Raw genomic sequence first — 143,456 nt, forward strand, 5'->3', positions numbered from 1 at the left:
TTAGTAAACACTAGCATCTAATAGTTAAGTGCATCCATATTTTAAGTCCCTAGAATGTCCTGAATTAAATAGCTTCACGTTTAAACACACCATGTGTACAAGCGTAGTTCACACGCTAAAACCGTGGACTAGTAGGGTTCAAATTTACATTAATAACGTGTGCTAATTAAACCAAACTGACATTCAAACTTAAAATTCATTTATTAAAATGGAAATGAAACTTTAAAATGATACTTACAACTTGTTTGAAGGCTCTAGCAAGGGTAAAATCCGTTTAGCATCATCGGTCGTCAACCTTTAAAACCGTTCGGCGAGCAACTGACTCGGGGCTGAAAGTTGACTCGAGGGTTATATGCTTATTGAGGGTACGGCTTCGCGACCGTAAATCAGAAAGACTTAAATTTACAACACAAAGTAGTTATAAAAGTGAACTTTACATCGGTGTAAAGATTGAAACAGAATTAGTTTGTTTTCGTGTATATATCGTCATTTAAAGTTTAAAAACTGATTTTTAAAAATGAAATAAGCAAGTTATTTTTTCAATTGATACATCAAACGATAGACTAGAATTCGCTCTTTAAAATGACATTAAGATTATGCTTCTACGATGCTTCGTCGCGAAGCCGTAACCAAATGAAACAGTGTGGGGTCGATCGGTACACGCAAAACGGTGAAATTTGTTGACGTAACTGATACTTTTCAAACAAATATAAAACACATTCAAACATGTGTTACAGATATAAAAATACCAGATTACGACAGATAAAGGCTTAAACTTTATTGACATATAATTTTTATTCTTATAGGACAACTAGAAGTAGTGAAATTTTTTTTTTTTTTGAAAACCGCAAAAACTGACCCTAAAACGCACTTTTTCGCCAGTTTGGACTACCTACTATTAGTATTTGTAAAGACCGAGCATATTTGTTTTATTAACAGTTGCCTTTTGTTAATTAAAATGAAGCTTATTATTTACTCTCCCTACCGAAAACAAAGGGTTAAGAACATAGTTGAATTATATTTGCCGCTGCTTCACTCAAACCCAGTCACGCCGTTTTGATAAATATTGGCTAAAAATTGACAGCGTCTACGTTCTGTTGATTGCCGATCTCTATCACCTTGGTTTATAGTTTAATATAACCCTTGACAATCGAAATAAAGAAATTCCTTGAGATCCGCCACTTCGAGTATTACAACCTCTCACAGTACAGATCGCCATTTTGAATGTGGACCTGTACACTGCGATGGCGGATGTTTACAAACTGAACGATCCGTGACGTCATATGCAAGGACTCTATAGGTGACGTTTGTGATTTCTATTTGAAAACAAGTAAAAATGTTTGTAAATAGTTTAATAGCTCCAATTAATATTCAACGTTGAGTAAGTAAAAAATAGTAACAAATTCTTCAAAAACTACAATGATAAGAAAATAATGGTGACTCGTTTTCTAAACAAAGACATTTCCACAGTTGAATGTCACTTCAACATTTTTTCGGGGACTCGTAAGTAAAAAAATAATAACTGTCACTTAATCTATGAAACATCAAATTTATTACCCAGTTCTTACATTTGTATTCCTGTTATTCAGATCTAGCTGTATGTTATTGAAATGTATCTAATGATAACTTCGAGATCTACAACATTCGATTAAATTATATTAAAATTATTTTCGTGACGGGAGCTTATTGTTTAACTAAACTACATAATCAAGTTCACTAAATGCTGCTATTGCATTAGCTTGAGTCTCAGCTATATTTACCCCTCAACAAAAATTATAGTATAGGAATAATATCGGAGAAAATTGACGACTGTAAAATTATATTCAGAAAAAAATTGGTGCGCTAAAATAATAAACTGTTGATTTATTTTTGTTTTCTTTTATAAATATATATGCATTGTTGAATATATTGGGTAGCTACATCTGACAATGACTGTTTGACAAATAAAAACTTCAGTTTACTTTCTGTTTTAGATTACAAAATCTGGCTGGTCTACCAACTGTTGTCATAGGCTTATTGTGTGTTGACATAGCTTTGTCTTCAATGTGACAGGCTTTACATGAGACCAAATTTTAAAATACGGAACTTTATTCTTTGTGAGGAAGTAACGCATATAGCCACAAATCAGTGTCGTCTCTATAACGTACTTAATAGTAAATAAAAAGCTGACCTGATCGATTGCAGTATCATTACATGTTTCGATACCTTTAAAAGAATAGTCTTTATTAAAAGCAGTTAAGTTTACCATTCACCGTTTGATTCAATTAAGTTTACCATTGACTGTTTGATTCAGATATATTGATTGGCATATTTGTGAATGTGTAGTGTATGCGAATCTTTTTCTACAGCTTAATTTGATCTCAACTGGGTAAAGTCTAACCTTATTGAAACTTATACGATTGTATCCACTATTCTAAAAATACCTATATTATTGAATCGAATATTAAATCCATTTTAATTAGCAATCTACCATATAAGGTTTAAATGTAAAAATATTATTTTACATACTATAAACATTTACCAAATAAATTTAGACATTTTAAATAGAATCATGCCATTTTGGAATACTTCTATAATTGTAGACTTTGATGCAACATCGCCATACAACACATCTGTATGGGATCCTACGTCAACTGTACTGTCATTATCTACAACATCGTCAGAGTTCCAGAATATGTTCAAAGCCATGAAATGGTACATACGAGTTATCGTCAATCCAATAATCGGAGTTTTCGGAATTTTCGGCAACGTTTTAAGCTGTGTAGTGCTAAAGCGGAGAGGGTTGCACAAATCATCGAACATTCTTCTTTTCACTTTGTCTATTGTAGATACCCTCGTGTCTACAGTCACGCTAGATACGGCTAGAATAGCGACACAGATTAAAACAAAATCTCCTTTGTGGTACAGAGTTCTTGACGTGGACTGCTCTTATACTTTGCCTGTGGAAATAATGTTGTATTTTAGCATTATAAGTGACGGCATTTACGTCTTTGCAACTCAGACAAGTAGTGTCCTGTGTGTTTACATAACTGTAGAACGCTTTTTCGCTATTTTCTTTCCCTTAAATTTTTGCCAAATTGTTACCAGAAAACGTGTTTGGATCATTTTAGCAGGTACTACATTAACAATGGGAGTGTATGCTGTTATTGCTGTGAGGAATCTTGTGCCCTTCTTGGAGTATGATGCCAATAGAAACATATGCTTTATGCACATTGTTCGTATACAAAACATAGTTGACGATATCATAGACAACATTTTTTATTACATATGTAGCCTTGTTGCCATGATTATTGTCATAGCTGGTACGACGGCCATTGGTCTGAAACTAATCATCGTAAGAAGACGTCGAAGCACAATGACAAGTACATTCAACATTTCAAAATCCTCCCTCAAAACTACCAAAACCCTGATGGCTGTTTGCGGGCTGTTTTCACTTACACAAATCCAAAGGCTGCCCTACACATTAAGTCTCGAGATGGATAGTGAGATATCTAGCATCTACTATCTGATAAATGAGACTCTGGATTACTTAAACAGTGGCCTCAACTGGCTTGTCTACATTACGCTGAACGACCAGTTTAAAAAGATGATTGTCGAGATGTTGTGCTGCTTCATTGTGAGGAAACAAATGCTACAGGAATAATTTTAAAATTTACATGTACTTTTCGATGTTTTTAATAACAATAGATAATTACTATTACAAAAATGATAATTATTCATATCACTTGTGTTTCTCTCTCTTGCTAAATCTTTATTTCTCTTCACATTTCTTTCTCTCTTAGTTTTCCTTTTTATCTTTTTTTTTCTGCTTGCATCATTTAACATTTAATCCGCTCACCTGTCAATTTTCCCATATAAAAACTATGGAAACTTTGAGTGCTTTTCAAAGAAAGCGTGATTGAAATCCCATAAAATAACTCTTGCATAATTATATAATAGTAAAAGTTAGGAAGCCAACGACTTGAGTTGTAGTTTTAGTTTGGTGGACAAAAAAGTTATTAGTATTTAATGATATTCGCAGATTTCTATCCACTTATGAATGATTTCCGGCAACCAGGAGTGAGTGTTTACTCTGTTTCAGATTTCACCAAAAAATTCAGAATTTGATCATTCCCATCATATTCTCAAACAGCATATTCTAAGAACTTATCATTTCTGTATTTTCTCAACCAAAACATAGTGGGTTTTTTTTTCACAATCTTCTATGTTCTACAACCAGATAACACTGGCAGTACCATCACATCCCTCACGGTTATAAAAATATATTAGAAATGTTATGGAAGCTTTAGTTAAACTATGTGCAATTTCATATATACACCTTTTTATACATGGCGTTAGGCAAAGCAATATACCTAATAAAAAAGCCAATCAAACTTGAACAACAAAATACATCACACGATTAGAAACAAGTAATTTATTTCAATATGTATTAAAGATAACACGCTGAAATATGCTTACTTTCCATTTATAAAGAAAACATTCAAAGCATTTATTCAAGTTCAACATGAAGCATATAATGTTTTAAACGTGTTATATTTCATCAGCAGTTTTCAATTGTAGCAAAATTTATTTGTTAATTAGCCAAGTGTAGTAACGTAAAATTAGAATAAACTATCTACTAATGAACATTTTTTTGTCTTTTTTATGTGGTGATTTCGAAAAGAATGTAAAAGTTTAAAAACAATCTAATGTACTTACAGATCATTTTCTGTGGTGTTGCAACAATGTGTATGAAATTATAAAAATAAATAACTATGAATTTTTCCACAGTAGTGACAGATACTAGTTGCTGGTAACTATTCAAATGTACACTTCCATACGATCATTATTATAGTGTTGAGAAACTGCACGTGTAAACTTTTTTTGTTGTTTTTTCTTATACAAGTTCTATGGACTGATATTTTCAACTTTAATGCCAAACACAGGCTGAAATTATAACAGCTGTCTGAGGATGGCCGTGTAAGCCTTAGGAACTGATTGGTCACTTCTTGACCCTTGAATGTCCGAATTACAAGCTTGTAAAAAATATTTGTTTTGATTTTCTCTTATCATACTGACACTGAATTTGAGGTATATAGTTGTTTTGACAATTTGGACATATTTTTTATGCTAATTCTGGTATGTCTCGAATTCGCATCATCAGGCACTTAAGGACCAAACAGTAATAAAAAAATTAATCCGGGTCATTTTACTATTTTTACTGACACGCGTTTCTGTAAACGCACGAGCAATAGAGTATCACAAACTAAACATATGGACATGCAAGAGATATAGACTCACTTGTAAATTTCGTGAAAACTAAAGTTTAAAAGCTCAAGCATAAAGTTACATAACTCTGCTGCACCTGCTGACTAACTCTTATGAATGAGTATTTTGAAGCCTTGGTGTCGTTGTTTTACTACACTACAGTAACACGCTACATATGAAAGGACTTCCTTAAATGTGTAGAGCCTTAGTTGTCCCTGGTTACGCCCTTTTCGTGAACTCTTATTCAAGGTCAACTAATAAAGACGCATTTTTATCACTTGACCTATATTTGCTATACACACAAAGCACGTGAACAAATACTGTATAGTCTTCCATGCTCAATGCAGCTGCTTTGGTACTTAGTGTCAGTGATGTGGGTACTCACTGCTATTGTTGATGATACCCAATGTTTCTGATTTTGATACTACGTGCTACTGTTGTTGTACTCGAATGACACTGCCATGGATTATCAATGACAGTGCTGTATGTAGCTACCTAAGGCCACTGCTAAGGGTACTCAGTGCTAAAACAGTGGGTACTGAGTGTTGAAGCTGTGTGTAATCACTGTTGAAGCTGTGGGTACTCAGTGTAACTGCAGTCGGTTCTTGGTGTCACTGCTGTGGGTACTCAGCGCTGGAGCTGTTGGTAATCGATAACGTTGATGTGGGTACTCAGTCTTAGCAGTGGGTACTCAGTATCACTGCTTTGAGTACTTAGTGCTGAATCTGTGGGTGCTCAGTGTCACTTATGTTGGTACTCAGTGCTGAAGATGTGGGTATTCAATAGCACTGCTATCTGTACTAAATGCCAGCATAATGCCACTGATGAGGGTATTCAATAGCACTGCAATGTGTATTTTTGTCGATATTCAACCTTACTGTATGAATTACGGGAGGTGTAGGTCTATGCTCAATGTTATTATTGACAAGGTCAATGTGAAGACTTTTCTTTGGTGATATCCAGGATAGTGGTCCACCACCTCACTTCCTGTTGTCCATTTTTTTTTATCCTCACTTAATATTTTACAATGCTATTTTCGTTTTATTGTACCCAGCAGCTTTATCAAATTATTCCAGCACCGCTCTCTCTCTCTCTCTCTCTCTCTCTCTCTCTCTCTCTCTCTCTCTCTCTCTCTCTCCATATGCCAAGGTCGATAAAACAGGTGAAATCTACTTCACCTACCGCATGGAGAGTACTTTTATATATAGGCTACGACTATATTGTAAACCCTTTACTTATTTATAATCATAATTGAAGAAATGACAGCTTGGTGAGGCATCTTATTTCGCTATACATGCTTGGCACCCAAGCACAATTTTATGTCTTGTTGCCGGATGTCGCGAAAACGCGATGAACAGTAATCAGAAGATAACTATCTAAATTATTCTCATATTTGATGCGATCGTTTGTCTTTCTTATGGAAGTTAATCTTTAACATATCATTGTTAGACATGTTCGGCAAATGTTTTTTGGTTTAAATTTCTTAATAATGTATTTATGCTACCCAGAAAGTCTCGAGTTCGAATCCGTGTTTGAATCAGTAGAACCTCATTGATTTCACACAGCTCTGATAGGTACCTAACTCACGTTATGGAAAGTAGCGACAGGAAGTTGGCTGGGCATAGTGCTGACAACACTATTCTTTCATATGCCGAGTTAACAGAAATAAGTGAACAATAATTGACTAGCCCCAGGTTTGAAAAGGGAACTTCACTTACTTTTGTTTTTATAGTTGATCATGAACAACGTCGTTATGGCCTGTGGTACCAAGCAAAAGTAGTGGATTGTTGGATGTGGTTCCAAAGGGGCTCTTGCGACAAGTACTGCAGCAAGCATGGTACCAACCTCAAAACCTAAATTTAATTATCTGGCCAACGGTACTATACTTTAACACTCTGGGCAATTACCCGTATACTATTTAAATGATTACAATTTTCACAATTAAACATCAGGAAATGAAAAAATTAGGATTTAAGAATATAAATTTTGATTGCTCCATAATTAATGAAAAATGATAACTGGCAAGCAGTTATTAAATCTTTATTCGGGTAATTCAGACCCATTAGCCCGCCGTGAAGTAGTTTCATCATCAAACTGTAGGTTATAAGATAAGATACTGTTCTCAAATCAGTTTTTATATTTTAATTTAATGTAATGGCTGATTGTTATCCTGAACTTGATAATAAAGTTAATTGATGAAAATTTACATTAATTAATGCACATTATTTAAAATCACAATGATTGAGGACTCCTGTTGATTTCCAAGGAAAAGATGTGCTCGTATAATATGAGCTTTAACGTTTGGACTGAATCAACTTCTTTCCAGTCTGCTTCTAAATAAGAAACTTCAATTTTTCTCTAAGACATTTCTACAAAATGGAAAAAGAAAATTTGTTTTATTATATTGTGACTTTAGTTCAGATAAGCCTTTGATCTTAAAAAGGAGAGATTCCACTTTGTTTTACATCATCTACTTCGAGCAAGTCGGCAGAAACAAGTTTTTTTTATTATTATGTGGAACACTAGAATAATGACCAGATAGAATACAGTAAACAGTTGTTTTTCTGTCTCGTTTTTACCCGTTTTAACTGACATATTTATTTTATTAATTTTAAACTCCCCAGATAAGTGCATTCGAATGATAACAAAAGAATATGAAATTTTAAAATTACTTTAATATATTTTTTTTTTTTTAAATCCAATATTTGATTACATAGTAAAATTTTATATAATACCTGTTTTTTCTATAACTCAATTATGGTCTATTTCTATCGGAGAGTATTAATATTTTATTTCATAGGTTTCAGATAAGTTTATTTCCCATGACAGCGCAATAATTTAAAATTTTAATTTAATCAACCATATGATTGGACATTTTTTTAAAATATACTACAGTTAATTGGGTTTCTCATGATCAGCGATTTCACCATTACACTATAGGAAAGTTAAGTTTTTTTAATTATTTTTAATTAGGGCATTCAACGCAAATTAATATAATATTTTTATTAATTTAATTTTCCCCCAGAGTCTGTTATCTATGTCAATCTGAAAGTGAGTTCATTTTTCCAGTGGGGTGCTCTTATTGACAGCAAGACCCTCGCATATTCAGTTTTGTCTTCAAATTTACAGTGGTTCTCAGATATTCAGTGGGATCTTCAAATTGACCGTGGGATTCTCACATGTTCTGTGGGGTCTTCTGATTGCTGGTGAATTTCTTCTCTTGAGATTATGATCATTTTCCTGAACAATACAAAATGTTGTAATCATACTGACATATGCTTCACAAATTGAAGTCACTATTGTCCAACAAAAAAAAATCCAAAAATATTCAACATTATAGGCCTACTTGTGACCTATATATTCTAATTGCTACATATTTTCGCCGTCTTAGTTGCAATGCGTTTCTGAACAGTTTTGAAAACAGTTCACTTATTCAATTATAAAACATTTTGAAGCCAATTCTTTAAAACTACAGTGAGTTCGATTTTGCATAAACATCCTCTGCCTAAGACTTACACTTGAACTTTGTTCAGACTAAGACGTGCAAGAGTTTTGTTTCGTGCTGGCTTTTTCTAACAACGAACTAATAGTCCGGTTAGTATTACTTAGATATTTTGTAGTAACGAATTTGATATTTTAATTTAAAGCACCACATACACAGTGTCTCACAAATATATAAGTGATATTGCCTGGCCTAAATATTTGTAGAAAAAAATGACAATTTCTAACAGTGCGAATTTTTCAGACTTAAATATCGTTACGGAACATAACCTACCTTTATGTAATTCTACATCGACTATACTGTCATTATCTACTCCTATAGATTACCAGAATCTTTTTTCTGTAATGTAATGGCACCTAAGAGTCATCGTTAACCCACTTATCGGAGTTTTTGGAATTTTTGGCAACGTTGTAAGCTGTGTAGTGCTCAAGCGGAGAGGGTTGCACAAATCATCTGACATCGTTCTTTTCACTTTGTCTATTGTTGATATGCTCGTGTGTACAGTCACACTGGATATGTATAGAATCTTGGTTCAGCTCAGAAGCACATTTCATGCATGGTACAGAGTTCTTGATGTAGACTGCTCCTATACTTTGCCTGTGGGAATAATATTGTACTGCAGTATTATATTTGACGGTATTTATACATTTGCAACACAGACAAGTAGTGTCATGTGTGTTTACATAACTGTAGAACGGTTTATCGCTATTTTCTACCCCTTAGAATTTCGCCAAACTGTTACCAGAAAACGAGTGTGGTTAATTTTAGCAGGCACTATGCTAACAATGGGAGTGTATGCTGTTATTGCTGTAAGGAATCTTGTACCCGTTTTGGAGTATGATGCCAATAGAAACATATGCTTTATGCGTATCATACGTATAGAAAACATTGTGGATGATATGACGGATAACATTTTTTATTACATATGTAGCCTTGTTGCCATGATTATTGTCATAGCTGGTACAACGGCCATTGGTCTGAAACTAATCATCGTGAGAAGACGTCGAAGCACAATGACAACAGTAGCTAAAATCTCTAAATCAACTCTCAAGACTACCAAAACTCTAATAGCTGTATGCGGGCTGTTTTCACTCACTCAAATCCAAAGGCTGCCCTATACTCTAGATATTGAAATGGATAGTGAGATATCCAGTATCTACTATTTGATAAATGAGACTCTGGATTACTTAAACAGTGGCCTCAACTGGCTTGTCTACATCACACTGAATGACCAGTTTAAAAAGATCATTGTCGAGATGTTGTGCTGTTTGGTTGTCAGGAAACAGATGTTAGATGAATAATTTTAAATTTACGTTTACTTTCTCTTTATATACTTACTAGCCGTCCCGGCCAGGCCCTGCACTTGCCTCTGCTTAAAACCTATATGTAAATGACCATGGCATGTGTGTTTCGTAATCAGCATATATCCGGCATTCCCCACCTTAACCACAATCAACCAAAACCACAACACACAAAAAAACGCAAACATAACACAAACACAAGACAACACAACACAAACACGAGACAACACAACACAAACACAACACAAACACAACACAAACACAACACAACACAACACAACACAACACAAACACAACACAAACACAACACAACACAACACAAACACAACACAAACACAACACAAACACAACACAAACACAACACAAACACAACACAAACACAACACAAACACAACACAAACACAACACAAACACAACACAAACACAACACAAACACAACACAAACACAACACAAACACAACACAAACACAACACAACACAACACAAACACAACACAAACACAACACAAACACAACACAAACACAACACAAACACAACACAAACACAACACAAACACAAACACAACACAAACACAACACAAACACAACACAAACACAACACAAACACAACACAAACACAACACAAACACAACACAAACACAACACAACACAAACACAACACAAACACAACACAAACACAACACAAACACAACACAAACACAAACACAACACAAACACAAACACAACACAAACACAACACAAACACAACACAAACACAACCCAAACACAACACAAACACAACACAAACACAACACAAACACAACACAAACACAACACAAACACAACACAAACACAACACAAACACAACACAACACAACACAAACACAAAACAAACACAACACAAACACAACACAAACACAACACAAACACAACACAAACACAACACAAACACAACACAAACACAACACAAACACAACACAAACACACAACACAAACACACAACACAAACACAACACAACACAAACACAACACAAACACAACACAAACACAACACAAACACAACACAACACAAACACAACACAAACACAACACAAACACAACATTTAAACACAACACAAACACTACACAAACACTACACAAACACAAACACAAACACAAACACAACACGAACACAACACAACACAAACCGGGAAGGCTAGTATTATATAAAATTGTATATCTTTTTGTAGTTTGGTGCAGGTGTCTATAAAAAAGCTTTCTGAAACCTATCTGTAAAGGAACATTAAATGTGTGTTTATTAATAAGCATATACCCGGCATCGACCACTTAAACCATAACCAACCAAAACCAAAATACAAAAAAAGTAAACATAACATAAACGCAAACAAAAATACAAACGATAACACAAACTCGAACACAACCAAAAACAGAAACGAAAACACAAAACCAACCACAAACACAAATACAAACACAAACCCAAAGAAAAAACACAAACGAAAACGAAAAAGAAAGAACAAAAATGAACCAAATCAAAACTCAAACGCGGAATCGCCTGTTCTTTAAAGGGAAGTAACTGTGCTTTCCAAATCAAGGGACGTAATGAGAGCTAAAGGACAAAATGTTAATACATTTCAGACACAATTTTATAAATTTTATAAACGTTAAAACACTTCTTTTTTTTAATTTTAGGTAATATTCATAATTGAAAATTATTGTTCTTAGTATATAAATTGAAAATTGTTTTTAAAGACTTACAATATTAATTATTTTTTAACTCATACGTTTAGACATGAGCACTTTAATAATCTTACACTTGAATCCAAGCAAGTATCGTTTTTTTTTTCGTTTTTCTTATATTGCTTTGTAATCCACGACAAACATTTTACAAACATACATGCATACAGAATTGAACTTTATATATTAGGTATAAAAACATCGTGTTAATAATTTTAAGTTCACGTTTTCTTTATCTATATCTACGTATATAATGACAGCGTGCAGTGTTTCTTCCAGTCTGTTTTCTCCGGGGGGGGGGGGGGGCAATCAAAATTTTCGGGGGGGGGGGGGAACACTGTTAAAAGCATATATTATCTATATAAATTCCATTTCCTTCGGAGGGGGCGGTAGACTTTCTTTCTTAGCAAGACTACCGCCCCCCCCCCCCCCCCGAACGAATAAGAATGTATATAAAAAATATATACTTAGCCCCCCCCCCCCCCCCCCCCCCCGAAGAGATGCCTGGAAGAAACGCTGACAGCGTGTAAGAAGCAGAGAACTTGAAACGGAATCGAATTTAGGTCATGGGTCAGGGCAAAGGTCAGCAGTGACATTACTGTGCCAGCATGATCAGCTGTAAAATAAATTATGCCTGTCATGTGTTCATTTTTTGTCACTTGCAAATCATTATTACCTTTCGACAATAGCTCTAATGATATAACTGTTGTTTCTGTTAGGTTCGAACACTAACATCAATTATTTAATTTGATTTTACAAGAGATAAATAGACTTCATCCATTTGTTATTTCTGTTAGGTCTGTCGGAGAAACCCGATTGTAAATTCTGATATTTAGCACTATAAAAACACAATTATCATTGTGTTTTAATTCATCATTAAATTTCGGTTGTAGCTTTAATGATATCATTGTTCGTTGTAACATTGGAATAGGTTAAATTAGGATATAATTTAATTAACACAAGATTTTACTTATGATTATGGAGAGTATGCTACATAATACAAAATATTTTCACCGATTTATGTGTTAGTTTTTAGCCAATATGATAGCGCGTTAGCTAATCACTCAAATGTAATGGGTACTCAACCTAAGCATTCGTTGTCCATTTTTTAAAATATTCCCACCCATAATGTGGGCAGAGAGAAATCTCAAAGCTGTAAATCATTGCTATTTTTTTTTACATTTGGTTTAATAATTTATTTATTTATTATTCAAATGAGGTTCGCGCTAGAACATTGCGTGCTCTATATCCTGCAGCGATGGAGGAATATCCGCACCAATGTGACGCATACTCAACGGACGTGCTACCGCCACCCGGGCGCCGCTCAGAGGAGGGGCTATGTTAATACAATATCTAGGGTTAAATTACAAAAACAGAAATTATTGTTTGTACAATTTTATTACAATCTGATTGTAATAGCTTCACAGTTGTGTTTTACATCAATTAGAATATTTAAAAAGACTATCGCACTTAAACTATGTATATTTTACGGACACCCATTATGCATAGCCCTAAACAAGGCAATATATATGTATATATATATATATATATATATATATATATATATATATATATATATATATATATATATATATATATATATATATATATATATAACAAATAATCAAGCTAACTGTATTTGAATAATATAACATTTATTATTAATATTGTTTTTAAACAAATGTAAATCAGTAATAAAGTGAAAAAAAAAACAAGAAATCACTATTGTATGCTTGCTTCCCATTTTCAGAGAGAACATTCAAAGAAGATTTTATTTTATTCATTTTATTTCTGTTGTTCTGTTTCATATATGTATGGATGTTATGTAGCACAGTACAATAAAGTATAAACAGAAGAAATGTTCATTGACAAAGGCTTTTATTTCTCGTCTTATTTTTGTAGTGTTTAACGTTATTGCATGTTAACTCCGTCAATAATACAAAATTTATGAACAATCAAATATACATTTCATGTGAAACGTTCAATGTCGTTTGCGCCAGTTTGTATGATAATGTGCTAACAGTAAATAGTTTAAGCTTATATAAATTCCTTTTGTGGATGTTAATGCTACATCTTTACAAGAATATTGTAAAAATCAATAGGTTTTCTTTTCAAAATGAAGTAAAGGTATTTCAAAAATAAATAGCTCCCACGAGATGAGAAATTATATAATTTATGCTGAAAAATAGTTTAATTAAATCAGCGTCTGCACCACTTGAAATATAAGTACACCCCCACTCCTCAACAAATTTAAAAGAATATATCAGAGGTAGGCTATAAAACATTGAAATCTTAACAATAATTATTCTCTAATTTAATGGATTGTTTTAAAATTACATTGCTTTTATAAAGTAATCAATAACTTAGTAATAAATAACAAATCATTATACAAAATATAACATTATTTTAAGTCATCAGTTTTGTTGTTGTTGTTGTTGTTTAATTTTTTTTTTTGTTTATTGTTTGAATTTTTCGCATTATAATTTTCTTATAAGTACAGTAATTAAAACCATTTGTAAGCATCGCCCTGCAGCAATATACAAACGTACAGATATAGGCCGAGTATTGTAACATGACTCCCAAGACGTCACAAGCTTGTGTAGTGCCCATAAGTTAAGTTAACGTTTGTGAATGAACAATTCACAAAGTGAAGAGAAAGATGTTTGAAAATTTGTAAAATCTTCACCTTTTCAACACAACACAGCCTAAAATTATGCTAACAATTCTAAAAACTCTAATAACTATGTTGAGGATAACTGTTCTGTACCATTTTATTAAAAATAACTGTTCCAGGTTTCTGATTGTTGATAGGAAAGCTTATGAGAATGCAGTTTTTTTCAGAACGGAAGTACACATAATAAAGTGTTAGAAATAGGGGGAAATGTGTTATATTTCGTAATAAATCGGGAGTAATCTCCCCTAAACTTTCTCGAATATTCTTATATGAAACAATGGGGGATGGGAACTCGGGATATAGACATTATTTTTAATCCATTTTAAATACTTAAACTTTTTAAAGTAGAATAAAATCTCGTAGAAAAAAAGAACTGCACACCAAGTGAACGCCAAATAAAATGTGCATAATAGTGCGGAATATTATTAGTACTTTATAAATTTACATGCGTTTTTTGAGAAATCGGAAATAGCAAAAATTACTACTTCTGGTCAACAGAATCCAGACTTTTTTCTCCAAGGGGGGGGGGGGGGGGGGGGGGGCACTTGAAATTTTTAGGGGGGGGTAGACTTTCTTCGGGGGGGGGGGGCGGACACTGTTAAAAGTATATATTTTCTATATAAATTATATAAATTTCATTTCGTTCTCTTCCCCCGAAGAGATGCCTGGAAGAAACTCTGACAGAAATTACTCAAAATTTTATGGAAAGCAGAGAGTTAGATCTTTAACTTACATGTGAAATTTCATTTATCTATCTGAAATAGTACTCAAGTTATAGGCTTTTGAAAAATTCAAAGTAGAAAAAGTTCCACTTCCTGTTATCGGAAATCGCTCAAAAGTTGATAAATTCTAAATTTAAATGTATCTAAAGTTCAGCGTTTTACGCATCTAAACAAATCCTACAGAGGTGTCTAAACAAATCCTACAGAGGGGTCTAAACAAATCCTACTGGTGGGTCTAAACAAATCTAAAACAATTAACCAGAGGGTCTAAACAAATTAGGTGGTACTAAACCAATAGGACAGATAGGTTGATTTATTCATCAACTGATTAAACAAATGTTTTTATAACAATTAAAGCAATGAGAGGTAAGTTTTAAAATGTAGGCCATCATATACTACCAATTGTACTTAATTAACGAATACAACATACTGTAAATGTACTTGTGGTATTTTGTTCACGAACCTAACCTTCTACTCACATCGCATGTCCTTCTGTTAGCCTGTTGGGGGCAAATCTTGAAACCCAATTTTGACCCACTTCTAATGCACCGATTGTTGTTTTCGCCTTTTTTATACATTCGTTACCAAAGCAGAGCTTCTTGCATTGATCCCCCTCTCTCTCTCTTCGAATAAAGTGGAATTAATATAGAAAATATTTACTTTTACCAATGTCCGCCCCCTTTCCCCGGACAATCTAGTCAGCCCCATCCCCCCCCCCGGACAATTTTGTCGACTCCCCCCCCCCCCCCCCCGACAACTCAGTCAACCGAAAATTTCAAGTGTCCCCTGGTGAAAAAAAAGGCTGAAAAAATACTACTCCATAGAAAACGTTACACAATAAACTAATAAGATATTCGAGTAGTCATCACTAATTAAGGACTAAAGTTAATGCATTTATTGGCAACATAGTGCTAGAAAAGAGGTGGCAAGAAAGAAATAAAATCACTACCTGTGTGTGGATGGAGGAGAGGCTGGTAGAGCTGGTTCAAGATGTTTGTTGCCAGAAATAATATTGTTCAACCAAAATTGAATATTTTAGAAAATTTAATAAATAAGTTCAAAAGGACTTCCTGTTTCATGAATGTTAGAAAAATTCAAATAAATAATTACTAGAAATATAATACTAATTTAGCTAACACTTTAGTTTTTAATTTGGATTAGTAGAAGCAGGGAGTTGTGTTGATAGGGAATGTTATATTATTTCATATAAATAAACTACAATGCTATACCCCGTTGACCGCTGTGTATTTTATCATGGAAAACAATTGTTGTGATTTTCATTGAGGGGTTGAGGGCGGTTTTTTTTTTAAATATTTACATTGATAAAATATTTTAAACGGCTTTTCAACGGCTTATATTCAATACTAAAATATGAAAATATGTGTAGTCGATGGTTCCAAAACGAGTATAATTTTTTTTTTTAACGTAGTAAAAATTTTATCGGTTGCCATGTTTATTTTTTTTTTATTAAGTATGATTACATAGACTTTCCAATTCTATTACGGCGTGATTTCAACATTTTAAATGATGGAAGTGCGGGTGACGTTAATGTATGACGTTATTGTATGACGTTATTGTATGACGTTATTGTATGACGTATTTATAGACGAGATCTATTAACAACACTTCATATTTTAAAATCTTTACACTTTAAAACAGTCAACCAGTCTTACTAGTTTAGTATGTATTTCACTTCATTAGTCTATAGGGTTTTTCTCTAGTTGCTTAATGCTCTATAGGCACGTACGCTTATCTTTTCCAGTAGTCATACCTACACTATAGAGATTTCATACCTAACTACCGCAAGTGTAAATCAAATTACATACATATTGCACGCATATTTTTACAACTATTTTTAAACGATTGATTCCCGTAGACGAAACATCTCAAAAGAATGTTTAAATAGTTTTTAAAAAAAATAATAATATCCCATTAACATTGGAATTAAATATTAAAAATGGCAACCAGCTATCAACTCTTAATTAGGTTAATTTAACCCAATTAATCTGACGTTTATTTTAGTCATTAAATAACTAAGTGATGAGCAGGATCATGCAAAACTTTTCTCATATTAATTATACATAATGTACAGTAATAACAGCAAATTATTCTTTTCTTAAACTTTATAATTAACTTGAAAATTGACATTTCATGCTACCTTAAAATTTGACGATTGTTAGACGTCATAATAATTAAGTTGGCTATAAATCAAAAGTAAAATTTTGACGTGTATAAAGATGTATAGATTAAGAGATTATTATAAGCTGTTATACATCCCATTACATAAAATTATGTTATAAAGCTTTATCAGTTACCGTATTTGTGTGAGTATATGCTACACGCGACTGTGATATAAGGACTTTAATCCTACAAATGTGAGGTAAGATGATATACTAGAAACTCAACTTGGTGTCGATTAGCTAGGTCTTACACCTTATTATCGAAGTCGTACCTAGGTCTTAGAATCTCGGTCAGGAACAATTTGTTCTTTAGTCTGAGTTGGATAGCCAGATAAAACTGACCCATCGGTTTCTTACTTTAGACGAGTTCAGCATCTCATGACAAAAAGAATTTATTTCCTAGGCACAGATTTAGCTCACTTATACGTCTAGATCGTATGGTAAAGCGAAAATTGGTATAAATTTACAAGGTCACCATTATTATATTATTATTATAACACGTTCCTTGACTTTCCACAGTCGACCATCTCGCATTGAACGAGAGACGATAGTGACAGTGAGGTCCTCCATTCACCATTGGGATCTTCAGTTTTTAGTTTTAAAACCTTTGATATTGTAGTCTGTTTTTTTTTTAAATCTCATATAGATTACTTACCCAAATATTTGCAACAAAACGGTGTTTATTTCTAACTAGAGAAATGTCAGACAGTTCGAGATTTGCCGACTCTACTTTCACTTCGCCAAATGATTTATATCTGTGGAATTTTACAACTACTTCTAGATCTATGTTATCTTTACCATCTTCGGAACTCCTGAGTATTTTCACCGCCATGGAATGGTACCTAAGAGTCATCATCAACCCAATTATTGGAGTTTGTGGAATCTTCGGCAACATTTTAAGCTGTGTAGTACTCAAACGGAGAGGGTTGCATAAATCATCAAACATCCTTCTTTTCACTTTGTCTATTGTTGATATCCTCCTTTTGGTTGTAACGCTTGATATTGCAAGAATCGTAGAACAGTTTCAAATGAAATTCATTTTAGAGAAAAGAGAACTAGCGGTTGATTATAGATATAAAATGATTGGGGAAAGCGTGTTGTATTTTAGCATAATATTTGACGGTATTTTTGCATTTGCAACACAGACGAGTAGTATGATTTGTGTTTACATAACAGTAGAACGATTTATTGCTATTTTCTTTCCCTTAAAGTTTCGCCAAATTGTCACTAGAAAACGTGTGTGGATAATTTTAACAGGCACTATACTAGCAATAACTGTCAATGCTGTTTTTGTCGTAAGGAACCTGGTAGTATTAATTGAATATGATGTCAGTAGAAACATCTGCATTCTACGCATCAAGCGAATACCAAACTTGGCGGATATCTTAATGGACACCATTTTTACATATACATGCAGCATTCTTGCCTTGATTGTTGTTGTAGCTGGTACAACGGCCATCGGTCTCAAACTAATCATCGTGAGAAGACGTCGCTCCATCATGACAACATCAATTAAGCTGACTAAATCATCTCTCAAAACTACTAAAACCCTAGTGGCTGTGTGCGGACTTTTCTCACTCATTCAAATAAAGAAAATCCCATACATGGTGGGAATTGAAATAGATGATGATATATACAACATGTACTACCTGATAAACGAGACTCTGGATTACTTAAACAGTGGCCTCAACTGGATTGTCTACATCACACTGAACAATCAGCTGCAGAATATGATTGTCGAGATGTTGTGCTGTTAGCATGTCAAGAAACAAACGTCACAAGAATAACTTTAATCCTCTTTCTCTTTAACCCATCTTTTCTATTTATCACAAGAAAAAAAAGGTATTGATAGGTATATTAATTTAAAAAGCAGTAGCTTTTTACTATACGTCTATCATTTGATAGGCCAGTACTAATACACTTTATTTTGTTTATTATTTCTATCCTGTGTATGTTTATGCTATTTTACAACATTCGTATACGCTTTCCTAAACTGATATAAAGATTCAAAAACTCATAAATTAAAAATGCCATTTATTTAATTATACGTGTATTTTAATACCAAACACAACTATATGAATTCAATTCTACTAGTTTTACAACATGCAATATGGGTGCACCGTCAATACGGCCCGGGACAAATTGACCCCGTCAAAACGGCCCCGTTAATATGACCCCGTCATAAAGCGACCACAAAGTGTAAATGTATGATATACCTGACGTTTACAGGATAACGACATTTTCTTTTGATAACCTACAAGCATACTTCAGGTTGGAATGTACAGCATGGACCCCTCTCCGCACACAATGAGTTGGAATGGCCTATAACCAACTCATTTATGGAAGTCATAGATAGATGACCCTTAAATTAAAACATACTATTTATTATAACAGGGCTCTTATGTCGGGACCGATTTGTCGAGGTCGTTTTGACGGTGTCGTTTTGTCATTGGCAGTTTTGGCGCCGCACGTCCGCGCGTGCACTATGCAATTGATTTAGCAAAAAAAATTTTAGATGATGAAAACTAAAAAAAGCTTTATATTGAAACACGCCAAGAAAAGAAGAAATGTCAATGCTCCATTTTTCTGTATTGCACATTCTGTTTGTTTTTAAAGATACAAATCAATATAATCTATTTAAATTCTTAAATGTGTTGCCTGTGCTTTTCTTTCGTTTATTTTTATCGTAATGCTTGCAATGTTTTCACTGAAACACTATGTTTATGAATGTGAAGTAGATCTTTGTGTAGTAGCATAAAATCTGAATAAACTCTAAAAAAAACAAATGTTTTGTTTCCTTGCTTTACCTTTGTTGTTAAAAAATAACTTCAGGAACTTAAAATTTAAAATAGTCTGTAGTTACAGATCTAGCAATTTTCTGCATTGCCTATAGTTTATATAACGACGTTGATAATAATGTTGGATGTTTTAAATATAAATTTTATTTAAAGAAGGAAAATAAAAATAAATGTATATTCGAATGCCGAAGCACACTTTTAATATGCAAGTGGAAAAGTGATTATCGTTCTGACAAGAACGCAAAAAAAAAAAACCATGAGGTCACATGTTTAAACTGCGAAAGTACACAAAACTAATAGTGTCATCTTACTTAAGAATATACAAAAATGAACTGTTTCGTTCAAATTTGAATTAGATCTACAGATCTACTTATCAAAACGTACGCTATGAAACGTACGCAATTTTCAAAGCCGAAACTAATACTTTGCTACTCACCACAAACTGTTTCTGCTTATCCGATGCATGGAATGCCAGATTTTTTAACTTTTTGTTTTTCAAGTAGGAAATGGAATAGCCCCGGTCACCCTCCAAGATTGCTTCTACTGTTAATTCACAATAAAATCAAAACGCGATTAGCGGAATGTTTTCTTATGAGTAATCACGAGTTTAAATCTATCTATCTATCTATCCATATACTACTGTAATATATTGAGAATTGTGAAGTCAAGGGAACTCACTCTTCTTGTATTAGTCTTATATTTATAATGTTGTTTTGGGTGATGTCCCTTGTTTATGTCTGGTGGCTTCCTGTTCCTGTTCCGTCATGATGGCTGAATAAAGACTAGTTAACAATCAACGTGGCTTATCGTCAGTGTATAATAATAGAAACAGCTCAATCTAACTCAACTACTAAACCTCAAGTTTGTTAACAAGTGTGTATATTTATTTGTTTGTTTGTTTGTTTATTTGTTTTGTTGATTGTCAGTTTGGTTACGAGAGAGAATCTGCACTATGTGTAGAGCTGTAAAATACGGATTTAGGTATAGAATAATGTTCTTTTTTACCAAACTGTTAATTACAAATGTATTTAAAGACATTCATTAATTTATTGATATATTCATTGGTAGATACACCACTTTAATTATAAAAGTTCAGAACAATGACTTTACTTATAGTGACGTCACATGATTTATTTACTTCTTATAACAATAACTGCGGCTTCCATCGAAGATTTTGTTGCCCATTTAAAAAGTTTAAAGCATTATAAAGCTAATTTTCTGTCGGCTACAGCTTTAACGATAGGTCCTTTTGTTAATTTTATTATAAATTTTCAACAGTTCTTTTAATTTGAGTATACAAAAAATTTCTCTATATCTACAGATAAGCTGTCGGACGAAAGGAAAGTCAATCCTAGATCTAAAATCTAGAATCTAGTTCAAAGCAAAATTAATTATTAAAAATAAAATCATATGAAGGGATAGTGTGGTCTGACCCATTCTCGGCCTGAATCTTTTTTTAACGATTAAAAACATGCTGCCTGAGACTTGGTGGAACACTGGGCAGGTGAAGTAGAGTTGGGTAGGTGTAGAGTTCACCTTTGACGTCAGCATATGAAATCAGTATTTTAAAAGACAAAAACATGTCTTAGTTGGCCGGACACTGGGCAGGTAGAATAGAGTTGAACTGTTTTTGTGACCTCAGCATATGAAGGGATAGTGTGGTCAGACCCATGCTCAGCCAAAATCGGTGTTTTTAAAAGACGAGAACGTCTTAGGTGTTACGTCTTTTTTAATGTGGGGACTGGTTTTTTGAGATAATAAGTGACAGTAGGGAGGGGAGGGGAAAGATAAAACTCATCAAATAAACATGACGCCATATATGGATGACCCTTGAAACACACGGTTATTCAAGAATAACGGGTAGTCAAGTTGAATATAGGACAGCGTTGCCTTATCCTCTCATGTAATATAACATTTCAATAGATACCACCTTTCACGGTACATAACCATCTCATTCTACACAAACAATAAACGTGTTCTAATTATTTTTTATACTTAAAATCTCCTCCTGTTAGAGAATAAAAACATTTTACCTATTCATTAGAAACAATTCATTGCAAAGCTTTATATTGTTAGAGGAGGCAAAACAAATCAGATAGACGAGTCTACTAATTAATTCATCTAGCCATTTTACACTAAGTACATTTTAAAAATGAAGACAGGCAAAAGCAGTTTCAAAATATATTTAGAAAACTTCCACGAGCACTGAAACATAATATAAACTAACTGTGAACGATCTTCTCGATCGCTTATGTTAATATGTTCACAATTAAAAGATTTTTCTTAGTTCAAGAGTCTGTTCTTCTATCTGTCTGTTTGAGATATATTAATTTTCTACCTTTCTTAATGTAGCGATTGCGTGGAAGCTGTTCCGATAAAGCAGTATAAGTGGAATGCTGACCATATAAAGCAATGCACATATATACTGACATCTTCAAAACAAATGAAAATCACATGGGACAAACCACAGTAATCAGTTTTCTACTTTTTAGAAAAAAAATGAGATTTAGTGTTTGAGATCCTTTGATGTTCCATTGTTGCGTTATTTTAAAATCATAAATGTTGAGGGGATCGAGGTGGTTTTACACTATTGTTGTATGTGATAGCTATAAACTTGCACTACATACAATTTCAAAAAGTGGAGTGGACATCTGTGCTTATCCTGTGTGTCTTTAAACAATTTACATGATTGAAGCATCAAGATAGAAACTCTAAGAGGTTTGAAAGAAGTTAATAATATTCCCATCAGGTCTTCTATCTAGAAGACGTGAATGTGAGGTCTACTAATAGACGTCAATGTCAGTAGGTTGTAGCCAAAGATTTTAGACTTCTTTTTGTTCAAGATTACTTAAACTGGCTTAAACAATTAATAGGGGTCGGACACAGGTTAAAGTATATTTTCTACATAATGCCTATTTCGTAATAGGGGGCGTTAGACGTGCTTTGGAGTGTGGGGGGGGGGGGGGGCTCCATCCGAGTTTTGTCAAGTTTGAGCTTAGGTGCAAGGTATGACTGCGACTATATTTGGAATAAATGTACAGTATCTACGTGTAGATCAAGGTTAAATCCGGTTAAAATGCCTATTCTGGATAAAATTCCATTTTCAATGACATTTTTCGTTTACGGTTAAATTTGAAGTAGAGTTGGTGATTTTGGTTTTTGTTTCGGTTTAGAGTAAAAGACATCTCTATTAACCTAGCGCCCGTTGTATTTCTCCCTCAACGGGCCATTTATCTCGTTTGTAAATAATTTTCTTTTACATTTAAGGCTACATTTCTGTTCATATTCAACAAGCCTGAATTGTCGCCTTTGTTTCACTTTTGTAATTGATTTGTACAGAAAACTCCGTAATCGATCTTCTGAAAGCTCCAAGTTATAGAAATTTATACTCAAAACGTTGTAGATAAATATTTTTTATGAAATTTAACTTTTTTTAACCACATGACCTAGTTCAGACATGGTTATTTACATTTCAGCGATAAAATCAAAGAAAACATTATTTTTTTTACTTTTTGTTGTTTATTTACCAAAAGCACTACGAAAGCCCGACAAAAACCACACAATAACGTTTTCATAACCATATTTATTTTATTAACACTGCTCACAAATACTTAATGGAACCTTCCTAACTTTACAGGCCGGGGTATATTGGCCAAAATAATCTTACATTTTTTTATACGCCGCCAATTAATCCAGTGGGAAAAAAATTAATGGATTCGAGACTAAATATGTAGATTTCCAATAATCAATTAAAAATGACAGCTGGCAACCAGCTATTAAAAAATTGATTAGTGTAATTTAGACCGATTAACCTGACGTTAAATATGTAATTTAGGAAATAAATTTTGTATCGTCACATGCTAAATGCTTCCCCAATCAATTATAATTAACTTAATTTAATAATAGTAGCTATTTGTTTTAACAAATTCTTTAATTGAGTTAAGCAATGGCAATTTAGATTAATTTGAACTACACCGATAGAGGACTTTTGTTTACTTAGCAACAGCGGTCGGCTCTTATTATTTAAACTTTAAGGTTGAGTCAGAATCAAGCTGTAGTCTGCTTCTGTATAAGAAACTTATTTTCAATGACTCTACTCCGGAAGAGCAAGTGAGTTTTATTTTACTTCTACATTAATTCGCACTAACCTTTGCAGATGAAGAGACAGACTTCACTTTGTCCCATCATCTAAGTGTTTTAAATCACAAACGTCCAGTGCCTCTACCAGAACAAATTATTGTCTCTCCAGTGGAGCCTTGGACAATGACCAGCTATTCCACAACCGTTGTTTATTTGCCGGTCCTATAAATCAATATTCGTTCTTTTCTAATAGACAGATTTCTTTCATAAATTTCAAACATTTCCAAAAAAGTGCATCCCGAATGACAACGAAAGAAATCTCTTTATTGGCCAGCATTTTTACCATTATATTTTTTAAACGTTTGTTATAATTTTCTCATTTTAGTGCATTCAAAGCAAGCTATAACACGGATTTTTATCATTTTTCCTCAGAGTGAGTTATCTGAAAATAAAAGTGAGATCAGTTTGACAGTGAGATCTTCATATTGACAGTAAGACCCTCGCACATTTTTTGCGATCTTCTGATGAATGGTGAATTCGTTCGCTTCAGAATATGAACCCAAACTGAACAATGCATCATGTTTAGATCATACTGTGGGGGCAACTTCCAGAGATTATCATCCCACACAAAAATCTCAACTCTAGACTTCGTGAGCAGGATAGACTGATAGCTACATCTTTATCGTCTCTTGCTTACATTCGTTTTACATTTTAAACACAAGTGCAAATTCTTCAAAGCATGATATTATTAAATTGCTTTGACAGTTAAGGAAATTAAATCAAGACTGTATCTTGATTGGAACAGCCAAGAAGTTATTATTTTAATCAACTGAAGTTTTAGATGCATTTTTTAAATGCTTCTGTGAATTCGTTTTCCATGCAGATCTAATTTCGTGCATCTTGCTTCGTTAATCTTACAACGATTGAGATTTACACGGGGCTACTGTAAAGATATTTTTATAGTCCCTGTAATATAAATTAGAACTTACAAAAATAAATTGATATTTTAATTTCGAAATAAACATTTAATAAATTTTTATTTTAAAAAATTATTTCCAGAACGGAAAATGTCGTTTTGTAGTGGTTCGAATTTTGTTGACTTGAATGATACTAACCAATACAATTTATGTATTTGTAATTCTACATCGCGAATACTGTCATTATCTACATCAATGGAATCCCAAAATCTTTTTACTGTCATGAAATGGTACATGCGAGTCATCATCAACCCAGTTATCGGAGTTTTTGGAATTTTTGGCAACGTTTTAAGCTGTGTAGTGCTCAAGAGAAGAGGGTTGCACAAATCCTCTGATATCCTTCTGTTCACTTTGTCTATTGTTGACACCCTTGTGTCTACAGTCACACTGGATACGGCTAGAATAGCGACACAGATTAAAACAAAATCTCCTTTGTGGAACAGAGTTCTTGACGTAGACTGCTCTTATACTTTGCCTGTGGAAATAATGTTGTACTTTAGCATAATAAGTGACGGCGTGTACGCATTTGCAACACAGACAAGTAGTGTGATTTGTGTTTACATAACTGTAGAACGATTGATCGCTATTTTCTACCCCTTAGAGTTTCGCCAAGTTGTTACCAGAAAACGTGTGTGGATAATTTTAGCAGGCACTACATTAACAACAGGAGTGTATGCTGTTAATGCTGTACGAAATCTTGTACCCGTTTTGAAGTATGATGCTAATAGAAAAATATGCTTTATGCATCTTGCAAGAATAAAAAACATAGTGGATGATATGATTGACAACATTTTTTACTATGCATGCAGCCTTGTTGCTATGATTATAGTTATAGCTGGTACAACGGCCATTGGTCTAAAATTAATTATCGTGAGAAAACGTCGCTTTAACATGACAGCATCAATTAAAATGACTAAATCATCTCTCAAAACTACTAAAACCCTAGTGGCTGTGTGTTTCCTATTTTCACTCACTCAAATCCAAAGGCTGCCCTATACTCTAGATATTGCAATGGATAGTAATATATCCAACATGTACTATCAGATAAATGAGACTCTGGATTTCTTAAACAGTTGCCTCAACTGGCTTGTCTACATCACACTGAACGACCATTTTAAAAACATGATGGTCGACATGTTGTGCTGTTTGGTTGTCAAGAAATAAATGTCCAGAGAATGTTGTGTAAAGTACTTTTTTCCTTCATCCTGTTAGTTAATACATGAAGATAAAGGATTGGTATATAATCAAGCAGTAGCTTTTCAATTTACGAGTATAACTATATATACTAGAACTTACCAATTAGTGTCGTGTAAAACCTTACCCTGCCAATGCGACTGTTTTCAAATTATTATGTTTTCAAGGAACGAGTACCCCAACCCCACCCCTCCCAACACTCGCCACAGCAAAGGAGAGGAATATTAACAATACTTTATTTTATAACTGAAACAACAGTAGGCACGAAGGACATTTTATTCGGATTGGCCGTTATTAATTTTAAAATAACAACGGCATTTGATAAAATAGCAATTAAATATTATAGATGCAGTAGTAAAATACCATTTTAAAATGCGGAACATAAAATTAGCATTTACATAGTTATAGAAGCAGAATTGAATGAGAATAGAATGGATAAATTAGAAATTTTGAGATAGCGCAGTTCAGGAGCTCATAAAAAAGTTGTTTTCTTAAGTTTTCTTTTGAAAATACTTTCAGTTGCACTTAGTTTTATTCTATTAGGGAGGTTATTCTACAAATTGGCACCAGAGTATGCGATGCTATGGGATGGGTAAACTAAGACGATGATTTAATTTTGTGTTGTTAGAAAATAAGTTTCTAAAGAAAGAAGGTACGGATTCGTGAAAAATGTATTTAGAGATATAACTTTAGAAAGGCCTATATTATTTCAGTATTTTGCAAGTTCACATAAAATCTCTAGTCGGTTTAGCTTTGTTGTTGGTATCTAAATCGAGTTGTTGTTTTTTTTTTACATAGCAGAACTAACTTAACAGTGTTATTTTGTTATTTGGGGCATAACTTTACAATGATTTCCAACTACAATTTGACTCGCTTTTTACAAGTTTTTATTTAACTCACTTCCTCGTCAGTCGTCAGTCTTAGATCGAGTCGCCGGAGCGAAATTGCAGGCACTTCTACTTGACAGATACGGTTCGTAGTTGGTACATGGGTCAAGACATAAAGACTATGCATCGTGACATTCAATTTGACTTAATTGGTCGCCTGATTAATTTTTTTATAAATTAATTATAAATTACTAAATATTAGTAAAGGTATCCAATGGGTACTAAAAAGACCCACACTTTTCTTTATATTAATTTAAATAGTAGTGTATAATTTATTTCTACTTTTTAGTGCATTATTACATAAAAGCTTGTTATTAAAACGTTTGTTTATGAATTATTTTTTTGCAAGCTTTTATTTAACTCACTGTCACTGTCTGTCGTCAGTCTGTCGTCAGTCTAGATCGAAACGCCCTAGCAAAATTACGGACACTTCTAACTGACAGATACGGTTCGTTGTTGGTACGTAGGTCAAGATATGAAGACAATGCAATATGACATTAAACTTGACTTAATTGGTTGCCTAATTAATTTTTCATGAATTAATTAAAATTGTGTCCAAATTAGTAGTCTCATCCAACTACTCCGCACTATTATACACGCGTCAGCACGTTCATTAAGTGCGCAACGGTTTTTAGTCATGCAACTCTATTGTAAATTTTAAAAATTTAAAGTACTGAAAAAAATTTATTAAAAACGTTTTAATAACAAGCTTTTATGTAATAATGGAGTAAAAAGTAGAAAATAAATTATACACTGCTATTTAAATAACTATATAAAAAAGCATGGGTCTCTTCCTAAATATTTGTAAAGGTTTCCAGTAGATACTAAAGTGACTCCCGCTTTTCTTCATAGTTATTTGAATAGTAGTGTATAATTTATTATCTACTTTTTAGTCCATTATTACATAAAAGCTTGTTATTTTAAAAAATGTATAAATTAATTTTTTTTAAACATTTTATCAGGATATTGAAATACAAAAACTCAGATTAATAAAATGCGTTTAAGAATAAGTACTAATAATTTGAATTAAATTGCACTTAGCATTGTTGCACAGCATGTAGATCTAAGTAATACTCGAGTGTTTACCCTAAAGGATAGAATTTAAAAAACCGTTTAACATGAAACTATTAAGTAACACTTTAAGAATGCACAAAGAAATGTCTGGTGTCCAATTTTAGTAGTGCACGCTGTATGTGTTGAAAAATATGAAAATTAAAATGATTTTTATAAATCATGCATGTATTATTTAGTTTTGTGTTTTTTGTGCATTTGTTTCATTTATTTTATCGTGATGCTTGCAAAATTTTTACTTATACACTAAATGTCAAGCAATAACTTAAAACACTGAATAAACTGTCAAAAAAGTTGTATTTATTCTTTGCTTTACCTCTCGGTAAACTTTTTTTATTGTCTACAGTTTTTACTACGACTTATAAGAGAATATATTAAAACGTCATCGTACGTCATCATTGGTAACTTTAAATCATTGTGTAGCCATCATATCATAACTGTTGTATTTTTATGTTAAAATGTATGCAACATCATATCTAAAAACATGTAGTCGTGTGGCGTAGTGTTAAAAAAATATATTTTTAAATCAAACGACAGTAAAATGCAGGGGTGGACTGGCCACAGGTAAAAAAAAACACCCAGTGGGGTTCCAAGTAAAGAAAACCCAGTGGGCCCCCAGATAAAAATCACCCGGTTGGCCCCACGAACATTGCTGTGCTAAGCATTTTAGTGGTTTGATTTTTTTTAATGGTCGTTTGCATTTCCTTCCAGCTGATCAACAATTTTTGATCTGGAAAAAATGCCCAATTAAAATTTTAATCTAGGGTTGGGGGCCCCTTTTAAAATTTCCCAGGCTTCTTTGACACAGCTCGTCTAGCCTATGCGAAATGACATGTTTATTTTATTTTTAACAACAAGTTGTAACCATAAAATATTCCATAGAGAAATATATGTTAATCTGTTTCTTAAATTTCAAAATAAAATCGTGTACTTAAAACACAAAAGAAACAAACGACATATAGGCCTAAGTAAAAGGTCTTTTGAGGAACAAAGAAGTAACTGAAAATAATTTTTTCGATTGATCCTCTTTAGGTCGATGAAAATACTTGGCGTGTTTAATTCAGCTTTTATTGACATTTTTATAAATATTTTGTTCCTTTAATTAATTAATCTGTAATATATAGTCATTTTTCAGTTTTCACTTTTGGTACAGAAACTTCGATTTATACTAAGGTGTAGAGAGCATTTCATAATTGAAATGATAGCCAAATTATAATTGTCGGTACATTGTAACGTAAAAAAAGTTTGATTTGTTGGACTTAATAACGAGCACAACTGCATGCATTTGACGGCTAAAACTATTTCAGTTTGCACTTTTCACATACAGATTCTTTAGAGCAGTCAGTTTAGCTAAGGGTCATAATCAGTTATGGATAATTATAATATCAAGCTGATAATCTTATTGCCCAGCTGATCCCACTTTCAATATGAGGTAGTGGCATAGTCTCCAGGGAGGGGTGGTTATGGGGTTAGACCCCCCACACACACCCAAGCACCCCCAAAATGACAACTGTTATATTACAGTTATTGTCGACGGTGGACTTCGCTAACACTTAGTGCTTGAACAACAAGCACTCAGGGTCGCAACCTTTAGAACAACAATGTATCCCATTGTGAAGGGAATTTCCTGGAACTGAACGTGGGTAGTTGCCTAGCATGCAGTGCGACCGGATGGGCATCTGACAGAAATCGGGGATGTGACCCACAATCTTTGACCCTGGTTGGGGTCGGATAGAAACTAAGTGAGCTAAATATAGAGCCAGAAACCTACGATAGACGGGTAAGAAAGATAGTCAAGAAAGTCTAGATAAAGAGTTAAACGACCGAATTTGTTTTTAGCGTAACGGTTTTTTATGTGTATTTTCTACTACTTTAAAAAAATGTGAGATTCATTTCATTGATGGCGGATGGAAAAAGAAAGTTGAAAACAACTTAATTAATTGATTTCTTAATAACAAGAAAAATAAAACTGAAAATGATAAAGATGGTAGTATTACTTTAAAAAGTAAATTACCCCAACAAAGTTTCATAAATCAGCATATTCACCTGTAAAAATTTTACAAAAGGAGTTCTAACAGATTATAAAAGAATGTATCTATTTGAAAATATCTGGCTTCGTTTTAGATTTCCAGCAAGAAACTTAAAATTTCTCAGTCTTCAAAATTTTGATTATCACACCCCCCCCCCCCCCCCAAGTTACAATCCTGGTTACGCTACTGTTATAATGCAACAATAGTCGTAGATACTGTGGAAAGATAAAGATGAAAGTTTAAAAAATTACAGTGAATGCCCCTTTGATTAATGTGTGACAGCCTTCCAACTCTGTCACGAACAACTAGTTCCAGCTGGTCAGAAACATTTCCAGAATTTTTTTCTTTGAAGCGTCATATGGAACTCTTCTAGCATTGAACCACGATGGGTCAATGCTGGCTGAGCATCTGGGGTTCCACTAGACTGAAAAAAAACAAAAAATTCAGAAAATTAAATAGAACCTAAAAATAGGATAGCTTTTACTCATCAATTACCTTATTTTACGTTACATCACATTTCGATATATTTATTGAAAAACAAAGAAATGGTTTTATAACAAAGAAAGCAATGAAATGTAGTTTTAAAATGTAGGCCTAAATATACAAACACCGCTACTAAAAAAACACGAATTTAACACATTGTAAATCTTTCACTACGGTAATTTGTTTTTCACAAACCAAAAGCTGCTGAACTATCTTTACAATAAACTTTTACTCCTTTTGTTGGTCTGTTGGTGGCAAATCTTGAAACGCAAATTTGACCCACTTCGTCTTCTTCGTTCTTAAATTTAGTGTTGGAACTGAAGAGAGTTCGAACTTGAGACTTCTCGGTTTAGCAACCATGAGCTTTACCACGCCGACTAACCCACTTCTAACGCAGCGAATTTTTGTTTTTGCTTTTTATATTTTTGTTCTTGCTTTTTATATGTATTCTCCTCCGAAGAATACTCAATACTACCTCATTTTTAATCTAATAAGATAATAAATTAGTCATCACAAATTAATGAGTTAATTAATAAGTTAGTACATTCAATAGCGAATTCTAGTGTAATGAACGGTCGTCAAAAAATGGCATTTCAGGTGTTCTGGTTATAGACATAATGTGTCTAGAAATAAATCACATGGGAAAGACTACCTGTGTAAATGAAGGGAGAATAATCACGTGATTTCAACTTGTGAAGATGTTGTACGATGGTAGAGTGGGTGACGTTGTTGTATGACGTTATTAATGGCCATCTGTTAACAACACTTCAAATTTGACAATGTTTGCATATCAAACCAGTCAGACAGTCTTCTTACTTTAGTATGTGTGTGACCTCTAAGAGGTTTCTCTAATACCTTAACGCTCGAGAGACTCGTGAGCTTATCATTCCCAGTGCCGGCAATATAGAACTTATCATACCTAACTGCCGCTGGTATCAAGTAAATTGATACTGCTCGGATATAATTACATATTTTTAAAAAGTACAATACCCGTCGAAGTAACATCTCGAAATAATGTTTAAAAGGTTTCAAAGAAATATAATAATATTGCCATTAACATTGAAGTGAAACAATTAAAATGGCAACCGGCTATTAACTTAGAATTAGACCACTTAGTTTGACATTGATTTTAGTCATTAAATAACTAAGTTACGAGCTGTTACATGCAAAACGTTTCTCATATTAATTATAAATAACAAATTGTAATAACAGCGACTTATCTTTTTCTTAAACTGTATAATTAAATTAATTACTGTCATTTTATGTTAACTTAAGTTTTAGAGATTGTTATACGTAACCTTTAATTTAGATGGCTATAATTTTAAATGAAAATTTTAACATATGTAGATAAATAGATTAATGTAAACTGTTATTAATCACGTTACATAAATTTGTTATAAAGTTATATCAGTTGATGTATTTGTGTGAATGTATGCTATACTGCGACACAAGAGCTGATAATCCTGCTAAACTGCGGTACTTTGATATACTAGACTGATAAGTTTACAAAACTGAGGAAAGTAGAGATACTAGACTGATAAAACTACAAAACTGAGGTACATAGAGATACTAGAAGGATAAGCCTACAAAACTGAAGTACTTATAGATACTAGACTGATAAGCTTATAGAACTAAGGTACGTCGAGCTACTAGAATGATAAGCCTACAAAATGAGGTATATAGATGCTCTAGGTTAGTTGGTGTTTAGGCCTTTATGCTAGAAACTCTAGAAACTCAACTTGGTGTCGATTAACTAGATCTTCTAATTTATGAAACTAGGTCTTCTACCTTATAGAAGTCCAAACTATGTCTTAGCGTATCAGCAAGGGACTATTTGTTCTTTATTACGGATGGACTTTTGATTACCAGATAGAACTGACCCATTGGTTCTAGTTAGGTTTTCTATCTTATAGAATTCCAAACTTGGTCTTTTACCTTATAGAAGTCTTAACTAGGTCAGCGCCTCAGCCAAGGACAACTTGATCTTTAGTCCGGTTGAAAGTTCGATGACCATATATAACTGAATATACGGTTTTCAACTAAAGACAAGTTCAGCATCTCACGACAAAGTGAATTTATTTTCTGGGTCCAGATAAAGCTCACTTAAACTTCTGGATCGTATGGCCGGGATTTGGTTTATATTTTTAAAGTTCATTATTACCATGTAAAAAGCATTTTGCTGTAATATAAATATAACATCTTCAAAGGTTTTTTCCTCAGTCAGATAGAACGAGAGACGATAGTGACAGTGAGGTCCTAAGCTTACCAGGCGAATCTTCAGTTTGACCGTGTTATCTTGACAGTGGGATACTTAGCTTCATACATCGTAATCACCGCTTCAGACTTAGATACCTAAAGCAATTACAAGTGTATTAGCTGCTCATAGAAAACGCAACATACATATTTTATTGACAGACTCTTCGAAGTAGAAGATACCGTTTCAGGATTTCGACCAAGACAAAATCTCTATTGTTAATTTTGTATTTCCTTTAATTAGTCTTTGTCTTTTAATTAGTATTTCTTTTGTAATTGGTGTTACATATTTGAGGACGCTTCAAAAACTTTGTCAACATTAGAAACTGCTCATTTTGATTAGATTATAATAAAACGTTTCTAATCAAACGTTTCAACGTTTTTAAAACAACCATTGTTAAAGAGTAGTTAAGTTTTAAAGGAGACCTCTTTTTAAAGAAGTTAAGAATTTATTAGACAATTTTATTGAATCAGAAAGTGGGTTTTTAGAAACCATATATCCTGTAGTCTATAATTTTGAAAAGTAAACATAAACAACGTCTCATATAGATTACTTACCCAAATATTTGTCAAAAAAAACTTTTTATTTCTAACCAGAAGCATGTCAGACAGTTCGAGATTTGCCGACTCTACTTTCACTTTGCCAAAGTATTTATCTTTGTGGAATTTTACAACTACAACACCATTTCTACATATCCCATCATCTGAACTACGTAGTATTTTCTTTGCCATGGAATGGTACCTAAGAGTCATCGTCAACCCAATTATTGGAGTTTTTGGAATCTTTGGCAACGTTTTAAGCTGTGTAGTGCTCAAGCGGAGAGGGTTGCACAAATCATCTGACATCCTTCTGTTCACTTTGTCTATTGTTGATACGCTAGTGTCTACAGTCACACTGGATATTGCAAGAATAGCGACACAGATTAAAACAAAATCTCCTTTGTGGAATAGAGTTCTTGACGTAGATTGCTCTTATACTTCGCCTGTGGGAATAATGTTGTATTTCAGCATTATAAGTGATGCTATGTACACATTTAGAATACAGACAAGTAGTGTGATTTGTGTTTACATAACAGTAGAACGATTTATCGCTATTTTCTACCCCTTAGAATTTCGTCAAATTGTTACCACAAAACGTGTTTGGATAATTTTAGCAGGCACTATGCTAACAATGGGAGTGTATGCTGTTAACGCAGTAAGAAATCTTGTACCCTTTTTAGAGTATGATGCTAATAGAAACGTATGCTTTATGCATCTTGCAAGAATACAAAACATGGTGGATGATATGATTGACAACATTGTTTACTATGCATGCAGCCTTGTTGCCATGATTATCGTCATAACTGGTATAACAGCTATTGGCTTAAAACTAATCATCGTGAGAAAACGTCGCTTCACCATGACAACATCAATTAAGCTGACCAAATCATCTCTCAAAACTACTAAAACCCTAGCGGCTGTGTGTTTCCTATTTTCACTCACACAAATTCAAAGGCTGCCCTATACTTTAGATATTGGAATGGATATTGAGATATCTGACATGTACTATCAGTTAAATGAGACTCTGGATTACTTAAATAGTGGCCTCAACTGGCTTGTCTACATCACACTGAACGACCAGTTTAAAAACATGATGGTCGAGATGTTGTGCTGTTTAATTACTAAAAAATAATTGTCCCGAGAATATTGAGTATGGTACTTTGTCCCCCTTCACCTTGTTAGTTGTTACAAGAAGATAACATTATTGGTATACAATCAAGCAATAGATTTTCATTGTACTAGTATAACACGATATACTAGTACTTACCAGTCTGTGTCGTATTTAACATTACTCAGCCATTGTGACTTCTATTATTTTTATGTTCGCTTTAATATTTACATAGTTATAGTATATTGTGGAATACAATGAGAAAAGAATAGACGAATAAGAAATTATGCAATAATTCAGTTGTTTTCTTTCGTTTTGTTTTGAATATATTTTCAATTACAGTTATAAATATTTTATTAGAACAGTTATTCTTGTTTGAATATATTTTTAAATTACAGTTATTAATATTTTACTAGAAAAGTTATTCTAGAAATTTGCTCCAGAGTAGGCGAAGCAATGTCTTTGAGGAAAAGATATATATGGGATGGTACTAAGATGACGATTTAATTGTGTGTTGTTATGTAACACATATGGTTACCAGCCAAAGGGGGATAAAAATATGAAGCTTTTATTCATTGGGTTGCGGCCCCTGTGGGACCGTAACTGAACTGTTGACGTTGTTTTTCTATGCTTTTCTGAGCGAAATTACCTGTGTTCCATGTCATGTGACATGGGATTGTGGGTAGTTTCATGCCTAGCCGTGTCGCACACGCAAGGCTGCTGTCTGTGGACCAAGATGTAGACCTAATGAAGGTAGTTATATAGATTATGTTTGTTAAAATACTTATTTGTGTATTCCTGCTAGTGCTGCATGTGCACACTAGTTAGGGTGAGTATTAATATAGGGCTACAGTTTTCTTTTGGTCTTTTGGTTTTGGTCTTTTGGATTCTTTTTTCTTGGCTAGTTTGTTTTGTACTACTGTGTTGCATCGCCGTCATGGCTCGATGCTGTAAATAAAGCGAGTACAGTGACAACAACTGTCGGTGTCGGTGTGTACTTAATCTTAGGGTCAGCCCGTCTTAACCACAACACCTCAGTGGGTAAAAGCATCCCCACTGAGTGAGGGTTACAGTTAGAAAATATGATAAGTAATAAACCGGGAGCGATCTCCCCTAAACTTTCTCGAATATTCGTATATAAAAAAACAGGGGATGGGAACTCGGGATATAGATATGAATTTTCATCCATTTAAAATACTTAAACTATTTAAAATAGAATAAAATCTCGTAGAAAAAAGAAGTGCACACCAGTGAACGCCAAATAAAATGTGCAAAATAGTGCGGAATATTATTAGTACTTTATAATTTACATTCGTTTTTTGATAAATCGAAAATAGCGTAAATTAGTACTTCCGGTCAACGGAAATTACTCAAAATTTAACAGAAGGTAGAGAATTAGATCTCTTGCTTACGTGTGAAATTTCATTTATCTATCTGAAATAGTACTCAAGTTATAGGCTTTGCTTCTTCTTCTTCTTCGTTCTTAGTTTTTAGTGTTGGGAGGGATCGAGCCTTATCTGCCAGAGGGTTTGAACTCGAGACTTTTTTTCGAATTTATGAACCATGAGCTTTGCCGACTCAACCATGCTTCCATCACAATTTAGGATTACGTGTCAACTGGTTATGCGCCAATGCGGCCATTGGATTTCAGCATGCTTTTCTTTTTGGATTCGCTTCCTTAGCCTTTGTCCAACCAAGAACAAACTACAAGGCAGCAGTTGTTTGATTTTGGAGTTGTCTCTCCTAGAAGAGTGGCTGTCCCCAGCTAACGAGCCTCATCTGCCCGAGGGTTCGAACTCGAGACTCTTCGGTTTAGCAACCATGAGCTTTACCGACTCGACCACGCCGACCCCTTATAGGCTTTTGAAAAATTCAAAGTAAAAAAAGTACCACTTCCGGTTATCGGAAATCGCTCAAAAGTTTATACGGATCTACGATGTTGATAAAAAAACTTATGAAATTTCATCAACCTAGCTGTAACGGTACTCAAGTTATCGTGTTTACAGACACACAGACACACAGACACACATATACACACATACACACATCATACGGACAATATTGCAAAATTATGTTTTTCCGTATCAGTGAGGTGTAAAACGTGGAGATTTGCAAAAATCTCGACTTTTTTTTTTTGCACGATTTCAAGACTTTCTCTATACTTCGTATATATGAGAAAGTAAAAAGGGACTTATCCGTGAAATTTTGTATAAAGAAATATAGCTTTAGAAATGCCTGTATTACTTTTTATCTATTGAGTTTAATATGACTTTTAATGAAGCAATCTAGAGTCGTCACCATTCACTTGGAAGTAAGGAAAAGCCTGTGGTACAGTGAATGTTGGTGAGAGTTGTTCGGTTGATATCCTGCTGCGTCTGTCTAGCAAAATTATATAAAAACTCTAGTCGGTTTAGCATAGTTGGCGGTATCTAAATCTATTTTAATTTTTTCATAGCTAAACTAACTTAACTGATAGTATTATTTTGTTGTTTTTATCAAGTTATTACTAACTTAGCAATGATTTTCTTCGACAATTGGACTCGCTTTTTAACATTATAGCAGGATATAGAGATACAAAAACTCACAAATGAAAATTGCTTTTAAGAATAAGCGGAAATCATTTGAGTTGAATTGCTCTTTGTATTGTTGTACAGCATGCAGATCTATCGAACACCACATTTTATATTCTAAATGACGTAATAACCGAAACAGTGTTAAACATGAAACTAACATGCAACACATTTAGAAAACTCAAAGAAATGTCTGTTGTCCAATTTTGGTGCTGCACGCTGTACATGTTTACAAAGATGAAATTTAAAATGTTATATTTAAATCCTCTATGTATTATATAGTATTGTGTTTTGTTTTTTGTGTGCATTTTTTTCATTTATTTTATTGTGATGCTTAAAAAAATTTCACTTAAATACTATTTATATAAATGTCAAGCAAGTCAAAGTGCAATTAATTAAAACACTGAATAAACTGTCAAACACGGTTGTATTTATTTCTTTATTTATTTTTGCTTTACTTTTATTATTAAATGATTGGGTCAAGAACTGACAATTTTAAATAATTTGAAGTCACAGACTCGGGAACCCTCTTGGTTAAACTTTTTTTTTATTCAGTGTTTCTTCCAGGCATCACTTCGGCATCCCCCTACCCCCGTAGAGAGTCTACCCCCCCCCCCCCCCCCCCCAACGACGAAATGGAATTTATATTGAAAATATAGTTTTGACAGTGTTTGATGATTCGTGCAACCCTCTCTGCTTGAGCACTACATAGCTTTGAAGGTTGCTAAAGATTTCAATAAAAATGCACAAAAGACGTTTTAATAACCAGCTTTTATATAACTAAAAATCAAATTTGAATAAAATAGTTCCTTTCTTTATATTCTAAAATCGGAAGATTCACATATAAAAAAATTGAAAAAAAAATCAATTTGAGTTATTGTGTCTCGACCGATACCACCCGCATGGTTTCTAGTACACTATCTCAGCTATTTAGGCACGTTATAATGAACGAAGAATGAAAGACGTACTGAATAAACTTAACTTACGCGAATAGGCCTATTCTTTCAAAAAAAAATTATCCCAAATTAGCCATAGGCAAACAAATATGTTCATAAAATAATTAATGCCTGAATTATTAAATATAAAAATGTATTATTGGAATAGATTCTAGAGTAGATAGAGTCTAAATCTAGAATCTAAATCTAGAATCTAGATCTAGCGTCTGCGTCTAGTTTTTGCGTAGATCTAGAATCTAGATCTAGTCTAGATCTAGATCTAGAATCCAAATAAAGTAAATTTTATAAGTTTAGGCCGAGAAAATTAAATTGTATTGTAATTTTGTTTAGATCTAGATGTCATAGCGTACGTAGATCTAGATCTAAATCAAAGTTGAATGAAATGGTTTCTTTCTTTATATTCTAAACTCGGAAGATGACGTCATTAGTTTCGTGCTCTTTATTTAGTATAAACATTAAGTGACGTCGTTGTTAAATGTGTTCTTGTCCCAACTATAAACATTTTTCCGGTTGCATAATTAAAATTGTTTTTCTAGATCTGAATATGCCTTTATTTTTTATTTTTCTTCTTTAAATAAAATTGCGTTTATACATTTGAAACATCCACCATATTATTTTCAACCAAAGCCCGTATTGAGTTCTCCATATATAGCTGCAGATTCTGATGTGATATCCGACTAAAATATTTTGCGGACAGAGAGAGAGAGAGAGAGAAGTGCGCACATGGTTCTTTATATATTAGGATTATGCAAAACAGAGTTTCTTCCAGGCATCTCTTCGCCCCCCCCCCCCTCCTCCGAAGAAAGTCTACCGCCCCCCCCCCTGAACGAGATGGAATTTATATAGTAAACATACACTTTTACTACTGTCCGCCCCCCCCCCCCCCCGAAAAATGTTGACACCCCCCCCCCCGAAAATATATAGTGCCCCCCTCCCCCGGAGAGAAAAGTCTGGAAGAAACACTGATATAAAAGCTTGTTATTATGCCGTTTTAATGCATTTTTATTAATTTAATTATTTTAGTATTATTTAGTTTCATGACTAAAATCTATTGCGAACTAAATGAACATGATAATCCGCTTATAAATAGTAGTAGGTCACCCTACTAATTACAGAAGATTGTAATTAATTATTTTTTAATTAGGCATCATATTATGTCAAATTTAATGTCTTATTGAATTGTCATCGGGTCTAGACTCGTGCCAACTATGAAACGAATTGGTCAATTACAAGTGCTCGAAATTTCACTCCTCGGTTTCGATCTATGATGAGAGAGAGACATACAAAAGAACGACATACAGACAAAGGTAGAATGTTAAATAGAAGCTAGTAAAAATTCATAAAACCGTTCTAATAACAAGCGTGTGTGAAATAATGCATTAAAAAGAGAAAATTAATTATTTTCTTTATATATAATAACGAAATGCTATTTAAATAACTAAAAAAACATGTAAAAAAATATGCATTGAATACTAATATAGAATTTTATAATCGACCCACGCTTTTCTTTATAGTTATCTAAATATTAGATTATTATTATATATTATTGTTATTATATATTTAAAGAAAATCATTTATTTTCTCCTTTATTGTGCATAATTACATACAAGCTCCTTGGCCTTAAACAGGACGATAAGCTATAAATACAATGCTTAGATAGCCACTGGGGATATCGGGGCGCTCAACTATACATTTTAAAAAATGTTAGGTCTATGAGTACTCAAAAATTTCCCAAATTTTACCGAAGTTGGGATGTTCTCAACTACTTTTTCTAAAGCCTATTATGAAACACTCAAGGAAGAGAATTCAAATCATACGCGTTTACTAACGTATTTGTTTGTAAAACAAAAAGAAGTAAACGTACATAAAACCGTAATAGTACAGAATAGTAGTTCTACCAATACAACAAACGAACATTTTACTTTATAAAATCACAATAGATTGTGGGCCCTAATCTATGCTATAAAGTAGCAAAAGTCGTCTTAATATCTAGCGGCCTCTCACGCGAAGGACTATGATTTATTTTCAAAAGAATTTTTGCCGTCAACAGCGTCTGTTCGATGGTAGGAGAAAGAAGACTCGGGATGGTTTCTATAGAATAAAGATAATCAAACCGCAGCTACAGTATTCTTTTTACAAAACAACCATCAAGTCAAAATGCAAGAAAATTATTTTTTTAACTATAAAAAAATGATTATGGTCGGCTGTGGGCCCCTAAACGGTCTGGGCCTCCCCGCATTGCGAGATCTGACGGTACTGTAGTTCCGCCCCTGCAACGAGGAATGTCTTAGAATACATGTATGTATGACTAGGCAAACGGTAGAGTAAGGTATTGCACTTAATGAGGACAATGTAAAGTTAGTTTGTATCGACAGTAGACAATACGGTTCGAGAGTATGTGCTACTGTTTTATTTGTCTTGATAGAAGTGTGTAGCGTATGTATGACGCGACAATAATAGTTGACATAGATTGGTAAAGCATTGATGAAACCCTCACAATATATTTCGTCAGACTTTGTCTTTTATGCATTACTGCACCTTTCATCCGATCGCCAGGAAACTTTGCGAAGTCGTTGAAAACAATCCTGTAAAGGTTTCTGCGAAAATAAATTCATTTCGCACAGGCGGGGCCCCATCAGGGTTCAATTTGGCACCCCGGGCAATCCTGTGAGCGCTATGGGGTCATCCATAAATGACGTCACGCTTTTTTTTGACGATTTTTACCTCCCCCCCCCCTCCCCTCCGTCACACGTCGTCACAAAAAGCCAGACCCCCCCCCCCCCTAAAATGACGTCACACCTCAACCTAGAACCCCCCTCAAAATTGCAGTTGAATTTTTTTAAAACATCGATATTTTTCCAAAATCTTGTCTAAACTATTACAATTTATTAAAAAAGTTATCTAAAACGCGAAATAACGTCTAAAATTCGTTTTCTAACATTGCTTTTTTATAATGCAAAAATGTGACGTCGCAACATCTGACCACCCCTCCCCCTCATCACACATCGTCACAAAATTACGGACCCCCCCCCCCCTCCCCCCTACGAGTGTGACGTCATTTATGGATGACCCCTATAGCGCCTACGTTCATTTTAAATAGTGCGATAGAATATGGATAAGAAGGGACATTATAGTCGTTCACTAAACGAAATCAGGCGCGTTTGCCGATTTAGCACCCAGGGATATCCCTTGAATGCTATGGCGCCTACGCTTGTATTAAAGAGTGCGATAGAATATGAATAAGATGTAGTATTATAGTTGTTTATTAAATCAAATCAATTTTAAGGAGCACCATATAATATTAATACTGTGGCACAAAACATTTGATGATTAAACCAAGCCAGGTGCCGTACGCGACGCCCCTTCGGTAGTGTAACCGGGGCTCCCGCGGGCGTCTCTCTACTTCCCTAACACCTGGGCGGTTGATGAAGATTACTCTACCTCACTATTACGAAGAGTAATTAACGCACACTAAAGGCTTTCATACACCACGCCCTTGGGTAGTGTAGGTAAACCCGTTCCACGACAAATATGATCCAAGAATTTAGCGCAGGCATTGTTTATATTAAATAACAAGATCACACGTCTAAAATATAAGATTGATAAGGCGTTGATGAAACCCTCTTAAAATATTTCATCAGATTTTATTCTATCCCAGCGGCAACACGCGGGGATGGGTACGCTAGTAAGATGTTAAATTAGTCATCACAAATTAATGACTTAAGTTATTACATTCAACATTCAATAACTAAATGGGATTAAGATATTATATATATATATATATATATATATATATATATATATATATATATATATATATATATATATATATATATATATATATATAGTACTGAACGGTCGTCAAAAAATGGCATTTCAGGTGTTCTGGTTATAGACATAATGTGTCTAGAAATAAATCACATGGAAAACACTACCTGTGTGTGGATAGAGAATTTTAACAGGATTTCATGTTCTGAAGATGTTGAACGATGGTAGAGCGGATGACGTTGTTGTATGGCGTTATTAATTGACATCTGTTAACAACACTTCAAATTTGACAATGTTTACATATTAAACCAGTCTTCTTAGTTTAGTAGGTATGTAACCTCAGTAGTCGAAGAGGTTTCTCTAATACCTGAACGCTCGAGAGACTCGTGAGCTTATCATTCCCAGTGCCAGCAATATAGAACTTGTCATGCCTAACTGTCGCTAGTATCAAGTAAATACTGCGTCCATACTGCACGCATATTATTACATCTTTTTAAAAACGGACAATAACAATGGACGAAACATCTCGAAAAATGTTTAAAAGGTTTGAAAGAAAAAAATATTAACCCCATGAATATTGAAATTAAAAATTTTAAAATGGCAACCGGCTATCAACTCTTGATTCTGGAAAATTAGGCCAATTAGTCTGGCATTGATTTTTAGCCATTAAATAACTAAGTGATGAGCTGTTACATACAAAACGTTTCTCATATTAATTATAAATAATTTACTGTAATAACATTGACTTATCATTTTCTAAAACTGTATAATTAAGTTGAATGGTGCTATTTCATGTTAACTTAGATTTTTTTGGCGTCACCATAATTAAGTTGGCTATTTTAATGAAAAATTTGGCATGTATAAATATGTATAGCTTAAATAAATTAATATAAACCTTTATATATCACATAACATAAAACATAAAATTATGTTATAAAGGTATAACAGTTGGCGTATTTGTGAGGTACTTTAATATACTAGACTGATAAGCTTACAGAACTGAGATACTTAGAGATACTAAACTGATGAGCCTACAGAACTGAGGTAACTTAGAGACACTAAACTGATAAGCCTACACAAGAAAGGTACTTTGAGATACAAGAATAATAACCATACGAAACTGAGATACTTAGAGATGCTAGGCTGATAAGCCTACAGAACTGAGGTAACTTAGAGATACTAGACTAATAAGCCTACAGAACTGAGATACTTAGAGATACTAGACTGATAAGCTTACAGATCTGAGGTAACTTAGAGCGTCTAGGTTGATGTTCTAGCCTGTATACTAGAAATACATCTTGGTGTCAATAACCAAAGTCTTCCTACTTATAGTACTCCACACTAGGTTTTCTACTCTGTAGATGTTCTAGTTAGGTCTTCTATCTGATAGCCTTCCAAACTTGGTCTTCTACACTGTAGATGTTCTAGTTAGGTCTTCTATCTGATAGACTTCCAAACTTGGTCTTCTACTTGATCTTTAGTCCGGTTGAAAGTTTGATGACCATATATAACTGACCAAACGGTTTTTAATTAAGACGAGTTCAGCATCTCACGACAAACAGAATTTATTTTCTGGGCCCAGATTAAGCTCACTTAAACTTCTGGATCGTATGGCGAAGTCGGAATTAAGTTTACATTTCCATACTATTACCATTTTAAAAGTTTTTCGCTAAAATATAATTATAACACCTTCGTTGTTTTTCCTCAGTCGACGATCTAGGATTGAACTAGAGACGATAGTGACAGTGAGGTCCTAAGCTTACCAGTTGAATTTTCAGTTTGACATTGGTATCTTGACAGTGGGATAATCAGCTTCAAACATTGTAATCACCGCTTCAGACTTTGATACTTAAAGCAATTAGAAGTCAAGTAATTGCTCATGGAAACCGCAACATAGATCTATATATTTTATTGATATACTCTCTTCAAAGTAGAGGATACCTGTTCAGGATTTCATCCAAGACAAAAAAAATTAACTAGTATATCTATTTTAATAATTGTTACCTATTTGAATTGGTGCTACATATTCGAGGAGGCAGCGTAGACACTTACATAAACATATCTTTGTCGTCTCTATCTTCAATAACTTTTATCAATATTAAAAACCGCTCAAGTGGATTGGGGTATCATAAAACGTTCCAATATTTTAATACAACCATCGTTAAAGAGTAGCTGAGTTCTATATGAGACCTCTTTTTTTTTTTAAGTTCCAAAATTATCAGATACTTTTAGTAAATCAGAAAGTGTGTTTTTAGAGCGGTTCTTCTTAATTCGGCGTGTTGCTCTTTATTTAGTTGAGATTTAAACTAGTTTTTATTTATCGTTTTAAAATCTGATATCTTGTAGTCTATAATTTTGAAAAGTAAACATAACAACGTCTCATAGATTACTTACCCAAATATTTGTCAAAAAAAAACTGTTTATTTCTAACGAGAAGCATGTCAGACAGTTCGAGAATTGCCGACTCTACTTTCACTTCGCCAAATGATTTATCTTTGTGGAATGTTACAACTACATCTAGATCTATGTTATCTGTACCATCTTCGGAACTCCTGAGTATTTTCACCGCCATGGAATGGTACCTAAGAGTCATCATCAACCCAATTATTGGAGTTTGTGGAATCTTCGGCAACATTTTAAGCTGTGTAGTGCTCAAACGGAGAGGGTTGCACAAATCATCAAACATCCTTCTTTTCACTTTGTCTATTGTTGATATCCTCCTTTTGATTGTAACGCTGGATATTGCAAGAATCGTAGAACAGTTTCAAATGAAATTCATTTTAGAGAAAAGAGAACTAGAAGTTGATTATAGATATAAATTAATTGGGGAAAGCGCTTTGTATTTTAGCATAATACTTGACGGTATTTATGCATTTGCAACACAGACGAGTAGTATGATTTGTGTTTACATAACGGTAGAACGATTTATCGCTATTTTCTTTCCCTTAAAGTTTCGCCAAATTGTTACCAGAAAGCGTGTTTGGATAATTTTAGCAGGCACTATACTAGCACTAGCCGTCTATTCTGTTAATGCCGTGAGGAACCTGGTAGTGTTATCGGAATATGTGGCAGGTAGAAACATCTGCATTCTAAGCATCAAACGAATACCAAACTTGACGGATGATATAATTGAGATCATTCTTGCATTGTATACATTCAGCTTTACTGCTATGATTATAGTCATAGCTGGTACAACGGCCATTGGTCTCAAATTAATCATCGTGAGAAGACGTCGTTTCACCATGACAACGTCAATTAAGCTGACTAAATCATCTCTCAAAACTACTAAAACATTGGTGGCTGTGTGCGGACTTTTTTCTCTTACCCAAATTAAAAAATTACCATCCTTGCTGAATACTAATATGGATACTGGTGAGATATGGAGTATCTACTATCTGATAAATGAGACTCTGGATTACTTAAACAGTGGCCTGAACTGGATTGTCTACATCACACTGAACGATAAGTTTCAAAAGATGATGGTCGACATGTTGTGCTGTTTGAGTTACCAATAAACAACAGCTGAATCGTGTCATGGGGTGGGGGAGAGGCAGACCGCAGCTGATGAACGATTTAGAAGTTGACTCCGATTTTTTTGCCGAAAGTGGGATTTAGACCGGGGGGGGGGGCTAGAGGGGTGTTACATCCTTTTTTTCAAACTACGTTTTGTTTTCAAGTTTGAAGAATTTCCTGATCAAAGATAAAACCGACATTGCTAACAGTGTTACACAGTGGCGTAGCCAGGATCGTCTCAAGGGGGGGGTTCCAATTTTTACCCGGGGACAAACTTTCGATTTGCACCCCCCCCCTCAAACTTTCGATTTGCACCCCCCCCCCCCCTCAAACTTTCGATTTGCACCCCCCCTCATACTTTTTATATATACCGAGGGGTCTATGGGGGGGGGTTATGACCCCCCCCTAACCCCCCCCCCTGCCTACGCCACTGGTGTTACATGATCCGACAAGAAAGATATGAAGCGTGAGGTGAATGAGGTAAAACTTCACAGAGACAATATTTTGTCCAGTTGTTTAAAAAGGGTATCATAGTAAACGAAACAATCCCAAAATGTAACAGGTAACGCCAAATCGAAGCAATCATTTAGTAAGCGGCAGTGATTGTTGAGAAACGTATTATTTATATGTTTTATATCAAACATATGAGATGTAGTGTAGGCACGGGTGACATCAGATTATAATTTTAAACCTTTACGCGAGTATGGTTATTAACAGCGTGTCATGGTTAGGTGTTCCTCTTTCCTCTTATTTTAATGTTGTATTTTGATTTTTGTATGATTAGTGTGAATTGTTTGTTTTTTTCAACCATTTATAATTCAGCGGGTAAATGTCAGTAAACACACGCAGAGGCGTAGTGACACTTCCCGGCGCCCGTGGACAAACTTTCGATTTGCACACCCCCCCCCCCCCCCTCGAACTTTTGATTTGCACCCCCTCCCTCAAACTTTAGATTTGCACCTCCCCCCCCCTCGAACTTTTGATTTGCACCCCCCCCCCCCTCAAACTTTCAATTTGTTTTTCCAACCCCCCCCCCCCTCGCTACGCCTCGGAACACACGATGCTCTTTCTACACTGCAGAGAAGGATTACATGAATCTTTGCTTAAAGCACTTGTTTCTATAGAAGTCTGTACTGTCTGTTGATTGGTTGTTTATGTATTGCTTTTTTGTTGTTTTTGTTGTTGACCCTTATTTGCGACAACAACGTGGAGGTTGCGTGGGGATTACGTACTGGAAGAAACACTGGGTGATACTATTCGGTATGGGGGTGACACCAAATAGTTTAAGTACATTAGTTGTTGTTGGGGGGGGGGGGGGCGCTTTGATCGAGTTTCCACCCTGGACGACGCTACTGTATAGGCCTGTATCGTATGTTAGCTACTCTTTTAGAACCGGTGGTCCAGGGTGCAGATGGAGTAGAACTTCTCTGTTTCTGTGACTTTTATGAAATGCTAGGAGGTCAGCACTATGCCCAGCCGTATTTACTTCCTCTAACGTGAGCCAGGTACCCATCAGAGCTAGGTGGACTCAGGGACGTTCAAAAGACTCAAGAATGGGATCCTATATAGCAGAGGCGTAGAGACCCTTCCCAGCGCCCGGGGACAAACTTTTCGATTTGCACCCCCCCCCCTCAAGATTTCGATTTCCACCCCCCACCCCCCTCAAACTTTCGATTTGCACCCCCCCTCACCCTTTCGATTTATTTTTCCAACCCATTTTGACGCCCCCTAAGGTCGGCGCCCGGGGACATATGCCCCCCCCCCCAACCGCGCTACGCTACTGCTATGTAGTATGACCTACATATAAGCTCTGTTTATTGCTGTCGATGTGTGGGGTTGCAACACGACAAGTGAAGCCAATGTAATTCGTTAGTCTAATTAATTTTATAATACACTACAACAGTCTTTTTAATTTAAAAAAAAAATAGTTTTTTACAAATCTTGTATTGCTAGGTATTGACAGAACAGCAAATTTAGCAATACGATACTACTAATCAGGCTTTTTAAACCTGCTAATTAATAATTTAGTAGTGACAATACAGTTTGTCTTTTTTTTTTTTTAATTATGGCCTTATCTCTTGTGTCTTGTCTTGTGCAGTGTTTCTTTCAGACCTCTCCATTGCCCACCTGCCACCCGCACGAAATAAAGGAAATAGGCCTATATAGTGTAGGCTTATATTGAAATATCCAGAAATTTGTAGGTCCTCCAAAGTTTCACTCACTCACATCTTTTTGCCCCCCCCCCCCCCCCCCCCCCATTCCACCAAAGAAAATTGTCTTATGAAACGCTATTTTTGATAGTTGTTGATCGTATTTCTTTTAAATAAGTATTTTGTGATTAGCTTGGATGTTTATATGTAATTTGTAAATGTAATTTTTAAAAGTATCTTAAAATAAATTTTGATTGCTTTTCTTGTTTGTTTGTTTGTTGTTAAAACATAAATTAAGTAATGTGCTAAAATAACTTCGTCAAAATGGTAGCTAGATGACTTGGTAGATTTGATTTCAGCTTAAACTAAGGAAAATAAGAACAGATGATCCGCAATAAGAAAGCTACGTCATAGTCAATAAGCAAGGCAAAATCGGAACATAAAGAATGAGTGAGCTAACACCAGATGAAGTAAGATCATTAGTTCACAAACTTACTTTAACTTCTAGATATAGATCTATAGAAACTCACTGACTATTTAGTAAATATTTTAAAAAAAGGAATGTGATACTACGACTAGAGAAATCTAGATCTCTAGATCTAGTCTAGAAATCTAGATCTTCTAAACTTACAGTCAGTTACAGTGACTTACAGTACACTACTGAGTTAGAGTACTGACTGATTAAATGATTAATTTAATACTAAACTACTGAACTACTGATAATTATTAATTAACTCATTCATTAGGCCTAATTTTTAACTCTTATTCTTAACTTCTTAAGTAATCTTAAGTCACAATTCTTAAGTCTTAAGTTTTAGTCTTAACTTAAAATTAAAACTACCAAATAAAAAAACTCAGACAAGTGAAAGTTTTATTTTGTGTTGTTTTGTCAATGTTACGATGTAGATTAGATCTAGATTTTAGATCTAGAATCTAGATCTAGATTTTTCTAGTCACCAGTCTAGATCAAGTTCTAGAATCTAGATTCTAGGCCTATTGTTTTACAAAGTGACTACTCGGAAGAAGATTTTTCTCCCCAACGTCTCCACTTAGTCTGCATGCGCAGTGACCTATGGCTATGGTTAGGGCTAGAATTAGGGTTAGGGATAGTGTTAGGGTTCTGCGGTTGTAAACACACACATGCACAGTACCATCGAAAACATTGCCGCGATGGCAAGTCGTAGTTTCTCTCCATTGCGCATGCGCATCTTTTTCCGGCTAGCATCGGCCATTTTTTTAAACAATTGAATTGACAATTAGATTAGAATGATTAGTGCCCTAGTTCAAACATTAATAATTTAATAATGTTATTGTTGCTGAGACTCCAACATTGGTCCTAGAATCTAGTCTTATCTATATTTTCTATAGGCCTATCTATAGCCTAGTATATTCTAGATTAATCAGTCATAATATCATAATTAATAGGCTGTCAGTAGGCCTATATATTATTAGTATATGTAGGCCCTAAATATTAGTAATTAGGCAGGGTTTATATTTTTCTCTTATAAAATATAAAACAAGATCTACTCCATCAAGAATCTAGAACTAATCTAGAGTTTGTAAGCTACCTACATTTTTTTACGATTATGGATTAGATCTAGATTTCTAGACTTAGATTAGATTCTAAATCTACCATCTAGTCTAGATCTAATAATAATATATGTAGTATTCTAGTTACATTCTAGATCTAGTTTGTGAATTCACTTTCACAAAAGGCCTCAACATTTTGATTAGGTGTCCTGCTAAGGCAGTAAGGGGTAATTCCTGATCCAACTGTCAAACCGCGCCGCTGGCGCCCCAGCGGCCATGTGGCCGGGGTATCTTTTTTAAAGAGCGTCCTTCTCTAGATGACCAAATCAAACCAGGGGCAGCATCCCTGCAGTAGTGCACCTGCCAGTGATGCCGCTGAGCCTGTGGTGTCGTTGGGGGATATTCTACCTCACCTTATGTTATCAGTATTTTAGAAACAGGAAAAAAAAGTACAACTTCCTGATATCGAAAAGTCACCCAAAATTTGAGAGTAATCCAAATAGTGTTCTAACAGAAATAAAGTACTACTTCTGATTACTAGAAGTCGTTGAGAATCTGACAGATACCTTTGCATACATTCTAATACTTATATTTAAATTATCGTCCACCTAGCTTGAATGGTACTCAAGTTTTAGGCTTTTAAAAAATGAAGTAGAGTCAGTACCACTTTACGCCACTTAATAATAACTTAATGACATTGGAAATCACTAAAAAGTAGATGAAAATTTTTTTGGCCTAACTGAAATGGTAATCATGTTATAGTGTTTACATGCACACTGACCGATAGGATTGAAATTTTTCAGGACCCAAAAGGTTGTAAAACGTCCAAATTTGTCAAAGTCTCAATTAAGATTTTTACACGATTACAATACATATATATCTCGTATACAATAAAGTAGGGAGGTGTAAAACTGTCAAAATATCTGTTAATTATAATTAGTAATTCCTCTATACTGTGTATACAGGAAAGTAAATCGCTCTACCTCTGAAATATGCGATTCCGTATGCCATTCTTGATGTTTCATGCACTAATCTGTTTGCTCTAGATTCGCCGAAGACGGCTTGCTCGTCTCCAGCTTCAAGGAGCCTCTGGTAGCAGTACACCAGCTATCACAAGTGGGGATAATTCAGCCACAAAACTACAGCCAGAAAAACATAAGCATATAAGTACACCATCTCCAAATGGAGCAAGTTAGTATTTATTTGTGCCTTTTTTTTTCTCTTTGGATCCTTTGACTAATGTACCTACATATTAAACAAGTAGAACCTTCTTCAGTTAATTACTTCCTACAGTAGCATAAACTACAGAGACCTATAAGTATTTTTTATGTGGAAGGTTGATGGTGAATTTATTATCCGAATAAATAGTTAATAGGTTTAAATTCTTGTCAGTTATTACTGGACTATTAACAATATTTACGTGGAAATGTTTTTGAAAACGATATATTATTTAAGCTCTAGTTGTTTTGTATCCATTGTTATACAATATGATAAAGATAGTTCCCTATAAGTTAAAATAATGGGGTTTTTTTTTTCTATTTTAATCATGGATTCTTTCAATTGTTCATATTAACAATAGCAGGTATGGAAGTGGATCCTTCTCAAGAAAGTACACTGGATAGTCAGAATGAAAAATGGTATGTTGCCTTTTTTCACAGAATAAAGTTATATATCTAGCAGAACTTTGGTATCTAGCCGATTTTGTGGTCTTCAGATACCACAAACTAGTCAAAAGTTGTTTAGCCTGTTTTATGTTGATTCTGGAATAGATTCTTTAGGGGATGATTTAAGCAAATGTTTTGATCCACTGTTATCTTAAGTTTATGTTTTAATGTACTTTACAGTCAGCTTGATGTTGATTCTGGTATAGAAACTATGGAAGTAGATGACCACCCTGAACCTAAAAGAAAAAGAGTAAGTTCCCTTTTTTATAATATTTCATTGCATTACCTAATGAAGTTTAGTTGTGTATATTATAAACTAGTTACATTTATTTCTTGGCTGTATAGTAATATATGATTTTTAAAATTTTGTGATGCTAATTTTTGTGAATACATAATCAATCTGTATCAATCCTTTTTTTCTGTCATTTTGTGAAAGATTCTGACCAATCTGTTTTTAAATTTTTGACATAATTTTCCCCAGAACGTAAGTGTGGGGTCTGAGGCAAGTGAGGATCAAGTAAAAAAGGCCTTATGTAGAGTATTTGCAGTTTCATGGTCAGAGGAGTACAGTAGAACAAATAATGTTTTACATCTCAGGGAATTGGCTGATGTAGCTGCAGCTTCTTCAACAAGTGGGTTGGCCAACAAGTTCTTTTAATTATTCTAATTAACATGTTTGTAGGAAGTATATCAGGCTGTTAAAACAAAATTATTTCAAGTCTCATCAGACTGTATCAGGCTACCTTTGTGTTAGCATTGCTAACCAAACCATGACTCAAAGAGCATTCAGAAAATAATCCTGCTTTGTCTCAATTGTCCTGCTGGCATTTTTTAATAGCTGTTACGTCTGTATGTTCAATTATAGTTTATAAGCTCAGTGAACAAAATAATTACCACTTCTATTTTTAATTATATCCATCACAACTATAATTGCTCTTGTGCATGATTGACATCACCATTCATTAGTTTTTTTAGAAGTTTTAAAGGATTTGAATTTACTTTAGTACTGCTAAGATTCCATAGGAAGACTGTTTTCTTAATGAAAGATTTTCTTCATCTTTGGCAGAACCAAGTGATATCCGAGACCTTATTAACCAGATGGTTATGGAATCTGTTCTAGTTTTACAAAGTTCTCAATCTAACACAGCCAGCGCTGAGAAGTCACCTCCTCATGTTAATGACATTGGGTAAGTTGACACTAAGTGCCATTGTTTAATGGGTAACCCTTCCAGCTGGGCATAGTGCTGACCAAGCCATCCCTCCATATGCGGAAGTCAAGAAACATAACTAAAGTTTTATTTATCTTTACATTTTTTACTTTGACCATCTTGTTATTTGTCATGCTTCTCTCCGTTAATGATTATTCTACAGACCAATTTAAAAACTTGGTAAATTTTACCATGAATGTAATTTTGACAGTAAAATATTCTTGTCTTCAAATAAATTGTCTTTGGTATTTGGTTAGTTTGAAAGTTTTTATAGAGATTTTTATTAGTTTGAAAGTAAACATAAGTGCTTCATTAATTTGTAATAGAATACTGTAAATTACTACACTACCAGGGTTAAAATAAACATTTACCATTAGTACAAATCTAAAAAAAAAACTATACTTATCTACCAAATACTTTTTTCCTAATTAAATTATCAAAAAAGGTAATAAAACACGACTGTTTTTGCTGTCCCAATTAAGTATGCCAGAGTCCTTCATTTATCTGTCGTTCCCTTAACATCCACAGTTGCTGGCAAGGAACAAATTACATCAGTTGTAGAGAATTCAGCAGCAAGATCACTGTTCCATCATCACCAGAACTAAACATCCTCAAATACTTGATTGATTGCTATGATAGAGTGGCCATCGAGGAGAAGAACTCACCAAAAGTAAGCCATTGTTGTGATCTCAGGCTAGATATTTAGCTGAAATTTTTTATGCATTATTTAAGGTTCTGGAAACTTCATACAGTGAAATTGAGAACTTGAAAATAGGATACTGATCATGGTTTACAAAAACATTTTCTTACATTATGTCCACTTTGGAGACAGCCCTATCATATGGTAGAGTGTTCGACTGCTCACCCGGAAGTCTACTGTTCTGATCCCAGGCTCCAGTCCCTGAGTCCACCCAGCTCTAAAGGGTACCTGACTCACATCCAGGAAAAAAGCTGGCTTGGCTTAAAATTGATAACAATCCCTTCATATGCCAAGGTCACTGAAACAGGGGGAAGTCTACTTTACCTGCCAAGTGGGCCCTAAGGTTTGAAAGAGTACTCTGCTTTTTTTTAATTAAAGATTCTGAAAGTATAAAAATGTGTTGTTTACTTTCTTCCAGAAAACCAGCATACCACCCATGAGTGATGCCTTGTCTATTGCAAGAAACCAGTGTGTCTGTTACTCCTCCCTCACTTTACAAGGTGTCTTCACTCAGTCCAGGTACATGTTTCAACTTCTTTAGATTTTTAAGTCTTTACATAAACAGACTTTGTCACGCTTTGTTTTTGTAGTGTTAAAGAAAACAGCACTATGTTTTGCATATTACTTCTTCTTCTTCGTTCTTAATTATTAGTGTTGAAGGGGATCGAGATTTATCTGCCAGTGGGTTTGAACTCGAGACTTTTTTCGAATTTATCAACCATGAGCTTTTTGCCGACTTGACCACGCCTCCAACACAATTAAGCGTTACGTGTCAACTGGTTATGCGCCATTGAGGCCATTGACTCCGATTTCAGCCTGCTTTTCTTTTTGGATTTGCTTCCATAGCCTTTGTCAAACCAAGAACAAGCTACAAGGCAGCAGTTGTTTGATTTTGGAGTTGTCTCTCCTAGAAGAGTGGCTGTCCCCAGCTAACGAGCCTCATCTGCCCGAGGGTTCGAACTCGAGACTTTCGGTTTAGCAACCATGAGCTTTACCGACTCGACCACGCCTAAAATTAAAGTGTTATATTTTTTTATTTAAATAAACAGTTAGTATTATTTTTTTTAACCAAACAAAGTATCATAACATGTTTTTCATACACTTTATTTATCTGGACCTATTTACTGTGCAATTTGTATGAAACTTTTGTTGTTTAAATGCCACCTTTTCTACCCAACAGGTCAGCAACAGGATACTCTCCCCTCATTCCATTTCTCCTATCACATAACTTAGCTCGAGGTTTTTTGTCAGAACTTGTGCACACATTTCACCAAGATACTGCAACTTTACACAAAGTAAGGTTTATTTCAATTGTGGGAAGAATTTAACTCAGATGTGTTTAGAATAGAAAACTTTTTTTTATATATAAAATTCATTGCTTTTCGGAATAAAATTTTTTTTTGTGGAATGACATTTTATCATTGCTTTTTTAAAGACAACTAATTGAAATTTAAAATCAAATCCTAAACTTTTTGCATGGATCTAGAATAACTCTTAGGTGAAGATTGAGATTATTAAAAACTAAACACAATAGTAAATAACACCTGGGCCTTGAGGAGAAAAATATCAGTAACTTAGACTAACATGAATCTATTATTTTTATAATATTACCTTAGTTTTAAGCCTATGCATTTTTATAAAAGTAAGTTTAATAGTGAGATAAGTTACATCTTTTTAAATACTTTATTGTTATATTATAACAGATTTTCAGCCCAATTCTCCAATACCTGTCCCGCTATATTGCTACACTTGGACTAAATACAGACAAATACCGTGATCCACTAGCAGTGATGGTCGAGCTAACCAGCATAAAGACAGCCAATTGCCGTCCCATTTGTAATTTGGTAGGAATATTGTGTTGTTTGTTTCATTTCCCTGAGGGTCGAGTTTTTCATGTGAACTGAATGTTGTCTATGATTTGACTAACAAACAAAATTAATTGACAGATTATAGAACAACCTAACTGGCTGACAGAGCCAGTCAGCCAAGCTGCTGGCATGGAAGTTGAAAAGTTAACTCTACTTGGACCTTTTCTTGGGCTTTCTGTATTTGCTGAAGATGATGTGAGTAATCCTTAGTCATAGTTGATTGTTGTTTTAAATCTGGAACAGTTATTCAGCATTTGCTTGTTTATTTTATACACAGATGTCAACACTGTTTTCATTTTCTTCCTGCTTTATACAGGTGAAAGTAGTTGAAGAATTTTTCGCCAATCATCACATGTCACAGGACAATGCCTGGGCAATATACAAATCTTTAATGGGCAGTCTGGAGGATGTTAGGGTCAGTGTATTAGCCTCAGTTTTGTTGAAAAGATTGGTTATGTTTTAACTTGTGTGTTTTTTAAGGTTCGATAACTGCTGAAAAATGGCATGTATTCTTTTAAAATGATGATGTAAAAGTATATTGATTGATCAGGCAGTTTAAGTATTATTATGAACATTTGAATTTGTAATTAATTTTAAATACCAATGTTTAAGAGCGGTCTCATAATTTTTAATTACTTTCTAATACTAAACTTATAAAAATATTGCTATAATCTCTTTGATATAGCACTTTTAAAATTACATTTTTCCTTAAAAAATAACAGTTTTATATATTATATGATAGTTTTTGCTCACTGTATTAACTGTATAATAATTTATATTTAAAATAATAATTATGTTTTGTTTCTGTCATTTATTCAGAGTAATTGTTTTCAAATAATCCACAACATGCTGCTCAATTCTCCCACAAGGGAAGCCACTCTTAATTTAATTTCCAAAGTCTTGGATAGAAATGCCAAACGCTCCCAAATTCAGGTAAATTTTAAAACAGTATTTATATAGGCAATCATTTTTTTATTTCTATTGTTGTAACGTCATTTGAAATACTCGGAATGTTTGTTTTTACAGTTTGATGAAAGATTTTTAAGTGGTGATGGCTTTATGCTGAACCTGATGTCCGTCCTACAAAAACTCTCAGAAAAAATTGACTTAGACAAGGTAGTGACTTGTTTTTATCTTTCAAGTTTTGTCGCCCATGATGGTTAAAGTTTAAATCATATTTACAAATGTGCTTTGTACCCGTCAAATATGACTCTTAAGCCCTGATTGATGTGATTTAAACAATTATTTTTCAGATTGATATTTATTATCCATTCCATTGTACAAAACGTCTCAGTCTTCAAAACAAATCACGCATGCGCTTCACAGAAAAGGAGGTGGAAGAGTGGAGTCAGCAAAATTGTAAGTTGACATGTATTTTCTCTGTCCGGTGTTTCTTTTTGTCACTTATCACCTTCAGAATTTTGTGCATGCTAACTTTCAAAACTTTGTCCTTAATACTGCAGTTAACAAACAACACAGTGTATGTAACTTTTGTACTTACAGTGCTGTTATGAAAATTGTGTGTATTTAAACTTATAATGCAGTTATCAAAAATTTGTTTATATTAACAATGTATTTACAGTGCTTTTATGAAAATCTTGTGTGTGTGTAATCTTTATACTTGCAGTAGTTATCAAAGTTGTGTGTATGTAAACTTTTTACTTACAGTAGGCTACAGTTATCATAATTGTATGTATGTAAACTTTGTTCTCACAGTGCAGTCATTGAAAGATCAGCAAGAACCCAAGTTTGCCACAGAATGCTTCTTTTTAACCCTCCACTGCCACCACCTAGCCATTCTACCAGTCACGCGCAAGTACCAGCGCCGCCTGCGAGCTATCCGCGACCTGCACCGCCTGATCTCTGACATGGAGGCAGCTGAACCCCAGTGGAAAAACCTGCCCACTGCCGGACGCAGCAGAGAGCAGCTGAAACGTTGGAAATCCCAGTACCAGGTGAGTCTAAGTGGATTAAAAAAATAATCTAGATTTGATCCTTGTGACAGTGTTGGACAAATATTATTTGTTATTTTTGTAGGGTATTTTTATTTTGTGGCTATTACTGGCCAATATTCCTAACTCGCCAAACATGAAAGGAACCTGAATATGATACTGTATTACCTTACCGGCATTTAGTAAATTTTCACTGAATTGTTACTTTTTAACATATTGCTAAATAGACATGTTTTTGCACTGCAGAAAAAAAAAAGTTGGTTTGGAAAAATATAATGCTTTGGAAGATATTACATTGGTTTTTGTATTTTAATATCCCTCACACCTGTAAATGGAACGCAAAACATTTTTTGACCCCCTCGTCTTAGTTTCCCCCCTCCCTTGTCAGTATTTCTAGTACAAACCACCATGCCAACCGTGTGTATAATAATGTTGTTGTGATACAGAGACTCCAGAAGAGCAAAATGTGTGCAGATGCTGGAGTGTTGGACAAAGATATGCTGTTGAGGTGTTTGTCTTTCTATACCCGTACAGCTGATCTCTTGATGAGAATAGCCGACCCTGAAAATAGATGGTAAGTGATGGCGGCACACTATGTTACATGAATATGCAAGTAGGTATGTTTGTGAAACTGACCCTTTGAATATATGGTGAGTGTCCGTAGTAGGTTGCCTTGGTAACTATGTACACTGACCTAGTGAATATGTGGTGTATGATGAAGTAGTTTGTTGCAGAAACATTCATCTTTTAATATTCCATCATACAATTATAAGAAGTGTTTCAAATAAACAAGGCATACATTTTTTTTATACATTCTAATTGTTAGATATATGCTTTTTCACCTTAAATAAAAAATCCTTCCAAATTCTTATTATATGCCTAGTAGACTATAAAAACAGACACCATTAACTCTGGAATTTGTGAGCCCATTTTTATTTCCTTCAGGTGACCCAGACCAGAGTGTTCTAAATAAAGTTGTTACACAACTCAAAGTTTTTAGCTCACTATCTAAAGTATTCAATCTTTTTTTTCCTCTTTTCAGCCAAGAAGTGCCACTTCCTGAAAATGTCCCAGGCTATTTCTCAGCTCTACCAGAGTTTTATCTGGAAGATATGGCTGACTTCATTCTTTTTGCATTGCAGTAAGGAAATGAGAATCTTTAATTTTACTTTTACACTAAGTGCCATTGGTGATATTATTTAATCCAAGAACTTCAAAAATGTTTGATGTGTATCACTAAACCAAATTGAGAATCTTTAGTTAATTTAGGTTTTTGCTAAACCTGAAAGAAAATTTTAGATTTTTATAATTTTGTAGCTATTTTAGATATTACCAGTATTATGCATTTGCTTTTAAAGATTTTAAAATTACCCCCTGCTAAATAAAATATTTTAAATGTATACCAGTTGTATTTGCTGTGGTATTTTAATTTGAAATCTAACTTAATCAACAATTTTTAGATATATCCCAGGGGGCCTAGTGGAGGCTGAGCACAAGCAGATGAGCCGCCTTGTCCTGGTGATGTTGTGCTCCCAGAACTACCTCCGCAACCCTTACCTCACTGCCAAGCTGGTGGAGGTGCTTTTTGTGCTGCAGCCCAGCATCCAGCCCAAAACTGAATCTCTCAACACTGAACTTCTCATGTCTGAGGTGGCCATAAACAACCTTGTTCCCTCACTCATGAAATTCTATACTGGTGAGTACGCTCGTTAGCAGTTTGCTTTTTAATTGAGTAATTGTTAAAAAATTATTTCATTACTTAATTGGAAAGGAAATCTTTGTTTTGAAATGTAATGCTTTAACTGTTTTTTCTTCTTTTATAATTTAATAAGTTTAACTGTTTTCAATTTTTTTGTACTTTCAATTAATGAATATCAGGGAATAAGCAATGGTAGAAAATAAATGTGGAAATTGTTGATTCATTTTCTTACATAATAGTTACTCTCACAGTTAGAATATTTAAAAACTCTTTTTGCTCTTTTAGGATATCTAACTTTTCTTTTCAGCGAATTAAAAATAATTCTAAAATTGTATTTGCAGATGTGGAAACTACTGGTGCCAGTAGTGAATTCTATGACAAGTTTACTATCAGATACCATATTAGTATTATCTTCAAAACTATGTGGACAATGACATCACATCAGTTTAAGTTTATGGAAGAAGCAAGGTCAGTATCTTTAGGAACCTTTATTTTTAAATGTGAAAAAAAAAAATTCTGTTATTACATCTTCATTTTCTTTTTCATTTCTGGCAACAACTACACTAATTTTTTAATTAGGAATTTCAAAACCTTTTTTAAAGTTTCAAGTTTTCTTTTGTGAAAAACTATAGCACTTTGGTTTTGATTTGTGCTGATATCTGTAGCTTGTTTTATCCACTCCAGGTCTGGAAAACAGTTCATAAAATTTGTCAACATGCTGATGAACGACACAACCTTTCTGTTAGATGAAAGTTTGGATTGTTTGAAGCGAATCCATGAAATTCAAGATCTGATGGACAGTGAAGCCAAGTGGAATGCTCTGAACAAGGTGGGTGAAAAGTAACTTCAGCTTAGCTGGTTATTGGAAGTGAGAGGTTGTTTTTTTTTTTAGTACGGATTTTAATATTTCTTTCGCCTTCCTCCTAGTTACAGTTTTTACAAGTCTTAAGTTTACTAGTCTGCTGCTGCTTCGTTCTTAATTTTAGTGTTGGAAAGGATCCCCTCCAACACAATTAAGAATACGTGTCAACTGGTTATGCGCCATTGAGGCCATTGACTCAGATTTCAGCCGGCTTTTCTTTTTGGATTTGCTTAACTATTCCAATAGTGACATTTTATGCACAGTTACAATCAACACAGGCAGCTTGGTGTGGTCTGTTAAAAGCTTTATACCACATATATATTTTTATTTATATATGTGTTACTGCTTGGTAGAATATGAAAACTTGAAGAGGATTTTAATGTATTTGTATCAAATATCTCAGTACATGTGTTACAGGAGCAACAGCAGTCTAAAACCAGGCAGCTCTCTTCAGATGAGCGCCAGTGTAGAAACTACCTGACCTTAGCAACAGAGACTGTGGAGATGTTTCATTACCTGTCCACTAAAATTGTTGAACCGTTTTTAGTGCCTGTAAGTGCTAGTTATTTGTCTTGATAGTGATTCTATTTAGAACGAGAAAAATGGCCGTTGAGGAAGGATACAACAGGCGCTAGGCTGATAGTGCTGTCTCTTTTCTCTAAACTAAAACCACCACCCCCCCTTTGGCTTAAAACTTTATACTTTTTTCAGTAATAATCGTATGATTTAGGTGTAAGATTTCATTAACAGCCTTTCGATTTTAAAAATTGATCCAGTGTTGAAATAACAAGCTACCTTCTTAAGTGAATTAAGTTCTAATGTTGAAGTTCCCAAGTATTCAAATGAACATTAAGATTAACTACTTAAATATTTGTAAGCTGGATTAAAATTGATTCTCACAAGCTGCTTCCATTATTGATTACCTTAATACGTTATGTTGAACTAAAAATTGTTTGGTAGATTTTAAGCTGCAACATATTAGAAGTTTTAATTTCTTATTGTTGAAAAATATCATACATGCCAGAGTTTGAGGTGTTTTTTTCCCCCAAAACTGAATGGTTGGTGGGGGGTGCTTGTGAAAAAGGTGCTTAAGAACAAGTATATCCTGTACTTTGTTATGCCTTCAGCCCAAAAATATAATAAGCCATAATAATATTAAAAAATATAAGATAGTTCAGTTCAAATTTAAACCTTGAAAAGATCTGGAGTCTATTTTCCCTGTACCATCAACTACTGTCTCTGGAAATTTAACCCCAAAATTTAACTTTTGTCAGAAATTTCCCCTATACCCCTTAAACATATCCTTGTACAGAATTTCAGTTTCCCAGAAATTTCACTTTTTGTCCCCGTAATTTCACATGTGTCCCAGAATTCACCTTTTGCCCCAGTAATTTCGCATGAGTCCCAGGATTCACCTGTGTCCCAGGATTCACCTGTGTCTGTATCCATTCCGCAGGAGCTTGCTGATCGCCTGACAGCCATGCTCAACTTCAACCTCCAGCAGCTGTGTGGACCCAAGTGTAAGAACCTGAAGGTCAAGACCCCAGAGAAGTATGGGTGGGAGCCCAAGAAACTGCTCAACATCCTCACTGACATTTACCTGCATTTAGACTGTCAGGAGTTTGCTAAAGCAATAGCTAATGATGAGGTTTGTTGTTGGCAGTTGTTACTCTTAATATGTGTTTTGGTATTCTTAATTTATGCAGTAAAACATGAAAACTCAAAAAGTTATTTTCTTTTTTCTTTTACTTTGATATCCTGTTTTATATCAGAGGTCCTATCGCAAAGAGCTATTCGATAATGCCATTGACTGCATGATGAAGGCCTGCATCAAAACCCAGGAAGAAATCAACTCATTTTCAGAACTTCAGAAAAGAGTTGAGGCATTCCTTGTACAAAAGCACAAGTCAGAAATGGATTATGGAGATATTCCTGATGAGTTCAAAGGTGAATATTTTTAAATGCAGCCACCTGTCTAATTTAAGGAAAATTCTTCTGGCCTTTTTGTATGTTAGGTTCTTATATATTTTTTATAAGCTGTTGTTTTCTACTTCAGCATATGTTTTAGCGGGAACAGGGCATTACCCCCTCCTGTCAATTACCCCCCTCAAAGTAGGACATTACCCCCCCGGACACTGCTTAAAGTTAGGGTTAGTTTTAGGGTCAGGGCTAGGATTATGGTTAGTGTTATGGTCAACATAAGGCTTAAACCAATGTCTAGAGTTGGTTTTGTGTTAAGGCTGAGGTGAATTCTTAGGTTTTGGTATTTTCCTTAAGGTTAGGATTAAGGTAATGTATAGGTATAGAATTTGAGTTAGAGTTAGGATTCTAACTTGGGGGGGGGTAATGTCCTGTAGCCGTTTTGGCTCAGTCTAAGCTTATTTAGCAAAGTTTACTAGATTGTGTTTCTAATCTTTATATTTCTGTACCAACATAAATTGTTCTATTATAATTGGTCAGACCCCCTTATGGACACACTGATGGAGAATCCTGTGATTTTACCCAGTGGGACAGTGATGGACAGGGCTATTATCATAAGACATTTGCTGAACTCTCAAACAGACCCTTTCAACAGGCAGCCACTGAAGGAAGAAGAGCTTATACCTGGTATACTATCACCATTGTCTTTTTTTAAGTATTCTTTAGATTAGTTTAAAATCTTTGTTGAATTATTCTCAACTATATTCTTTTTATTTTATATAGCCATCGAGATGAAGCAGAAAATTGAAAATTGGCTTGCTGAAAAAAGGAAATCTGCTTAAATAGAATCGTCATCCATAGAATGCAAGTCTGATCAATTGGCTGCTATTGTCCATACCGGGTCAACGAATGTATTTTAAGAAATATATTCATTTCATCAAGTGCCCTCCCCTCAGTTGATAATAAATAATTTCTGCATTTGTAGGGAAAAACTGTCTGTTATAACTTATTGTTGTGCTTACTTTATCTTCATGCATTAATGTTAGTTGACTTAACTAAGTCTTTTTCAGCAAAACTGTAATTATATTTAACTTATTGAGATCAAACTCAGGTTCCCATGATAAAATTTATAATGGCCAGTGATTTATTCTCAAATCGTGCTAAGAAATTTTAAAATAAAGAAACCTTTTGAAAACCTGTTTTTGTTTAATATTCTTTGGTATCAGCACAACTGAAATTAAGACCTTAGTGTTTCATTTCAGAAATAATTTAATGTGGAAAGAATAAAGCATTGGATTTTATTAGATCAAAGTAGAAACTCAGTAACTAAGTCCTGTTCTCCCATTAAGTTCTGTGTTTAACTAAAAATTTGAGTTTGTTTTTGTTTGTTTATTTATTACATGTGGTGAACATATAACAGCTGTACAAGTTTCCCATATTTCTGTCCTGCAAAGTTTGTTTCCTTAAACTTAAAAATTTTAAATTTCAAATTGCTTGATCCTAACAAGAATGCTTCTAATTTTTATTTGATGAAGGCTTTTTGGATAATTCTATCCCCAACATACCAAGTTGAATATGATTTAATATCACAACATCTAAGTATTATTTATTCCAGTCTCCTACATATGCTGTGTTGCATTTTATTTTAAATATAATATTTAACCGTTACTCAAAAAAAAAGGCTTAGAAATATTAAGTAACAACAATTCTATTTTCTTAATTTAAATTTGGTATATGTTTGTGTCCCTGTGTAATCTGGTATTATAATGTATCTCATTAATTACATTTAAACCCTTGAGGGTTTTACATTGAGCCATTTGAATTGATTGAATGTTTGCCTCTCCATGTGTTTTAGTGTCACTTAGTATAAATGTTGTGACAGAAAGCCATTGGTATACCCCAGCTGAAACATGTTAGTGTACTCTGCATTGCTTTATGTTTTGTTTTTATATTGTATTTGGAGTTTGTTTTTTTTACTTGTGTTTGAATCATCATTCTGCTGGTCAAGTTTGACTTACCCCTGCATTCTGTTGGGCAACATGGAATGTTGGCCTTTGCATTAACATGCTATTCATTCTTAAATTTTGTTCAATTGTACATTTGTTTGATATAATGTTGCGCATATATAGAACTCTTTTTATGTCAATAGCAATTACGTATGTCCATATCAGTAGTTTAGATTAAAAAAAAATTGCATCTGCATTTATTTTACTAAAAGTTTTCTTTTTCCCCAGTTCTTAATTTTAGTCCTCTTCTTTTCATTTAGAATATCTCCCTACACTATCTCAATAATGTCAACAGTTACTTTTTTTATTATTTTAATAATAGTGTGTGTAATAAATAAGGTAAATGTATTTAATTATGAGGTAAATATTACCAGAAGAAAAAGCAAACACTTTTAAAGTAACTAACACACTATCAAAAGTAAGTGGTAAAATAATGGAGTTAATTCGCTCTTAGGACAATGGTGGTTGTGAAGCCTTCTTAAACAGCACTCGATTGTTGCACAATGATGACACTTTAACAGCAGATATACCTTGTAGGATGTGATGTGTTATGTATTTCTAAACCCAAAGCTGCCTCCATTCGTTTTTAAAATTTTAGAAAATAGTAGATTTTTATGACGTGTGACGCTTAACAAATAATTGCTGTTGATTATTAGTTTTTTACTAGTGAATTACATGCTGTAATAAGTGATGTTTTGCACATTTATATTATTTATTTTGTTTTTTTTTATGGTGAGTAAATAATATATAAGATTATCGAAGTCAACACTTGAACTGTTGTGTTATTGAAACATGCTATTAAGATCAATAATTCTATATTACTATAGACTGGTATTGTATCCTTTAATTAATAACCTGCTGTAGAACTGGTAAACAACAAACCAGTATGTACGTTTAACCTTCCTGATTGGTGCAAGCTCAACATATTTTATAATGGTTACACTCTATAGATGATTTTACCAATTAGGTATAGTAACAGTTTTTTTGTTTAATTTTAAAGTTTTTTAATAAAACATTTGATTACAGAATAGATAATATTTTTAGATAATATTTATTTAGATACCTCTAACATCATGTGATGTTTGTAAAAGTGTTAGCAATTTTAATCTCAAAATTCAACTTTTTAGATATAACAACAATCATACACATAACATAATTTAACAACTTGAATACACACAAAAAAACTAGATGTTAATATAGAAACTTCTTTGTGGATATGAATTTTTATAATAGAGTGTGTTTAGCCTATCAAGTGATTATGTACTGACATAAAGGCTAAACTTACTGTGCAATACACAATTACTAATTCTGTGTGCTCTCCAGCATTGCATTAGTTTTTATTTTATTTTTCTCACTACATGTTAATTTGTTATGGCATTCTTATTACAGTTTATAGGTTTCATTTTTACCCATCAATATCACGAGAACTGTAAATAATGTATTTTGCTAGTTTTTCATTGTATGTCTGTGTGTGTGCATATAAATGTATTATACATATGTATGTATATATATGTATGTATATATATATATATATATATATATATATATATATATATATGAATTATAGTTTGCTCTTGAAGAAAGCTATCATGAATTCATTTAAAATGGTTTGTTTGGTTTATTTCTTCACAAATCAATGTATATTCAACATCTTTTAAACATCATAGCACTACTGACAATGTAGTTAATGGTATTTTGGAGGCTGTTAACTACACTAAATTATAAAGTGTTTTGGAAAAGTTCAATAAATTAGTTCAAAAAAATATAAATGTTTTATTTCATTTGCTTTGGTTATTATTTAATTTGTAAAGACTAAATACATAAATGAAAAAATAGAAAAGATTCTGGTATTTTTTAATATGGTTAATTTTGATTTAGATCTACATCCTATGTAAAAAAAATGTAAATGCAAAGGTGTATGCAAGAACTTGGTACAAATAGTATTTCAACCTAAATAAACATGTTTCATAACAGTGTTAGATTTAAGAAATATACATTCAAACGGGAACAACGTTGCCATTTGGAAATTAGGAGTGAAATATCTATCTATATATATAATTCTCTTTTTGGAGACGTTAGAAAACAAGCTGTAAGCGCGCCTTGCAGTCCCCTCTCTTCCTCTCTAGGAAGTCTGGTGAGCTGTGGTTCATGCTAAATGTTTACAATCATAGAGCCGGATTTAGTGACGGCTATTAGGGGCAGATAATTTAGTTTGAAACGATTTTAAACTTAGGGGAGGTAACTAAGAGGAGGCTGCTTTCACGGGGGGGGGGGGAAAGGAAGGGGGGTAATCATCCTTAACGACTTACTGATAGTGTTTTAATTTTAAAGCAAATATTTTCAGTGACATCAGTGGTACTAACGTATTCACAAATTATGAATTACTGAAAAGTAGAAAATAAAACAACTAAATAGCGGCGTATGATACGCCGCGGGTCGGCGTAAAATTGGCTTTTTTGCTAGGTACTTTAATAGACACTAGGGCGTCTTACTTTTACAAAGCGTAAGATTGGCTAGGAGTCATCCATATGCGTTTTTTATTTCCCCGTGGTTACAAAAAGCCACATCTCACGCTCAGCCAACTTCTATTCTCAAAATGACAACATGTATCTTTTAAAACAGCGATTTCTTTCTAAAAAAAATTTCTTTGTTCGGTCATCATTGAGTAGGTCTGTTATATTGATCATCTCAATATTATTACTATTTCACTCTTTTGAAAAAGCAAAATAACGGCAAATTATATTTTTTTTTAAATTCTCTCTTTGAATTTGAAATACAAAGTGTGTCGTACTTTCCCCTTCATCAACGAGTTCACCCTTTCCCCCTCCCTCCCCAGGCGCGTGAATCCCCCTTCCAAGGAGTTTAGTATTTAATACTAGGCTAGATCTATAATATTAAATCTATATTGGTAAAAACAAAGTGTACATAAAGCATTCATTTTGCCGTCTTCATTTCTAGAAGTAAAACGATAATCATAATAGATAGATCTAGCTAGTAGGCCCTGTTTTAAAATGATATGGATTACTTATATATAGGCCTAGCGGAGATATAGAAGAAACATTCTGTCGGTACATTTGATTTTAAGACCTCCTCCCACTAGTTTTTTCCGTCGTCGTTGCTTTGATGAAGTTGATAAGCATTATTTCCCCTGTCTAATGGCAACCTGCTTGAGAAAGTGAAGACGTGGATGGTTCGAAAGTTTCTCTTAATCTTCCATTTCATCAATCGGGATTTGAAAATAAGGAAATATTGAGTCTCGGCATGATATGCTCTGAATAAATCAGTGTATTTGTAGGTAGATAGATTTAGCCTAAAATTATTAAATATCTATCTAGGCACTAAAGTAAAAGTTTCAAAATCTTTTCTTGATCTCAGGCAGGAATTTCAAGTCAAGATTCTATTCTAGCTAGACTAGTCTATAGATCTAGATCTAGCTAGACTAGAGTCTGATCTAGTCTAAATTTAGATCTAGACTAGGCCTAGACTTTTTACGAGGCTGGTCTTGAATTCTTAGTTATAGATTTATTTTAGATTCTAAAATCTAAATCTATCTAGTCTAGGAACTAGATTGGTAATCTATCGTTTTAGGTACGACAGCTACTCTTCTAGGAGAGACAACTCCAAAATCAAACAACTGCTGCCTTGTAGTTTGTTCTTGGTTGGACAAAGGCTATGGAAGCAAATCCAAAAAGAAAAGCAGGCTGAAATCGGAGTCAATGGTGCATAACCAGTTGACACGTATCCTTAATTGTGTTGGAGGGGGATCCCTTCCAACACTAAAATTAAGAAAGAAGAAGAAGAAAACTTGAAAGGACAGCTGACTAATTAAATTGTGTGTTTTTCCTTTCTACAACTGTGTAGTATAGATTCTATCAAAGGGAAGAAATCCAAATATATAACTGCTAGCCAGTGCTAGAGCATTTAAATACTAATTACATTGCAATTTTTATTTTAACGTTTCATATTTTAAACGAAATGAGAGGTTTGTTATAGGCTTTGTATTTTTGAACGAAGTAAAATAAGATTTTATCATACTTAAATAATTAAAATATGCTCTTCATTATTATTTAACAATATTCATATATGAACAAAAGTATTTTTTTTTTAATTTCTTTATAGTTTAAAAAACAAGTTAATTACTGTTTTTTAACACTTGTGGTGTTTTTTTTTGTATGCAGGTTGTTGAGCCAACAGTCAAAATTCTGTCCCTTAGCTGCATTTGGTGGTTTCTTGCAGTGAGGGGTGGCCCCTTGTTTGGGTCCTTCTCTAAGTACTGCACCAAGATGAAAATGGAAGGGGTTACAGAGAAAAAACTAGCACTCTCTCAGGGAGACAACTTACAGCCTCGAACACGCAAGCCAAGTGTGGTGGATAAGGAGAAACTTGGGCTGTTTAACTCTCGGGCTTTCACTTTTCTCATCCTGTGGTACTTTTTCAGTGCATGTACTTTGTTTTTGAACAAATATATTCTTGCAACATTAAAGAGTGACCCAACATTGTTAGGTAAGTTTTGATGGATTTTTTTTTTAAATCCATGTCATTACTTTTTATTCTAGGTAATTCGAAAATAACTTAAGTGTGTAAGCCAAATCGTTAGATATAAATAAAAAGTCATTTCAGATAAATAATGATTTGTAAATGTTAAATTTTGCTTATTAATATTCACAATAGATGCAGTTCACTTGGTCATATTAATGATTTTTTTAGTATGACAGAAAATATCCATTAGATTAATGAAATAATGAGAATAAAATAAAGTTAAAATCAAATGTGCATGTCGCAGGGGCTATGCAGATGGTGATGACAACTGTGTTTGGCTTCATCCAGATGTACTTGCCATTGGGGATGTACACACCTGTCAGCAGGGAGGGCAAACCACCAAATTTCTGGAGGAACATGATACTCGTGGGAACAATGAGGTATGTTGATACTTGTGGGAACAATGAGGTATGTTGATACTAGTGGGAACAATGAGATATGTTGATACTAGTGGGAACAATGAGGTATGTGGATACTCATGGGAACAATGAGATATGTTGATACTAGTGGGAACAATGAGGTATGTTGATACTCATGGGGACAATGAGGTATGTTGATACTTGTGGGAACAATGAGGTATGTTGATACTAGTGGGAACAATGAGGTATGTTGATACTAGTGGGAACAATGAGGTATGTTGATGTATTTTGATACTTTTGGGGACAATAAGGTGTGTTGATTCAATTGGGGACAGTATGTAAGATGTGTTGATATGAGTGGGGACAGTAGGGTGTGTCAGTGTGAGGACAAGAATATAATTTGATGCTTGCCAACTCCATAAGCTAACTCCTGCTACCTGTAGCTAAAAGCAAACATTGTTTTCACTCTCCAGGTTTTCAACTGTTGTTCTTGGGCTGGTTGCTCTAAAATTTGTTGCTGTGTCTTTCACAGAGACTGTCAAAAGTTCTGCCCCTTTGTTTACAGTTTTTATCTCTAAAATTTTAATTGGAGAGTACACTGGGGTGTACACATTTTTCTCCCTTATTCCCATCATGCTAGGTTTAGGGTTATGCTCAGCTTATGAACTTAGCTTCAACGTGCAGGGCTTTATTGCAGCCATAGCTGCAAACCTAACTGAATGGTGAGTCCAAAGATTTTCTTTCTTTCTTCTGCGTTTTACTTTTCACACATCCATTTTTACTTTTATAGCTAGTTTTTATAAACAAAAAAAAGGGGCAATCCACTTTTTGTTGTAATTAAGAAACTTCAGCCCATGCAAAAACTAAAAACAATTGAAACAGAATAAATTAGAATTTATTATCTTGTGATTTCTTTTATTATGTTATTTCATTACATTTTTTTTCCCAGCTTGCAAAATGTTTATTCCAAGTTGTTAATTAGTGGTGAAAAATATCGGTATACGTAAGTATTAACAATGTTTATTTCTTTATACTTTTAATATGCACATGACATTTTTAAAATATGGTCTTTCTTATTAAACTTACATATATAAATTTCTCTTTTATGCCAAATTGCTGTAGAATTGTGTATTTTGCAAATACAACAAACTTTTTGTTTTTAGCTTAACCATATGATCTTCTGTACAAATTGTTGTCAAACCAGTCATGTTTATCTTTCTATTCACTCTCCCCTCTTCTTCCTTCCCCTCACCCCTATTTTACCTTAAAATTTTACTGTATTCATGTACATAGACTATTTAATTTAACACATCAATGTCACACTAAATTGTCCATGCAAAGCTAGTAGATTTAATTAAATTTGTGTTAAATACTACTAGAACTAAGGTAAAAATGAAAGTTTTAAATTTCTGTTCTTTTCTTTTTTTTTTAGACCAGCAGAATTACAGTTTTACACCAGCATAGCAAGTATAGTGGTCCAGATTCCTGCCTGTTTTTTTATGATGGACCTGGACAAAGTCCATCGCACGCTGGACATTACTTTGTTAACTTCTCTACTGCTAAACGGGGTGTTCTTCCACTTCCAATCTATAACGGCTTATGTCCTCATGGATTATATTTCACCTGTTACACACAGGTAAGTAAAACAAAGATATGCACTGTTTCTGACCTGTTATCATTGAGCTAAGTATCTTTAAGGACACGATTATTGAAACCCATTGATGTCTTTATGATTGTGTTTGATATGGTTGATTCTGGGTTAACTCTTTAACACAGTTGAAAGATGCATAAAGGGTTAGTTTCAATACACATTATTGTCACCCCCACAATACCATTAGGATTTTTGTTTACAAATTAAAATAACTAATACGTCGAGTGCAAATTTTAAAATGTTAAGTGTTTGTGTATAGCTACAATTTACTTATATGTGTCTGTAAATATGTATAATATGTGTGTATATATATATATAAATGTATGTGTGTATACATATATATATATATATATATATATATATATATATATATATATATATATCAGCTATGACAGAAGTATAAATCAATTACAAAACTCTCATTATGAACTGTCCACAGTGTGGCTAACACAGTGAAGAGAGCGTTTCTGATTTGGTTGTCTGTGATTCTCTTTGGGAACCCTGTGACTTTCCTGAGTGGTCTGGGCACCATCATCGTGACCGTGGGAGTCCTGCTGTACACCAAGGCCAAGGAACATGACCAGCAGCTGCTGGAGCTGCGTGAGAAATACAAAAAGGATGCCATTGATGAGGGCCTGGTGCGGCAGGTGTGATCAAATTAACTTATCTCGCTGTCCTCGCCACTCAGGCGCCAGGGGGGACTTAAGTGACCAGTGTGGCGTTGTATTGTGAGTATGAAGTCACGTGCGGAGTCTGAGTTACAAATATAAGATAAAATTGCACGCATGAAGTACTGGATATAAAAGCTTTGCCTGTGGATGTATTTCTATGAAACTGACAGGAATTTAGAAATCAACGGGTAATTTCATCACGATATAAATTTATTTACCTCTTTTGAATCCCAGTCACTGAACGATATTTACGTCAATGTAATATAAGCTTAATATTCATTTCAAGAATTTTTGGTATATGTTCTGTTTATGCTTTGATAAATCATTGTTGATTTATCTGTACAGTTCATTTTATGTGTATTATAATAATACAGTTTTTATCTATACTGATGTGAGTTCACAATCCTGTGGGTATGTAATATTATAATGGTGGTTTTTCTAAATTATTTAAATTATGAATATTTTATCTTGAATGTGGATTTTTTGTGTTATTTTGTTATTTGAAATGTAGATACACATTTATTTATTGTAAATAATATTTGAGTTTTTTAATGTGGCTGTTTGGTATTGATTGTTTGATCGAGGAAGTTAGTGTGAAGCTTTTGTGTCATCCCACTTAGTTAAAGAACATAATATTAATTTTTTTTCATATGCTCCTAGGGCATTTATTTTGTAGAATAAATATAAATTTAAGTCATTTAGGTGTATTGGAAATTGATTTGTGAGTAAAGATTTTTTATTGTTATGGTCTTTTTCATTTAATGTATGTAGATTCATGATAAGTAACTGTTATTGGTTGTTTTTTGTATGTAGTAATTTAAGCCATAAATACTGAAGACAGTGCTTGATATTTTGTTACAACAAAAGGCAGCTATGCAAATAATTTCACTTGCCTATAACAGTATCCATACATGCACACTGGGGGAGGGTGGGGTTGAACTGATGTATTTGAACTGAACACAGTAGTTGCTACCTCAGTACAATACCACACACTGTTTTGTTGCTTGCATGGGCCTTTTTAACACTTGTTTTCAATGGATGCTCAAGCTTGCTTTATTATAGACATATTTTTTAAACAGACTGTTTGCTTTATTAATGTGTATATTTCTGGATAAGTAGTCTACCAAATAGACTTTTTCTCTGTTTGGTCCTTGTTTTAGCTAGTGAATCAGATTGTTTTAAAAGGGCATTCAAATGAATAACCGCCTACTGTTATTTGATCAACATGTTTACAGTAAATTGAATTATTCATCCCATGTAATTTAAAACATGATACTGCCAAAATCACTGATCTGATAAACATTATTTTGTTTTTATTTTTTAGATGCTATTATTTTAAATAATTTTTTTTTGTTATGATTTTATTGTTAATTAAGTAAAGGAAATAGTTTTCTGTACTTAAAGGCCGCAGTGCCAGACATCTGGACGACTGGACATTGTCCAAAGTTTCATCTTGGGGTATGTTTGTTGGTTACAGAGCTTTACCATGACCAATGTATATTAAATCACTGGCTAATCTATATGAGCTTGTGTTTGTTTTGTTCGTATTCATGACACATTCCTCTACACTTACACTTTTTTAGTTCAATAGACAGTGTTTGCTTAGTAGTTTAAGAAAGTAATGTATGTTGCATACTTTTGAAAGAAAACATAAATTATGCACAACAGCAACCCCAAATGCTATTTTTAAAATTGGGAATTGGTAGATTTTTATCAACAGCTTAGGGCTTATGTGTTGAAATGTTGGGGTTCCATTGTTGTCCAGTTAAAAAAAAATTGTTTTTTGTTAGTTTTATAAGTTCATTTACTTTGTTTTAAATTCTTTGCTTGAATGCTTTATGTCTCTTTAAAAATGTATTATTAGTAATTTCCATTATTTAGTAATACAAAGAGGGTTGAGCTTTATCTTCATAATCTTTTCCAGTGTTTTTATGTAAACTTTAATGAGTTATTTGAATCCTATATCTGGTAAACACTTCCTAATTGAGAGTGATGTATAGCACTGATACTGTAATATATAGATACTACACTCAAACATGTTTTCACACGTCTTTTTTTTAAAATTATAATTCCTAACAAACAATAAGAGCAGCATCATTTGGATTCCTGGTCAGAAGGTTATGTTTTGGTAGTGATTAAATGATATTTATGTTAAGCATGTTTTATGAGTTATGCTGAGCTAGAGTGTAGACCATCACCCCAACTGTGATACACATTCTATGTTCACTTTGGTTTCTTTTTGTCATTTGTTTGATTATAATTTTGTTTTGTTACTTAAAAGTGTAATTAATTACTAGACCCATTAAAGCCAGGCTTGTTTTCATTGTATTCCTGTATGCCAAAACTGTAAATACTTCACTATTGAAGTATGTATTAATGTGATTTGTTTTTTACTGCTTAAAAACTTGTGTGATTGGTTTAGAATTTTGTCACAATTATTTTGATTGTTTTTAGACATCTGTCACAACTATTGTGATTGGACTGAGACCTGTCACAACTGTTGTGATTGGAGTGACACCTGTCACAACTGTTGTGATTAGCATGACAACTGTCACAACTTTTGTGATTAGCATGACACCTGTCAAGTTGTAATTCTGTTGCAACCAATGTTCCCTCTCGTGGGGAAAAGCTAGTGTGCAAAATGTATTTTCTGTGTGCGATGTTCAAAAAGTCTTATACAAGGATGTATTTATTTTACAAAATCACTGCGCAGCATCTCAAAACTACTGCGCTGCAGCGCAGCTTAGAGGGAACATTGGTTGCAACCGAAAGAAAAGATTAATTAAGCCACCTCTTTTAACAGCACTGGGAGTACACAGAGTTTGTGAATATTTTAGAATAATGACTCAGGCTTTAAAAAATGACTTTAGTTCTAGCTTGCTTAATCTCTGGCAACCTGCTGTTGTTTCTGAGACTTGTAGATTTTATCAGATGGTTTCTGCATCAGTAGTTTGGTCAAGTGTAATCTCCATGATTCTGGTGTGTTTGTTGTTGCTGAATGTTGCAACAGTATTATTAGTATTAGTAATACTATTACACAGAATACACTGATTGTTTAATATAGTTTCTTAGAGGTATAATTTTGCTAATGTTAAAAAAAAAATATTTATTTTTTAAATCTAATTAATTTATATTTATTTCATAGATTGTTCTGAGGATTAGAAATATCAATTAATTGTGTGAGTCACTTCATCTACAATGAGAAAATGCTTTTGAGCTGGAAATCTGTATTGTGTCTTGTACCTTATCTATGATTTTTTTCTATAGTAGATCCTCCCTTTTTGTTCTTAATATTCTTATTTTTGTGGAGATTATTTTTGTATCTTTTTTTAAATGTGCCTTTACTTGACATGAATAGGTAAAGGTTGGAAAAAACTGAGCTAGATTTAAGATTCCTCTCCTCATAAACGGCAGTCAACAGAAAGACCCTCAAAATTGAGTGTGATATAAAGAGATTTAACTAGATAATCAAGTCTGTTTGGTAATTCAAGGTTTGATATCTTTTTACCTCCTTAAGTTTGTTCAACATAAAAACTTTTGTCTTTTGCTGGGTTTTTCTTTATTGATAGTTTAATGAAAAGCTCAAACCCATAGCATTTAGTGTTGTTGTTTCCTGCATGACACATTCTTATTAAAAAAATTTACATCATTATGGTAAGTTTACTCTGTTTTTTTTTTTCCTTTAAAGAAATAGAAAATTTAAATTGCTTCAGTAAAGAAGTGAAGACTAACTCCAAAACTTTTCTCATTAAAATCTATTGGCCCAAAAAATTCACCTTCATTCACAATCCAGCATTCCATTCTGTGATATGTTAAGTACTTATTAAAGCCTTGGTAGGGTGTAATAAACCTAATCTTGACCCAATCTGAACCATTATCCTAACCCTACCTGTGTAATCGCAAGGAAGAAAAGCTTTATACAATTCACTTCTGCCCTGCCAGTGTCTTAACATTAAAAAAATATTTCGAAGGTTAGTTTTAATTTTAAAAATAGTTTTATTAGCATTTAATTTCTATATTTCAAAAAAAAAATTATTTGCTCTAATACATTTAAATTTAAAGAATTGTCCATATGATTGCAAAGTTATTAGTCGATATTTGATATATTAATTTTATGTTTTAATAATTATACATTGAGTTCTTTTTGTTGATATTTTCTGCTGTTTTGCCTATAACTTTTATGACCAATTAGATCTGAATGCACATGTTTAATCATCATTGAAATGTAACATCCCCCTAAATAACAAGGTTCTAAGTGATGCATGTTTTATACCCTGATAGAATTGTTTTAAATTTTAGGGTGATGGATTATATCTTGGTTTCACTTCACATTCTGTTTATTTTTTAAGCTCATATTTTTTTAATTTATTATTTCCTTTCCACGCAGTAGACATCTTGTTATAGTTATGCTATTATTAATCCATAAACATGTTTTAAAATTTTTACATAACATGTTAAAAAAATGTTTTTTAAGACAAATTAAAAAACATTTTATCATCATCAGCTGATTGTTTATCCAGTAGTAACAAACTTGGAATGGAAAAATTATTTTTTAACTTTTGGGATGACAATGGGTATTGTTTCCTCTGTATCTTCCTTTTAATTTAAAAACTTTTTTTAGTTGCTGCTGTGATGCCTTCATATTACATACAACCAACCTTTTGAAAACATTTTTTTTAGAGATTCAAAATTTTGAAGTTTTCAACATTAAGCAGCACAAAATGCAAAGTGGCCAATAGCTGTAACAAATAGAAAAACAATTTTTGTTAAACTTGTTTGATGAAACTTTTGAATTTGGATCCATTGAACCATTTTAGTGTATTGTATTTTTATTTTCACAATAAGAAAACATTTGGTAGGCTTATTGATGGATGTGATGAAATGAAGGTTCTCATCTTTGAAGCTTGTGTACTGTGTATGCAAGTAAAGATTTTTAAAATTGAAATTGGGGACCAACATCACTCAACTTACATTAGCATAAAATAATTTTTTTATTTTTTTTTTTTAGAAAATAATGAATGAAAATGTAATAAACATGTGTATGTATTAAAATGAGAATGTCTAGTCCTAGAATTAATTTACTAAAGGGAATTAAGTCACCAGAAAATGTTTTAAGTTAAAATAATGTTGGACAGATAATGCTGTTAAATGTAGTGCGTTTAGTAACAAAACACCTCTTGTTGTATGTTTCCAAAAATATGACAAGATAAAACTAAATTTGTTCAGAAAAGTTCTCAGTTAGTATCAGGAACGCTATAATTTTCTTCACAACTTGCAAATTATGATGTTATGGTATAACAAAAGATGACAAAACAAAGCATAATAAGACACTTTTAATAGCCTTTTACTTATATTTGGTTTCAATTAATATTTGACTACATAATATGAATATTTTTCTAATTCATAGGTACATATAAATAAAAACTAAGCATCGCCCCCTAAATAAACAAAGAAAATGGAGATGCATTTATCCTATTAACACAAGTTCATGTTTTTAAATATCTGGTTTGATTTTTTTTATATATATAATAGACTTGGGTGTGTACAGAAATTATGGACAATAAACATTCACCAGTGTTCTTGGTTTATTGCTTGATTGTTTCATGTTAAAATGTAGTTATTGTTTTTTACTATTTAGAATAAGCTTAGGATTATGTATGTTGTATCAGCTTCAGGGAGCTACATGTTACACCATTCCACATTATGTGTTTTAGGCTTAGGTGTTTAGATAAGTTTATAACAATAGGCATTACATTGATGTGATTGCGGTATGTCAATCCACTTAGAGTTTTAGATAAAGATTCTTACTTTTAAAATTATAAATTATATTGTGTCTCAAATTAAGTGAGAGAGTTAAAGTAGAAATGTAGCTCTTTGTCTCAAAGTTTTTTGACACTGAGTCCAATGGAAATCACTGAAAATTTGACAGAAGGCAGAGAATTAGATCTTTTAAATATATATATAAAATTCGTTTATCTAGCTGAAACAGTACTCAAGTTATAGGCTTTTGAAAAACGAAAAGTAGAATAAGCCCCACTTCCGGTTATCGGAAATTGCTGAAAAGTTTAAACGGAACTACAAATTTTATATATGATATTTCATCAACCTAGCTGTAACGGTACTCAAGTTATCGTGTTCACAGACATACGGACAGAAGTGCAAAGCTCAGTTTTTGCAACTCGATTACGCATAGAACACCAAAACTGATAAATCTGCATTTATTATTTTTGCCCGATTAAAATAAGTTCCTTATACCCCGTATCTGATGAAGTACTGAGGTGTAAAATGATGAAAACTGTCAAAATTGCATATGATTTTTGTGCACGATTACAATACTTCCTCTATACTCTGTATACGAGAAAGTAAAAATGGAAATAAAAATCTGCCTATATCCCTAGTTGACATTCCCCGTAGTGTTATATAAGAATATTCCAAAAAATTTAGGGTAGATCACTCCTGGTTATTTTAAACTTGGTTATAAATTAATATAAATGTGCAAGTGAGAGAAAAATGTGGGGCTATGGTGACTTCTGGGGGTTTGTGTGCTTTGTAAACCTACAAAATATATTGCTGGATAAAAATAATAAAACAGTCTACTTAATACTTTCAAACAAAAATAAAAGAAAACTAATGTCTATTATTTTAAAAAATAAACATTTCCAGATAAGTGGACGTAAATCATAAACTTTCCAGTTCGTGCCCACGACACATGGGGCAGATGAATGGAGGTCATATGTTTCAATGACCTTGGTTTACGAGGAGTAAGAATTCCACGCAGAGTTTCTTCCAGGCATCTCTTCGGGAAAAGTCTGGAAGAAACACTGATTCCACATGGGAAAAAAATGAGTCATTGTGGGATAGTGTCGTCTGCATAATGTCCAGCCACCGTTGCTTCTTGGGGCTAAGTAAATACCATTCACAAATTAGTCGTTATAATGCTATATGTGAGTTTACTGATCTATGATTAATCATAATCATGACAATATCTCCAGCATCTTGGCATTGCAAATGGAACTAGTTTTGACTGGCTTTCTATCTCAACAACACTAATTCTCTCAAAAATTCCAGGTATTGACTTTAACAAGCTTTTATCTACATTTTCAAGTTTTTGTGTGCAAAACAAAAGCAACTCGTTTTTGTAATAGACAGCTCCATTAAGGATCCATTCAAAACCTTCCCAAAGTTGAGATACGAACTTGAATCGTATTTCAGAATCTTCCGTCATTTTTACACCGCTTAAAGCACCATCTTTTTGTAGAAGAAACATTTTGCTACCTTTGTGGAAGGTGACTATGTGATCAGCTGGGCCTTTAAAGTCAATGTCGTTAGTTGATTTGGTGTAAATGTTGTAACAGTGTACTGTATAATCAGAAAACAGCAAAATATGATCTCGTAAAACACATGCAGATCTATAAGCATTTTTATATTGAAACTCGACGAAATTTAAAATATTTAAGTTTTTCTTTTTTGATAGTAAATCACAAACATTGACGAAAATCCCATTTACAGAAACTAGATGCATTTTAGTGCACTCGCATCCATCAACAATGTCATTTTTTTCCATATTACCGCCAAGGGTTGCAATATATTTGTATCTACACTGGTTCTTGTAGTAATTACAGGGTCTAGTTTGAGGTGATGAATAAATATAGCAAATGGTGGATTCAGTGGCTGCTAAATCAAGACAATCGTCTCTCAAACCCAAATTTAGTTGTATACAAGATCGACTGTTCAGATCATATGCATGTATTTTTTTACTTCTAATGAAGATCATCACGCTTTGTTTTTCGCCAATGTTTCTGTAAGGGATAGCAAGATTTCTGGGGAATAAAGGAGATTTACATCTGTACAACAGAGCTTCATATACTATTTTAACAGTGTAATAGATTGAGATAATTGTATTGGTATTATATTTATATTGTTATCTTGAGTGATGTCCCTTACATGTTGTTATTTATAAATAGTTGTCTCTGGCCACTTCCTCTCTCTCTTGGCATCATGGCGTCTGTAAATAAAAGGCTGTTAACACCAATGTGGCTCCTCGTTAATCTATAACATTTTGGCGACGAAGGATAAACATCTACTAGAAAGAGCACCTACTTACGCAAAAAAGAGGTTTGCTAGAGCTTATTAGCTAATTATTTCTAGAATAATGGCGCTGTATGGCCAAATAAAAGAATTTGATGCGAATGATGAAATCATTCAAGATTACCTAGATAGGTTAAGCTTTTACCTAGAAGCTAACAACGTGACGATAGAAGCCAAAAAGAGAGCTGTTTTGTTAACAGTCATAGGGCCTCAACAATTTAGGCTACTAAAAGACTTATGCGCACCAGCTAGTCTAACTACCAAGAGCTTTCACGAGCTGAGCAAATTGCTAACAGACCACCATGCGCCTGTACCATCAAGGTTTCTATGTAGAGCTAGATTTGACAGTAGGACTCGTCAACCAAACGAGTCAATATCAGAATATGTTGCTGCTTTACGTCATTTAAGTAGATTCTGTGAATTCGGAGACACGCTGTCTGACAGACTATGTGAACGGTTTGTGACAGGTGTAAACAGCCCTGATATTCAAAGAAAGTTGCTGCTCGAGTCAGATCTAAAATTGGAAAAAGCAATACAACTTGCAATGTCATTCCAGCAGTCATCTGATGCGGCGAGATCTTTAGCACCTTCAGAGATCCATGCAGTAAACAGCAGGTTAGTCAATAAACATCAACCCCATCAGAGCATTCCAACTTATGCTAAACAGCCTGCTCGTTCAAATACTAGATCTAAATCTAGTAATAATTATCAAAAATGTCATCGATGCAAAGGTCCCCATGCATCTCATCGGTGCAAGTTCAAGTCTGCAACTTGTTATAAGTGCAGTAAGCAAGGTCACATTGCCAAGGCCTGCTTTGCAAAGTCTTCGTCTGTTGCTAAATCTAGCCAGTCAAGACAGTACCGCAACCAAAGGCAGCACTATGTTAACTCTCACCAAGACTACCTAACCCAACCAATGAACCACTCTACCCGTGAAAATGCTCAAACTGATTTGCAGCCGGATTTCAGCCTGTTCTCTGTGAAATCAATAAGTCATGCTCCCATCAATGTACAAGTTAATATCAACGGTAAGAGCATCAGCTTCCAACTTGACACTGGAGCATCTCTAACAGTCATCACAAAGAAAGATTTTGACGCTGTCACAGGAGGATCAGTGCCTCTACAGCCATGTCACAAGTGTCTAACAACATACACTGGTGACAATGTTCCGGTAATAGGAGAGTGTATGGTTCATGTAAGTTATAATGGTCAAAGTGTTAAACTTCCTCTTCTTGTGGTTGAAGGAAATGGACCGCCATTACTAGGTAGGAACTGGTTAAGTGATCTTAAGTTAAATTGGGAGAGTATTTGTTCATTGAAGAATGTAAAAGAATCTAGTCTTACTTCACTAGATAGAGTTATATCTGAAAATAAATGTATTTTTGGTAACTCTGGATTACTAAATGATAGAACAGTGAAGTTAAGCATTAAAGACACAAATCCAAGATACTGCAAAGCTAGAGTTCCACCTTATGCAATGAGGAATAAAATTGAAAATGAGCTAAGTAGATTGGAATCTAATGGCATCATAAAGAAGGTAGACTATTCCGATTGGGCGTCGTCCATTGTGCCAGTGTTAAAGAAGGATGGTTCTATAAGAATTTGTGGAGATTATAAAACTACACTGAATAAGCAAATAGAGCTAAATAGGTACCCTATACCTAACATTGAGGAAATTTCTTTGAATTTGGCAGGAGGAGACAAATTCACTGAATTAGACTTTAGTCATGCTTACACTCAACTAGAACTGCATCCAGATTCAAAAGTCTATACGACAATAAACACACATAAAGGACTCTACCAATATGAAAGACTATGTTTTGGCATATCATCCAGCCCTGGAATTTTCCAAGCTGTCATGGACAGTATTTTTAAGGATATTCCAAATGTTTGTGTGTACTTTGACAATGTGTACATAACTGGTAAGAATGACACTGAACATCTTAAAACACTAGATAAAGTCTTGAAAATTGTTGGTGAAAAAGGTTTAAAGATAAACAAAGATAAATGTCAATTCATGCTGACAGAAATTAGTTTTCTTGGTTATATATTAAGCAAGCAAGGTATCAGACCTCAACCTGAGAAAACAAAAGCCATTAAAGAAGCACCAAAACCTGAAAATACCCAACAACTAAGAGCTTTCTTGGGCTTAATAAATTACTATGCAAAGTTCATAGGAAATCTGTCTGGTAAACTATCACCACTGTACAAGCTGCTACAGAAAAATGCAACTTGGCACTGGGGTAAACAACAAGAAGCTGCTTTTAATACAGCAAAAGAGGCTTTGTCTGCTGACACCTTACTAACTCACTATGACCCAGGGAAAAGGCTTATATTAACATGTGATGCTTCACCAGATGGTGTAGGAGCAGTCTTGTCCCACATGGATGAGAAGGGTGACAGACCCATTGCTTTTGCCAGTAGATCTTTGAACCAGGCTGAGAAAAATTATTCTCAGTTAGATAGGGAAGGCTTAGGCATCATTTTTGGTGTTAAGAAATTTCATAAGTTTCTGTTTGGTAGGAAGTTCACCACCTTTACAGATCATAAACCATTGCTAGGTTTATTTGGAGAAAACAAAACCCTACCTGAGCATGCCTCACCAAGAATTCAAAGATGGGCTATCACACTAACTGCATACAATTATGAATTGAAATACAAACCTGGATCTGAGAATAGTGCAGATAGTCTTAGTAGATTACCTTTAAAAAACCAGAGCCTGAGCTATGTACCAGAAGATGTATTTGTTCTCTTCACTATCATGGATAACTCCAATATAAATGTGAATGATATTAAGAGAGAAACACAAAAAGATGAGTGCTTAATAAAAGTATATGAGTACTGTATGAATGGTTGGCCTGAAGAATCTGTGAATGATGACTTAAGGCCATATAAAATAAGAAATAAAAACCCTTTGTGAAGATAATATAAAAGATGGAGAAGATGCAGTCCATTATCAGTCAGAGTTGCCTAAACAAAGTATTTGTAACTTAATAAATGATTATGGTGATATGGCAATTTCAAATGTTTTAAAGAAAATACATTAGTAAGAAGGAATGTGATCATCAAACAACTTTGCTAACATCATTAGCACTTACAGAAACTAAAAGGGTAACATCAAAAGAAAAGAAAAAAGATTTTTGCCATTTAATACACCCATTTCAAATACTGGATCACAGTTGCAAAGTGATATGGTCCAGAATATTACTCATAAACAGTATTTTTGGTTACCAGGAAAGCACTATCAGATTACCTGAGAAAATTGATCAATCAAAGGAATCTATGTCAATTAAGGATCTGAATAACAGCATAATACTTTCAGATGCCAATTCAAAAATAGTTCCATTAAATCATGACAACTCATGCATTGAAAGAGAGTTTGGTGTTAATAAGAATGTGTATCTAAGAAATTATGGGAGAAAGGAAAAATGGATACCAGGTCAAATTGTTCAATGTACAGGACCTGTGCCTTATAAAGTTAAAAATAACTTGTGCAGATAATAAGTGTGAATCTGTCAATCCCACCAAATCTGATCAGTTGACACCAACTCAGTTTGTTCCACAACCAAGTTCTGTTGATATGAGTGAACCAAGTTGTCTGGAGTCAGAAAATGTAAATTCTGGAGTTAATGATTTAAATCCTAGACCTCCTGAGATAGAGAATCCAGATGGTCAGAATCTTGAGTCACCAAATCAAAAGCCACTGAGAAGGTCAAGCAGGACAATCAAAGTCCCAAATAAGTTAGACCTATGATTTTAAAGGTCAAGAGGACTTTGACATTATTGTTTTGTATCTTGATTATGTTGTAGCATATTGTGCATTGTTTGTAAGGATGTAATCTACCATAGTGTTCATGTTACAATATAATTGGTGATTTTAGGATACTATCAATTGTTCTATTGAGAGATGTGTTATTGTGTTCTAAGGGTAAAGGGATGTAATAGATTGAGATAATTGTATTGGTATTATATTTATATTGTTATCTTGAGTGATGTCCCTTACATGTTGTTATTTATAAATAGTTGTCTCTGGCCACTTCCTCTCTCTCTTGGCATCATGGCGTCTGTAAATAAAAGGCTGTTAACACCAATGTGGCTCCTCGTCAATCTATAACAAACAGCATCTGGTTGCGATCGTACTATCAACAACGGATGAGTGAGACATTTCCCCAAACATTTCCGACTAGCTAAAAATGTTCGGGATATAGATAAAAGTTCCACTAGACATTTCTTTCTGTCTGTTTCACTGCCCGCATCAATTTTAGTACGTGATGTCTCTGTGGCTTCTGTTGTTTTAAAATTAACTGTTGTATCTTTATCGACTTTACAACTTCCTTCGTTCTCAACACCTATATCAGATTTTTTCATTTCATTAAACGATTCTCTATAGACATTTGATATTTTTTTATTGTAACTATTTAATTCTACTCTTCCCGGATTTTCTGCTTCTAAAGATGTTTTAAAACTTGCGATCTCTTTATAAGAAACCCAGCGCAGAATTGATTCTAAGACTAAGTCTTCTGACTTAACATTTAAACAATCGTCATCAACAATAAATAAATTAAAGGTATAATAGATTGACGATAGAAGCATGTGGTTGTATATAAAACGTTTATTGGGTCTAACTACATGATGGTACCAGAGAGAGGAAGGAAGTGACGAGAGACAACTATTTATATACATGTAAGGGACATCACTCAAGATAACAATATAAATATAATACTAATACAGAAGAGTGAGTTCCCTTGACCTCACAATTATCTCAATCTATTACATCCCTTTACCCTTAGAACACAATAACACATCTCTCAATAGAACAATTGATAGTATCCTAAAATCACCAATTATATTGTAACATGAACACTATGGTAGATTACATCCTTACAAACAATGCACAATATGCCACAACATAATCAAGATACAAAACAATGATGTCAAAGTCCTTTTGACCCTTAAAATCATAGGTCTAACTTATTTGGGACTTTGATTGTCCTGCTTGACCTTCTCAGTGGCTTTTGATTTGGTGACTCAAGATTCTGACCATATGGATTCTCTATCTCAGGAGGTCTAGGATTTAAATCATTAACTCCAGAATTTTCATTTTCTGACTCTAGACAACTTGGTTCACTCATATCAACAGAACTTGGTTGTGGAACAAACTGAGTTGGTGTGAACTGTTCAGATTTGGTGGGATTGACAGATTCACACTTATTATCTGCACAAGTTATTTTTAACTTTATAAGGCACAGGTCCTGTACATTGAACAATTTGACCTGGTATCCATTTTTCCTTTCTCCCATAATTTCTTAGATACACATTCTTATTAACACCAAATTCTCTTTCAATGCATGTGTTGTCATGATTTAATGGAACTATTTTTGAATTGGCATCTGAAAGTATTAAATGGCAAAAATCTTTTTTTTTCTTTTGATGTTACCCTTTTAGTTTCTGTAAGTGCTAATGATGTTAGCAAAGTTGTTTGATGATCACATTCCTTCTTACTAATGTATTCTCTTTAAAACATTTGAAATTGCCATATCACCATAATCAATTATTAAGTTACAAATACTTTGTTTAGGCAACTCTGACTGATAATGGACTGCATCTTCTCCATCTTTTCACAAAGGTTTTTATTTCTTATTTTACATGGCCTTAAGTCATCATTCACAGACTCCTCAGGCCAACCATTCTTACAGTACTCATATACTTTTATTAAGCACTCATCTTTTTGTGTTTCTCTTTTAATATCATTCACATTTATATTGGAGTTATCCATAATAGTGAAGAGAACAAATACATCTTCTGGTACATAGCTCAGGCTTTGGTTTTTTAAAGGTAATCTACTAAGACTATCTGCACTATTCTCAGATCCAGGTTTGTATTTCAATTCATAATTGTATGCAGTTAGTGTGATAGCCCATCTTTGAATTCTTGGTGAGGCATGCTCAGGTAGGGTTTTGTTTTCTCCAAATAAACCTAGCAATGGTTTATGATCTGTAAAGATGGTGAACTTCCTACCAAACAGAAATTTATGAAATTTCTTAACACCAAAAATGATGCTTAAGCCTTCCCTATCTAACTGAGAATAATTTTTCTCAGCCTGGTTCAAAGATCTACTGGCAAAAGCAATGGGTCTGTCACCCTTCTCATCCATGTGGGACAAGACTGCTCCTACACCATCTGGTGAAGCATCACATGTTAATATAAGTCTTTTCCCTGGGTCATAGTGAGTTAGTAAGGTGTCAGAAGACAAAGCCTCTTTTGCTGTATTAAAAGCAGCTTCTTGTTGTTTACCCCAGTGCCAAGTTGCATTTTTCTGTAGCAGCTTGTACAGTGGAGATAGTTTACCAGACAGATTCCCTATGAACTTTGCATAGTAATTTATCAAGCCCAAAAAAGCTCTTAGTTGTTGGGTATTTTCAGGTTTGGGTGCTTCTTTAATGGCTTTTGTTTTCTCAGGTTGAGGTCTGATACCTTGTTTGCTCAATATATAACCAAGAAAACTAATTTCTGTCAACATGAATTGACATTTATCTTTGTTTATCTTTAAACCTTTTTCACCAACAATTTTTAATACTTTATCAAGTGTTTTAAGATGTTCAGTGTCATTCTTACCAGTTATGTACACATTGTCAAAGTACACACAAACATTTGGAATATCCTTAAAAATACTGTCCATGACAGCTTGGAAAATTCCAGGGCTAGATGATATGCCAAAACATAGTCTTTCATATTGGTAGAGTCCTTTATGTGTGTTTATTGTCGTATAGACTTTTGAATCTGGATGCAGTTCTAGTTGAGTGTAAGCATGACTAAAGTCTAATTCAGTGAATTTGTCTCCTCCTGCCAAATTCAAAGAACTTTCCTCAATGTTAGGTATAGGGTACCTATTTAGCTCTATTTGCTTATTCAGTGTAGTTTTATAATCTCCACAAATTCTTATAGAACCATCCTTCTTTAACACTGGCACAATGGGCGTTGCCCAATCGGAATAGTCTACCTTCTTTATGATGCCATTAGATTCCAATCTACTTAGCTCATTTTCAATTTTATTCCTCATTGCATAAGGTGGAACTCTAGCTTTGCAGTATCTTGGATTTGTGTCTTTAATGCTTATCTTCACTGTTCTATCATTTAGTAAACCTGAATTGCCAAAAACACTTTTATTTTCAGATATTACTTTATCTAGTGAAGTAAGACTAGATTCTTTTCCATTGTTCAATGAACAAATACTCTCCCAATTTAACTTAAGATTACTTAACCAGTTCCTACCTAGTAATGGTGGTCCATTTCCTTCAACCACAAGAAGAGGAAGTTTAACACTTTGACCATTATAACTTACATGAACCATACACTCTCCTATTACCGGAACATTGTCACCAGTGTATGTTGTTAGGCACTTGTGACATGGCTGTAGAGGCACTGATCCTCCTGTGACAGCGTCAAAATCTTTCTTTGTTATGACTGTTAGAGATGCTCCAGTGTCAAGTTGGAAGCTGATGCTCTTACCGTTGATATTAACTGGTACATTGATGGGAGCATGACTTATTGATTTCACAGAGAACAGGTTGAAATCCGGCTGCAAATCAGTTTGAGCATTTTCACAGGTAGAGTGGTTCATTGGTTGGGTTAGGTAGTCTTGGTGAGAGTTAACATAGTGCTGCCTTTGGTTGCGGTACTGTCTTGACTGGCTAGATTTAGCAACAGACGAAGACTTTGCAAAGCAGGCCTTGGCAATGTGACCTTGCTTACCGCACTTATAACAAGTTGCTAACTTGAACTTGCACCGATGAGATGCATGGGGACCTTTGCATCGATGACATTTTTGATAATTATTACTAGATTTAGATCTAGGATTTGAACGAGCAGGCTGTTTAGCATAAGTTGGAATGCTCTGATGGGGTTGATGTTTATTGACTAACCTGCTGTTTACTGCATGGATCTCTGAAGGTGCTAAAGATCTCGCCGCATCAGATGACTGCTGGAATGAAGTTGCTAGTTGTATTGCTTTTTCCAATGTTAGATCTGACTCGAGCAGCAACTTTCTTTGAATATCAGGGCTGTTTACACCTGTCACAAACTTTTCACATAGTCTGTCAGACAGCGTTTCTCCAAATTCACAGAATCTACTTAAATGACGTAAAGCAGCAACATATTCTGATATTGACTCGTTTGGTTGACGAGTCCTACTGTCAAATCTAGCTCGACATAGAAACTTTGATGGGGTAGGCGCATGGTGGTCTGTTAGCAATTTGCTCAGCTCGTTAAAGCTCTTGGTAGTTAGACTAGCTGGTGCGCATAAGTCTTTTAGTAGCCTAAATTGTTGAGGCCCTATGACTGTTAACAAAATAGCTCTCTTTTTGGCTTCTATCGTCACGTCGTTTGCTTCAAGGTAAAAGCTTAACCTATCTAGGTAATCTTGAATGATTTCATCATTCGAATCAAATTCTTTTATTTGGCCATACAGCGCCATTATTCTAGAAATACTTAGCTAATAAGCTCTAGCAAACCTCTTTTTTGCGTAAGTAGGTGCTCTTTCTAGTAGATTATTTATCCTCGTCGTCAGATATAATAGATTGACGATAGAAGCATGTGGTTGTATATAAAACGTTTATTGGGTCTAACTACATGATGGTACCAGAGAGAGGAAGGAAGTGACGAGAGACAACTATTTATATACATGTAAGGGACATCACTCAAGATAACAATATAAATATAATACTAATACAGAAGAGTGAGTTCCCTTGACCTCACAATTATCTCAATCTATTACAAAAGGGAACGAAAGTTCTAGAAAGGTATCAGTCTCACGAAAATGTTCGAAGTTTTGTTTCATAAAATGAATCGAAAAATCAATGACAGTTTCGGAATTTAAAAGTTTGGCTAAATGATAAAAATGAATGTAATTTTCTAACGACATGTTGTTCTTGACAAATTGCTCACACTCTTGTATTAGAAATGGGATGTCCAGCAGATGAGTCGCCTGCCACACGTTGCCCACATTGCCCAGGGTCAGTCCATCAACACCTTTGTATATCGCATTGATGATAACATCAAACGTCTCCTTACTTATCTTATTCAACACAACATATCCTTCCTGCTTTTCTTTGAAATCAGCTCTCAACAGAGTGTTAAAGAAAGTGGAGCAGGCACTTAGAATAAATTTGTGACAGAAATACTCCGAGCCATCAACCATAATTCTAAAATCCTTGAAGATATCTCCCGTCCATTCATTGCCCAGACATTCTTGCAGTCCACAAGCAAGGGTATATTTCACCATTTTCTGTGTCGCTAATGCCAAATGATCTATTTTTAAAAATGTACAAAGTACAAACATATTAAAAGAATATAGATCTAAAGTAAATGTATGCGATTTATCCCCTTATCGCCACACGCACTATACCTCCCCAGTTCCCCAATGATTCTTTCACTTTCAGGCATTTTCCAGGATATGGACTACCTTCCAGAAATTCCCCCCCCCCCCCCCCCCCCCCGAAGAAATTATCTCTGTATTTTTGTAAATATAAATTATTATAAATGTATGTTGCTTTACGTTAAACCCCTCCCCCCCCCCCCCCCCATTGTCGCTAGTCAAACCCTCCTCCACTCCACTTTTGGTGTACACGAGTTGAGTGACGTAAATAAAAGAATAAAAAGATGATAATTTGGCCAATATGTTTTGCAGGTGCCCTGTCAAAACGGCCCGGGACAAAACGACCCCGTCAAATCGACCCCCGGCATAACGACCCAGTCAAAATAGCCCCGCCAAAAGGGCCCCGACTTATTGGCTCCCGTCAAATAGGCTCCCGTTATATTGACTAGCGACATATACGCTCCCGACATATGAGCTCCCGACATTTAGGCTCCCGACAAATGAACTCTCGACATATTGGCTCACAAATAGGCTCAGGACACACTGGCTCCCGACATAAGGGCTCACAACAAATGGGCTCCCAACAAATGAGCTCATGACATATTGGCTACCGACAAATGGGCTCCCGACATATTGGCTACCGACAAAATGACTCCCGACATATTGGCTCCAGACAAATGAATGGAATGACTACTATTGGCATAAAAGTATCAATTTTGTCCTACCTCCACTGCTAATATAACCTCTTTTTAATGCCTGAATGAAATTGTTTTTCATGAACGAACATCAATTCCAACTTTACAATGGATTTTCATGCCAAGTTAGCCATGCAGGGAAACTGTCTAAAGAGTTCCAGGTCAACACAGGTGTGAGACAAGGATGTCTGCTGTCGCCCCTCCTCTTCTTGGTAGTTCTCGACTGGGTGACACGCACAGCCTATGCCAGTTCTGGAAAAGGTATTCAGTGGACACTCACGGGGAAACTAGAAGATCTGGAGTTTGCAGATGATCTTGCCTTACTCTCGCACAGGCTACAGGACATGCAAGAAAAGGTTGATGCATTAGGAGCCATCTCGCAGCGCGTAGGTCTGAAGATCAACAAAGAAAAGACGGAAATGATGAGAATTAACAATAAGCAGGAGGCTAAAGTGTAAATAGACGGAAGACAGGTAAATGATGTGCAAGAGTTTGTCTACCTTGGCAGCAAGATCAGCAAAACGGGAGGCACAGAGGAGGACATACGCGCTAGAGTTAATAAAGCCCGCTGCGCTTTCACAGTCCTGCGACCCATATGGAAAAGTTCGGCCATCTCCATTACCACAAAAATTAGGATATTTAACTCTAATGTCAAGGCAGTTCTGCTGTATGGAGCAGAGACATGGAGATTCTCCAAGGCAAGCACAGCAAAGATACAGACCTTCATGAATAGATGCCTTAGACAGATACTGAAACTGAGATGGCAGGACAAAGTGCCGAACTTGGAACTATGGAGGAAAGCTAGGCAGGAGCCTATAGGTGTGCAAATAAGAAGGAGGAAGTGGCGCTGGGTGGGTCACACACTGCGAAAGGCTCACACAAATGTTACACGCCAAGCGCTTGAGTGGAACCCCCAGGGAAAGCGGAAGAGAGGGCGCCCAAGACAGACCTGGAGGCGGAGTCTTCTTGAAGAACTGAAGCCAATAGGGATGTCTTGGGAGATGTCAAAATTAATAGCCGAGGATAGGAAGAAATGGAAGGAAATGGTGGAGGCCCTATGCTCCATAAGGAGCAAAGAGGACTAAGTAAGTAAGTAACATCAATTCACAAATAACGCCATTTTCTTTTTTGATAACCTACAAGCATACTGGAGGTAGGAAGGTACAGCGTGGACCCTTCTTGTAATAGATTGAAATAATTGTGAGGTCAAGGGAACTCACTCTTCTGTATTAGTATTATATTTATATTGTTATCTTGAGTGATGTCCCTTACATGTTGTTATCTATAAATAGTTCTCTCTCGCCACCCACTTCCTCTCTTACCATCATGGCTGGTCTGTAAATAAAAGATTGTTAACACCAACGCGGCTTCTCGTCATTGTTCGCCAATCTACCTCATTTGGCGACGAAGGATAAACATCTACTAGAAAGAGCACCTACTTACGCAAAAAAGAGGTTTGCTAGAGCTTATTAGCTAATTATTTCTAGAATTATGGCGCTGTATGGCCAAATAAAACAATTTGATGCGAATGATGAAATCATTCAAGATTACCTAGAGAGGTTAAGCTTTTACCTAGAAGCTAACAACGTGACGATAGAAGCCAAAAAGAGAGCTGTTTTGTTAACAGTCATAGGGCCTCAACAATTTAGGCTACTAAAAGACTTATGCGCACCAGCTTGTCTAACTACCAAGAGCTTTAACGAGCTGAGCAAATTGCTAACAGACCACCATGCGCCTACCCCATCAAAGTTTCTATGTCGAGCTAGATTTGACAGTAGGACTCGTCAACCAAACGAGTCAATATCAGAATATGTTGCTGCTTTACGTCATTTAAGTGAATTTTGTGAATTCGGAGACACGCTGTCTGACAGATTATGTGAAAAGTTTGTGACAGGTGTAAACAGCCCTGATATTCAAAGAAAGTTGCTGCTCGAGTCAGATCTAACATTGGAAAAAGCAATACAACTTGCAACTTCAATCCAGCAGTCATCAGATGCGGCAAAATCTCTAACGCCTTCAGGGATCCATGCAGTAAACAGCAGGTTAGTCAATAAACATCAACCCCATCAGAGCATTCCAACTTATGCTAAACAGCCTGCTCGTTCAAATACTAGATCTAAATCTAGTAATAATTATCAAAAATGTCATCGATGCAAAGGTCCCCATGCATCTCATCGGTGCAAGTTCAAGTCTGCAACTTGTTATAAGTGCAGTAAGCAAGGTCACATTGCTAAGGCCTGCTTTGCAAAGTCTTCGTCTGTTGCTAAATCTAGCCAGTCAAGACAGTACCGCAACCAAAGGCAGCACTATGTTAACTCTCACCAAGACTACCTAACCCAACCAATGAACCACTCTACCTGTGAAAATGCTCAAACTGATTTGCAGCCGGATTTCAACCTATTCTCTGTGAAATCAATAAGTCATGCTCCCATCAATGTACCAGTTAATATCAACGGTAAGAGCATCAGCTTCCAACTTGACACTGGAGCATCTCTAACAGTCATAACAAAGAAAGATTTTGACGCTGTCACAGGAGGATCAGTGCCTCTACAGCCATGTCACAAGTGTTTAACAACATACACTGGTGACAATGTTCCGGTAATAGGAGAGTGTATGGTTCATGTAAGTTATAATGGTCAAAGTGTTAAACTTCCTCTTCTTGTGGTTGAAGGAAATGGACCGCCATTACTAGGTAGGAACTGGTTAAGTGATCTTAAGTTAAATTGGGAGAGTATTTGTTCATTGAAGAATGTAAAAGAATCTAGTCTTACTGCACTAGATAAAGTAATATCTGAAAATAAAAGTGTTTTTAGTAATCCAGGATTACTAAATGATAGAACAGTGAAGTTAAGCATTAAAGACACAAATCCAAGATACTGCAAAGCTAGAGTTCCACCTTATGCAATGAGGAATAAAATTGAAAATGAGCTAAGTAGATTGGAATCTAATGGCATTATAAAGAAGGTAGACTATTCCGATTGGGCGACACCCATTGTGCCAGTGTTAAAGAAGGATGGTTCTATAAGAATTTGTGGAGATTATAAAACTACACTGAATAAGCAAATAGAGCTAAATAGGTACCCTATACCTAACATTGAGGAAATCTCTTTGAATTTGGCAGGAGGAGACAAATTCACTGAATTAGACTTTAGTCATGCTTACACTCAACTAGAACTGCATCCAGATTCAAAAGTCTATACGACAATAAACACACATAAAGGACTCTACCAATATGAAAGACTATGTTTTGGCATATCATCTAGCCCTGGAATTTTCCAAGCTGTCATGGACAGTATTTTTAAGGATATTCCAAATGTTTGTGTGTACTTTGACAATGTGTACATAACTGGTAAGAATGACACTGAACATCTTAAAACACTTGATAAAGTATTGAAAATTGTTGGTGAAAAAGGTTTAAAGATAAACAAAGATAAATGTCAATTCATGTTGACAGAAATTAGTTTTCTTGGTTATATATTAAGCAAACAAGGCATCAGACCTCAACCTGAGAAAACAAAAGCCATTAAAGAAGCACCCAAACCTGAAAATACCCAACAACTAAGAGCTTTTTTTGGGCTTAATAAATTACTATGCAAAGTTCATAGGAAATCTGTCTGGTAAACTATCACCACTGTACAAGCTGCTACAGAAAAATGCAACTTGGCACTGGGGTAAACAACAAGAAGCTGCTTTTAATACAGCAAAAGAGGCTTTGTCTGCTGACACCTTACTAACTCACTATGACCCAGGGAAAAGACTTATATTAACATGTGATGCTTCACCAGATGGTGTAGGAGCAGTCTTGTCCCACATGGATGAGAAGGGTGACAGACCCATTGCTTTTGCCAGTAGATCTTTGAACCAGGCTGAGAAAAATTATTCTCAGTTAGATAGGGAAGGCTTAGGCATCATTTTTGGTGTTAAGAAATTTCATAAGTTTCTGTTTGGTAGGAAGTTCACCATCTTTACAGATCATAAACCATTGCTAGGTTTATTTGGAGAAAACAAAACCCTACCTGAGCATGCCTCACCAAGAATTCAAAGATGGGCTATCACACTAACTGCATACAATTATGAATTGAAATACAAACCTGGATCTGAGAATAGTGCAGATAGTCTTAGTAGATTACTTTTAAAAAACCAAAGCCTGAGCTATGTACCAGAAGATGTATTTGTTCTCTTCACTATCATGGATAACTCCAATATAGATGTGAATGATATTAAAAGAGAAACACAAAAGATGAGTGCTTAATAAAAGTGTATGAGTACTGTAAGAATGGTTGGCCTGAAGAGTCTGTGAATGATGACTTAAGGCCATATAAAATAAGAAATTAAAGCCCTTTGTGAAGATAATATAAATGATGGAGAAGATGCAGTCCATTATCAGTCAGAGTTGCCTAAACAAAGTATTTGTAACTTAATAAATGATTATGGTGATATGGCAATTTCAAATGTTTTAAAGAGAATACATTAGTAAGAAGAAATGTGATCATCAAACAACTTTGCTAACATCATTAGCACTTACAGAAACTAAAAGGGTAACATCAAAAGGAAAAAAAAAAAAGATTTTTTGCCATTTAATACTTTCAGATGCCAATTCAAAAATAGTTCCATTAAATCATGACAACACATGCATTGAAAGAGAATTTGGTGTTAATAAGAATGTGTATCTAAGAAATTATGGGAGAAAGGAAAAATGGATACCAGGTCAAATTGTTCAATGTACAGGACCTGTGTCTTATAAAGTAAAAACAAATGATGGACTTATTGTCCGTAGACATGCAGACCAGTTAAAAATAACTTGTGCAGATAATAAGTGTGAATCTGTCAATCCCACCAAATCTGTTCCACAACCAAGTTCTGTTGATATGAGTGAACCAAGTTGTCTGGAGTCAGAAAATGTAAATTCTGGAGTTAATGATTTAAATCCTAGACCTCCTGAGATAGAGAATCCAAATGGTCAGAATCTTGAGTCACCAAATCAAAAGCCACTGAGAAGGTCAAGCAGGACAATCAAAGTCCCAAATAAGTTAGACCTATGATTTTAAAGGTCAAAAGGACTTTGACATTATTGTTTTGTATCTTGATTATGTTGTGGCATATTGTGCATTGTTTGTAAGGATGTAATCTACCATAGTGTTCATGTTACAATATAATTGGTGATTTTAGGATACTATCAATTGTTCTATTGAGAGATGTGTTATTGTGTTCTAAGGGTAAAGGGATGTAATAGATTGAAATAATTGTGAGGTCAAGGGAACTCACTCTTCTGTATTAGTATTATATTTATATTGTTATCTTGAGTGATGTCCCTTACATGTTGTTATCTATAAATAGTTCTCTCTCGCCACCCACTTCCTCTCTTACCATCATGGCTGGTCTGTAAATAAAAGATTGTTAACACCAACGCGGCTTCTCGTCATTGTTTGTCAATCTACCTCACTTCTCCCCACACACTGAGTTTGAACAGCCTATAACCGACTCAATCATGGAAGTCATAGATAGATGACCCTTAAATTAAAACATACTCTATTTTATAATAGATAAACTAATATAAAAATAAGGCCTGCCGAACAAGAGATGCATACGTTGTATTACTTAAGAGTGTTGGATAAGCTAACTCTAAAGAATATTGATGAAGGGGTCCCACTGGCAGGTGTCATATTCAATGAGACCGCTTTGCCGGGAGACTTAGTCACTACAGTGGTCCTTTTGTCTGGAGCCAAACTGACAGGAGCCTTTTTGTCGTGAGCCAAAATGACGCTAGCCTATTTGTCAGGAGTCACGCTTTTTTGACGATTTTTACCCCCCCCCCCCCCCCCCCCCCCGTACCCTTTGTCACACGTCGTCACAAAAAGCCAAACACTCCTCCCCCCCTAAAAATCTAAAATGACGTCAAACATCAGCCTAATACCCCCCACCCCCCATCGATTTTTTCTTAAAACATCGATATTTTTCCAAAATCTTGTCAGAACTCAGTCAACATAGAGTATTTTGATCTATTCCTATTACAATTTATTAAAACCGTTTTCTTAAACGCGAAATAACGACTAAAACTCATTTCTAACAATGCTTATTCATAATGCAAAAAAAGTGACTTCACACCATCTGAGCCCCCTCCCTTCCCCTCATCACACACCGTCACGAAATTACGGACCCCTTCCCCCCTACGATTGTGACGTCATTTATGGACGACCCCTATAGATATGAAGTCGTAGAATGTAGGCCACTTAAAAATCAGTCATGAACTTATAAAAATACAGTTGACGATGATTGCAGACTATTTGAACTATGTCTAGTTCTAGATATAGATCTAGATTCCCTATAATTGTAGGCCCTTTTATTGACTATTGACTATAGAGATAGGGCCTAGATCTTTATTGAAATTTTTACTTACATATTATGTGCCTTATTTCTAAATACTTTGACCAGGGAACTGAAGTAATAAGGGGAATTTCCTATTTTCATTTAAATCTGCGAATCTCAAAGTAGGACTTGGGGACGGTGGAAACATCAGGTACTTGGGGGGGGGGGGGGGGGGGGGAGGGACAATAAAAGCTCCTAGTAACAATAGGTGATTAAAAAAAACTAGTTAACGTAAGCTTGTTATAATTACATTATGACATTTAATTTTTAAATATTTAAGAACATGGTCGATTACATCAGATTGTTGATAACGTTACTGTTATGTTGACGAAATTTTACGTACTTGGATATTATATCAAATTAGTAGTATAGTATCAAGTTTTGAACGATTTCCGGTAACCGGAATCTGTACTTACACAATTTCCATTTGTGAAAAGACAATAAACTGAGTGAACGAAAGTATTACTTTACGCAATTTCCGATTTCTGAAAACAGAATAATACTTCTACCGGACCGATTTATTCAAAACTTTGCATGTAGGTTAAGACTCAATGGCAAAGCTTTGCGACATAATAGATGGCTAAATTTGTTGTTATATTAACTTTTTAAAAATGAATAAATGTTTCCTTAATAGAACACTATTTTTTCGCTCTATTATACACACGTTGTTTACTTTCATTTGGTGCGCAATTCTTTCTTTTATGTGATTCTATTATATTATATATACGAGATAAATGGCCAGTTGAGGGAGAAATAAAACGGGTGCTAGGTTGATATTGTTGTCTCTTTTCTCTAAACCGAAACCAAAATCACCACCTTAACTTCAAATTTAACCGGAAACGAAAAATGTCATTGAAAAGGGATTTTTATCCAGAATCGGCATTTTTAACCGAAATAGAATTTACATAGAAAATATACTTTATAAGTGTACGCCCCCTCCCCAGAAAATTTAGTCCACCCCCCCCCCCCCATCTGAAAATTTCAAGTAACCCCCCCCCCCCCTTTAGGAGGGGAAAAGTCTGAAAGAAACACAGAAATCATACAGATTAAAGTTCTACCCTACTACTATAATATAGACACGTTTCCTAGTTTTGGCTGCTAAACCTCAATCATGAAGATAGTGTTTCTTTCAGACTTTTTTCTCCGGGGGGGGGGGGGTGCAGATTAAATTCTCCTAGTTACCACACTATTATACGCACATTTTTAGTGTTGATTTATTGCGCAGTTGTTAATAGTCATGCAATTCTATAGTATTTTTTTTTTAACTATTGAAAAAAAAAAACACGACGGCAGAGTTTCTTCCAGGCATCTCTTCGGGGGGGGCGAAGCCCCCCCCCCGAAAAATTTTTACCGCCCCCCCGAACGAAATGAAATTTATATAATTTATATAGAAAATATATACTTTTAACAGTGTCCGCCCCCCCGAAGAAAGTTTACCGCCCCCCCGAAGATTTCAAGTGCCCCCCCGGAGAAAAAAGTCTGGAAGAAACACTGCACGACGGGGGATGGCAACTCAGGATATAGACATGATTTTTAATCCATTTTTATTAATTACTTAAACTTTTAAAATTAGAATAGAATCTCGTAGAAAAAAGAATTTCGCACTAAGTGAACGCCAAATAATCAGTTTATAATAATACGGAATATTATTAGTACTTTATAAATTCACATGCGTTTTTTTTTGCTTTGTTTTTTGAGAAATCGGAAATAGCATAAATTACTACTTCCTGGTCAACGGAAATTACTCAAAATTTGACAATAGGCAGAGAATTAGATATTTTATTTATTTTTAAAAATTACGTTCATCTATTTGTAATAGTAGTCAAGTTATGTTATCGGCTCCTGAAACACTAAAAGTAGAATAGGTTACCGGAAATCGCTGAAAAGTTGATGCATCACTCGGAGTCTAGACCTCTCGGCCTTCAACTTTGTCATCTGCATAGCGGAAGTAACTAAAAAACTAGAAACAGATTGCAACTACAACAACTATGAAATGAAGTGGTCTCTCGAGTTTTAATACATAATGCTATTAATTAATACATGGTTTTAATTACCACGTAGGCCTAATAAATTAGTCATAGTTAGTTTCTATAATAATATGGTCTTCAGGCCACTAAAGTTCAAAGTTCTAGATCTAGATCGAGTTAGACTAGATTCTAGATCTAGACTAGATGTCAATGTTTTGTTACTTTGTAAAATGTTATTGTTAATGTTACTGTTGTGTTGACTAGACTAGACACTAGAATGACTAGATCTAGTTGACAGACTGTAGTGTAGTAGGTCCTACTCTACTGTAGTGTTAGAGTGTAGAAAGTGTGTAGACTGTTAACTGTTAGTAATTGTTAGCCATCTGTCTCTAACTAAAACTAGCACTACAACACTCTACTACTACTACTAGTTAGTGTTACTACTCTACACTTACTTACACTCTCTACTCTAGGCCCTCGGCCAAATATCTACCAAACCAATGGATGCCAGCGACAAAAGGCTCAAAGGTATTTGAGAGGTCCATAAATTAATTTAAAAATCATGCACAGTGTAGATTCTAGTAACAATTAATATGGTTATAAATTCCTGTCTGGTTTTTTTCGGACTTTACTAAAGATTGGATGTAGGCCGTTTGTTGTTTTTAATATTTTCGGTAACTAAATACAAATTTAAAAAAAAGCAAAAACAATTTGGTTTTCACGTGTAATGGCGACATAAACAATGGCATCCTGCTATTCGATAGGCTGCCATAAATTTTATTTTACACCTTGTAAGCTAAAAAAAAAGATAAAATAGGTCATGGGGTTTAAATTTGCATTGTTATTTAAAAACTTAATCTGCAAAGTTTTGTAAACAAATAGTTATCGATCACTAAGTTACTGTACAGCTAATCAATATTTGTCTTACGAAAGTGAAACATCCGGTTATAACTTAGGCTTGATGAAAATAAAGAGAGATGTAGCCTTAAACTCAGCAAACTATTTTCAAGTTCTCTGGATTTGCAACTTTTATAGCATTTATTCTAAAAATATAAAAATTTCTAATTTAGGGGCCTAATTTTAGGCTTAAGTTTTTATTTATTTTTACGGTCTAAATCTAAAAAGCTCGTTTTTATTTCATGTCAACAACATTATGGAAGGAATCTCATCAACTCGCTGGTGTCCATTAACCAAATTACACAATTTAATAGTGTTGTTTATATGGCAAGAGAAATAATGAAGAGGTCTAGTTTAATAAAAGATCTGCATTAAAAATTTGAATTAGGTTGATATTTTAAAATTGTATGCAATTTTAATAGCACCTAGAAAATCAACTTCTAAGGTTAATCAAATCATCATAACCAAATCTAATTTTAAGCTTGCTAAAACAAATAAACAATAAACATTTTTAAAATAATTATTTGATGTTCCAGCTATATCTAGAAAAAAATGCTCCATCTGTTCATCAAATTATTGATAGCCCCTTTAAGTCCCACCTTGTTGTGAAAATCCCTAATAAAATGCAAGTATGTTTTTTTTTAATTGTGCCATTAAAAAGACCTTTATTATTTATACTTTTAGCCTATTTAAATAATTCAAGCAATTTGAGGCAGTTATGAAAACCTATCGACAGACCTCTACGCACCTACTCTAGTTCTCATGGGGTATTAACTCAATCACCCTATGCCCCCTGCATAAAACGGACAAGATAAAGTCACACATAAACAACATGAGAAAGATGTTGCCTGGTGTGGGAGTCTTTGGCAACACTCCTGCCATGAGGTATGATTGTAAGCTATAAATCATTTGAAATTAGCACCATGTTTTTTTTTTATTAATTTTTTTTTATTGTCATACATATTTTTATAAAACAAAGTTGTTTTTTTTTAATGTTAGCATCTGTTTTTTTTTCTTTTCAAAAGTACAAATCCTAAACAATTTGAATCAAATTTTTTTTAATCAAACTATTTTCAGACAGACATCTGTTCACATGTTTAAAATATTTACATTTAATTTCTATCAACATTCTAGGCGCCATTTTTGTTTTCCACTTTCACTTTTAGGTGTTATATTCCTATGTTAAAATCGTGTGGCTTAGAAGTCGTGGCTTTATGGGCCAGGACCCCAGAGGAAGCAAAAGAACTTTCAGAAGATTTGGGGATTGATATGTATACTACAGATGTTGACAAGGTTTGATTTTTGGTTTTGTACTTTATATTATTCTTACTCTGAATTAAATGTCGAAATTAACACTTTCAATTTCAGTAAAATCTTCAAATTTAATTTAAAATATCCTGTTTGTGAAAAGTTTTTATTGGTTTTTTAGTTAAAGAGAAACATAATGTTATAAAAATAAATGGTTTTGAACTTTTATATTTAAAAAAAGAAAAAGCGTTTTTTAATGCTTGTGAGCAGCTTTTTATTTTTTTAATCTTCATATCCTCTGCAATTGATTTGATTGAAATTTTACTTCACTGAAATTTCCATGGAGAAAAAAATCATACTCAATTGTAGAGCAAGGTTCATTGTCAGAGCAATATGTTGCCAACCAGAAAGTCATGAGTTAGGTTCCTAGAACTGGAATTAAGTTAATCTTAATTCTCTCCCTCCTTCATGGCTCTAATGGGTACCTTACTTGTCAGGGAGAATATAAGTGTCTGGGCATAGTGCTGACCACTTAATCACTTTATCTTACCAGTGAACCTCAGTGTCTGAAAGGAAATTTTACAATTAGTATCTCAATCTGAATCAGGCTTGTTCCATTTTGGCATAAAGACCAACACATATTTTCTCATCAGGTTTTGCTGCACAAAGATGTGGACCTTGTGGTTATAAGCTGCTCACCCCACCTACAAGCTCACATCGCAGCCAAGGCTCTCGGCATAGGGAAACATGTTCTTTGTAGCCCCCCTTCAGGTCCTCGGAGCAGAGACACATTGCCTATGGTTCACGCTTCAAGGTATTACCCCAAACTCATGTCACTGATGTGCAATGGCCTCCGCTTTTTACCATCTGTTGTTAAGATGAGAAGTCTTATAAAAGATAGTTTTATAGGGGATGTTACAATATGTGAGGTTAAAGTTCATTATGGTCAGAGGTTGAAGCACACCTTTGATTGGATGTGTGATGAAATGATGGGAGGTGGTGTCCTCAATATGTATGGTGGGATGATTGTGGACATTTTAAGTCATGTAACTGGCCAGCGTGCTATAAGAGTACAAGGTATGTTGAAGACTTACACTAAACAAACTGAGTTTGTTAAAGGCATTCGAGAAATCACAAGTGACGATTTCTGCTCCTTCCAAATGGAGATGGATGGTGGCGCTTGTGCTACAATAACATTAAATGGGCACGTCCCTGGACAGTTTGTGCAAGAAATAATTATTGTCGGCACTAAAGGGCGATTGGTGTTAAAAGGATCTGATTTATATGGCCAAAAACATGACAGAGTCAAAGAAGACTTATTACACTTTGACCCTGTGAACTACAAGGATATAGAATCTATTGGAATACATGAGAAAGTTAGGGGCGAAATCCCTGTCCCATACATGAAGGGTGTGATCAAGATGATTGAATCTGTGCGGGACGCCTTTCAGCAAGTTGAAGAACGCCAGGGCTGGAGCCCCGAACCACTTGATGCGGCGGCCACGTTTGAGGATTGTTTTTATGTCCAGACAGTTCTGGACACTGTGAGATCTGCAAGCAAGGTGCGCCAGTCTATGAAAGTGATTATGACTGACACTGAGCCAGAGCCCAATCCATTTCTATCTACAGCCATGAGGAGAAGCACATTCTCCTTGCATTGAGCAGTGACTGATTTGATTTTTTTCAATGTATTTTTATTTATCCTATTTAATTCTAGATCACTTTTATTACTCAGGGTTAATTTTTTTTTAAATTTTCTTATTTAAAAAGTCAATATCTTGTAAATCTTTTAACCAAAAACAATAAAACTTTTTTTTTTTTAATTTTATTACTAAATATTAAATTTTTACTAACAAGCTGTTGCAATAAAAATGTATTATGACCACTCTGTTTTGTACCTAACAATTAAACAAATTCCAATTTTAAAGGCAGCTTGTTTAATTGTACTATGATTTCAAAACATTTAGGATTTTAAGTGGAGACAAACAATACTATACAAAAAAACCTATGGACATTTTGTTTTGTAGTGGGTTTTTTATGCGACTTTTTTATATGAATATTATTATGACTATCTGAGAAACATTTTTGGTGTTTTTTTTAACTATTACCTGGCTTGGAAGTCAGGAAGATTGTTCTTTGTGTATATATGGATAAATTGCATTTTTATTATTACTGATTTGTTATAGTATTGCAAAAATGTTTAAATATAGTATTTTCTTTTTCATACACTATCTGGAAAGTCTATTTAAGTTTTTTTTTAATATGGAAACTACTTTTTTGATCAACATCACATTATGTGACCAACCTTTCTTCTGACAGAACAACTCCTGTACTAGTAATATTGCATATTGCTCAGCAACTATTTACTACAGCATAGCTATTGTGTAATAACTGACTCTTATTCACGATTATTTTTCAGGCTCCTTTTTTTATTTCAGTTCAAAACACCATTTGTTTTAACTGCCAGTGTAATTTCTTTGGCTAGATATTCTTCCTTACGCTATAGAAATTAGATTTATATTATTATTATATATAAACAATTTTTGTACACCTTTATAAATATATTGCTGCTAGAATAAGATCTGATTCAATTTCTGTGTACAACAACTTTCTATGCTGTTATTGTCCTAATTGATTAATCTCTAGTCTGCAGTTTGTTATGTATAGATTTGCTTTTGTTCATCATTGGTTTAGTTTTATAAAAAGGTTCTTAAATCATGTCTACCCTTATCTCCATACATTAAATGTATATGAATGTAGTGATAATTATGATTTTAAATAATGCATTGTTTTTAATAGATCTTATTAATTTTATTTGTAAACTTAGCGTTGCTTGCAGTAGCATAAAAGAGCACCAAAGCTGTTTCTGTTTGAATCAGAAACACAGAATTAATCAAACTTATTACTAACATCATATACTTAGACTAAAATTCCTCATCTTCCAGTTAATTTTGTCTGTTGGACCAAAAAAAAAAACACACTAGTAGAGACTAACAACTGCTGATACACTATTATTTTAAAATCTTTCTGGCTGATTGCTTGTTTAAGAATTACAAATGGTTTTTCTTTTTTTTTGTGAAAGGCTTGTAGTAGAATATTTCTTATTCAGACTACTAGAACCTACTCATTTGATGTTTGGGTACTTGATCATTTAAATAAAAATAAATGTCTTTTATGTTATATATTATTTGGACAAGATACAATATGTAATACAGTATTTATAGATGTTTATACTATTTTCTATTATAACATTGTTATGTACTTATTGTGTTCACACATTTAAAATGGCCTCAGCATTTTACCCATTGCATTCCGTTAGTGTTGATGTTAATGAATATAATTAATTATTAAAAAAAAATAATTCTTATTTAACCCAAATGAAAGTTTTTCATAATACAAAAGAGAAATAAGCAGGTGCGTGGAGGGGAAACCCCATTAGTTATTCTCCTAATTTTAAAGTTTTCAGATTTTCATATTAAAAATACAATAAAAAAGAAACATCATTTTAAAGAATTTTTCATCACTACCCATTAGTTAATGAAAGTTATATCTGGTGTGCAGTATATAAAGCTTAGTCGCAAATTGCTGTTTGGGGCTTAAAGTGTTAAAGTATATTACTGCTCTGTGGTGTTGTGGTTACATATATAAAAAGCTTATTTCTAAATAAGGCTGTGTATTTTAAGGATCAAAATCTATATTGTTTAAATTTCTGATTAAACAATTGAAAATAAAAAGATGTGTTGTATTTTAAATATTTGGTTACTGTCTTGCAATGCATAATGTTGCATTAGTAATAGTAAATCTACAGAACAGTTCTTAACATACGCACTAACCACTGCAAGACCAGATTAAGTATGCACATTCTTACAATAAGCTGGTTTTTAAGAATGATCTCACAATAACACTAAACACTTTAAAAATATAATTATAACTACTACGTGAGACTCCACAGCAAACATTTTAACTGGTTTCTATAAACAAATACAACAATCACAATGGGCTTTCAAAAATACTTTATTTCAATTACTACGCACATCTTGTTATGTTAACTAAAGCCAGCAATATATGGGTTCTGTAGACCTGTTCCCACAACATATAAATAAGTAAAAAATGTGCAACTAAAATACCCAACTATATAAAGAATTATAAGAAAGTAAAGAAATTACATGTTATGAGCCTATAACATGTAAAATGACAGCTTTATATGGGTGATAAGAGAAACTGGAAACCATAGTTAAAATCAGTACCTAGTTAGCATCGGGAAAAAAGCAACTTTTTCTTACTAGGCAGTAATGTGAAACAATTGCAGATAATATTTAGAGATAAGGTTGGCTGGCATTGACATGGCATTTAGTTAAATGTTGAATCTTTATTAAAAAATACAGGAGTCTTTCAATAATCTCTAAATCTGTATGATCCCTTAAAGTGCAGGATTCTTAATTTTAAATAAGTTGTAGGGGCTGTTTACAAGATATAAAATGGTTTTAAAAATTTTGACTAAATGAGCTGATAACACTCAATGTGTTATAGAAAACAAACTAACGGGAAATCTCTGTTAAAGAACTTTTAAACTAACAAGACATTGTGTGATCCAGTAAACAGCCGTGGATTTTTTTTGTACAAGTAAAAGTGAATGGCAAACCTTAAGCCACAAGAGATTGCACCACATTATTTATATATACACCTTTACGATCATCTTTTTATTTTACACACAAAAAAATCAAATGAACAAGTCTTTTTCTTTGTAAAATCCTTAAAGGTTATTAGATGGTTCTTCATTGCCATACAATCAGAGAGAATTATGCACCATAAACACTTTCATCACTGTAGGCAATGTACAAGAAAAAATCTTCTTCATGGTGTTCCTGGAAAATAAGTTTTCATTTTCTAATTATACTCTTTACAAAATAATAACTATACAGGCCTATTAAAAAAACCAGTTAAACTATAACAGTTGTGATTTAATTTTTAAAACACAAAATGAAGATTGTAAAATGTAAAGTCTAAACTTTAGACATTTTTCATTTCAATTCTTTTTTTTTACTTGATTAACCACCTGGTTTTTATAATTAATTATTAAGAAAAATATTCAATTTTCAAAATGACTGTGATGATGTCCAATATTTTTGTACTAATAGGTGCATTAGTCCATGTTGTTAAAAGTAAAAAAAAACAACAATTTAAAACCTTAATTACTTCAAGTGATTTGTACTTAATTGACAGATACAACTTTACTTGTTACCTGATACAGTGCACCCATGGTGGCGCTTGTTGGAGGAATGACATTATTAACAAAGAAGAAAAGGGCATCCTCTGGTCTGAGATGAATTCGTTTCCTGATCAGAAAGTAAAACTGTCCAACAGTTAGATCAGAGGGAACCAAATACTTCTTTTTATCCAGGTCTCCAACACGGGCTTTGGGTGCCTTTTCAACTATAACCTAGTTTTTTTTTTTTAAAAAGTAAAAACTTGAATTTAGAGCAGCAATGTTAAGTCCATTATCTATAGCTGTATGTAAAGTTCACTTTTCAGACCTAACAAAACATAGGGCAGATGAAGGAAAGTCCACCTGTTTGTTGACCTCAGCTTATGAAGGGATAGTGTAGTCTGCAGTATGCCCAGCCACTTTTACTTAGCCTATTGTGGATCAGGTACCTATCAGAGCTGGATGGACACAGGGATGTCCTGCAGACAAAGTCCAGACCGAGATCGGAACTCAAGAATTTTTGGGTTATCAGCCAGGTGCTCTAACAGTAACACCCAACCATGCCATCCCCTGGCTGTTTACAATAATTATAGAATACTAGCTGTCGGTACCCGTTACATGTGAATTATAGATCTATATATTTATTAATGCTAAACTTGTTTGAAAAATATTGTATAAAATAGTTATTGGTCAAAACGCAATGTGCTTTATTACATGCTGAACAATATTAGTGACAAAGCAAAGAAATAACTAAATAGCTAAAAATCCGACACGTTTAAAATAGGTATAGAAAAACCAAATTATATACATTATTAGTCAACACAACACCTTATTAAATGAACATACTGATTAAGACAATTACATGATTCCTTTAAAAACCTGGCTGTTCAATGGTATTTCTGTTGTTTTATACAGTAATTTGTATTACTTTTGGCCAAGAAAACTATACATTTCATAGCATGCGCCCAGATAAGTAAATCTATAGATCTAAATCATATTTGAATGAAATAGTTCATTTCTTTATATTCTAAAGTTGAAAGATGACGCCTTTACTTTTGTGTTCTTTCCATAGTTTATACATTGTGGCTTGTGACGTCATTGTTTATTGCGTTCTTGTCACAACCATAATCACTTTTCAGGTTGCATAATTAAAAGTGTGTTTCTACTTTTGATCAGGCCCTATGCCTTTATTTTCCTTCTTTAAAAAATTTAGTAATTACATTTAAAACACCCAGCATATTATTTTCAACAAAAGTCTGTATCAAGCTCTCCATATATCGCTGAAGATACTGATCTCATAGCCTGTGAAAATATTTTGCGGACAGAGAGAGTTAGAGAAGTGCACACATGGGCTTTAATATAATATATATATATAAGGATGTTTTATTGTTTTTCATTATTACTATTAGACTATCAGCAATTACATTTTGGATATTCCCCCATATTATTAAACATTTAACATTCAAATGATTTTTAAAATAACACAATACAGAAAAAACTGAGAATATTAAAAATAATTAATCATTGATGATAGTAGGCATTCCGACTTCCGCTGTTTCGATTCGGTATTCAACATCCGGACTTTTCGATGCAGTCTTTATAAAAACTCGCCCTTTTCCGAAGAATGCCGAATCTCACTGTTGGAATCGAGTTTTTAGAAATATTCGATATAGATATTCTAGTGTAGTCGTATAATATGTTTCAATTAGAAAATTACCGCCATTATGACAATCTTTAAGCCGAAATCGATCGCACGATTCTAATGAGTTTATCTCGCGAACATGTCCCGTACGGTGCTGTCACATTTTAAATAAGTTTACGTATTAAACCCTTTATAAGTGTCTTGCCATTAGTTGTAAGTGTCCATTAAATAAACAAATATTATTATAATAACGGTTTTATGGCACTTACTACTTCTGCTTACGAGTTATCATACATGTCAAATCCCCGAGCTAGCGCTTCGGCCTTGACAACGCCATGGCGTCGGTTTAGCACCGCATTACCTATTATCGATAAAATACGCGCACTAATGCCAATGACGTAGTTTTCGAAGTTGGAAAGAATTTAAATTGTGGGTGGCACTGTTAAAACTAGATAAAATACATTGATCAAGTTATCTATTAAAACCGACAGGCAAGAAGCTTAGGCTTACATTAAATAGTGTTAAGCATTTCACACATACCTACTTACTTAGATTTATAAGGCTAATACTAATAGCCTTTAATAATAATATACTATTATACTTTATACTATAAATAAGTTATAGGCCTATTTCTTAGTATAACTAATGCTATATACTATATGTATCGATTGATAAAGTAAGTCTGGGCCTATTATTGGTTATGATAAGTAAAGAAGCTTGGTGATAAACTTATTTAATTATTTGTAATAATTATGCTTATGACATTAGTAAATAATTAACAAAAGGTGCAGCAATTGACATGGGGGGGTACTAATTAATAAGGCAGTGAATTTAGAATGACATGAAAAAGGCATGATAATTATTATTCATAATAATTTAGGATACAATTTTTACATTTAATAATAAAAAGTAACAAAAAACAAATAACAACAAACAATACGGATTGAAATCACTGTATGTTGCCAATATATATATTCATATAAGAAGATAGACAGGGAAGCTGTAACTTCTGATTTGGTACAAATTAACACTTAGCTTAATAAACTTTTACAAGAATTTAAGGTTTTTCTATTGATTAGTAATTTAGTTGTACCAAAATATCAATAGGGTCTTATAAAGGCCCTAGTATATTAAAGTAGTTTCCCTTTTGGACCTGTCAATCCATCATCCATAAAGCAGCTGAAGTAGAGTTTATCTGTTTCTTGACCCATGCACATGAAGTGATGGTGTGGTTAGCTCTCTGCCAAGCTATCTTTACTTTCCCTTGGGTCAGGTACTCATCTGAGCTTGGTGGATGCTGCACGCTGCACAGACAGACTCGTCTGAGATCTGAGCTTAAGACTTGCATGTTAGTAGTTGAGTGCTTTAACACACCATCCCTAGTTTTATTTTTCAGCATTCTTCTTATTACATGCTTCAGTATCAATTACCAAAATGTATCCTATCTATTATAGTAACATTCTGGACATACGTCCGTTGCAGTCACTATAATTACTATAAAAGGGTGCAACACCCTTTCATGGGACTTTTTAATTATATGCAGTCATACTTAATATAATTATTTTCTATATTTCTATTACCCCCACCCTCTAGCAAAGTTTCAATTTTAATATTAAAAAAAAAACATAGACTTTCAGTCTGCATATTGACCTATATAGAACAGCACCCCTCACTTTAATTTGACTTGATTAGTTCTAATTATCCTTCATCAAATTTTGATTTTACTTTCATATTTCTATTGCCCACACTCTCTAGCACTAATGTGCAAAGTTTTATAATTATATCTCGAATAGCAGCAGTGGTATGCAAGCCTAAAGCCAATCACACAATTAAATCCGATGTTACAGTGATATATAACAGGTTTAATACATAACTTTAAAAATTCATATAAAAAAAACTATTAGGCCTAGAATGATAAATTTGGTATTTTTATCAATGGGGTATATTATAGGATTAATCTGTGTACATTTTATCATTCTATGGTAATTAGGAAAAATATCCCAACATTCCTAATGATAGAGTGCAGAATTTGATCTAGATTTCTAAAACTATCCAGAGATTCTAGATTTATAATAATATTATAGATCTAATAGGTAATCTATCGCTTTAGCGTAATCAATTCGGCCGTCACTAGTAATGTAGGGATAAGGTAACTAAAAAATTTGGCTTAAATATGGATATATTTTTGCATATTTTACTAAAATACTAAAGATAATTGAATATTAAACCACATTTAAGGTTTAAATCAATAAAAATGTCAGGAAATTAAAGTTTAACAACGATGTTACAGATACTAAATTTGCTATTAAAAACAGCGGCCATCTTAAGAAAATATTATTTTGAGTCATTTCCCTTTAATTTCTATTTGTATGGAAATGTATTGATATTTGCTGTTAAATAGGTTAGTCTTGTGTTTAAATACAAAGCATGCGTTTTTTTTTTTAAATTCTGCCCTTTAAACAATTTAATTGACTGACAATAAACATCAGTTCTATAATTATTATTATGAGATGCAATTTTTATACATTAAGATACTCCCTATTTTTATAGAGCTACCACTACCACTACATATCTAATGTTTATTTAAATATTAGTTTGAGTTCATTCTTATTGTTTGTGTTATTGTTTGTTTCCTATTTTCATTTAATATTTTCATGCTTTTTTCCTTTAATTAGTGATTTAATCACAAATGACGTCCCGTTTTTGACCTCTCTTCACCTTAAACCCCCCCCCCCCCCCATTTTTGCCGTCACGAAATAGTCGTAATGTCGAAAATTACCTTTTTGCCCTGTCTATTAAAAAGTCAAGCCATAATTCTAATGAACAATATTTTTAGCATTTTTGTATTAGGCGAAATACATAACGTTTCACGTTTCTTACCCCTCCCACTTCCCGCGTAAAACGTCGTCTCAAAACCAGTTACTCCACCCCTTAAGTGTGCGATGTCATTTAGGGTAGATGTCAAGTCCTATATACATTTTGAATAACCTTTGTTGTCAAAATGTTGATACTAAATACCCAAAATGAGTTATATGGGGTTGCCCATAAACGATGTCACATATGCAATGCTAATGTGACGTCAACTTACGCAGGGTGGTCGGGGGGGGGGGGATGCGTGACGTCTATGTTGGAATCTTCTATAAAGCTGTGCTCAGTGAAAATGAGGAACATAAAGCGTTCGTTTTCATGCATACATTTGTTCATAACTATTGCATGCCTGTTGTACTAAGCGGTGTTAAACAACCTCAGCACATCATCCCCGCTAAAAAGGGCCTGCCACTAAATGCCTACCGACGAAAATAGGCCGCACTATATTGACTCCAAATGAAATAACTTCTGACAACAAGGCTCAAACCAAGTAGCTCCTGTCAACAATATTCGACAAGTATTGACTAGCAGGTAAAATGGGACAAATCGAAAATTGAAAGTTTGTCGCCTCTGGGGGGGGGGGGGGGGGGTGACACCATTAAGTGCCGCACCGGGTGACACTCGACCTCGCTACGCCACTGAGCTAATGTAAAGCCACAGCTCAGTATAGGCTTGAATTTAACATAAAATAGTGTTAGCAGTGGACAGCCTCTAAGACTGTGCATTAGGAGTACGGCCGTCAGCAAAACGCCAGAGTCCGACGATATCTGAACATCAATTTTGTCTTTTATGAAGTGCGGAGCACCTTTAAGACCTGAGCTTGGCCCCTGTTGACACCACCACTAGCGCCGCTTATGTCCACATATTAATCACACGTTTTGCGTGGAGCTTAATGGACAGACGTTTATAGGTGGGACCGGGAGCCTAAATGCATTTACCGAAGCCGCTGTGTCACGGGCATTTTAGAGCCGAACGTCTCAGGGCAGCAGGTTGCAGAAATTAAAAGCACGTGAATTTGTATAGTAGAGGGAGAACATCATGCCACTGTAATAAATTAAACACCAATATAATTCACCGAACTAAAGTTATTTAGATCTATTCGTCAGGCTAAACGTCGTTAAAGTCTCATCGCCATAGTGATTTAGGGCCTGTTTTGATTTTCTTTTAATTACGCGGTATCTTTCTTAAACATTAGCCTAATGACAAATGACGTAACGCGCGCCGCGAACTTTGTGACGTTGTGCTTAGTGGGGGATGAAACGGCGTGGTTGAGAAAAATGACGTATTTCTTTTTTTTTTTTAACAGACGAATAAGTGATAGATTCTAATTTTCCTACGAACTATACGTTGATCTAGTTTTTATTTCTAGTATTCTAGAGTGGGATATCACTATATTGTGATGGGCGATTTATATATAATCTCAATATATTCTGATCTACTACTATTCATACGGCAACTATTATACTCGTGAGGAGGACGGGAATCACTCTTATGTTCCGCAGACACTAATTAACAATGTCAACAACTTAGTTTATGAAATAACATGAACTTAATTAACACACACTTATAGATCATTTTCACAATATCAAATAATACATCCGTCTTCTACTATATCTAACCCCCAACTAACTTCACTGCTGCGTCTTACGTCATCGGTACATTGTCGCACCATGCTCACGTCATACTCACGCCACACATATTTTATTGAACACGCGCACAATACTCTCGCACCAAATCGTCTACCGTCAAGTTCGTACCGTCCTTAGTAACCTCTACTCGTCTAGTCTAATTCTATATATCTACGCTATGACACATATAGTGGGTGTTTTTTTTTGGTAATAATGGATGGTGGGGAGGGGTAAACATTGACTACTGAAGAAATCAAAAACTGATGACAGCAGAAGGCAAAGAAAAAAAAAACCATGTGGTATTCAAATGTAACTAATTAAAATTTGAACCTATTTTAAAAAAACACAATAATCTTAATTCAGAAAAAGTGTAAGCCTAAGACTAATGTCTACAGAAAAAATAAACAACTAGGCTTAATTAAATGGATCGCCCATAAATGACGTCATACTTTTCCCGACAATTTCCCTCTCACCCAATAGTTACTAAAAGCAAGATGATGATTTAATATCATATCGCAGTTCTACTATACCCGAACCCTTAATCACAATTTCTAACGAAAACGAATATATTCTTCATCATTTTTGAAAAAAATATTTTACACCGTCCCATATTTTGAGTCCAACGTCATTTATGAGGAATATGGACGACCTAATAATTGACAAGTTAAGGGGTCATCCATAAATGACGTCACGCTTTTTAAATACGATTTTTACCTCCCCCCTCCCCTCCGTCACACGTCGTCACAAAAAGTCAGACCCCACCCCCTAAAATGACGTCACACATCAGCCTACAACCCCCCCCCCCCCACCCCCCTCAAAATTGCAGTTGATTTTTTTTTAAAACATCGATATTTTTCCAAAATCTTGTCTGAAATATGTCAAAATATAGTATTTTAATCAATTCCTATTATAATTTATTAAAACTTTTTTAAAAAGCTAAATAATGTCTAAAATTCGTTTTCTAACATTTCTTATCTATAAAGCAAAAGTGTGACGTAGCACCATCTGAACCCCCCCTCCCCGTCATCACACATCGTCACAAAATTACCGACCCCCCCCCCTCCCCCCTACGATTGTGACGTCATTTATGGACGACCCCTAATCAGTACAAAAGGGTTTAGTAAATGTTGGACCTCCCAAAATTTTTTGAGATCTTGGATGTATATTCATACTACATACTACATACATAGCCTTCATTTCACTTGAAAATGAAATTAAAGATAAGAAGATGGCCCTCTGTCTTACTTATATTAAACAAGACAGGTATGTATATTAAACAACAAAGTCAACACAATATACATACGAATAGACATTTTTATCCAGGGAAACTACTCTAAATTTTATTTGGAAAGATGGCCGCTGTTTTTTTCTACTAATATTTATCTCAAACACCTAGTTTAAAGTTAGTTTCATGTTATTTAAATTGTTTTGGTCACTGTTTGTTATTTTAAATCAATTATCTGTGATATTTTGTAAAATTTGACTTAAATAAACTTATTTAAACAAATATATTCATCAGCTACCTCTCCCGCACATTACTACTGCAGCCGAATTGATTACGCTAAAACGATAGATTACCGATCTAATATAGGTAGGCTATTTAGTATTTAATATTTATTATTCTAGGATGATGAGTGATGACAAAGTTCAAATCAACAAATTCATGTCATGAAATCAAAATTTCTAGAAAATCCTAGTCTAGCCAAAACTCACTGGAACACGGTCTGGATACTTCTTGCGAATCTTTTCACCTTCTGCCCGTCTTTTTTCAAAGGGGTGTTCTTCTTTATACTGCCACTTCATTGTTGTGTTTAATGTAAATCTAGACTGCTACTAGATTCTAGAAATTAGTGGTTCTATTACTTTTAGTCAGGTAAATACAAAACGAAGTTTGTCAACAACAAAGATGGCGCACAGCTAATGTAAGATATTAGTGCGCGTTACGAAAAAAGTCATAAATACTAAATGTAATTACATTATCTGGAAATTATTTTAATTTATTACTACATTCTTTTAAAAACATAAATGCATTTATCATTATAGTGTGTTTAAAATGTATAGGAACAATAACGGTGTAATTTTTACAAATCTAGAGTTTACCTCTTTCCAACGGCCACGTGCGTATGAATTTCATGCAAACTTGACTATGACTGTGGGCAAAACCTTGGCAAGGCAACGATGCATTACGCTGTTACTAATTTTAGATCTCTTGCAATAGCACGTGATGTTTGTATTTACATAATTTATAAATAGCACTTTCAACACAAAAATGCAAAGATCTATAAATTATAGACTCTATAATTATTAACGTTTAATTGTGGTTTTTCATATTATTTGCTTACTTTGTATTTAAGCCGAAATATACATTTTAAATGTAGACCTTTAACACTGCTTACATTTTAAAAAGACTATTTCTAGATCTATGTAGAATCTGCGATGCCTTAGTCAGTGGCGTAGCCAGGATCGTCTCATGGGATGGGAGGGGGGGGGGGGGGGGGGGGGGCGGGGGAGAATAAAAAAAATGTCCAGCATTATTCATTATATATATATATATATATATATATACATGTATATATATATATATATATATATATATATATATATATATGTATATATGTATATATATATATGTATATATATGTATATATATATAATATATATATATATATATATATACATATATATATATGTATATATATATGTATATATATATGTATGTATGTATGTATGTATATATATATATATATATATACGATAAATACGATGTAATCAAATAGTATTGAAGGCACTTATGTCAATATATACCGCACAAACCACTCCGTCGCATCTTCACAAGCACCACATTCTTTAGTTCTTCGCATTCCACTTACTATGTCAAAAAACTTAATTAGTTAAAATTATTCAGTAGGCCTATTAATGTGCCTATAAGAAACAACCAAAACATTAACAAGAATTTCATATCTATTATCGATTCAAAGTTGCAGGAAATTTTCGAAAGCCAACCTACAAACTTATAATAGGGCCTATAATTCTATATGTAGACCAGATATAAAGCGACACGAACAACCGTTGTTAAAACTGCTAAATGCTCTCAGTGGGAAAAAAAAAACCTCACCTTTCACTTTCAGAAAATACAGACATAAAACTCAGCAGCATAATTCCCATGACTAGTTTTAATCTTTATGCTGTGCAAATGCGTTGTGATGATGTCATGCATATTTTTTTAACCTTCTTGAACGTAGGGCAAGAACGAGGGTTTTTAAAAAAATCATCACATTAATTTATATATATATATATATATATATATATATATATATATATATATATATGCCTATACTTTCTCCTAATGATTTTAAGTAGGCTACGTGTTGGCATATAATTTTGGTTTAAATAAAAGTCAGCTTTGCGTTGTCATTTCATTTTTGGGCGCTAAGCCATGGATGATGCACAAAAGTGTCTTGGAAGAAATAAATTGCGGATCTAGTCTAGATAAGCCCCGACACTAATGCAAAAAGTGCACGTGCGAAAAGTTAAGCGCCGCCACTTGTGACCTATTACTGAAATCTAGACATATTGAATGATTAAAAACAACTTCTTATCTGCCTCTAGGGTTAGGATTGGGAATAAAAGTAACAAAATACAGACCTTTTCATGCAGATTATTAATGCCATGATTGACGTCTCAATTTCACCCCTTGTCAATAAAATTTCAAAGTACGTTTCATATAATCATTTCATTATAATCTTTTTTTTTTTGGGGGGGGGGGGACTTTTTGACGGGGCTTATCTGGACAAGATCCGATATTGGTCATGATAGAGACAGCTGGAGGGCAGTGTTTCTTCCAGATTTTTTCTCCGGGGGGGGGGGGGCACTTGAAATTTGTGTGTGGGAAGACGGACTAAAGATTTCGGGGGGGGGGGGGAAGACACGGATACTGTTATATATTTTCTATATAAATTCCATTTAGTTCGCGGGGGCGGGGGGGGGGGGGGGGTAGCCTTTCTTCCCCCTCCCCCCCCCCCCCCGCAAGAGATGCCTGTAAGAAACTGCTGGAGGGATACCCTGTCTACGGCCCTGCTGAGAGGTGAGGAGACTTGAATGAAAGCTAAAACAGCCCTAGTCCGACAGCGGAGCACCACTAAAAATGACCATCACAGGTGGGACTCAACTACCATAGCTTAATGATTAATCAAGATTTAGAGGATCAAGTAGGCGATCCTTACTACTAAGAAGTTACTTTAGGGTGAATTCCTAGTTGTTGATTTGGTGTTTCATTGTCTCATTAGAGTCTTCCAGCTTAAGTCAAGTGTAGAGTAGGCCTATGGTATGTATGATTGACCAAACTGCTTAATTCATTAGTAAGTAATTAGTAGTATGATATACATGCTAGTACTATAATAGCTAATACTGACACGAATTGACCATCATGAGCACCAGTACGAGGAGAGACCATTTGTGTTGCAAAATCTACATTCTTTCTCAGGGCTAGGTTTTCAAAAATATTTAGCCAGGCATCCAGGAACAAGCAATAAGATTCTAGATCCAAATAAACACAATAACACCAACACTTTCCGCAAGAAAAAATAAGATGTGCCATTTGTGTTTACCTGAGTTTATTTTTAAAAATTGGTTAAGAGCAGCCGCTTATGAAGTCTACACAGAGGGGGATAGGGGTCTCTGATCAATGTCCACATGTTTAATTTAACCCCTCATTACTTAAAGCTAGAATAAACATAACACATTTAGCTTGAAGACAAAATGTATAAATTTAAATGGCATCTTTTCATTTAAAAAAGTTTAATATCCTACAACCTACAACTACTACAAAGTGCTTTGGGTTGAAATGGGATGGGGGGGGGGGGGAAGAGGCAAAATTGATCATCATAAACATTTATTTATATTTTTTTAAGCATGCTATACATATTACTAAACAGTAATTCTAGATTCTACTTTGAATAATGAAATAAACATTTTGGAAGCTGATCTTTCTTCTTCCTCTTTGTTCTTAATTTTAGTGTTGGAAGGGATCCCCTTCAACACAATTAAGTATACATGTCAACTGGTTATGTGCCATTGAGGCCATTGACTCTGATTTCAGCCTTTTTCTTGTTAGATTTGCTTCCATAGTTTTTGTCCAACCAAGAACAAACTAGAAGGCAGCAGTTGTTTTATTTTGGAGTTGTCTCTCCTAGAAGAGTGGCTGTCCCCAGCTAACGAGCCTCATCTGCCCGAGGGTTCGAGCTGGGAGACTTTTTGGTTTAGCAGCCCTGAGCTTTACTGAGTCGACCACTCCGACCCCTGAAAGCTGATCAGTTAATGCATTTTTAAAATTCTGTAATAAGGTAGCACAGACATAGACAATAGTGAATTAGTATGTTAAAAGAAGCCTTTGTCTTTAGATAACTTAAAGTTTTGTAGACATCTACATTTTCCACATCAGCCATCTGTTTGTGTGTGTTTAAATTTACATCATATTATTATTTATTATGAACGACTTGAAGTTTTACAAAAATGCTATGAATATTAAAATATCATAGAATCCAATTATTTAAAATCATAACTACCTGTCATTCAAGGTATAATTTAACAATGAGCTCTGACAATTTCCATGCCAAACATTGATAGGTCCAGAACAGTTAAAATATAAATCAAAATCCTTAACAAATTCATCACGGCGCCACCATGTGCACAATTGTCTGTTCCATCCACAAGGAAGAATAAAAAATAACTCTTCATTTTCAAAAGATAATAAAGTAAAAAAATCTTGATCTCCAAGATGACCTTTGAATTTATACTTTTTAACTTGAGTCAAAAGAACATTTTCTGTAAAATAAGAATTGTACTTTGAAGATGTCCTTAATTTGTCTAAATCTAAGAGCACAACACCACTGTTGAATCCTGTTAGTCCAAATGGTGGAGGGTCACCTATTCTTGATTTTGGATGATTTGATCTATATTCCCAAAATACATTTTTGTAAACAGGTTGATTTTCTCTTGCAATTCCTATTGCTTGTTCTTTATCAAAATAATGAAATAAAGAAAATAAATCAGCAATATCAGATTTAAAAACTAAATCAATATCCAACAGAATTATTTTAGAAATATTGAATGGCATTATTCTATGAAGCACAATAGAAATGTAGAAAACTGGATCACTGAACTGATGATTTTTTGCACTAAGTTGTTCGTGAACATTGCTGATTGTCCTCAAAACATGACCTTGTAAGGTGTTTTTATCATAATGAATTACCTGAAATTTAACAATAAAAGTATATAACAACACATGGAAGTAATATTAAAATATATGTACATTTCAATAATAATATGTAATTGATATTTGTCTTCAGTCTGTGCTGTAAAAATGACTGCTTCTTCAATTTGTGGGTAACTAAGAACAAAATAATTTCTAATCAACCTACTTTTGATTATGTCAATGATTAATTGCTAAAAACAGGACAACATAAATAATATGATCATATATTATAATAAATTTAAATACATTTTACCACTGATGAAATGATGAACCCATATTAAATTATGCATAACAACATGATCCATCCAATCTCTATGAAACTATACGAAGTTGTTGAGTAAACTCCTGCAAGGTTTATGGCTTGAAAAGATTTTTAAATTGGGAAGGGGGCTGAGAATGGACAGAAGTTTGCAGTTGGACACCTTGAGTTCCCTTGTGGCTACCCTAGCGCCATGGGTTTGCTGCACAAGAAATCAGGGGTACTTTTTCAATCAATGGCCACTGTAGACCAGGGGTAGACTGGGGATAATAGAGAGGTCCGACTCCGACTTCAGCGCACCTGTAGTACTAGTTAAGAAAAAAGATGGGTCGACAAGGTTCTGTGTAGACTATAAGATACTTAACGCAGTCACAGTCTACGACGCGGAACCCATCCCAGATACAGATGAGCTGTTCGCTAAATTAAATAGGGCAAAATATTTTACTAAACTCGACCTCACAAAAGGGTATTGGCAGATCCCCATGCAAAATGACAGCAAAAAACTCACCGCATTTGTCACACCCTGGGGCCTATTTCAGTTTAATTACCTGCCCTTTGACCTATGCACAGCACCCGCCACATTCGCCAGATTAATGCGAGTCGTATTAAACGACTTGGAAAATGTGGTGTCATTTTTTGATGACATCTGTATCTACAGCGAGGAACACCTTATGGCAATAAAGGCGGTGTTCAATAGATTGAAGGACGCGGGCCTGACAGTAAGACCTGCCAAATTAGAGCTAGGGTTTGAAAAAATTAATTTCCGTAGTGGGGAGGGGGCTACTGACACCAGAGAAAAACAAGGTAAACAAAATCTTAAACGTAGCAATACCCACCACAAAGAAAGAGGTAAGATCATTAGTGGGTCTTATAGGGTATTATGCTAAATTTATACCAGAATTCAGCGAGGCCAACGCAATACTGACAGATTTGTTAGCAAAGGGTAAACCTGAAAAGGTCGCGTGGTCGGATGAATGTAACCGTGCTTTAAGACTGGTCCAGAAACACTTGAACTGAGAACCATTTCTTATTTTACCTAATATTAATGAGCAATTTATTCTCAGGACCGACGCCTCGTCATGAGGTATCGGAGGCAGCCTTGATGCAAATGAGAAATGGGGTCCTAAGACCAGTAAAATACATCAGTAGAAAACTCCAACCGAGAGAGACTCGGTACTCTACTATAGAAAGAGAGTGCCTAGCAATTGTCTGGGCCACAGGCAAACTAGCGTTGTATTTATACAACGCTAGCTTCGTACTGCAGACGGACCAGCGTGCTCTAAAATACCTTCATAAATGTAGGTTCAATAATGCCAGACTGACACGCTGGTCCTTACTGCTACAGGAATATAAATTTACTATAGAACACATTCCGGGGAGGGATAATCTTCTAGCTGATTTTTTGTCAGAAATTTTAGATCGGGAGTCTGAGATGTAAATTGTAACTTAACCACAGAATTGTTTGTTTTTTGTTTTTTTTCTGTTGTTTTTTTTTTCGGTTATTTTTACTCGGTTGTTTGTCTTGGATTCATGTACAAAGAGGTTTATAAATGCATCATTTATTTACTCTCCTCTTGGTGTAGTATACCTGTCAAACTATTTTTTTTGTTGTTTTTTTAAATTATTTTATTTATTTATTTATTTATTTTTTCTCTGTTTGTTTTTCGCCCTCTAGGTTAACTTAGGATTTGGGGATTTAGTTAGTTTTTGTAGTATGTACTACAAATACTTGGGTGGGGGGGGTAGTGTTACGGGTCAGTTGTAGGTTAGACTAGAATAGGATAGAATGATCTAGAATTAGGGGAGAGTGAGTGTGTGAGTTGAGTTTACCCTAGAATATTGTTAACCCCGGTGTGTTTGTGTATTGTTATCCCAAGGTCGAATGCGGTATAAAAGCTGGAGTGAATGGTTGTCAGGGGTTAGTTGGTAGTGGTTAGGTCGAGGGCTATTCTGTAATGTGATATGTGAGACCTAATAAACGTATTGAACGTTAACCCGAGTCGTTCTTGAATTCGAATCTAACCTGGACGCAACACCAGGGGTATCCTCTGACGCCCCACTGGTCATGTGAACCAAAGCACCATGGTGCCTTTATTAGTTTTAAAGAGCACCCTAGACTTGGGATATGGTGGGCTAATACAACTGATTATAGAACAAAAAAGAGCATCCCTGCTGTAGCGTGCGCAGTTGCACCCACAAGCACCCCTAAAAACTAAGCCATCATGATCATTGAGTGGTTTTCCCTCATCCTTACACATACACTCAAAGTATTTATACAGCACATCCTGAGCCTCTGGAAGGTAGTGTAGACTAGCCTTGCGCCCCAATAAATATGATCCAAGAAATGCAGAGCCGCTGCAAGTAGCATTTACTTGAATTGTGTTCTAATGAACTGAAAATTATACATTCGGTACCTTGCTGATGGTGCAAACATATACACAGCGCTGATGTTTGAAGGAGACTTCACACAGAAGTGGGGATTATCATTGTTCCTTGTAAATTACTCAACAACATGCAGTGGATACCTTATTTTGTAGTTGAATATGCATAGTGAATGAAAATGACACTTTGGAAAGTTTTTTCCAAATCAAAGTATATATATTATATATATATAGAAATTAAGGTATGTGTGTGTTTTTTTTATGCATTACTACACCTTTTATCTGATCACCATGAAACTTCGGGAAGTTGGTGACCATACTCCTGGGGGAGGTTTCTGCTGTAATTTGTTTTTTTTAAATTTGCCTGGCAGGGTGCAATTTGATTCCTCTATATATACTTTATAGTGGTTTGACACCATTCATCTGAGTGCCATGAAACTTTGGGGAGTTGATGAGAGAATAGGCCCAATAAAGTTTATACGAAAAAAAAATTCTTATGGCGCCAAGGAGGGTATGATTTTTGTCAAAACACAGTTTGGCACCCAGAGTTCCCGAATGGCTATCATAGCACTTGGTATCCCTTAATCAGGTGTCCTGCGAAGCAGGTAAGGGCTACTACTATATTCAGCAGTAAAACTGCAACAGACACAGCCGCCAGCGCCCCAGTCATTGTGTGTCCCAAAGCACCCTGGGCTCCCCTGTGAGCACTATGGTGCCTAAGTTCATTTTAAAAAAAGGCTATACACTAAAGACACAATGGGCAACAATACTTGTTGACTATATCAAATCAGGCGTGTCTCATGAGCCTTATGGTGCCTAATTTTGCTTTAAAGAGTGCAATAGGCTATGGATACAATGGGATGTTACTGTAGCGCCATTTAGTGTCACTAAATCAAATGAGGAGCGGCCACCGACGCCCAGGTATGGTGAGATTTGGCGCCCCGGGGCTATACGATGAGCAATGTAGTGCTTAAATTCATTTTAAAGATTGCGATAGACTATGGATAAGATATGGTATTTTAGATGTTTACTCAATTGAATCAGGCGCATCTGCCAGTGCCCAGGCATGGTGCGATTTGGTGCCCCGGGTTATTCTGTGAGCACTATGTCAGTTTTAATGAGCACTCTTCAATATTGACATCATGGCACATAACATCCGATGATTAAACCGAGCCTTGGGTCGTACGTGGCCCCTCTGCGATAGTGTAACTGGGGACTCCCGAGAACGCCCCCTCTATGCCCCTGACACCTGGGTTGTTGCCTAAGTGTATTCTACCTCACAATTACGGAGAGTGATTAACGTACACTAATGGCTTAGATACACCTCGCCCTAGGGCGTTCTGGGCAGAGGGGAAGGTGAACCAGTGTCCCAACAAATATGATTCAAGAAATATAGCAGTAGCATTGTTTACATTCAATTTAACTAACCCCATTTTAAAAAAAAAGGGACACCAGTCTAAGAATATATTATTGGAAACACATTGATGAAACCCTCTTAATAATAATATATTTCATCAAACTTTCTTCAAACCCTGCGACAAGGCAAAGGGAAGGGCATGCTAGTACTATATACATTATAATAAAATGTAAGTTATATTTGTATTAGGTTCATAACTTTCAGTGTTAACTATCTATAGTAGTATATAGTATATACACTTCCTTCGTACTTAATACATACCTCTTTTACTTTACCATGATTCAGTTGTTGAAGTAAGTTTTTTGCAATATTAAAAAGTAAGTTTTTTGCAATATTAAAACTAATATAATCTCCTACAATATGAATATGAAGATCCTGGAACTTTTTCTTAACAAGGAATCAATACATCTTGCAAAATTATCCTGAAGTACATTATTTTCTTCTGCATTATTAAAAAGAAACATAATATTGTAATCTTGGTTTGAAGAATACTTTGCAATTTTGAGGATTTTACCCTCTTTTTTAATTTTATTGACTGAAATATTTTGACGTGCATTGTTGTCAGAAACAGCAGGCTTTAACCAGACTTTACTAGCAGGCTGCTCCCCTTCCATTTCAATTTCTTGTTCATTGACTGCACTGGACAAAAGAACTGATTCTTCTTTTATTTTATTATTTTTATTCAAATGGTGTGCATCTAGATCTAGGGTATAATTATTGGTTACAACCAAATATTTAAAAATTAACAGCAAAGTAACTAATACTGCACAGACTATAATTATTTTTCCGCGATATAAGGTGTACAATCTCATTCTAACATCTAGACTAGATCTAGTCTAACTAAGACCTTTTTTCAAAACAAAGGAGCTAACCGGAAGACATGACTTTAGCTGATATTTCCGGCAATCATTACCATAGTAACAAAGCTTCATGGTGATCTTAATAAACCATTCGATTGTTTTTTTTTCCATAAATTCGCATTTTAAAACAAGTAGATTCTAGAATCTATTAATTCAAATCCCATACTTATAAAACAACTTACAGAGCATTTTATACATATTAACGAACAATAACATTGTCATTCCTGCTGCATCTGTTATACAGTATTTAAGCATATATTTACAGAGGCGTAGCTGGTGGGGGGGGGGGGGGGGGGGGGGGGGGGGGGGGCGTCCCGGGAGCCGACCATAGGGGGCGCCAAAAGGGGTAGAAAATTATTTAAAAGCTCATTTTAAGCTGCAGTTTTAATTATACACAGTAAACGTTGAGAAATTTAACGGCTATGAGCCTTTGCATACTGATTTAAGTATTTTCTACCTTGATTTTGTAACTATCTTCTATATATATAATTCTCTTCTTGGATACCTTAGAAAACACCAAGCTGTAAGCGCGCCTAGCAGGCAGCCCCCCTCTCTTCCTCTCTAAGCATATCCCTACCACTCCCACCCCCACATGGTCTGGTGAGCTGTGGTTCACGCTATATGTTTACAATCGTAGAGGCGGGTTTAGTGACGGCTATTAGGTGCAGATAATTTAGTTTGAAACGATTTTAAACTTAGGGGAGGTAACTAAGAGGAGGCTGCTTTCACGGATGGGTAGGGTAGGGGTTGGGGGAAAGGAGGGTGGGGGGGGGGTATCGTCCTTAACGACCTACTGATAGTGTTTTAAAGCAAATGTTTTCAGTGGCAGCATTGGTACTGTCGAATTCACAAATTATGAATTACTGAAAAGTAGAAAATAAAACAACTAAATAACGGCGTATGATACGCCGCGGGTCGGCTCGTAAATATCTATCTATATATATAATTCTCATCTTGGAGACGATAGAAAACACCAAGCTGTAAGCGCGCTCCCTACCACCCCCACCCCTACAAGGTCTGGTGAGCAGTGGTTCACGCTAAATGTTTACAATCGTAGAGCCGGGTTTAGTGACGGCTATTAGGGCAGATAAGTTAGTTTGAAACGATTTTAAACTTAGGGGAGGTAACTAAGAGGAGGCTGCTTTCACGGATGGGTAGGGTAGGGGTTGGGGGAAAGGAGGGTGGGGGGGGGGGTATCGTCCTTAACGACCTACTGATAGTGTTTTAAAGCAAATGTTTTTCAGTGGCAGCATTGGTACTGTCGAATTCACAAATTATGAATTACTGAAAAGTAGAAAATAAAACAACTAAATAACGGCGTATGATACGCGCGGGTCGGCTCGTAAAATATCTATCTATATATATAATTCTCATCTTGGAGACGATAGAAAACACCAAGCTGTAAGCGCGCTCCCTACCACCCCCACCCCTACAAGGTCTGGTGAGCAGTGGTTCACGCTAAATGTTTACAATCGTAGAGCCGGGTTTAGTGACGGCTATTAGGGGCAGATAAGTTAGTTGAAACGATTTTAAACTTAGGGGAGGTAACTAAGAGGAGTTTACTTTCACGGGGGGGGGGGGGGGGGGGGGGTTATCGTCCTTGACGAGCTACTGATTGTGTTTTTAAAGCAAATGTTTTCAGTGGCAACGTTGGTACTGTCGAATTCACAAATTATGAATTACTGAAAGTAGAAAATAAAACAACTAAATAGCGGCGTATGATACGCGGCGGGTCGGCTCGTATACTATAAAACATATACCCTTGCCTTAAGAAACAGCGAGCGGAAAAAAACGCTTTTCAGCTTTCATAGATTGGGGGGGGGGGGGGCTTTTTCGAAGACTAAAATCGGACAAATTTGCACTGGATTAGTGAGTAGATAACCGTTATAACTTAGAAAAGAAACCCATTGTATTTTACGATTGTGTAGCATTGAAAAAGAGTTAGTGACGTTTAAAACCCGCTCTACCAACTTCGTCCAAGATGGTGGAGGGGGGAGGGGGGGGGGACGCTTTGTCACCAACAAAAAAATCGCAGGATTTGTGCTGGATCGGTGAGTAGATAACTCTTTTAACACTTAGAAAAGAAACCAATTGTATTAACGCTTAATGTACAATTTCACAACCCAGTTTTGCTAAGAAATGAAGCGACTAGGTCTTTGTACCATTCTTACGATTCTCTCATCTTTAACGTGATTGATCAGATACTTGTACAAGATTACTTTACATCTTACCTGGGTCACTGCATGGGGCACCTGCCTAACTGGAGACCACCGTCCGGTTTGTTCATGAAGTTGGACTTGTCTGAATCCTCCACCATATTTCTCAATTTAGAACGAAGAAGAAGAAGAAGACTGCATTAAAAAGAAGTGTTGCTATCCGATCAGTAAAATAGCAGCTAGACTGTCGGAGCGGATGGGTGGAATGCGACATTCTTTGCCGAAATTTTAAGAGAGAAGAAAATAAGTATATTGTGCTGAATAGATCATTTTTGAATGTTTTTTTCATAACACTTTGTTCGGCGTAACTGATAATTTAAAATTGTAATATACTATTATCAAAATTGTTCTAGACAAGACCAAACGTATACCAAATACGCTAGCACCTTCTACAAAGTACACTCTAAAGTAGTGGTTCTTAAATTTTTGAGGAAGTACCGAACCCCACAAGTTTCATATGCGCATTTACCAAACCCTTCTAATAGTTGTATCATCCATACTGACAAAATCTGATCTAGAATCATGAGTCGGGTGTGTGTCTTGACCTACGCCGAACCCATGAGCCTGACTCACCGAACCTCTTGGGCAGTGTTTCTTCCAGATTTTTTTCTCGGGCGGGGGGGGGGGGGGGGGGGGGGGGGGGAAGATGCTCCCCCGAGGAGATGCCAGGAAGAAACTCTGCTCTTGGGTTCGATGGAACACACTGTTCTAAACTCTTTTGATTTTCTTTTTATTCATTTCGGCTTCATAATTATCATAGGCGTAGGCAACACTTAATCAACTCACTTGATTTTTATGAAGGTCGAACCCTGATAATCCAGACTCCCCCTTCTCTATTTCAAACAATTATAGTGATGTTATTTTGTTGTCTTTCTCGTTATATTGTGCCCTAGCCACCACCTATTTATTCTCCACTGTCTTTAACCTAGCTCCGAGTCATACAGTAAAAGTCTTTTACTAAAAGATACATAATATTTAGGCATTGAATTTTTTTGACAATGCATTTGTTAGAATGTTAAAACGCATTTCATCGCCTGTGATTCTAACTGAACATTATGGACGGTGCCAATATCATTAAACCGATCATTACAACTTTTTCCACCAATACAACAAGTTCTGCATTTTTTATTTTTTTTTTTGCGAGAAGGCAGCGCACATCTGATCAATCCGTGGGATTCCAGTTTGTTTTCTCTAGCTTCATCGTTAGATTTCGATAAGTATACCGACCTTAAACTGAAGCTAATGCTGTTCTATTGACGACACAAAAGTAACAATGTCGTCTGCACCAATTGCAGAGCGAAATCAGGGTGCGTAAAGCAGTTACATAGCTTTATAAACCATCCTTATTATTATGTTTCCTTCATTTGTCTATTTTATTAAAGTTAAAACACTTTGGTAGACACCCTGGTCCTCGGCTTAGCCCTTTGAAAAAGAAACATTACTTATTTTCGATAACACAAACAGTCGCGGCCGGTAGATCTAGATCTAGTATTGCAACTTGTGGCGTTGTTAAGCCATCGTAACAGAGATCCATATATTATACTTAAATAATAAATATGCCTACTAATAGTACTATAAAATCATATAATTAGGCCTAAATATTAAAAAGTGGATATCTAACCTCCAAGCTCCAGAAGCACCCAATGCTGAAAAAAGTGTCACAAAAGCCAGGCTACACCCCCCCCCCCCCCCCCCCCCCCCATGTATTCTACTAGTTAACTTAAACTTTAAACTTACGAAGTGACTACTCAGAAAAAGATTTTTCGGCATAAGATCGTAAACTTAATAGTTGAACTAGGGTTAGGTTAGGGACAGGGTTCTGCGGATTTTTTTTGTAAACATGTGCATGCGCAGTACCATAGAAAACATCGCTGTGAATGAAGGCGGGAGTTTCCCTCTATTGCGCATTCATATATTTTTCCGGCCTTAATTAAACTTAACTACCTGGGTACCTACAATATAAACAAAATATATCAGTTTAAAAAACTTGGAAACTCATCTGAAACAAATCTAGAACTACAATCTGGAATGACACCCCATGCCACTCAATAAAATGTAACCCAACTAAGCTTGTTGTTTCCTATGTTCATTTTTGTCTCGCTATTGTGATCTAATTTAGATCACAGCACCATCTAGCCTCATAATATAAGCTGTTTAATTGAACCTGTTTTTAAAATGGGTATTTAAATGGCAGAGAACTAAATAATAGTTTGCTAAATTTTCATAAACATATGGATACCACTTGATCTTTCATTGGGGGTGCTGTTAATGGTTAAAAAACCCATTATTCACTGGCTTCCAGTCTTTGTTGTTTAAAGGTGATACTAGCATTCACTTACAACAAGTTTCATCAGAAGTAACTAATATATATATATATAATTTGATATTTATAGATGCTACAGTTTATGTTGGTGGTCTTGATGAAAAAGTTCAAGAAAATATTCTTTGGGAGCTCTTTTTACAAGCAGGACCTGTTGGTATGTATGTCTTTTGGGTTGCATTTATCACTGTGAAGGCATGATTGTATTTTGAGTTAACTCTCTGATGGTTGAGAATACTACATTAATTAAAGAAGTTGATGTCTTTTTACTTTTCAGTCAATGTACATATGCCTAAAGACAGGGTTACACAGTCACATCAAGGTTATGGATTTATTGAATTCATGAGTGAGGAAGATGCAGATTATGCTATTAAAATTATGAATATGATTAAGCTGTTTGGTAAACCCATCAGAGTCAACAAAGTAAGGGACTGTTTCTTTTACAAAAAAATACTAAACAAAAATTTAGTTGATTTCATTTAAAAAAAGAAATAATTACTATGGATAACTTTAGTAGTAATAGGTATTTAAAAAGTAATAAATGAATACATGTTTTTTCATTATCAGGCATCTGCACACACTAAAAGACAAGATATTGGTGCCAATATTTTCATTGGTAATTTAGACCCTGAAGTTGATGAAAAATTGTTATATGACACATTCAGTGCATTTGGTGTTATTTTACAAACTCCCAAGGTATGTATTTTCCATTTGTTTATGATTTTTTTGCTTAGATCAAATAAATCATCTGAATATTATAATTATTAGTAGTTTTTGTTATTCTTTAAAAACTTCTCAAATTATATCCATCAGATCATGAGAGACAGAGATTCTGGAAACTCTAAAGGATATGCCTTCATAAACTTTGCCAGCTTTGAAGCTTCAGATGCTGCCATAGAAGCTATGAATGACCAGTATCTGTGTAACCGTGCCATTACCATTTCATATGCTTTTAAAAAAGATGCTAAAGGGGAAAGATGTGGCTCAGCAGCAGGTAATATTTTTATTTTATTTCTCCTTAAGACTGCAAGTATGCAGTGTAAAATAAGCAACGTTACAATAATTTGTCAGGTTGCCTGTAAAGGATTTTAAATTTGATCATTTAATTTACAGAACAAAAATTTTATGTTTGAATTTTAAGTTTTGTCTTTTATTTTCAAGAGACGACAATTTCACGTTTTAAATTAAATTTTATCATTGTTTTGTAGAGCGTTTACTAGCTGCACAGAACCCGTTGTCTCTGACTGGAAGGCCTCATCAGCTGTTTGCTGATGCTCCACCACCACCCTCACAATCCATGCCTGGTGTACCGGGTGTTCTTGTGCCCCCACCACCACCTCCTATGGGACTTACGCCAGGAATGCCACCCCCTGTGCCAGGGATGGGTAGGTTTTTAAATCTGTTTTTACTATTACTACTTTATACAATCGTTAACTTTATTGTGCAATAAGTTTTTTAAATTGACACTTTTCTGTTCCTGAGTTATTACGGTCTAGTGTTGAAATATTTTAATAATTATTATTAATGTTGATAGCAGTTACGTTAACTTATAGTTGCTTAAAATGATTTTTTTACTTTCTCGTATATACGAAGTATAGAGAAAGTATTGTAATCGTGCACAAAAATCACTTGAAATTTTAACAATTTTCACCGTATTACACCTCAGTCCGTCATCACATCCGAAGTATAGAGGACTTATTTTAATCGGGCAAAAATTATCAATCCAGATTTATCAAAATTAAGAGGTTTTATGCGTAATCCAGTCTGAAAAACTGGGCTTTGCAATTCTGTCCGTATGTCTGTGTGTCTGTCCATGTGTAAACACGATAAATTTCATATATAAGTATTTTATCAAAATCGTAGATCCGTATCAACTTTTTATTACTTAGTTTGTTGTTAAGTCACCTTAATATTAAAAAAAAGTTGATTACCACTTCAGTACTTTATAGCAAGCTTTTGCTTCATTGAGCATTAAATAGCTGTAATATTGTTTCATTAGCTTACTTCCTAAGGTAATTTTTGTGGTAAATAAAATACAATATTTATTTTCTCTTACCAATTTAGTGATAGAATACATTTTACTTCACATTTATGTAATAATCCTGTATGTTTTAAAAAGAAAAAATATTTACTCACTGTCCTTTTTTTTTAAATATTAGGCTCAATGCCACCTATGGCCCCACCTCCACCAGCACCTTCACCCATGCAGCCTCCAGGACCACCAGGTATGCAGCAGAACTACTCAATGGGAATGCAAGGGATGCCTCCACCTCCTATGCCCCCTGGTAAGTGGTAAACCATTCTCATAGTTTCAGCTTACTCACATTTTCACTGCATGATCAATAATAATTATCTTTAAAAAAAATCAGTTACCACTAATCTATTTTCCCACGTTTTCTTTAACTTGCTTTCTCTGTGTGTTTCTGTGTTTGTCTTTCCAATCAAATCTTGCGATCGAAATTTCTGGCACTTCCCAGTTAGCTAGCGCGCTGAAATTTTCAGGGAAGCTTTGTTTTGGATGACAATTGAATATTCTATTGTTTTTATTACTAAATTAATCCATGGAAACATTTTATTGATCATTTTAGACCGCTATATAATTGTACCAAAAAACGTGGGGGAAAAGGGACATTACCCAGTAACTGTAATTTGATGAAAACAAGGTTCGGCACTCCCCCTCTTTTTGCTTACTGAGTAGTTGTCACGCTGTGTTTGTGTACAAACAACCATAACGTAACAACTGGTGGCCAGTATGGGGGAGACGATATGGTCGAGTGGTTGGGCACACGATTGCTATCCCACTCGACACGGGTTCAAATCTATGTGTTCTAGTCAGTAACGTATTCACACAACGTGTTTTTTACGAGTTGTCTTTTTACGAGTTGTCTTTTTACGAGTTGTCTTCGTTTACCCAAAAAAAAAGTGAAAAGATAAAATCGATAGCAAGATTTACATGCAAACAAACAGACAAACACTAAAAAGTAGAAAATAATAATCATTAAAAAAGTTTTTAAAAACCCACGTTTTCTGATTGAACTAAAAAGTAGAAAATAAATACTATACATCACAATAATGCAAGCGATCACTCTACTATAAGCTATCAAAAACGTGGGGCGCCGTGATTTTCTTACAGTTTCTAATACTGTTGACTCTCTACAAGCTCCCTAATAAAAGTCAATAGTATTATCTAATCAATAGTAATATAACTTTTACTTCGGCGACCCACGTTTTTGATAGCTTATAGTAGAGTGATCGCTTGCATTATTGTGATGTATAGTATTTATTTTCTACTTTTTAGTTCAATCAGAAAACGTGGGTTTTTAAAAACTTTTTTAATGATTATTATTTAAAGAAAAGATTATAGCTAAGTCTTAATACACTGTTTTTATTAACTTTCAAAATGATATGTTTCTACATATTAGTAAATTAATTAGTTACATAACTTGTAATTTTAGAAAAGTATTTAAAATATTCTAAACCTATTTTTGGACTTGCAGGTCAAAATTATCAGGGCAACCAGATGCCACGTCCTCCTCCTCCTCCTATGCCAGGAACAGTGGACTATAGTGGTCAAATGATGAATAATAATATGAGTAAGTTGATAAAGTCAACATTTTTCTACGGTACTTTTTTACCTTGAGGCTGATAAAATGTTTTTTAAAACTCAATTCATATTTGGAGACTCATCACATGACATCCATTCGTGATCACGAATAAAATCACTTTTATTTCTGTGATATTTTTTGTCCAGATTTTAATTTCATTACTGATTAAAACTCATTTAATATGAATGAAGTCCAACTAGTTAACTTTTAAAATACATAACTTAAATATTTCCAGATCCTCAAATGCAAGGCATGCAGGGTATGCCACCTGGTCAGATGGGAGGCATGAACTATGGCATGAGGCCTCCACCTCCTGGCTGGAGAGGTCCCATCCCACCTCGGGGACCACCAATGGGTTTTGGTAAGTGAATTCTAATTCTCTAAGTTCCAGATATTTGGATGGAATAGTGCGCCTATATCCTGATTACAAAATACATTACATAGCTTCTACAAATATATTTTCAAACTTTTATAGTACTGCTTGTATTCTTAACTTTTAAAAACTTTACATAGTTTGAACCCAAAACAAAACCTGAAACAAAACTGTAGACTCCTTGATAGTACACTTTTTGGAATAAAATTTGCAAACACCTTGATAGTATATTTTGTACCCTTTGATGGAGTAGCATAGACGTAACCTTGTTTCTATACTTTCCCCAGGTCCACCTGGCAATATGAGAGGCCCAGGTCCTATGAGAGGACCAATGAACAACATGCAGATGAATGGCCCACGTGGTCCCATGCCTCCACGGGGAATGAGGGGACCACCACCTGGCATGAGGCCACCCCCTCCAAGGTTTGGTGCTAATGGGGAAATGAGCAGTTCTGGTAACATTGAGTATTAATTCCATGAAGGCAGCTGTTGGATGTTTAACTAATAACCATAGGGTTCATTCATCAATCATTTGCTAGACTCCCATTGGTTTCAGACTAAACTATTACAATTTTCATTCCTTAGAAAATTGGGACATGTCATGAGTGTAGCTGTAATATTTTTGTAAATAAATGTTTTTATGGTATAAATTTTGTTTTGAATTTTTTCTCCATAAGAAATGAAAAGATAGTCTTGATTTTAAAAATCAACTTTATTAATCAGAGGCTTAACATCCATTCCATTCAGTTATGGACAAAAGCAAATATGGTACATGAAATCTGAAATATATGTACAAAATATGCACTTTCACAAGACAGATCAAGGAAGGAAGAGTCTGAAGATTACTTAATAACAAATTTATTAAACAATAAATTTCAGTGATATTAGGTATCAACGCAATGTTGCATTCTAGTCACAAGCCTGCATGTGATAACATGTCATTTAACATGTTAATCACAACACAAATATATTGGAATTTACTATACAACAGTGTACATGTATTTGCTTATACAATAGGCTTACACTACATTTTAAAGGTCTCCCATTGCCTTCCCAATACAAAAAAAGATATATACACTTGCAAGATTTAAACAAAAATACTCTTTAAAAATAAAAACTTAAATTTAGAAATAACATTGTGAACTTAAAGAAACGGTTCTTCAATGGTACTTGTGTATTTTTTTTTTACGACCAATTCGAAAACATTTAACAAAAGCTACTTTGCTTTTGTTAGGCATTGAAAAAACAAAAATATTTTACCATTACCTTTTAATTATGATATGACAAGAACTAAATGTTTACAAGCAATATTTTAAAATTAAATAACATTTCAGAAAATAAAGCAGTAAACGTTACACTTTCACATCTCATATTTTTAATTATATTTGAACACATTAAAATGTTTGTGAAATCTGTAAAATGAAAAATCTTTTTTTGAAAAAATATACACATTAGTGGGAAAAATAGCTCAGTAAAATTCAATTTACAACCATTATAAGAATTTTGACAAAATAAATGATTGCAAATCAAATATTGGTATAAGAAATTTAAGCTAATTGCTTACGGAAATATGAACTGAAATAGTTAATATATAATTTATTTACATACATATAAACGGAAAAAAAAATTGCAACAAATTATCATAACAAATCAACACTATCTGGAATATCAGTCAAATCGATGGAACCATTAGATGGCCAGTTGATTTCATGAACAACTTGGTGATTGGGCTGAATTTCAGCCATGTTGACCATGACATGTTCAGGGTCAGTTACCGTAGCCGTATCCTCAGTGATGGTACTTAGGTCATTTTTGTTAAGTGATGGTGAAAAGGTTAGAAACTGAGCCAGGGAATCTGGGTCCAACATGGCTGTGGTACCATCATCAAGGCTGATCATGATCTGGTTGGACATGATAGAGTTTAATGGGTTCTTGTGTGTCCTCGGCACATTACTAGAAAGCTTGTTGGCTGGACCAACAGATGGCGTGTTGGCAGGTGAGTTAGCAACAGCTGAGGTAGAAGTTTGGTAAAAAGGCTGGGATGAGCTGGCATGTTGAACCACCAGCTTAGGTAGGCTGCTGACAGGCCGGTTGATTGGTGTTGATAAAGGCTGGGTGGTGCGATGTATTTTTGGGGTTGTTGGTGGCTGTATGACTCCTGAGGGAATGATTCTAGTCATCTGTCCAGTGTTGAGAATGATTGGCTTGTCTGTGATGGTTGTAGATGATGCTGTTGGAACAATGGCCTGATTAGATACAATGCTTTCAATGTGGGGCAAGGTACTGACCTTCACCATCTTGGCTTGACCAGCAGTTCCTTGTACAATATTGGTTCCAGACAATGTGATATATTTGGTAGATGCCGGAAACCTTGGTGATGGCACCGTCATTCTAGTTGTCTTTGGTAAGTAGGTAATATTGGGCGTTGCCCTTGTGGGTGGGCGTGGAGCAACAATAACAGTTGGGATTTCTTTCCCAGGAACTAAGACAGTGTTAGTTACTCCCACTGTGCCTGTTGGCGACTGTGTCACCAACTTGGAAGAATTGATGAAATGATATTTATCTCCAGCCTTAGTTAACAAGGTTTCTTTAGGGAGCTTGGCACCGCCTGTAAGTTGCACCAGAGTCTGATCCCCGGTGATAGGAATTACAGTGTGCTGGGCCCGGTTCACAGTCAGTTTGGGAGTCTTCTGTGAAACTGTGTAGACGGTGTTGTTGTTCACATAGGTGTCATGGGTTACAGGATCAACGGGTGAGGCTAACATTCCTTGACTGGTGCTTGCATCATGCGCAGCAACACTGGAAGCATCTATCCCTGCAGCAGCAGTTGCTTGCGCGATTGTATCAAGGACAGGTGCTGAAACATCTTCATACATGTAAATAACTTGCTCCTTTGGGTCTTCTTCTCCAGGTAACTGTACAAGACGGCCATCTACGTATCCATAAAATACTTTCCCTCCAGGCTTACTCACTTCTTGAGTCTGGTTAATATCTGTGTATTTGTAAACAACCCGCCCACCAGTTTTACTGATGGATGCAACTTGGCCAGGTTTATGGATAACGTAGTTGGTAGGTTGACCTTTGGAAAGAGGTTGGGCCAACTGGTCTGAACTACGATTCAATACCTGGATAGGTGACTTATTGACCAGTTCTATATTTTCCTGAGTTTTTAGAATTTTACTTCCTGATAATGTAGACACAGTAGATGTGAGAATGTTGTTGGATGAACTATCGTAAGTGAGGAGGTTCATCCCGTTTGGCGACAAGGTCACAACTCTCACAGACACAGGTTGCGGTTGCTGTTTCAGTGTGGACGTGCCGTCACCGACTGAGGCGGCTGAAACGGGGGTAAACTTCAATGTTGGGGGGGTTTTCACAGGCACTGGTTTGGAATGTGATATCAAAACTTTGGTGGGCTGTGTTAACTGTTTCCCAGTAGCCTCTGTTTTTTCGCTGGACACCACAGACTCAGATTTCTTGGAAACTAGATCAGAGGGGAGTCTTGCTTTATTGGGTGTATACTGAACAGTTTTAGGCTTAAATGATGGGTTCAATACAGATTTAGAAGATGATATAGAAATCATTTTCTTATCTTGTGGAGAGGAAGTTGTGATTGGGGATTTCCTCTTTAAACTGGTAGAGACTGGTACAATACTAGTTTTGGACTGCGAGGAAAAAATAACTTTATCTTTGGATGAGACAGGAGTTGCTCCCTCTAGAAGTTTGATGTTAGAAGGTGACTTTGACTCTTCTTTGGTAAGGTGTTTGAATAGTTCTGTGGACTGTGTTTTAATAACAGGTTTATCTTTTTGGTTGCTTGACAATGAGTCATTAGCAGAACCTTCAACACTACTGTTGGTTGTAGTTTTCAGTGCTGCATAGGCTTTTCTAAGCTTTGCTCTTTTAGCTTGGTATGCTTGTTTTGTTTTAACTTGATTCTCTGATTCTATTTTGGCAGCTTCCTTAAGCTGCTTCATCTTTTCTAACATTTTACAAGGGTCCACCAATACAGGATCTTTGGCAGGGGTTACTTCTTTTGGCTTGCTCTTTATCTGAGCAGGTCTTTGTGCAGAATTTCTGGGTGATTTCCCTTTGCTAGTCAGTGACTCCTGGCTACTATTCTCACCAGCTTCTGTGGGGTCAGGCTTGCTTTTAGGCAAACATGGGGACGACACTGGCTTAGTGACAATGTCCTCCTTGGCAGTGTCATTTGGGCTGCTGTAGCGTCTAACCAGGCTACGGTCCACTTTCTTCTTTTTGGTGTAGCTGGTGTCAATATCACTCGGGTCAAAGATTTTTGGCCGTCCCCTCTTTCTGGCTGGTAATTTAGAAGCTTTTACCTCAGCATCTTTCTTGACAGGCCCCCTACTGGTAGCCTTCTTATGAGAGTTTAACTCTTTCATATCCACTCTGACATCTTTTAAAACAACCTTCACATTGCTTTTCAAATCAACAGACCTTTTTGTAAACAATGGACTGTTATCAGTTGACTTGGAAGAGGAATCATCAATACTTTTCCTTATGCGACTGGTATTTCTAGTTTCCCTTCTCTCCTCCAGGCTTGTTTCTGAACTTCCTCTTCTAGAAGAGCTTTTACCTTTTTTCTTGGCTGAACCTGTGCTTGATGGTGACTCTAACATCTTCCTCTTCTGGCCAACATCAGTGGATGAGGCACTCTTGTCCAGGCTAGTGCTTCTTGTCAACCTCCTACCTGTGTTTTCATCAGCTGTCAACTCTTCATTGACTTTCTCTGCTGTTTCTTCAGACGGAACCTGAAGTGCTGCCGCATCCGTCAAAGAAGAAACCACCAGTGGTACACTTACAGGTTTTGGTTTTCTCACACTGCTTCTTCTTGGCCTTTTTTTATTGCTCCGTTTTCTAGGCCTGGGTGGGTAAATTCTCTGCTTGACAACGCGAGTCAACGTGCCATCTTCCTCAACTCTGACATTACCCTGGATGATATCACTGCTGTCTTTGTTCAAAGATTTGCTCCACTTCAAGTGCTCTATGATTCTCTTGAGCTCATCCTCATGGGCCAGGTCTTCACTGGTCAACTTATTCTCCTCTTCCTTCACTTTCCTAACAGCGCATATTCTTTTGTAATGGAGATCAACACCTTTAATATAGGTAAACCTCTTGTTGCAGTAACGACAGGTGTGCTGTTTCCTTAACGCCGCATCATCTGGCATGATCTGACTGACCAGTGGTTTTTGGCTCTGCAGCTTGTCGCGGCCGCTGCACTTCTTGACGTGCCTCTCCAGCATGGAGAGAGAGTTGAACTTGAGGTTACAGCCATGGCACTGGTGCTGGTCCAGTACCTTGTACAGCTCTCTCCTCCTCAGGTGGTTCTGGGGGTTGTACAGCAGCTCATAGTTCTTACTTTTACTGCTTGCATAGAAAGAAAAATTTGATGAAAGGCTGGAACGGTTCGGGTAAGCTTTGTTTGCGGGTTTGGATTTTCGGGGCACTTCAATGTTTGAGCAGACCACTGCTGGGCTAGACTGTTGAGTTCTTGGTCTGTTCAGTTCCATGGGTAGAGTTGAGATTCTGTTTGATCTACCAGACTTTGTTTTTGATGAAATAGCCTTGGAGGTTCCTGCTTCTGTGTCCTGGGTCAGCCTTCTGTCCATCAAAGTTAACAGCTTTTTCTTCATGAAAGTTGGCTTTTGGTTCATACACTGAGCTGAAACAACCTCCTCTTGAGCAGGGTCACAGGCTAAGATGTGTGAGTGAAGCTTGTTGAGGTTCTTGAAGGGGAACCCACAGCGTGTACAGACATACACCTCAATAGGTGGAAGGTCATCTGGGATGAGCTGTGTTTCAGCCAGGATGCCGTACCTCATGGGGTAGTAGTAGTACATGTCTTCAACGTCATTGTCCCGCTCCATCTCCAGTGATGCTGGCTCAATGTGGGGGTGTTTCTTCAGCTGGTGACGGAAACACAAGTCCCAGCAGCTGAAGTGACGGTGACAAATTGAGCACACAACAGTTATTGCCCCTTTCTTACCAAACCAAATGTTCTCGTAATTATTCCATATCTCTGGTGGCTTGATGATAAATTCATTTTTTCTCTTAGCGTGGTGAGAGAGCTCAAACTCACTCTTAGCCATCAACCCCATCATTTCAGCCATCTTTAATTTAGAAGCTGCGAATTTGGTTGGTTGCTTGGTTACCTCCCTATCCCTGCTGATTTTCTCAAACTCGTAGTTGACCTTCTGCCTCATGGCTTCTTGCTTTCTCACCGTCTCCACCACAGGACAGCAGAAAGTGTTTTCTTTGCTTTCCTCATTCACTTTGGGGTGCAACTGACCACTCCAGATGGAGTAGCGTCTGTTGTCATGCTTGGATGTGTCTGATGTGTTGAGGGCTTCTAGTGAATGATCAAACTGGGGCTTTTTACCATGAGACACTATTCCTAGTGAAGACAGTGACAGTGTGCGATAACGTCGAGCTGCCACAGGAGAGCTAAGCTGGGTCAAGGACACACCTTTCGACCACAGCTCCAACAGTTTAGCAGAAGAGAGCTGACAGCCCATGACATGAAGATTAAGTGACTGAAGAAATAATAGGCTGTTCGTCTTTGGGCTGGACTCACCTTGAACAAGGTCACCCTTTGAAGGTAAGGCGAGAGAAGATTCTAAATTTATGCTCTGCATGAAGCTACTGCTTAGCACTTCAAGTTTCTTGTCTTTAGGTAAAATGGGTATGGCCTTAGTAGGGCAATCAGTGGCAGGCTGCACAGCTGATGTAGTCAGGAGGGAATTGTCTACACTATCTACATTAGTCTCAGGCACATTAGGATTGACATAACCAATACACAGTGGACTTGGTTCTCCAGCACACACCTGACCCCCAGCACAGTTTTCAGATTCCCTGGACCCTGGCACACAGCCATCAAGACTGGGGCATTCACTTGAAGACAAGGAGCTGCTGGCGCTGCCCACAAGGCTTTGGTATTCACTAGAGGGCATTGAACTGAAACCACTGTCCAGCCTGTTCAACCCAGGCACCTCTTCATGCACTGCTCCCTGTGTTAAAGCAGCTGGACCTTCTATGGCATTGTCTACCATGTTGTTGATAATACTCCTACAGACTATGTAGTTATCAGCACTAATCATTTCATCAATCTGCTTCTTATCCAGGATTTTATTTGAACAGTTGTCAGTGGTATTACTCTCTTCATCTTCAGACAAGACTTCGGTTTTACATTGGAAAACTTCACCGCCTTCCTCTGTTGTCCCTTGCAAGTCATGGTGAAGAATACTACCTGAATCCGCAAACAAATTTCTGTTACACTCTCGTAAACGTTTCTCTAGCTTGTTGATTATAGCATTGCCCCTTTCTGAATCTCCTGTTGGAGCAAAAACACAGACTGGCTCAGTTTTAATTGTTTTTTCTGGCAAAGACACAGCACTATCCTCATTACTGGAGGCTTCTTCTTTCTCTGTCTTTTCAGTTTTAGCTAGTTCTAGGGTCTCAAGTAATGTTGCCTTGTTATCCTGGTTAAAAGATATTTCCTCTGAGCTTGGGTCACTTTTGTCATAGAACTGAGTGCAATCTTCTTGGTACCTGAAGTATGGAGGGAAATTGTAGAACGTCCATTCAGTTTTTGAATCCTTCATCCCTTCACTATTAAAAGGTTCTGAAATAGAAGTATAGCCATCAACTTTGATATACTTTCTCCACTGCTGAAGGGATTCAAAACCTCCGTCTATGAAGTTTTTCATGTTTTCTTGCCCTTTCCTGTTGACATTGGCATAAAAAGTTTTTGGTGAAGGTGGTGGGGACAACTCCAGGGACGAGGACTCCATACCTGAGGCATCTTCTTCAGCAACATCTTTGGACATTTGATACAGATATTCCTGCACAGACTGGCTTGCGCCGTGGGTGTTTGTTCTATGCTGAAGCAATCGTAAATGTGTTGTAAATCCTCTGTCACACAGCTTACATTTGAACAGAAACTTGGGCATGACTGGCTCTACTTTAACTTGCACTATTTCCTGCATAAGCTTTGCCCTTTGCCTCTCTTCTTCAATCTGTGCTATTGTTTTTGAGGGCCTTTGCTTTCGCTTAGCCTGAAACCCAATGCCTGGTTGATTTATACTGTATGATGAGAACTCCTTTTTATCCTGGTTGAATTCAATATTTCTTATATGGTCAGATGGACCAAAAATGCGGTTCAGTTTGTTCCTGCGTGATTTCTCTGCCTTGACATTTTTCAGGTATTCTTTCAAATTGAGACCTGCGTGTTCAGTTCTCAAATGTTTCACAAGGGATGCTGCATTAGGAAAGTAGATGTTATTGCACCCATATTTGCAAGGAAAGTTTTTGCCAGAATGAAACCTCTCATGCATTTTTAAGTATGTATCTGTAGAGAATCCTTTACCACATGTAAGGCAGCGAAATTTGAAACCTGTCAATGAAAACAAAGTAAATATCATGATCATCAAATGTAATGAATTACTAAAGTATGAAAAATTCAGATATTCAGATTTATAAACAAACACCAACATTTAAAATTAGGATTAGCTGCTCAAGAAGCATTGGCACTTATAGAAATATTGAAATGAAATAATTCTAGATCCACTCAATAAGTAAACTGCTTATTTAAATGAAATACAGGCTTTTTAAAACACGCTCTAAAAAGTTAGTCGGTGATTTAAGATGATCCCTAAGGGGAGGTAAGATGATAAATGGCTAAACAGGTTCTAGGATTAATTGTCAATTGTTATATGTATTTAAGGGGTCGGTATGGTTGAGTCGGTAAAGCCCATGGTTGCTAAACCGAAAAGTCTCTAGTTCGAACCCTCTGGCTTATGAAGCTATGTTAGCTGGGGACAGCCACTCTTCTAGGAGAGACAACTCCAAAATCAAACAACTGCTGCCGTGTAGTTTGTTCTTGGTTGGACAAAGGCTATGGAAGCAAATCCAAAAAGAAAAGCAGGCTGAAATAGGAGTCAATGGCTTCAATAGCGCATTACCAGTTGACACATATACTTAATTATGTTGGAGGGGATCCTTTCCAACACTAAACTTAAGAACAAAGAAGAAGAAATGTGTATTTAATCAATGTAGCTCTATGTTTAACAATTTAAAACCCTTTCACTCTGTATCATAGAAGGTGCAACACTTGCACAATCTTCAATTATCACAGATGTCTCTTTACACGATTAGATTAAATATTAAAGTCAAAAGTATGTCTACTTAATTAATTTTAAGTACAAAATAATTGTAAAAGACAACTTACTTTCATCCTCCTTGTGATTCATCAGGTTATGCCTGATGAGGTTAGTTTTATTGGAGAATCTGATATTACACTGCAGACATGCATACTGTTTAATCCCCTTGAAGCGATGAGGGTCATTCTTTATATGGTGCTTGAGTTGGTTCAAGGTTTTAAACAGCAAGACACACATGTGACACCTGTACAGGTCATCTGGCTGACCAGCTAAGCTTGGGTGCCTCACAGCTGGGGCCAGGCTATGCAGGGGGTGGGTAATGCTTGGAACACTTTCATAGTTCTTTAAGGTGGGAGATTTTAAGATTTTGAAATCCTGTCCGTTGGTTGGAGATGTAAGCTGGATGAAGTTTACGGACTGTAGTCCTGTAGGGGACAGAATGGGTGAGGTGATGGAAGATGATGTTGGTGATTTGCTGATAGATCCACACGACAGCGGAGCTGCACTCACTTTGGAGTTTGTGAGAACTGTTGCTGTGTTCCCTAGACTCATCACGTTCAGAGAGTTCTGGAGAGACTGCAGAGTTTTTAATGCTGTAGATGACTGCAAAAAGGCGCTAGTGGCATTTTGCACGTTGAGTCCAGGGGGGAGTTGGGAGATGAGAACCAGAGGCATCCCTTTAGCCTGGCTCTGGGATACAGTGGCAGAGTTTTTAGAACTTCCAGACGTGGTCTGGGGCAGACTTGTAGCCAGCTGTGGAGAGGTGGGGGAGTGCTTGTTTGGTGTGACGATTGGGAACACAATGTTTGTCACAAAGATCACCTGTTGAGGGCTAACCTGGGCGGGGTTCTTTGGTGATGAAATCCCTGAAACTGGAACACCAGGTGTTTGTGGTTTATCCTCACCTGAGTGTTGCAATAAATTAGTCTGTGGCTCAGGTTCAACAGAAACTTTAATGCTAGAGGTAGGTGGGTCTGGTGACTCCTGTTTGCTGGGGGAATGTGATGTGTCAGCTTGCAAGGAAGCTGCATTAGATGATTCCAATGATGAGTTAGGAAATGTTTCGGCACTAGCTGATTGATCTGGTGCTAAACTCGTCAACATTCTATCTGAACCATCACTGCATATAGAATTAGAATTTCCTAGTGCAGCACCACTCTCTTGTGTCTGTCTATCACATATATCCTTAGATGTGTCCACAGTAGAGTCTTTTTCATCAACGGGTTCAGCATCAAAACTTAAACAAACACATGAACTTTTAGTAATTTCCGTTGTATGTGCACACAAAATACTTTTCTGCACTGCACAAGAATCTAACTTTAGGGCTACAGTTGCTGTGTTGACTTTGTCTTCTGTGGTATTTTCTAAATGTGTTTGATCATTGATCAACTCAAATGCACTTGTCTCTTGTATTGAATGATTTTGTTCTATCGCAGTTTTTCTGTCAACAACTGAACTAGTAGTTGGTTTGTCAGCAACAGGAAACTCCTGAGTTTTATTTGTTGTAACAATTTGAGAACCTTCTTCATGCAAGTCTGTAGGTTCTGGAGACTGTCTTATATTCTGCAAGTCTGGCACTTCCATACCTGATTCATTCTTAGCTGCTACAACAGATCCATCAGATATCTTGCTGTCCTCATCCAGTGAATGTGTGCTTTGTTGAGGATCAAGTGAGGCTGGACAAGGAACTTCACTGTCTGCAATAGGCACAACTTTCTCACACTGAAGATTTCTTTCTTCATCAACAATCATTGTTTCAACAGGTAACTCAGTACTGTCTTTGTCATCAGAAACTAATGGGGAACCCAATTTCTCATTTGGTGTTTTTGGATGAGAGAGTTCAACTACTTTTTCAGCTAAACACTTTAAAGTTGGAATATATTCACGCTGCAGTGAACTTTCAGCAAACAGTTCTTTCTTTATTGCATTTTCTGACTGTTCCTTATGCTGCAAACTTTGTTCAGAAACAGAATTTTCTTTCAATGTCTTAACCTCTCTGGTACCACACTCAGGAAATGGATCTAGTTTTTCAAAAGAAACAGGCAAATGAAACACCTCCTGAAAATCCTCATTCTCAAGATGGACTCCAGCATGGAATGTGTCGATCTGACAGCTCTTGATGTCGCTGCTGGTCAGGTAGCGGTGGTTGATGTGGACACCCAGATAGTGCCTCTTGAGACTAAATGCATGGTTGTACGCCCCATCACAGATATCACACTTGTAAAAGATTTTTTTACTTTCCGGTGCACAGATCTTGTGCTCAGGCAAGAGAGTGAAGCGGATAGCAAAACCCTGTTGATTGTCTTTTAGGTGAGTTAAAGTGTACATTTGGCTAGCAAGCTGTTTGTTTAAACAATGGCATGTTTCGTCACATTCTTCCTTTAGTTGTAGGTTTTTAAGCTCGTAGGTTTCATCATTGTCTTCAACAACTTTTGCACCTTCATCATTAATTCTAAATATAATAGGTTTTAGAGTTACGGCAGCATTTCCTTTCATACTCCTGTGGGGCCTAGGCTTTCTCCTTACACTGCCGCTGACTTTTTTCTGTGAGTTGGACTTGGCAGTCTTGTCGTTCATAATGTTCTTGTTTAAATAGTGAACGTGGTTGTTTTGATTGACTGAGTCGATACCACCCATTTTTACGCCTCTAGGGCTCACATATGATGGTATAGTTTGTTTCTTGTGCGATTTTTTATCCCTATAAGGTGATGAAGATGTCTGTTCATTTTCTGATCGAGATTTACTGACTGTTTTATCTTTGAGGTGGGACAAAGATTTTTCTTGAAGTTGTTTTGAAATCTTGCTGTCTGATTTTTGTTCAGACAAAGTGCCTTGTTCTTTGCTAGCATTAGCCTGTGCTTGTTTTGTCAGGCGTTGAAGTGTTCTTGCAATGGCTACGGGGTCTTCATCCAAACTGATCATATCGCTCATGACCTTTTTCTTGCGTGCTCGTTTGGTTTCAATAATCTCAGGAACAAACTTCTTCTCATCACTCCAGGGAACTAACTCTGAAATTTTTAAAAGGGTTATGGTTAATATCATATATTTATAAAGAACTACTTGCATACCTTTTCAACAGTAAATATAGAGTTCTAAAATAAGATGCAGCCCATATACATAATTCATTTGGTATTATAAACTATCATAGGGTTGTTAAAAAAAAAAAAACAACTAAATGATATAAAGCTTTTATTGAAAACTAAATGCTACTAATAATGTAAGTATACAGTAGGCCTATGATTAATCTTATTAAAAAATCGTACAACCTATTGTGTAGCCTACAGGCTTCCTTTCCATTTTTGATAAACGTCGTTTGGTCCGTTTCAATAGCTTTGGATCAAACCATGTCAGCAGCTCCTCTCCAGGCTTAATATCCTAAATAAATAAATGAAATTTTGTTTTAAATAGTATTTTAACTTCAAAATAAGTGTATTTTCTACTTCTAATTGAATGTATATTTTTACCTTCATTGCAACATAAAATATGCTAAATCCTTCTTGGGTGGACAGAATGTTCTGTTCTTCATAAAATCTAGCACAGTTGACGTGTCTCATCCAGTTTCCTATTTGACTGTCCATAGCACATACTGTGTGTTTTAAGACATTACTTCTTTTTTCAAGCACCTAAAAAGATATTTGTGTTAAGCTTCCCTTCTTGATTTTATACTATAGTAGAAGGTTTATATCATATGTAGTTTTCTTCATTAAAAAAAAAAACTTATCATCGAAGCTTTTAAACCTCAAATCAACAAATTACATATAAATGAACACATAAATTTAGAACATTAAAAATATTAATGCAAGGAAAATAAAAGACACATTTTTAAAGTTGTTACATTTTCCAGTGACAACACAGAAAAACTTACTTCCCAAGCATATCTATAGTCAATGTATCTTTTGACACCAGCTTTTATTATCTCTCCTTTGTAAGGACCAAATCTTGTATCTTTACTTATCAAACAACAGGCAAAAGCACCTAAAAAATAACACAATAATATAATAACTACAGAAACTAAAATTTAACAAATCTCAAAATATGTTATGACAGTATTATTAGATGATGTTCCCCCTTGTTCAATATAAATTTTGGTATGAAATAATTATAAACCTCCTTGTCCTTTATGAATAACAGATTCTTTGATCTCAATTGATGAAGGAAGCTCTACTGTATTATATTCCATTTTGGAAACAGCCGATGAGCTTTCAGCGGCTTCAGCCATTGTATCACTCTAGTCTGCTCTGAAAAATATAAAAAGCTACAACAGGAAGGG

The 143,456-nt window shown here is 35.0% G+C and overlaps 10 protein-coding genes across 13 annotated transcripts; 6 read left to right on the forward strand and 4 right to left on the reverse strand.

Annotated features, from left to right (window-relative positions):
- The first annotated feature begins 25,388 nt into the window (after positions 1-25,388).
- Positions 25,389-26,357, forward strand: LOC131933169 (FMRFamide receptor-like). Its single transcript, XM_059289964.1, has one exon. The coding sequence runs from the start codon at positions 25,389-25,391 to the stop codon at positions 26,355-26,357; it is 969 nt and encodes a 322-aa protein (XP_059145947.1).
- A 7,355-nt stretch (positions 26,358-33,712) lies between these two features.
- On the forward strand, positions 33,713-34,783 carry LOC131933180 (FMRFamide receptor-like). Its single transcript, XM_059289973.1, has one exon. It carries the CDS (start codon positions 33,713-33,715, stop codon positions 34,781-34,783), a length of 1,071 nt encoding a protein of 356 aa, XP_059145956.1.
- Positions 34,784-48,073: 13,290 nt separating this feature from the next.
- LOC131933206 (ubiquitin conjugation factor E4 B) lies at positions 48,074-64,872 on the forward strand. 2 transcript variants are annotated; one of them, XM_059290003.1, is made up of 26 exons: positions 48,074-48,186; positions 50,293-50,437; positions 50,826-50,883; positions 51,091-51,160; positions 51,392-51,542; positions 51,977-52,097; positions 52,647-52,788; positions 53,237-53,337; positions 53,999-54,113; positions 54,522-54,662; positions 54,765-54,881; positions 55,003-55,101; positions 55,506-55,619; positions 55,713-55,802; positions 55,940-56,045; positions 56,403-56,641; positions 57,085-57,212; positions 57,681-57,779; positions 58,099-58,334; positions 58,679-58,805; positions 59,022-59,166; positions 59,617-59,751; positions 60,656-60,847; positions 60,972-61,146; positions 61,660-61,806; positions 61,903-64,872. In XM_059290003.1, the coding sequence occupies exons 1-26, from the start codon at positions 48,163-48,165 to the stop codon at positions 61,959-61,961; spliced, it is 3,276 nt and encodes a 1,091-aa protein (XP_059145986.1). In that variant the 5' UTR covers positions 48,074-48,162; the 3' UTR covers positions 61,962-64,872. The 2 variants fall into 2 exon arrangements, with proteins under 2 accessions (XP_059145986.1, XP_059145993.1); XM_059290010.1 differs by having other exon boundaries at positions 50,829-50,883.
- A 1,414-nt stretch (positions 64,873-66,286) lies between these two features.
- LOC131933358 (solute carrier family 35 member E2A) lies at positions 66,287-72,262 on the forward strand. 2 transcript variants are annotated; one of them, XM_059290136.1, is made up of 7 exons: positions 66,287-66,420; positions 67,304-67,628; positions 67,909-68,044; positions 68,497-68,745; positions 68,973-69,026; positions 69,456-69,659; positions 70,114-72,262. In XM_059290136.1, exons 2-7 carry the CDS (start codon positions 67,409-67,411, stop codon positions 70,325-70,327), a joined length of 1,077 nt encoding a protein of 358 aa, XP_059146119.1. In that variant the 5' UTR covers positions 66,287-66,420; positions 67,304-67,408; the 3' UTR covers positions 70,328-72,262. The 2 variants fall into 2 exon arrangements, with proteins under 2 accessions (XP_059146119.1, XP_059146127.1); XM_059290144.1 differs by having other exon boundaries at positions 66,287-66,416.
- Positions 72,263-73,226: 964 nt separating this feature from the next.
- LOC131933188 (kelch-like protein 24) lies at positions 73,227-87,713 on the reverse strand. Its single transcript, XM_059289986.1, has 2 exons — positions 87,377-87,713; positions 73,227-73,339 (listed from the first exon to the last, which is right to left on the reverse strand). Exons 1-2 carry the CDS (start codon positions 87,711-87,713, stop codon positions 73,227-73,229), a joined length of 450 nt encoding a protein of 149 aa, XP_059145969.1.
- A 9,119-nt stretch (positions 87,714-96,832) lies between these two features.
- LOC131933329 (glucose-fructose oxidoreductase domain-containing protein 1) lies at positions 96,833-102,685 on the forward strand. The gene is made up of 4 exons (XM_059290116.1): positions 96,833-96,924; positions 98,416-98,616; positions 98,898-99,024; positions 99,633-102,685. The coding sequence occupies exons 2-4, from the start codon at positions 98,564-98,566 to the stop codon at positions 100,638-100,640; spliced, it is 1,188 nt and encodes a 395-aa protein (XP_059146099.1). The 5' UTR covers positions 96,833-96,924; positions 98,416-98,563; the 3' UTR covers positions 100,641-102,685.
- Positions 102,686-102,975: 290 nt separating this feature from the next.
- LOC131933336 (gamma-aminobutyric acid receptor-associated protein) lies at positions 102,976-112,549 on the reverse strand. 2 transcript variants are annotated; one of them, XM_059290130.1, is made up of 4 exons: positions 112,424-112,549; positions 112,037-112,163; positions 104,222-104,419; positions 102,976-103,844 (listed from the first exon to the last, which is right to left on the reverse strand). In XM_059290130.1, exons 2-4 carry the CDS (start codon positions 112,124-112,126, stop codon positions 103,779-103,781), a joined length of 354 nt encoding a protein of 117 aa, XP_059146113.1. In that variant the 5' UTR covers positions 112,127-112,163; positions 112,424-112,549; the 3' UTR covers positions 102,976-103,778. The 2 variants fall into 2 exon arrangements, with proteins under 2 accessions (XP_059146113.1, XP_059146108.1); XM_059290125.1 differs by lacking the exon at positions 112,424-112,549 and having other exon boundaries at positions 112,037-112,267.
- Positions 112,550-112,608: 59 nt separating this feature from the next.
- Positions 112,609-121,461, reverse strand: LOC131933198 (xyloside xylosyltransferase 1-like). Its single transcript, XM_059289996.1, is given in 4 exon segments — positions 112,609-112,790; positions 115,888-116,573; positions 120,895-121,010; positions 121,013-121,461. Coding segments are annotated over 4 exon segments (1,257 nt in total). The 5' UTR covers positions 121,446-121,461; the 3' UTR covers positions 112,609-112,768.
- Positions 121,462-124,911: 3,450 nt separating this feature from the next.
- On the forward strand, positions 124,912-130,650 carry LOC131933319 (splicing factor 3B subunit 4). Its single transcript, XM_059290104.1, has 10 exons — positions 124,912-125,016; positions 126,103-126,186; positions 126,307-126,452; positions 126,597-126,725; positions 126,843-127,023; positions 127,238-127,414; positions 128,189-128,314; positions 129,527-129,622; positions 129,870-129,995; positions 130,295-130,650. Exons 1-10 carry the CDS (start codon positions 124,983-124,985, stop codon positions 130,477-130,479), a joined length of 1,284 nt encoding a protein of 427 aa, XP_059146087.1. The 5' UTR covers positions 124,912-124,982; the 3' UTR covers positions 130,480-130,650.
- A 54-nt stretch (positions 130,651-130,704) lies between these two features.
- LOC131933289 (uncharacterized) lies at positions 130,705-143,418 on the reverse strand. The gene is made up of 6 exons (XM_059290071.1): positions 143,294-143,418; positions 143,052-143,161; positions 142,651-142,809; positions 142,453-142,561; positions 139,255-142,194; positions 130,705-138,420 (listed from the first exon to the last, which is right to left on the reverse strand). Exons 1-6 carry the CDS (start codon positions 143,403-143,405, stop codon positions 131,648-131,650), a joined length of 10,203 nt encoding a protein of 3,400 aa, XP_059146054.1. The 5' UTR covers positions 143,406-143,418; the 3' UTR covers positions 130,705-131,647.
- Between the last annotated feature and the right edge of the window lie 38 nt (positions 143,419-143,456).

The sequence above is a fragment of the Physella acuta genome, unplaced genomic scaffold (genome assembly GCF_028476545.2).
Source record: "Physella acuta isolate Inbredline_101_S28 unplaced genomic scaffold, ASM2847654v3 ptg000106l, whole genome shotgun sequence".
Classification (NCBI taxonomy): Eukaryota; Metazoa; Mollusca; class Gastropoda; family Physidae; genus Physella; species Physella acuta.

Coding starts and splice junctions, on each gene's coding strand:
- LOC131933169 (XM_059289964.1), top strand. CDS start 25,389: ATGGAATCCCAAAATCTTTTTACTGTCATGAAATGGTACATGCGAGTC.
- LOC131933180 (XM_059289973.1), top strand. CDS start 33,713: ATGTCAGACAGTTCGAGATTTGCCGACTCTACTTTCACTTTGCCAAAG.
- LOC131933206 (XM_059290003.1), top strand. CDS start 48,163: ATGAGTGAGCTAACACCAGATGAA. Junction 54,663..54,764: donor GCCGTCCCATTTGTAATTTG/GTAGGAATATTG, acceptor ATTAATTGACAG/ATTATAGAACAACCTAACTG. Junction 57,780..58,098: donor TTCATTCTTTTTGCATTGCA/GTAAGGAAATGA, acceptor AACAATTTTTAG/ATATATCCCAGGGGGCCTAG.
- LOC131933358 (XM_059290136.1), top strand. CDS start 67,409: ATGAAAATGGAAGGGGTTACAGAGAAAAAACTAGCACTCTCTCAGGGA. Junction 68,746..68,972: donor GCTGCAAACCTAACTGAATG/GTGAGTCCAAAG, acceptor TTTTTTTCCCAG/CTTGCAAAATGTTTATTCCA. Junction 69,027..69,455: donor GGTGAAAAATATCGGTATAC/GTAAGTATTAAC, acceptor TTTTTTTTTTAG/ACCAGCAGAATTACAGTTTT.
- LOC131933188 (XM_059289986.1), bottom strand. CDS start 87,713: ATGGTGAAATATACCCTTGCTTGTGGACTGCAAGAATGTCTGGGCAAT. Junction 73,340..87,376: donor CCCATTTCTAATACAAGAGT/GTGAGCAATTTG, acceptor TGCAACATTCAG/CAACAACAAACACACCAGAA.
- LOC131933329 (XM_059290116.1), top strand. CDS start 98,564: ATGAGAAAGATGTTGCCTGGTGTGGGAGTCTTTGGCAACACTCCTGCC. Junction 98,617..98,897: donor GGCAACACTCCTGCCATGAG/GTATGATTGTAA, acceptor TTTCACTTTTAG/GTGTTATATTCCTATGTTAA. Junction 99,025..99,632: donor ATACTACAGATGTTGACAAG/GTTTGATTTTTG, acceptor TTTTCTCATCAG/GTTTTGCTGCACAAAGATGT.
- LOC131933336 (XM_059290130.1), bottom strand. CDS start 112,126: ATGAAGTGGCAGTATAAAGAAGAACACCCCTTTGAAAAAAGACGGGCA. Junction 104,420..112,036: donor AGTATCCAGACCGTGTTCCA/GTGAGTTTTGGC, acceptor AAAAAAAACTAG/GTTATAGTTGAAAAGGCACC. Junction 103,845..104,221: donor CCATGGGTGCACTGTATCAG/GTAACAAGTAAA, acceptor CTTATTTTCCAG/GAACACCATGAAGAAGATTT.
- LOC131933319 (XM_059290104.1), top strand. CDS start 124,983: ATGTCGTCTGCACCAATTGCAGAGCGAAATCAGG. Junction 126,187..126,306: donor TTTACAAGCAGGACCTGTTG/GTATGTATGTCT, acceptor TTTACTTTTCAG/TCAATGTACATATGCCTAAA. Junction 129,623..129,869: donor AATGATGAATAATAATATGA/GTAAGTTGATAA, acceptor AAATATTTCCAG/ATCCTCAAATGCAAGGCATG.
- LOC131933289 (XM_059290071.1), bottom strand. CDS start 143,405: ATGGCTGAAGCCGCTGAAAGCTCATCGGCTGTTTCCAAAATGGAATAT. Junction 142,562..142,650: donor TATTTTATGTTGCAATGAAG/GTAAAAATATAC, acceptor TTATTTATTTAG/GATATTAAGCCTGGAGAGGA. Junction 142,195..142,452: donor GCCTGTAGGCTACACAATAG/GTTGTACGATTT, acceptor TAAAAATTTCAG/AGTTAGTTCCCTGGAGTGAT.